This window comes from Arachis hypogaea, chromosome 1 (genome assembly GCF_003086295.3).
Source record: "Arachis hypogaea cultivar Tifrunner chromosome 1, arahy.Tifrunner.gnm2.J5K5, whole genome shotgun sequence".
NCBI classification, from domain to species: Eukaryota; Viridiplantae; Streptophyta; class Magnoliopsida; order Fabales; family Fabaceae; genus Arachis; species Arachis hypogaea.
The window spans coordinates 40,778,381-40,922,559 of NC_092036.1; the positions used below are offsets into that span (position 1 = coordinate 40,778,381).

General features: G+C 38.4%; 1 non-coding gene across 1 annotated transcript; it reads right to left on the bottom strand.

Moving 5' to 3' along the window:
- Positions 1–46,859: 46,859 nt before the first annotated feature.
- Positions 46,860–46,967, bottom strand: LOC112711372 (small nucleolar RNA R71). Its single transcript, XR_003157453.1, has one exon. It is a non-coding gene; the product is annotated as a small nucleolar RNA R71 (small nucleolar RNA).
- Between the last annotated feature and the right edge of the window lie 97,212 nt (positions 46,968–144,179).

Sequence of the window (144,179 nt, forward strand, 5' to 3'; positions counted from 1 at the left end):
AGTGTTAATTTTCTTTTAGTTTGATATTTTGTTATTCTGTTTACTTTAGTTAATTCTTTGTTTTTAATGCTTTTATTTTAGTTTGCTTATTTACTGTGTTTGTTAATACATTACCAAGAGAGCTTTATTAATGACAGATTCTTAGCTTGGTGATTGTAATTAATAAATAACAGTTTTATTTGCTTGGTTTTAATTCAAATAAGTGGACATAGGATTGCATTCTAAGTTTGGTGTTGCTATGCAACAAAATTTGGTTCTAATTCTTACAAGATACTTGCATTAATTCCAAGTGAGAGTGTCACACTAAGTTTGGTGTGCCACTTATTTTTTTATGCAAAGTATCATGCACACCATCTTATGTTTGCATCACAATGTCTCTGTCTCTTTTGCCTTGATTTTTATCTTAAATTTTGCTTGCTCAAAACACATGTACTGCTAACATTTCATTGTGTAAGACATTCATGATCCATCTTAGCCCTATAGCCATTGTTCTAATTGATGCTTGAGGATGAGCAAGCATTCTGAGTTTGGCAAGGGAAAGAAGAAGAATAGAGGAAAAAGGACAACAATAATGAAGATGAACTACAAGGTTGTAGAGCTCCTTTTCTTCTCATTTGTTTCCAGCACTTAAATTTCATGATTGTTTTCATCTTTTCTGTTTACATGTGTGTATGAATAAGCATAGCTTGAATTTTGATTTATAATATGTTGCTGTGGCATTATAACTACCAACTTGAGCTTTGTGAATTCAAAAGCAATGAAGCATCATGATCATAAACAAACAAGGCATTAAAGAAGAATTTAGCATGTGCATACAAGTATTGGAAAGCTAGTATGTTTGATTGTTGCTCAATTGCATTAGATTTTATTTAATTGAAGTTTCATCTAGTACATTTTGTGAAATCTTTTGAAATCATGAAAACCTTGAAGAAGCAAATATAATTAAAGCAAGAAAAGAAAAAGGGAAGGAATGAGAAAGCTGAAGGCTCTGAGTACCAATGGCAATTTATTTGCTAAGTGCTTGTGGTGTTTATGTATCAAGCCAAATGCTTGAAAACAAAACACTTAGAATTCAAGGCTAGGCTCAAGTGCAAAAGCACTCCCTCAAAGCTCAAGGTTCTGAGCATCAATGATTAGAGAGTCAAAGAAAAGAAAAAAAAATGAGCTTAATGAAGTCCTCTAATTCAAATGCTTGTGGTGCTTATGTATCAAGTGGTAATACTTGAAAACAAAGCATTTAGAAGTCGTAGCTTTGTTATTTACTCATGGGGCAAAGCACCCAAAAGGAGAAGCTAAAAAAAAATCAAAAGCTTGTTTCAAGGAAGAATTATAAGAAAAAGATTTCATAAAATAAGCTAGATAGAAGCATCAATCATTTACATCTCTTTTGTAATTATAGCATGCATAGAAAACTAGCTTGCCATGAACATTAACTTGCTACTCTTCTTACCTTGGATTGTCAATTTCTATTGCATGATTCTTTTCTTGCTTGGGGACAAGCAAGGTTTAAGTTTGGTGTTGTGATGACAAGTCATCATATACCTATTTTTCTATGCTTTTTCATACAAGAAATTGATGATTTGTGCTTAAATATTGAATGCTTTTGTACTTAAATGATATATTTTCTTGATATTTTAATTTTATAAATCTTGTAGAAAATAAGAAGAAAAAGAAGCAAAAAAGCACAAAAAAAAGGAGAAAAAAAAAGCTTTGGAGCACACTTTGAAGTTGGAGCACACTTTGGAGGCTTAGGCCACGCTTTTAAAAGCGTGGCCCATGACCAAATTAAAGAGGAAAACAACCAGCACGCACACTGCCCTGCCCTTGCCAAGGGCAGGGCAGAATCGTGATGCACATTGAGGTTGGACACCAATAGCTTGGACCCTAGGACATATGCCTGTGGTGTTCTTGTACTAAGATATGCTTGGATGAGTAAATTCTAAGGGGTATTTTAAAACCCGGTCACTTAGATCAACTGATTTGGGATGGCCAATTGAAAGTCCACAATAAAGAGCAACTTAGATACAGAACATTTAGTTATCCAAAGAGATGCTGGGCATCAATGATCCTAGGAAGAATTAGTGAGCAATGTGTCTGTGGTGGAAAGATGTTGAGCAAAAGAAAAGAAAATAAAGCCAAAGGCTACTACTGCAACATTTGACACCAAACCTCTAAAAAAAATAATAAGCTTGTTAAGCATTATAAGCCAAGAAAAGTTAGCAAGGGATTAATTAAAAAGTAAGTCTTATAACAGCAAGTTTAGCAAGCCTTTGAGGACAGATGTATATTATGTAACAACAACAATAATTGAGTTATCATTGTCTGCATAAATCAAGTTCTGCTATATGCCTAATAAGGATATGTGTTCTTTTCTTGTTCATATCATTTACTCTTAGTTTTGATGCTTGCTTGGGGACAAGCAAGATTTAAGTTTGGTGTTGTGATGACAAGTCATCATATACCCATTTTTCAAGCTAATTTCACTTGTTTTATTAGTCTTTATACACTTTCTTGTATCATAAGTAAGTGATTTGGAGTGAAAATGCATAACTTCTTTAAATCAAACAATCACCATGAAATTTGTGTTAACTCATGAGGTTTAAGCTAATTTTGATTGAATTTTAATTGATTTATAAGCCTTGTGAATTTAGTGATACCTGGAGTGGTTGTTTTGGTTTAATGTAGGTGAAGAAAAGAATAAAAGAGAAAAACGTGGCCTAAGAAAGCGTGACTAAAGGAGAAGAAAACGTGGTCAAAGGAAGGAGAAGTGTGCCGCATGTAAAGAGGGGAGGCAAGCATTGCCCTCCACAAGGGCACACTGCCCTCTAGGAGGGCAACATAAGGCACCAAAGCATAAAAGGCAACTCTACCCTGCCCACTACAAGGGCAGAGCACAAATTTGTGCCTTGGAATCAAGAAGAACAAAATGTTGCCCTGCCCTCCTCAAGGGCAGTATCGGGCTCACCAAGGGAAGAAAATCAAAGGAAAATGCCTACAATGCTTGCCACAAGAGTTGAACACGGGACCATGAGGAAGCAAGGAACTAAGTTCCATTACGGTGCCAAGAAAGCCAAGGAAATTGCATAAGCGTGTGTTTCTGCCAGGATTCGAACGCGGGACTTCAGTTTGGAAACACTGCCCTGCCCTCCGCGAGGGCAGGTCAGCATTTTGTGTGGCATGAATCTGGCGCACCAAGGAACGATTCTGGCGCACCAAGGAACGATTCTGGCAGCACCAGCAGCGCACCACATCACAATTCTGGCGCACCAACTTTTTCTGCCCTGCCCTCCGCGAGGGCAGGGCAGTATCCTGCGCACCAAGGCACCATTCTGGCGCACCACAGCATCATCTGGCAGCACCAGCAGCGCACCACAGCACCCATCTGGTGCACCAATTTTTTCTGCCCTGCCCTCCGCGAGGGCAGGGCAGCATTCTGCGCACCAAGCCTGCACCACGCCGCACCACGCACGCACCAAGCACCAAATCCTGCCCTGCCCTCCACAAGGGCAGGGCAGCCTCCTGGAAGCTATTATTTTTGGGCCAAAAATTGAATTAAAAATCCAATTTAATTCATTTCTTCACCAAATCAAAAGCCCATCCAAACCCCAAAATCCAAGAATAGAAAGTGTATAAATAGGAGCTAGTTTGATGTAATTAGGACCTTTTACTTGACTTTTGAATTTTGCACTTTCTTTTGAGCTTTGAATTTTTGCAACTTTTCTTGAGAGACTTGACCAAGATTTCAGAGAATTGGGGAGGAGAATTGATCTCTCTTCTTCCTCGTTCTTGCTTGGGCACTTTTAATTTTCTTGTTTGAGTCTTGGGTGTTAAGAATTGAGGAAATTCTGTCTCAATCTCCACTCAAGAGCTCTTTAATTTCTCTTCTGCATAATTGAACTCATTTACATTCCCTTTACTGCTTCTTCTTCAATTTCTTATTAATTGCTTTTGAGAGCTTGGATCTAGGAAGGTAATTGAGATCTAGGCTCTGCTAACTAGTCTCTGGAGTCCTGAGATCCCAATTTCCTTTTGGTTCTTCTGAGAACCCTTGCTGCACTTAATTTCTTTACTGTTTGAGTTCTAATTGCTTCTAATTCAATTTCTGCTCTATTAACTGTGGCAATTCAATTTCTCTTTGTTTAGATTCTGCAATCCCAGTCCTCAAATCCCTTTTATATTCAAGCAATTTACATTTCTTGCCATTTAAGTTACTGCAATTTACATTTCTTGCACTTTAAGTTTCAGTCATTTAATTTCTTGTCCTTTAAGATTCACTCTATTTTACTTTCCTGTCCTTTAATTTACTGCAATTCTCCCCTCTCCCTTTATATTCCAAGCAATTTAGCTTCTGTTAAATACAACCCACTCAACCAAAACTTGATTCGCTTGACTAAATCAACCACTAAACTAAAATTGCTCAATCCTTCAATCCCTGTGGGATCGACCTCACTCATGTGAGTTATTATTACTTGATGCGACCCGGTACACTTGCCGGTGAGTTTTGTGTTGGATCGCTTTCCACACATCACCTAGTAGAGTCAGCTAAGTCGCTGATCAATTGCCATGCTTCTTCCGTAGTCTTGTACTTTTTCATAGAACCATTGCTAGCACCTTCCAATGTGGTCCTATCTTGAGATTTCAAACCCTATGTAAAGTAGCCGAGCAACACTATCTTGTCAATCATATGATGGGGGCATGCTTCTTGAAGATTATTGAAGCGTTCCAAGTATTCATAGAGGGTCTCAGATTCATCCTGAACGATCATAGACATGTCCTTCCTCAGCTTATCAGTGACTTCAGCTGGAAAAAATTTCTCCAGAAACTCTCTCCTAAGTGTATTCTAGTTGGAAACAGTTTTTCCGGGTTGAGTGTAGTACCACTCTCTTGCCTTTCCCTCCAGAGAAAATGGGAAAGCTTTCAACAGAATGGAGATTTCATCAGTGCCATCATGCTTAACAGTAGAACAAGCAGTCTGGAAATCTCTAAGGTGCTTGATAGGCTCTTGAGCTGGTAAGCCATGAAACTTGGGCATCAAGTTGAGTAGTGAAGACTTTATTTCGAAGTCTACAGCTACTGCTGGGTGGTGTGCCTGGAATGGTTGGAGCATAAAATCAGGGGCTCCTTCCTCCTGGATAGTGACTCTTCTAGGTGCTGTCATGTCACCTGCACGTAAATGAACTGGATCAGTAGAGAGGTAGCTTGTTTCTTCCTTAGATGACATTTCAGGTTCGTCCTCAAAGAGGAGTCGCCGACGCCGAGCTTGCCTTATACGTGAAAGAGTTCTTTCAATCTCAGGGTCAAATACTGGCAAGCTTGGATCAGGTAGTGAATGCGTCATTTAACGAAAGAAACGTACAGCTCATAGTGACAGGAAAAAAAAGAAAAAAATTGCAATTAAAATAAATACCAATCAATAAATTAGCACACTGTTGCAACTCCCCGGCAACGGCGCCAAAAATTGACATGGCGAAAATTGGCAAGTTAAGAATTTATTAAAAGGGACACGTTGCAAGTACAGTCCTTAACCAGCCGAAAATCCACTTATCAATTTAAAAGGGGTTGTCACAATATTGAAAATTAAAATACTGGGAGTATGAATCCCAAGTCGTCTCCCAACGAGTTGCAGAGAGATATGCTATTTCATTAATTGGGTGTTTTCAAAGAATGGTTGAGTTGATAAACAGAAATTTAAATCAGAGAATTTAATTTATTTTAAATAAAGGCCTTGACTAGGGGTAGATTAGTTGGAAGCCCTAATCTTGTTGAAATACTCTCAAGATTAATTAATAATTGGAAGTTACCCTGCTTAGTTAACCCTTACTAGGTAAACAAAAGTCAAGCAAGTTGGAAATCCGTTTCTTGTCATAAGTCCTAATCCTCTCCCTTGGGAAGGACTAGAGTTAATGATTGGAGGGTGATTCAACAATAAACCCAATTATAATTTCTCTATTGAATAGCTCAACTCAAGGGTTCCTTTCAATCATCCCCCAATCAAGTCATGGAACTACTCACTCATCATAATTATAAAATTCACAGAATTAATGATGAAAATAAAAGAAGACATGATAAATAATAATAAAAGGATTAATTGAAAATAAAAAATAGTCTATATTAATAACTTGTAGAAATAATCCAAAGTCAACTCTAAAGGGATTAAGAATATGGAAGAACAAATATAAAAAGCAAATAACAAAATAAGATGACTAGTACCGGAGGTAGACTCTTCTCAAAAGCTAAAGCCAAAATCTTCCAATCCTAATTATGAATGCTCCAGTGAGGGAAAAACCTAGGGGGGAAGTAAATCCAGATCTAAAACTAAAAATTATGCATAATGAATTGTGTCTCCCAGTTCTGCATGTTCCCTGGCTCTGTCTGTGTTTCTGGGCCGAAAACTGGGTTGAAATCCGGCCCAGAAACTCTGCCAGTGACTTCTGAAATTCTGCAGATCACGCATGCCATGCGGTCGCGTCATTCATGCGGACGCGTCATTCGGTGTTTTGCTTTCCCACGCGGGCGCGTCGTCTATGCCTCCGCGTCACTTATGCTTTTCCAATCCGCGCGGTCGCGTGAGCTTTGTGGCCGCGTCACTGCGATTTCCTCTCTTTCGCGCGGTCGCGTGAGCCATGCGGCCGCGTCACTCCTCGCTGGTCATCTCCTTAATTTCTTGTATTCCTTCCATTTTTGCAAACTTCCTTTCCAATCTCCAATTCATTCATGCCCTATAAAGCCTGAAACACTTAACACACAGATCACCGCATCGAATGGGATAAAGGAGAATTAAAATACCTAAGTAAAAGTCTCTTGGAAGTAAGTTTTCAATCATGTAATAATTTTAGGAAGGAAATAGAAAGCATGCTAATTATATGAATAAGTGGGTAAAGATCATGATAAAACCACACAAGTAAACACATTATAAACCATAAAATAGTGGTTTATCAACCTCCTCACACTTAAACATTAGCATGTCCTCATGCTTAGTTGAAGGAGATAAAATAAATGAGTTGAAACATGTAAAAACTCATGTAATGCAATGCAACCTATATATGTGAATGCAACTATATGATTCTTGTCCGAACATTTGGAAGATAATTGATTTATTGGTTGCTCCAGTTGATGGAGAGTTGCATGAAATTGATCTACTGATTCTTCGAAGCGAACCTGTGATTCTTGGCTTGATGGATATGGATATGGTGCATAGGGAAGTGGTGGTCCTTGGGAGTAATTGGATTGGCATTGGGGTGAATAAAGATCATACGGTGGCGAATGGTGAAAGGGAGCTTGTGAGTGTAGTGGTTCGAAGCTATGTTGAGAGGATGGTCTATCAGCACGGGGTGGGGCTTGTTGGTAACTACAAGGGGGTCCACCATATCTATCAGCTTGGTATGCATTGTGGAACGGTCCTTGTCCATGATATCTTGGAAGGTGTTGTTGCCTAAAGGGTTGATCACATCCTCTTGGCTCCATCCATCTTTGATTGCTTAGACCGTGATGCATATTCCTATTATAGCTTCCAATCCTTTCGACAAAATTAGAACCAAACTCAAAGCGAGAGGGGTGAGAACTCATAGTAGCTATTAGAAATAAGGGGGGGAAGCAAAAACAAATAAACAGGTACAAAGAAAAAAATATTTACAATAACCAATAATAACGCACACGTTTGCAATTCCCCGGCAACGGTGCCATTTTGAAAGAACGAAACTCTCACGCGATCTAGAATTTTCACAAATAAATTCCCGTTGTAAGTATAGCTCCTAGACTGACAAGAATTCCTTTCTTACAAAAGTTTGGTTGTCACAAGTAACAAACCCAATAAAATTTATAAACTGAAGTATTCGAACCACGGGTCGTCTTCTCAAGGAATTGCAGGGAAGTATGATTTATTATTGGTTATGGAAAACAGTGTGTTGGGGTTTGAAAAGGTTTGAATGAGGAAAATAGATTGCAGGAATTAATAAATCAATAGCAAAGAAAAACTCTTGGCAAAGTATGAAAATTAGAATTTCTATCCTAGTTACCTTTATCAGATATGATGAGAATTGGGCTTTAATCCCACATAGTTATCCTTATTAAATAAAGGAAAGCCAAGTAGACTAATTGAATTGATCCTCAAGTCCTAATCAACTTTTAGAGCATTCCAAATCAATTAGCAATTGCCAATTTCAACCACTGCTGAGTTTGAAAACTCAAGTATTACCAATTAATTAACCAAAGCCAAAAGGGAGAATAAATCATAAATAGAGCAGAACAATCATGAGTATGAAATACCTTAAATTATATTAACTAAGAAAATCCTAACATGAATGATTCATAAGCCAATTGCGCAATATCAATCAAATACACATAAAAGCATCAGAGTAAATAAAAATAGAAGAGAAACATAAATTATTAAACCTGGTATGAAGAAACAATCCTAATGACTAAAAGAAATCATAAATCCTAAGATAAATCCTAATCCTAAGAGAGAGGAGAGAACCTCTCTCTCTAAAAACTACATCTAAATTATGAAAAGTGTGTATTATGAATGAATGATCATGAATTAATAGATTCCCCCACTTTTTAGCATCTAATCTGTATTTTCTGGGGCGAGAACTGGGTCAGAAACAGCCCAGAAATCGCTAATTGTGAAATCTAGTTCGTACAGGTCGCGACAAAGTGACGCGGAGGCGTCGTCCACGCGTTTGCGTGGATTGAAATTCGCAGATGCGATGCATGCACGTCATCCATGCATCTGCGTTGCCTAACTTCGGAGCAGCTATAGTAAATTACATATCGTTGCGAAGCCCCGGATGTTAGCTTTCTAACGCAACTGAAACAATATCATTTGGATCTTTGTAGCTCAAGTTATGACTGTTTGAGTGCAAAGAGGTCAGGCTAGACAGCTTAGCAATTTCTTCAGTTTCTTGTATTCTTTCTACTTTTACGTGCTTCCTTTCCTTCCTCTAAGCCATTCCTACCCTGTAATCTCTGAAATCACTTAATACACATATCAAGGCATCGAATGGTAATAAGAGAGGATTAAACATAGCAAAATTAAGACCAAAGAAGCATGTTTTAAATCATAGCACAAAATTAGGAAGGAGAATGTATACCTATTCATTTTGTATGAACAAGTATATGAAAGATTGATAAAATCCACTCAATTAGGCACAAGATAAACCATAAAATAGTGGTTTATCAAAGCCTCATCCAAGAAACACTACAAAACCCGTCAACCTCGGAAGAAGAAAAGGTCCTAAATATATCAGACCAGGACCAAGGGTGGATGACTCCCATAATCAACTACCTCAAGTCCAAAACACTCCCCACATATAAGAAGGAGGCAAAAAGGCTTATACGAGAAGGACAGTATTACACCATAGTGCATGACGTCCTATACAAGAGAGGGATTTTAACACCCTTCCTAAAATGCATCCCGACCTCCGCTATAAAGGAAGTCCTAGAAGAAGTCCACGGTGACATGTGCGGCAACTACCTCGGGGTGCGAGCTCTTTCCAAAAAGGTATTTCGATCTAGTTTTTACTGGCCGACCATACAAAAGGAAGCAATAGAGTTTGTCAAGACATGCCCCCATGCCAGAAGCACGCCAACTTTCATATTGCCCCACCCGAAGAACTCATCTGTGTTACTTCACCCTGGCCATTTGCAAAGTGGGAGCTCGACCTCCTCGACCATTCCCCCAGGGATCAGGACAAGTCAAGTTTCTCATTGTATGAATAAACTACTTTACAAAGTAGATCGAGGCAGAGCCATTGGCCGCCGCTACTGCCCAAACAAGTCGGAAATTCCTATACCAAAATATTATCACAAGGTTTGGAGTTCCATGCTCCATCACCACGGACAATGGCACTCAGTTCACCGACACGGGTTTCAGGAACTTGGTAGCTGATCTGAAAATCGAGCACCAGTTCATCTCCGTGGAACACCCATAAGCCAACGGACAGGCGGAAGCTACCAACAAAGTCATATTGGCTGGGTTAAAACGGAGACTACAGAACGCAAAAGGAGCATGGGCTGAAGAGCTCCCGCAAGTTCTATGGGCATATCGGATAATGCTACACTCCACCACTGGGGAATCACCCTTCTAACTTGCTTACGGAATGGAGGAAATGATTCCTGTAGAGGTAGAAGGAAGATCCCTTAAAGTGATCCTCTACAATAAAGATACCAACTCCCAAGCACAAAGAGAAGAGCTCGACCTACTTCCAGAGGTCCGAGAAAGAGTTCGAATTAGAGAGGAAGAACTAAATCGGAGGTTGTGTAAAGTTTACATCAACATCTCCTTCCAAATCTACTAAGGGAGACCCATGAAAGCCATTGAAGGAATTACCCAAGTCGGACAAAAAATCTTGAATGATGGAATCCTCTTGATTAATCCCTACCAACTCTTCATTTGACTCCTTTTATACTTTATCTTGTGACTTGACATCTTCTTCTTGACTTCACAATTCTTCTTCCACTCCACACTTTTCACTTGGTCCCACACATTCATCCACTAGAATTTCTTGCTTGTGGCATGAACGTAATGAAGCTAAATGATCCAAAGCTCTCGCCAAGGTAGACATGACTTGCTCTTGCTTCATCTAGAACTTTTATTGTTCTTGAATGAGCACAAAAAGTACTTCTTGTATGGCTTGATCAATATATGAAGACGAAGATTGAGGTGACGAAGGTTGAGCATTAAACTCATGAGGGTAAGGGTCTTGGTTTTGTATGTAGTGGGTGATGGTGTGTAAGATTGGTGACCATAACGGTAAGTGTTTGGGTTCTATTGGGGTGCATTGTGGTGATGGTGTGAAAAAGTCATCAAGAAAACATAAACAAAAACCTACTGACAAAAGCAAACAAACAACCAAAAAATGATATTTACACTATTAACATATTTACAGCAACCAAAAGATATAACACCAATTGCAATCCCCGGTAACAGCGCCAAATTTGACAAAAGGAATTTTTTTGTTCAATTTAGAATCAATCAAAACAAGGATCAAATCATTAGTAGCATAGTCCAAACCAACAATTAATTCTCAAGATCAAATATTGAAATTCAAAACAAATATAAACCGAGAGCATTTAAACCTCAGGTCGTTCTCCCTAGGAATGCAATCGACGTGTTATACGCTTTCGGTTGATAGGACAATAAGGGGGTTTTAAAAGCAAGAAATGAAGATTTAAAGAACAAAGGATTAAAAGAACAAAGAGATAATCAATATTGCTATTAATGCAAGTAAAAGAAGACAAGGTCAAACTAGTGAAAATGCTATAAATGAAATAAGGAGCCTTGACTTGGGAATGAGGATCTAAGGAATCCTATCATCGCGATAACCACAACTATGATAATTGTCATGAGTTAGTCTCACCTAGTCAGCCCCAACCATTGAGGAGTAAGTCAAGCAAGCATAATTGACCTTAATCCATAAGTCCTAGCCAACTTACCAAACTAGTTGATAAAAGGCTAGCGTCAATGGAAACAAGAGCCAACTAACTCCCCAAGAATTACCACTAAATGTCGAATATTATAACTCTAGTATCCTAGGAACTTTAAACCACAAGCCAAGGTGTGAAAATCTACTCAAGATCTAAAATTGGCATTTTCACAAACACCTTGTGTGCATAAAACCAAAACATGGAAATTTTGCAAAGTAAAATAGAAAGCTATAACCAACTATGCCCAAAATCAACAATAAACATCCAAACAAACATAAAGAAAGCATGAAACATTAAATTCATCAATCAAAATTTCAAGAAACTTAAAATTACAATTATAAACAAAGTAACTTGAACCAAAGAAAATGAAGATAAAGTCAATGTAATTAAAGTGAAATTAAAGAGTACTTACAATTAAAGATGATCAAAATCCAAAATTAAGCTTGCTATAAAATGCTACATGAGAATGGAAAATGAAACCTTAAGAGAGAAATGCTACGCTACTCCTACTCTTACTCCTAATACCCTCTAAAATTATCTAAGTGAGCCCCTATCCTTGAAATATGTTGAATCCCCCTTCATATAGCACTCCAATTCAGCCTTCAAGCCTTCCAAAATGGGCCAAAAGGCCTCAGAAAATGCGCTGCACGTGTTTCATTAATGAAATCACATGTTGGGTCCTGTGCCGATGCACACATCTATGCGTCCGCACACTTGGCTAAAAGTTGACCTGTGCGTACGTACAGGTACTCGTGCGCACACACACATGGAAATTCTCGCTTGTGCGTACGCACGCAAGGTTGTGCGCACGCACACTTCGCTGTGTGTGCTTTTCTTTGATTTCTTCATGTTTTCTCCCTTGTACATGCTTTCTTCCACGTTTCGCCATCCATTCTTGCTTGCAAGGCCTGAAATCACTCACAAACCATATTACGGCATCGAATGATATAAAAGTGGAATTAATTTGCTCTATTAAAGCATAAAATTGCATGTTTTCACATTTAGGATCAAAGTAGGGATCAAACACAAAAGTATGCTATTTGGGTGCTTAAGTGTGAGTTCATATGCTAGAATCCATTCAAATCAAGGCAAAATATATTGAAAAATATGGAGTCATCAATTCTCCCACACTTAAACAATAACATGTCCTCATGCTAAACCAACAAGGAGAATGATCAAAGGGGAAGTCAACTTATTAAATGCAACTATCTATATGCATGCAAGTATGTATATGCTATATATCTATCTATCTATAATGTCCTATTGATTTGGTGAAAGCAAGCAAGCAATCCAATTCCAAGCAAGTATAGACAAGATAGGGCTAAGCAAAAAATTAATTCAATGCAAGCAAAACCTAAAAAATTGATTCAACTCATCAAAGTTAAGCAACTTTCAAGAATGCATGATAAGAGGAGTGGAAACATAGATTGAGTAATTAAACCCTCACTAGGTGTGTATACACTCTAAGCACTCGGTGTTTAGGGCCGATTCGCTCAAATTTTCTTCCAATCATGCTTTCAAGGATTTGCTTTTCATGTAACAATCAATAAACAAGTGATGCATGAATGCAATTATCATGAAGTCTTCATATGGTCGTAACGGGGTTAGGGTAAGGTGGAATAGATATGGCCAAGTGGACTAATGCAATTGTATCCTTGATTAGTTTAAGTTCCACATCAACCTATATCAACCAATTCGAAACAAAATGCAATCCTAACCTTCCATCATTTTCAATTCACTAACACTCATGTATGCATTTCTCACACAAACATCACATATGCAATTCTTTATTCATTTGTTTATTCTTTAGGGTATCCTTGTGCCCTTTTTAGGATGAAGAGATTTTTTTTAAACTTAGAATTGCATATGGTTAAGTAGTTCATACATGAATGTTCCCATTTTCCAAAATTTTCAATGAATACCCAAATCAAATATTTTATTTTACTATCAAGTTTCCCAAAAGATTCCCCCACACTTTAAAAGTAACACATACCTTCAACCTAAACTAGTTAAGGATACAATCCAAGGTAATTCATGGTTTTCCGCTTAAGGTTGTGATGTGCTATTTATCAAGAATAATGGGGTAAAATAAGGCTCAAAGGGGTCTAATGATGGTGAATACAAAGGGTAAGGCTATATGGGTAAGTGGGCTATGCAAAGATGGCCTCAATCATTCTCAATGCAATTCAAAACATCAATTATTGGAATTAAAGAGTCAAGCAAAACCAAGATTACAATCATAGAAGAGATATAATACACAATGAACAAAATTAGCGGTTAAAATATGTAACCATTCCATATAGCTCAAAACTCACAATGTAATTGTTCTTTACTCTTCTATGTTCCACAGAAATCCATTCAAGCAAGTTAAAAGAAATAGTTTTCCAATCAATTCAATAGAAAGCCCAAGATTGTTGGAAAGTCTTGTTGTTTTTCACCAAAATTATTCCCTATATATGTATGTATGTTTGTTGTAATGGATGCAAAATTTTTCAAAATTTTCTAGTTTTCTCTAATTCTCAACAAAAGAAAAAGTAACATGAATAATTAGGATCAAAATGAGCTAGGCATCAACTATTCACATCATCCAATCACAATCCATATTTAAACTATATATCATGCAATATCAAATGCAATATGTATATATATACCAAAATAAAAGTGTAATATTAGATATGAAGTAACTACTATATATGTACGAAAATAAAAGGTGCATAAGTCAAAGTACTAAGAGTATCCACAAAAGCATCATAAAGACTAAAAATAACTAAATGATGCACGGAATTGCAATCACACTTGCAATTCCACACAACTAACTAGCAAGTGCACTGGGTCGTCCAAGTAATACCTTACGTGAGTAAGGGTTGATCCCACAGAGATTGTCGGCTTGAAGCAAGCTATGGTTACCTTGTAACTCTTAGTCAGGAGATTATCAATGAAAAGGGTTTTGTTTGCAATAAAATAAAAGAGCATGAAATAGAAGATACTTGTGATTCAATAATGGAGAACAGGTTGGAGTTTTGGAGATGCTCTGTCATCTGAATCTCTGCTTTCCTACTGTCTTCTTCTTCACGCACGCAAGGCTCCTTCCATGGCAAGCTGTGTGTAGGGTGTCACCATTGTCAATGGCTACTTCCCATCCTCTCAGTGAAAATGGTCCATGTGCGTTGTCACCGCACGGCTAATCATCTGTCGGTTCTCAATCATGTTGGAATAGAATCCAGTGATCCTTTTACATCTGTCACTACGCCCAACACTCACAAGTTTGAAGCTCGTCACAGTCATCCCTTCCCAGATCCTACTCAGAATACCACAGACAAGGTTTAGACTTTTCGGATCCCAGGAATGGCCGCCAATAATCCTAGCTTATACCACGAAGACTCCGATCTTTCAGAATGGAGGCAAAGAGATAAACATTCAATCTAAGATAGAACGGAGGTGGTTGCTAGGCATGCGTTCATAGGTTGAGAATGGTGATGAGTGTCACGGATCATCACATTCATCATGTTTAAGTGTGAATGAATATCTTAGAACGGAAGCAAGCGTGATTGAATAGAAAACAGTGGTAATTGCATTAATCCATCGAGACACAGCAGAGCTCCTCACCCCCAACCATGGGGTTTAGAGACTCATGCCGTAGAAGATACAAGTCAGATGTAAAATGTCACGAGGTACAAAATAAATCTCTAAAGGTATTTTTTATACTCAACTAGTAACCTAGGTTTTCAAAAAATGAGTAAACTAAGATAGGTAGTGCAGAAATCCACTTCTTGGGCCCACTTGGTGTGTGCTTGGGCTGAGCATTGAAGCTTTCACGTGCATAGGCTATTCCTGGAGTTAAACGCCAGCTTTTGTGCCAGTTTGGGCATTTAACTCCAACTTTTATGCCAGCTCTGGCGTTTTGACGCTAGAAAAGGGCAGAGAGCTGGCGTTTTGACGCTAGTTTACGTCGTCAAAACTCACTCAAAGTATGGACTATTATATATTTCTGGAAAGCCCTAGATGTCTACTTTCCAACGCAATTAAGAACGCACCATTTGGAGTTCTGTAGCTCCAGAAATTATACTTCGAGTGCAGAGAGGTCAGAATCCAACAGCATCTGCAGTCCTTCTTCAGCCTCTGAATCAGATTTTTGCTCAGGTCTCTCAATTTCAGCCAGAAATTACCTGAAATCATAGAAAAACACAAAAGCTCATAGTAAAGTCTAAAAATATGATTTTTGCATAAAAACTAATAAAAGTATACTAAAAAGTGGCTAAATCCTACTAAAAACTATATAAAAAGACCCCCAAAAAGCGTATAAAATATCCGCTTATCACAACACCAAACTTAAACTGTTGGTTGTCCTCAAGAAACTAGATGAACGAAATAGGCCAAAGAAAATCAAGAGGAAATAGCATCTCAGAGTGTACATGAAGCTCAAATTCTAATTAGATGAGCGGGACTAGTAGCTTTTTGCATCTGAACAGTTTTGACATCTCCATTTATCCTTTGAAGTTCTGAATGACTAGCATCTATCGGAACTCAGAATTTTAGATGGTGTTATTGACTCTCCTAGTTAAGTATGTTGATTCTTGAATACAGCTACTTTATGAGTCTTGGCCGTGGCCATAGGCACTTTGTTTTCCAGCATTACCACCGGATACAAAAATGCCACAGACACATAACTGGGTGAACCTTTTCAGATTGTGACTCAGCTTTGCTAAAGTCCCCAGTTAGAGGTGTCCAGAATTCTTAAGCACACTCTTGCTTTGGATTACGACTTTAACCACTCAGTCTCAAGCTTTTCGCTTGGACCTGCATGCCACAAGCACATGGTTAGGGACAGTTTGATTCAGCCGCTTAGGCCTGGATTTTATTCCTTTAGGCCCTCTTATCCATTGATGCTCAAAGCCTTGGACCCTTTTTACCCTTTGCCTTTTGGTTTTAGGGGCTATTGGTTTTTTCTGCTTGCTTTTCCTTTTTCTTTTTCTTTTCTCTTTTCGTTTCGCTGCTTTCTCTTGCTCCAAGAATCAATTCTATGATTTTTCAGATCATCAACAATATTTCTCTTTTTTTTCATCATTCTTTCAAGAGACAATAATTTTAACATTCATAAGCTTCACTATCAAAATTTATGCACTGTTCAAGCATTCATTCAGAGAGCAAAGAGTATTGTCACCACATATAAATAATTTGAATTTTTCTTATTAAGAACTCGAAGATAAAATTGCCTCCTTACTCTAAAAATCTGCTATTTTATTCATGTTTAGTGATGATGAGAAAAATAAATTATAGCTTACTTGGGGATAAAATCAAAAACGAAAAGTAAGGACATTCATTACTACTATCCCTATGACTCTAAAAATAGATTTCTAATAGCAGAGTTATCATAGAGTTAAGATTAGGACTCAACAACCTTTAGTTTGGGAGGTGAATGTTCCTTCATTCTGTGGGGTGTCTGGTCCTTCAAGAGGTAGCCTATGGCGCTTCAGCTCTTGCAGTTCATGCCCTTGCTTCTCTTATTCCTTAAGCAGCTTGCAGAGCATGCTATTTTGATTTTCCTGTTCTTCTTTCATTTAATCCATAGCTCCTTGCAGCTTGGTAATAGATGCTTCTAAGCGGTTCTAGTACTCAATCTGTGGGATTTCTGGGAAGAACTCTTGCGCCCTCCTTTTGATGGGAATGTCTTGCACTTGATGCCATTCCATTGATTTCTTTGTGATTGGGAGATCAACTGGGATATACTCATCTACTCCCATTTTTACTCCAGCATTTTTACATAACAGAGAAATCAAGCTTGGGTAGGCCAATTTAGCTTCGGTGGAGTTCTTGTTTGCAATTGTATAAAGCTCACAAGCAATCAGATGATGAACTTCCACTTTTTTTCCATCATAATGCAATGGGTCATCACTGCTCTTTTAACAGTGATCTCAGAGCGGTTGCTGGTGGGTAGAATGGAATGCCCAATAAAATCCAGCCAGCCTTTAGCAACTTGTTTGAGATCCTCCCTCTTGAGTTGAATTGGGACATTCTTTGAGTTGGTTACCCACTTGGCTCCAGGGATGCATATGTCCTCTAGAACTTGGTCCAGGCGCTTATCTTGATTCATAATTCTCCTGTTAAAGGATTTCGGGTCATCTTGTAGTTGAGGCAGCTTGAAGATCTCTCTTATGCTGTCATGGTGAAAGTAGATAATCCTTCCTCTGACCATGGTTCGGAAGGTATAGAAGGCGGTTCCAGACATTCTCTATTTTTCTGTTTGCCATAGATTTGAGTAGAATTCCTGAACCATGTTTCTCCCCACCTTTGTCTCAGGATTAGCTAGGATTTCCCAGTCTCTGTTTCGAATTTGCTCTTGGATCTCCGGATATTCATATTCTTTCAGATTGAATTTAATTTCCGGGATCACTGACCTCAGACCCATTATTTTGTAATAATGGTCTGCATGTTCTTTGGTTAAGAACTTCTCTTGACTCCAAAGTGGTTTTGGAATATTCTCTTTCTTGCCTCTTTCTTGGCTGTGGCCCTAAGCACTTTGTTTTCCCGTAGAACCCATGATCTTGGTGAGACTTGGCTCACTGATCACAAAAGGCACACTAAACTTAGAGGTTTGCTTGTCCTCAAGCAAAAGAAAGGAAAAAAGAGGAAGAGAGGGAGAGACAATTTTGAATGGTTGAGGAAAAGGAATGGTTGAATGGCAATTTAAAGGGGGGAGGGGTGGGTTCGAAAATTTGGAAAAAGATGTGCAAAAGATATGATTTGTGAAAAATATGTGATAGAAGATATGATTTGTGAAAAGATAATTATGATATGCAAAAGATGTATTTTTAAAATTGAGAAGATAAGAGGGGGATTTGGAAAAATAATTCTAATTTTGAAAAGATAGTGTGATGGGTTGAAAAAGATTTGAAAAGAATTTAAAAAGATATATGAGTTTTTTTTTTTACAAAGATTTTGAAGGAAATAGAAAAAGATTTTTTTTGGATTAAGAAATTTTTGAAATTGAAATTGAAAGATGAGGATTTGTAACATGTTCATGTAAGAAATGTGGAAAGAAATATTAAAATTTGAAAAAAATCTGAGTTAGGAACAAGAACCTCCTCCCCCCATGTTCCTGGCGTTAAACGCCCAGGAGTAGCATGTCTTGGGCGTTTAACGCCCATTTGCTGCCTATTGTGGGCGTTTAGGTATTTAAACGCCAGTTTGCCTTCCTCATTGGGTGTTTAAACGCCCAACTAGGTACCTGGTTGGCATTTAAACACCAGTTTGCCTTCCTTACTGGGCGTTTAAACGCCCATCCAGGTACCCTGGTTGGTGTTTAAACGCCAGTTTGCCTTCCTTACTGGGAGTTTAACGCCCATTTGCTGCCTATTGTGGGCGTTTAAACGCCCAGCCAAGTATCCTGGCTGGCATTTAAACGCCAGTTTGCCTTCCTCACTGGGTGTTTAAACGCCCAACCAAGTACCCTGGTTGGCGTTTAATTGCCAGTTCGCCTTCCTTACTGGGCGCTTAAACGCCCATCCAGGTACCCTGGTTGGCGTTTAAACGCTAGTTTGCCTTCCTTACTGGGCGTTTAAATGCCCAACTAGGTACCCTAGCTGGTATTTAGACGCCAGAATTCTTTTGTCACTGGGCGTTTTTCCAAACACCCAGGGTGCTTCAAGTCTATCGTTAAACGCCCAGAATGGCACCCATTCTGGCGTTTAACGCCCAAAAATGCTTTTTACTGGCATTTTTTTGCTAGTGAGCATCTTTTCTCTGTTTTCCACTCTGAATTCTTCTGTAACTCTGTGAACCCCTGCAGTGAAAGATAAATTTTGTATCAAACTCTTATAATTACTAGAAAATAGATATGCTTAACCAATGGCTAGGTTGCCTCCCAACAAGCGCTTCTTTATTTTCTTTAGCTGGACCTCACTGAATGTTATTCTAGTCTCAGTTTTGAGCACTCTTGCTCAATATTTCTTTCAAGATAGTGTTTGACTCTTTGTTTATTAACAATGAATCTTTTATCAGAGTCAGTATCTTGAAGCTCCACATATCCATATGGTGACACACTTGTAATCACATATGGTCCCCTCCACCGGGATTTTAATTTCCCAGGGAATAATTTGAGTCTAGAGTTGAATAGCAGGACCTTTTGTCCTGGTTCAAAGACTCTGGATGACAATTTCTTGTCATGCTATCTTTTTGCTTTCTCGTTGTAAATTTTTGTATTTTCAAAAGCATTGAGCCTAAACTCCTCTAGCTCATTCAACTGGAGCAATCTTTTCTCTCCAGCTAATGTAGCATGAAGGTTTAGGAATATGGTTGCCCAGTAGGCTTTGTGTTCCAGTTCCACGGGCAGATGACAGGCTTTGCCATACACAAGTTGGTAGGAGAAGTTCCTATAGGAGTCTTGAATGCTGTTCTGTATGCCCATAGAGCATCATCCATGCTTTTTGCCCAATCTTTTCTACGGGCCATCACAGTCCGTTCCACGATTCTTTTTAGTTCTCTATTCGAGACCTCAGCTTGCCCATTTGTCTGTGGATGGTATGGAGTTACTACCTTGTGGCTAATTCCATACCGGACCATAGCAGAGTAAAGCTGTTTATTGCACAAATGAATGCCTCCATCACTGATTATTGCTCTGGGGACACCAAATCTACTAAAAATGTGTTTCTAGAGGAACTTTATTACTGTTTTAGTATCACTAGTGGGTGTTGCAATTGCCTCTACCCATTTAGATACATAGTCTACTGCCACCAGAATATAAGTGTTTGAGTATGAAGGTGGGAAAGGTCCCATGAAGTCAATACCCAATACGTCAAACAATTCAATCTCTAGGATCCCTTTCTGAGGCATGGCGTAACCATGAGGTAGATTACCAGCTCTTTGGCAACTGTCATAGTTCCGTACAAACTCTCGGGAGTCTTTATAGAGAGTAGGCTAGTAGAAGCCACATTGGAGGACTTTTGTGGTTGTTCGCTTACTTCCGAAATGTCCTCCATATTGTGATCTATGGCAATGCCAAAGGATCCTCTACGCTTTTTCTCTAGGTATGCACCTACGGATTAATCCGTCTGCGCATCTCTTAAAGAGACATGGTTCATCCCACAAGTAGTACTTTGCATCAGAAATTAATTTTTTTGTTTGCTGCCTACTGTACTCTTTGGGTATGAACTTTGCAGCCTTATAGTTTGCAATGTCTGCAAACCATGGTACTTCCTGAATGGCGAAGAGTTGCTCATCTAGAAAAGTTTCAGAGATCTTAGTGATGGGGAGGGATGCCCCTTCTACTGGTTCTATCCGGGACAGGTGATCTGCCATTTGGTTTTCTGTCCCTTTTCTGTCTCTTATGTCTATATCAAACTCTTGCAGAAGCAGCACCCACCTTATGAGCCTGGGTTTGGAATCCTACTTTGTGAGTAGATATTTAAGAGCATCATGGTCATGTACACAATCACCTTTGATCCTACTAAATAGGATCTGAACTTGTCAATGGCATAAACCACTGTAAGCAATTTCTTTTCTGTGGTTGTGTAATTCTTCTGTGCATCATTTAGGACACGACTGGCATAATAAATGACATGCAGAAGTTTGTCATGCCTCTATCCCAATACTGCACCAATGGCATGATCACTGGCATCACACATCAGTTCGGATGGTAATGTCCAGTTTGGTGCAGAAATGACTGGTGCTGTAACCAGCTTGGCTTTCAGGGTCTCAAACGCCTGCAGACACTCTGTGTCAAATATAAATGGCGTGTCAGCAGTTAGCAAATTACTTAGAGGTTTTGCAATTTTTGAAAAATCCTTTATAAACCTCCTATAGAATCCTGCATGCCCCAGAAAGCTTCTGATTGCCTTAACATTGGCAGGTGGTGGTAATTTTTCAATTACCTCTACCTTAGCTTGATCTACCTCTATTCCTCTATTCGAGATCTTGTGCCCAAGGACGATCCCTTCAGTCACCATAAAGTGACATTTTTTCCAGTTCAAAACCAGGTTAGTCTCTTGGCACCTCTTTAGAACAAGAGTCAGGTGATCAAGACACGAGCTGAATAAGTCTCCATATACTGAGAAGTCATCCATGAAGACTTCCAGAAATTTCTTTACCATATCAGAGAAAATACAGAGCATGCATCTCTGAAAGGTTGCAGGTGCATTACACAGCCTAAATGGTATCCTTCTGTAGGCAAATACTCCAGATGGGCATGCGAATACTATTTTCTCTTGATCTTGGGGATCTACTGCAATTTGGTTGTAGCCTGAATAGCCATCCAAAAAGCAATAATAATCATGACCTGCTAGTCTTTCTAGCATTTGGTCTATGAATGGTAAAGGAAAATGATCCTTTCTGGTGGCTGTATTGAGTCTTCTGTAGTCAATACACATGCATCACCCTGTAACTATTCTTGTGGGAACCAGTTCATTTTTTTCATTATGAACCACTGTCATGCCTCCCTTCTTGGGGACGACTTGGATAGGGCTCACCCAAGGGCTATCAAAAATTGGATAAATAATCTCAACCTCTAGTAATTTAGTGACCTCTTTCTGCACCGCTTCCTTCATGGCTGGATTCAGCCGCCTTTGTGGTTGAACCACTGGCTTAGCATTATCCTCCAAGAGAATCTTGTGCATGCATCTGGCTGGGCTAATGACCTTAAGATCACTTATGGGCCACCCAAGATCTGTCTTGTGTGTCTTTAGCACTTGAATCAGCGCTTCCTCTTCCTGTGGCTTTAAGGTAGAGCTTATGATCACAGAAAAAGTGTTGTCTTCTCCCAGAAATGCATATTTCAGGGATGGTGGCAGTGGTTTGAGCTCTAGTTTGGGGGACTTTTCCTCTAATTGAAGAGTTTTAAGAGGTTCTTCTAATTCCTCTGGCCCCTTCAGGTCAGGCTGAACATCTTTAAATATGTCCTCTAGCTCTAATTCGAGACTCTCGGTCATATTAACTTCTTCTACCAAAGAGTCAATAAGATCCACTCTCATGCAGTCTTTTGGTGTGTCTGGATACTACATAGCTTTGACAGCATTCAACTTAAACTCATCCTCATTGACTCTCAGGATCATTTCTCTTTTTGGACATCAATGAGGGTGCATCCAGTTGCTAGGAATGGTCATCCGAGAATGAGAGTTGCACTCTTGTGCTCCTCCATTTCCAGCACTACAAAGTCAGTGGGAAAGGCAAATGGCCCAACCTTGACAATCATGTCCTCGATTATGCCTGATGGGTATTTAATGGAGCCATCAGCAAGTTGAAGACAGATCCGGGTTGGTTTGATCTCTTCGGTCAAACCAAGCTTTCTGATAGTGGATGCAGGGATTAGGTTTATACTTGTCCCAAGATCACATAGAGCTGTCTTGGTGCAAATCCCTTCTAATGTGCATGGTATCATAAAGCTTTCGGGATCCTTACGTTTCTCTGGTAAGCTTTTTAGAATGACAGCACTGCATTCCTCAGTGAGAAAAACTTTTTCAGTTTCTCTCCAATCCTTCTTATGGCTTAAGATTTCTTTCATGAACTTAGCATAAGAGGGTATTTGCTCAAGTGCTTCTGCAAACAGAATCTTTATTTCAAGAGTCCTGAGATAGTCTGCAAAGCGGGCAAATTGCTTATCCTATGCTGCTTGGCAGATTTTCTGAGGATAAGGTATTTTGGCTTTATATTCTTCAACCTTGGATGCTGCAGGGTTATTTCCTGCGAAAGCAGGATGAGATGCCTTCTTGAAGGAGTCATCATCAGCACTTGTGGGTGTCTGATCCCTTACTGGCGTTTGAACACCAGGATTGGGCGCTAGATTGGCGTTTAATGCCAGATTCCTACCCTGTTTTGGCGTTGAACACCAGAGTTGAACATGGAATTGGCATTTGACGCCAACTTGTCACCCTTTTCTGGCGTTTGGACGCCAGCATCATTCCTCTCTGGGCTCTTACTATCCTCAGAGGGATTTTGGGTAATATTCTGTTCATCCTCTGTCAGCTGTTCTTTCCTTGGCTTTCTGCTGCTTTGAGTTAATGTATTTAATATTTTTCCACTCCTTATTTGAACAGATTGACATTCTTCTATTATTTGTTTAGATAACTGTTGTCTTGTCTGGTCAAGTTGTGCTTCCATATTCTTATTAGCATATCGAGTATCTTGTAACATTTCTTTAAATTCTGATAACTATTTTGTCAGAGCAAGTAATTGCTGGTTGAGTTCAGCAGCTTTTTCTGGAGGACTAAGGTCAGTAGAGACTGCTTTAGCCTCTTCCTTCACGGAGGACTCACTGCTCAAGTACAGATGTTGATTTTTAGTAACAGTATCTATAAGCTCTTGAGCCTCTTCAATTGTCTTTCTCATGTGTATAGATCCACCAGCTGAGTGGTCTAGAGATATCTGAGCTTTTTCTGTAAGCCCATAGTAAAAGATGTCTAACTGCACCCATTCTGAAAACATTTCAGAGGGGCATTTTCTCAGCATCTCTTTGTACCTCTCCCAGGTGTTGTAAAGGGATTCATTATCCTCTTGTTTAAAGCCTTGGATGTCCAGCCTTAGCTGTGTCATCCTCCTGGGAGGGAAATATTGATTCAGAAATTTTTCTGACAGATATTTCTATGTCCTTATGCTGGCCTTAGGTTGATTATTTAACCACCTCTTAGCTTGGTCTTTTACAGCAAATGGAAATAGTAATAATATGTAGACATCCTGGTCTACCTCTTTATCATGTACTGTGTCAGCAATTTGTAAGAATTGTGCCAGAAACTCAGTAGGTTCTTCTTGTGGAAGACCGGAATACTGGCAATTTTACTACACCATGATAATGAGCTGAGGATTCAACTCAAAACTACTGACTTCTGATGGAGGGTATACAGATATTACTCCCATATAAAGCAGTAGCGGGGTTAGCATATGACCCCAGAGTCCTTTTGGACTGTTCATTTTCACTTAGTTCCATGATGGAGAAAGGGAGATGATATGGATTTATTTTATTTATTTTATTATATATATATATTTGAAATAATAATAATAAAAAATATTGGAAAGTAAAAAAAGATATGATTGAAAAACAATTTAAAAATATTTGATTTTGAAAATTGATGCCTAATTTAATGCAAAACTTTCGAAAATTTGAGGAAAACACCAAGGAACACCAAACTTAAAAATTTTAAGATCAAAACACAAGAAAGATTCAAGAACATAAAAAGAACACTAAACTTAAAATTTTTAGAAAACCAAAAATAAATTTTCGAAAATTTAAATAAAAACTAACAAGAAAACACCAAACTTAAAACATAGAACTAGACTCAAAAAGAAGAATCTAAAAGAAAAATAATAATTTTTTAAAAAATTTTTGAAAAGAAATTAAAAGACTCTGACCCAAAAGACAAACTTTTCCTAATCTAAGAAACAAGATGGACAGTCAGTTGTCCAAACTCGAACAATCCCCAGCAACGGCACCAAAAACTTGGTGCACGAAATTGCAATCACACTTGCAATTCCACACAACTAACCAGCAAGTGCACTGGGTCGTCCAAGTAATACCTTACGTGAGTAAGGGTTGATCCCACGGAGATTGTTGGCTTGAAGCAAGCTATGGTTACCTTGTAACTCTTAGTCAAGAGATTATCAATGAAAAGGGTTTTGTTTGCAATAAAATAAAAGAGCATGAAATAGAAGATACTTATGATTCATTAATGGAGAACAGGTTGGAGTTTTGGAGATGCTCTGTTATTTGAATCTCTACTTTCCAATTGTCTTCTTCTTCACGCACGCAAGGCTCCTTCCATGGCAAGCTGTGTGTAGGGTGTCATCGTTGTCAATGGCTATTTCCCATCCTCTCATTGAAAATGGTCCATGTGCGCTGTCGCCGCACGACTAATCATCTGTCGGTTCTCGATCATGTTGGAATAGAATCTAGTGATCCTTTTGCGTCTGTCACTACGCCCAACACTCAGGAGTTTGAAGCTTGTCACAGTCATCCCTTCTCAGATCCTACTCAGAATACCACATACAAGGTTTAGACTTTCTGGATCCCAAGAATGGCCGCCAATAATCCTAGCTTATACCACGAAGACTCCGATCTTTCGGAATGGAGGCTAAGAGATAAAAATTAAATCTAAGATAGAACGGAGGTGGTTGTCAGGCACGCGTTCATAGGTTGAGAATGGTGATGAGTATCACGGATCATCACATTCATCATGTTTAAGTGCGAATGAATATCTTAGAACGGAAGAAAGCGTGATTGAATAGAAAACAGTGGTAATTGCATTAATCCATCGAGACACAGCAGAGCTCCTCACCCCCAACCATGGGGTTTAGAGACTCATGTCGTAGAAGATACAAAGTCAGATGTAAAATGTCATGAGATACAAAATAAATCTCTAAAGGTAGTTTTTATACTCAACTAGTAACCTAGATTTTCAGAAAATGAGTAAACTAAGATAGGTAGTGCAGAAATCCACTTCTTGGGCCCACTTGGTGTGTGCTTGGACTGAGCATTGAAGCTTTCACGTGCATAGGCTGTTCCTGGAGTTAAACGCCAGCTTTTGTGCCCAGTTTGGGCATTTAACTCCAACTTTTATGCAAGCTCTGGCGTTTTGATGCCAGAAAAGGGCAGAGAGCTGGCGTTTTGACGCCAGTTTACGTCGTCAAAACTCGCTCAAAGTATAGATTATTATATATTACTGGAAAGCCCTGATGTCTACTTTCCAACACAATTGGGATCGCGCCGTTTGAGGTTTTGTAGCTCCAGAAAATTTACCTCGAGTGCAGGGAGGTCAGAATCCAACAGCATCGGCAGTCCTTCTTCAGCCTCTGAATTAGATTTTTGCTCAGGTCCCTCAATTTTAGCCAGAAAATACCTAAAATTATAGAAAAATACACAAACTCATAGTAAAGTCTAGAAATATGATTTTTGCATAAAAATTAATAAAAGTATACTAAAAACCATATGAAAATACCCCCAAAAAGCGTATAAAATATCCGCTCATCAATGACAAGTGTTTGGAAAAGAGTATTTACACCCAAAAATAGAAGATCCTCCCCCACACTTAGATGAAGCACGGTCTTCCGTGCCAAAAACGGACCGAGGTGATCAACTTTATGAAGCTCCACCGCCTGGCGGTGGTTAGTGGTGATGACGGTGGTAGATGATAATGTCGGTGGACGGACGGCTGGCGGGCTCGGGTCTATCCTCCTCAGATGTCTGCCCAGCTGGCTCTCATATGGTCTCAACAATTGGCTCGACTATAGCTGCTGGCTCCTCAACCATGTCATCTGTAGGCTTCTTCACTGTAGTCTCCACTCCTGTCTGCTCCTCAGGCTCATCTGCTTGGCTAGCTTCAGCTGCTGGCTCCTCCGCTATTGGCTTCTCAGGCTCAGGCTCAGGCTCAGGCTCAGACTCAGGTATATCTAGAGGAGGTGGTCCAGGATCATGACTATCAAACTTTGCCACTATCCATTGGAAGCGGCGAGCGTTGCGGCGCTCAATGCGGTGCAGAGTCTCCAAAATCTCCTGACCCAGCTCATAGGGCGTCTGGAGTCGGGGTACGGTTACAGGAGGTGCTGGTGGGGTTAATGGCTCTGCTGAGGATGATGGCTCGGTGGTCTTCCTCTTCTTCTGTGGTGGTTCGTCGTAGTCACCGTATGGAAGAAATGGCTACCTTCTAATCAAGACGAACATCCGGTCTGTCTGCTGTCTCTCTACTCCCGACAGAGTGGCCAATCTGGTGATCAACGATGGGAAGAAAATATTGTATTTCTGCTGCTGCCTCATCTTCCACATCGAATCTCTGATGAGAGGAAGAACAGAGATCATTTTCCCCTCCAGAATGGCCCACAGGAGAACTGCCACATGGACCCTGATGTGCGTGGTATGCATGCTCGGAAGGATATAGTCGGCGATGATCTGCTGCCAGATCCTCACCTCTAGGTTGAGATCCGTGCACGCAATGCTCTACGGGACCATATTTTCTCCTCTGCTGTACTCCCATTTGGCCTCAGGTGTGCCAATCTTCCTCAGGATAACCTCCAATGAAATCTTGCCCGATAACAAATCTTTCACTATCTGAGTGTAGGCGTCACGACCCGGAGGAATATGCGAAATACCTAAGAGGGCCTCTAGAGCAGTATCAGAGGTGTCCAGAGTGACACTTCTGAGAAAAACAGTCAGAGCGTCCCTCTTTAGGAGGTTTGTGTAAAATTCTTTGACCCGGTGTTCATTAACTTCCACCGGATCGAATTTTACGAAATCCCAATGATAAAAATTAAGTCTGTCCAAAACTTGGTCCGCATATTTCTCAGGCAGGTTTAGCTTACACTCATAGTGAAAGGCTTTATTTTCTATTTTCTTATACTGTTCTTAGGCTTCAGCATTGATAAATGTGTCAGGTTGGATACTAGGAGGCATAGGAAGAGGGCGAGCCAAAGGGTTGGCTTTCTCTTTCCCTTTGCGAGTCATTCTGAAAAAGAAAAAATACAGAATACAATTCAGGAAAACAGATAGAATACACAGGAAGAAGAAGGATATAATCAAGCAATTCAAGTAAGAACCAATCAGGAAACAAACATTAATTCAAGGGATAACATGTATGAAATAGTTAAAGGTTCAAAAGAAAAGTGTTTTCCCAAGATCAAGCAACCAAAGCAACAATTCAATGAGTGGACAAATAATGAAAGCGTATGTATGTCTTAGGTACATTATGTAAGTGAATTGAATTGGAGAAGTTGTTTATTGCAATTGTGCTTTGGAAATCGGAAGAGTTTGCAAAATTAGCGCAAAAGGTAAAAATCAAAGTCACAGTAAAAACTTGCACATATTCATGTTGAGATGATAAGGAATGAGCACATATGCATAGCTTCTTGTCCAAAGTAGTGCTTGATTGAAAAACAAGGTGCTTTGTTCAAAAACTTAAAGGAACAAGTTGCTAGGCATATTGTCATTGATGTTAAAGGTACATGAATAAGCACTTGGTCAATTCACAAAACAAGCATTATATGTACTGCTTCAGAAGGGACCAAGCAAATTTTAAAATTTGAAGTTTAATTCTAGTTTGGAATAGAAATAACAGGCAGTGAGCAGTCAACATATAATGCAGTATTTCAGCCTGCTATGCACTTAAAAGTACCAAATAGAATGTTGAAAGCTATGATTTTCAATCCGGTTTGGCTTTTAAGAACAAAATCAGCAATGAAGTGCATAGTTGACAGGTCAATTATTAAAGGATGATATGCACCGCAAAATTGACATCAAACAAGATAATCTCAAAGCAAAATTAAGTTCAGATTGATGCTTCAGCCAAATTAACACAAGTGCATTAACCAAATCAGGCAGTATTCTAAATCTGCAGAAAGGTGCACAATTATGGAGTAAAAATGCCAAAAGGAAGAAAATGCAAAAATGTATGTCGATCAGACACAGAATTTGGTTAAAAAATCCATTGAGGCATTCTCACAAGCATAAAATGTGCGACATTCACAGGCATGAAACACAGTTCAATAATGGCAGCATCTATAGTCCAGTCTCAAGTAACAGCATTCCGTTCAGACACAACCACATTCTTAGTCTCAGCAATATTCAATAATAAGCATTACATATTCAATCCAGAACACAAGTCATCTATCCTAAAACCACTTAGTAACTAGAATAAAGTTAAAGAGCAGAATTGAAAACATGTAAAAGAAAATAGGGCAAGAAAGGAAGCCCAAAAGCAGAGGAGAAAAAGGAAGTAGATGGAAGATGGGGAGGTGGTGGACGTTGTGGCGGCACAGAAGCTCGACGCCGCTGGTGTGGTCGCCAGTGCTAGAAGGGCATGGCATAGGGCTGGCGCGGTAGCAATGCAGACGGAACAGGGAAGAGAGGGGAGGGTAATGGAGGAGATGGAGGAGAAAAGAAATGAAAGGGAGAGGAGAGAGAGAGGGGACGACGGTGGCGGCAGCGTTGTCGCCGGAGGTGGTTGGTCGCAGGGTGGACGGAAGGCTGCAAGGGTTTTGGGTGGTGGTGTGGGTTTAGGGAGAAGAAAAGAAGAATAAAGGGGTGTGTTTTGGAAACTGAAGCGCGACACTCCCTCCTTTCGAATTAACGTTCGAAACGGGTCCTATGCGGACGCACAAGGACGTGTGTGGGCGCACAGAGGGAGAAAAGAGGGGTTATGTGCAGGCACATGGTCATGCGGACGCTATGAATAGAAGTTGTAACGCAACTTGTGCGGACAAAAGAGGGGTTATGTGCAGGCACATGGTCATGCGGACGCTATGAATAGAAGTTGTAACGCAACTTGTGCGGACGCACAAGGAGTGTGCGTTCGCACAAAATGAAGGAAAGGGGATTGGGTTCACATGCACAGCTTGTGTGTGCGCTGCAGCCAGAGGGTTGGTTCCTTGCTGTGCATGCGCTTAGCTCTGTGCGCATGCACAAAGGTTTCTCTTTTTTTTTTAAGAGGTATGTGTGCGGCCGCACGCATGGTATGCAGACGCATAGAAGAGAAAAGGTGGTGTTCCCACGTACAGCATGTGCGCGTGCTAGGAACAGATGGGGTGTTTCGGGGCGTGCGTGCGCACGTTGCTATGCGTATGCATGGGAACTGGAAAACAAGGGACCTGTGCGGACGCACAAAGCTATGTGCATGCACAGGTCTCTGATCATGCAACAAAAATTATGCCTCCAAGGCATCAATTTTGACATCCAAAACAGGTTTTCAAGTCCCAAAACATCATAAAACTCCCAAAAACACATTATTTCACTAAAATTACCTAACAAACATCAAAATAAAGGCAACCAACCAAGCAATATAACCAATTATTCATGAGACAAAAGGGTAAAATAGAAAAAGTTAGAAAGATATTACCATGGTGGGGTGTCTCCCACCTAGCACTTTGGTTTATAGTCCTAAGTTAGACTTGGTGAGGACATCCTTGCTAGGGTGGCTTATGCTTCCACTCCTCCTTTAATCTCCAACCAAGTTTGCTATTAATTTGACCTCCGGGATCCCAAATGAATTTCATCAAAATTTTAAGAGACTTCAAGCTAGCAACTAGGATCCATAAGTGTTGACTCATAAAATCAATGCCCGGATCCCATACTTGAGTTCTTCTATCACCATTGACATGCTTGTGCACTCCCCGGAATCCACTAAATTGACTCTTGAACCAAAATTGAGCTCCAAATGTTGGATTGGCTTCTTGGATGAATCTTTCATTCTGTTGCCAATTAACATTCTTCTCTTTACCACCCACTACTCCAAGAAGGGTTTGAATTTGAGTATCCGTTTCCAAGACGGCATATTGATGTGGGGCCTGAATGCTTGTTGGAGAATTCTTCACCTACTCAATTCGCTCTTGCACAATTGTTCCGCCTATTGGCTACTAAAATCTTTTTCAACCTCCTCTGAATCTTCTTTATCCTCACTCAAGTAAAAAATTGGAGGTTGTGTGAAGTCCACATCAACATCTCCTTCCAAATCTACTAAGGGAGACCCATGAAAGTCATTGAAGGAATTACCCAAGTCAGACAAAAAGTCTTGAATGATGGAATCCTCTTGATCAATCCCTACCAACTCTTCATTTGACTCCATTTGAACTTTATCTTGTGACTTGACATCTTCTTCTTGACTTCGCAATTCCTCTTCCACTCCACATTTTTTACTTGGTCCCACACATTCTCCACTAGAATTTCTTGCTTGTGGCATGAACGTGATGAAGCTAAATGATCCAAAGCTTTTGCCAAGGTAGACATGACTTGCTCTTGCTTCTTCCGGAACTCTTGTAGTTCTTGAATGAGCACAAAAAGTACTTCTTGTATGGTTTGATCCATATATGAAGACGAAGATTGAGGTGACGAAGGTTGAGCATTAAACTCATGAGGGTAAGGGTCTTGGTTTTTTATGTAGTGGGGTGATGGTGTGTAAGATTGGTGACCATAAAGGTAAGTGTTTGGGTTCCATTGGGGTGCATTATGGTGATGGTGTGAAAAAATCATCAAGAAAACATAAACAAAAACCTACTGACAAAAGCAAACAAGCAACAAAAAAGTGATATTTACACTATTAACATATTTACATCAACCAAAAGATATAACACCATTGCGATCCCCAGCAACGGCGCCAAATTTGACAAAAGGAATTTTTTGTACAGTTTAGAATCAATCAAAACATGGATCAATTCGTTAGTGGCATAGTCCAAACCAACAATTAATTCCCATGATCAAATATTAAAATTCCAAACAAATATAAACCGAGAGTATTTAAACCTCGGGATGTTCTCCCTAAGAATGCAATCGACGTGTTATACGCTTTCGGTTGATAGGACAAGAAGGGGGTTTTAAAAGCAAGAAATGAAGATTTAAAGAACAAAGGATTAAAAGAACAAAGAGATAATCAAAATTGCTATTAATGCAAGTAAAAGGAGACAAGATCAAACTAGTGAAAATTCTATAAATGAAATAAGGAGCCTTGACTTGGGAATGAGGATCCAAGGAATCCTATCATCGCCATAACCACAACTATGAAAATTGTCATGAGTTAATCTCGCCTAGTCACCCCCACCATCGAGGAGTAAGTCAAGCAAGCATAATTGACCTTAATCCATAAGTCCTAGCCAACTTACCAAACTAGTTGATAAAAGGCTAGCGTCAATGGACACAAGAGCCAACTAACTCCCCAAGAATTACCACTAAATGTTGGACATTATGACTCTAGTATCCTAGGAACTTCAAACCACAAGCCAAGGTGTGAAAATCTACTCAAGATCTAAAGTTGGCATTTTCACAAACACCTTGTGTGCATAAAACCAAAACATGGAAATTTTGCAAAGTAAAATAGAAAGCTATAACCAACTATGCACAAAATCAACAATAAACATCCAAACAAACATAAAGAAAGCATGAAACATCAAATTCATCAATTAAAGTTTCAAGAAACTCAAAATTGCAATTATAAACAAAGTTACTTGAACCAAAGGAAATGAAAATAAAGACAATGTAATTAAAGTGAAATTAAAGAGTACTTACAATTAAAGATGATCAAAATCCAAAATTAAGCTTGCTATAAAATGCTACATGAGAATGGAAAATAAAACCCTAAGAGAGCAATGCTACACTACTCATACTCCTACTCCTAATTACCCTCTAAAATTATCTAAGTGAGCCCCCTTTCTTGAAATGTGTTGAATCCCCCTTCATATAGCACTCCAATTCAGCCTTCAAGTCTTCCAAAATGGGCCAAAAGGCCTCAAAAAATGCACTGCATGTGCTTCATTAATGAAATCACGTGTTGGGTCCTGTGCGGACGCACAGGTGTGTGCGTCCGCACACTTGGCTGAAAGTTGACCTGTGCGTACGCACAGGTACTCGTGCGCACGCAGACATGGAAAATCTCACTTGTGCTTACGCACGCAAGGTTGTGCACACGCACACTTCACTGTGTGTGCTTTTCTTTGATTTCTTCATGTTTTCTCCTTTGTACATGCTTTCTTCCACTTTTGGCCATCCATTCTTGCCTTCAAGGCCTTAAATCACTCACAAACCATATCACGACATCGAATGACATAATAGTGGAATTAATTTGCTCTATTAACACACAAAATTGCATGTTTTCACATTTAGGATCAAAGTAGGGATCAAACACAAAAGTATGCTATTTGGGTGCTTAAGTGTGAGTTCATATGCTAGAACCGATTCAAATCAAGGCAAAATATATCAAAAAATATGGACTCATCAGCACGCCAATGTTGAAGAAGGCTGAGAACCAACACTGGCGTGCCATTTAGTGTCGAAGGCGTGGCACGCCAACTCCATCAACCAAAGAAGAAGAAGACTGGGCGTGCCACTTGAGGCTTAAGGCGTAGCATGCTAAGACCAAATAACCTTGGGCGTGCCACTTGAGTGCTGGGTGTGGCACGCCAGCTACTGGACCAAAGGAAACCATGCATGCATTACAAGGGCATGGCATGCCGCCTACTGGGCGTGGCACGCCAACTATGTTTTCCAGAGAGTGAAGAAGGCTTATCATGGGCGTGACACACCACCTACTTTGCGTGGCACGCTAGTTATATGTTCTAGAGAGGATGGATGAGGTACACTATAGGCACGGCACACCAGACCTGGGCGTGCCACGCAAGTTCAGGATTCCATGGAAGAGGAATGCAAGGAAGGACCTGGGCGTGCCACTTGAGCTGGAAGGCGTGGCACGCTAGGCTGACCAATTAAGAGGAAGGCCCTGGGTGTGCCACTTGGGCTCGAAGGCGTGGCACGCCAGGGATGTTAATACAAGGGGAGTGCCACTTGAGGAGCTGGGCGTGGCGCGCCAAGCCAAACTGAGTGGCTAGGCGTGGCACGCCACTCAAACGCCAACACACGCCAAGCACATACATCATTTCATATGTTCTTCCTTTTTCCTCTAGTTGTAATTTTCTTTTCTCTTTTGTATTTTCTTATTTCTAGTAATAAGAGTAGTATATATAACCCCTAGAAGTGCTGAAAAAAAATTGGCAAGTTTAGTTTTAGCTTTAGTTTACAATTCATCTCTTCTATCTCTGGTACTTTTCTCTTAGCTCTGAGTAGCTAAACTCCCTCTCATTGGGAGAGGGAGCTCTGTTGTACTTGATGGATTAATGATAGTGAATTTCTTCTTCTCTTCATCTTCTCTTTAATTTGTTAGAAGGAATTTCATTCTTCATGCTAGTGTTCAATCATCTTGGGAAAGAAGTTTAAAGAAAAATGAGTTTCATGGGAACCTTGGAAAAGGAAACCTGAAACCATGCTTGAAATCCCTTCTCACACTTGAGTAGAATCTGGGTTTTGGGATTGGATATGGTGACATATAATCCACGCACTATTTGAATCTATGATGATGTGTGATATAATCAGGGACCAAGCATATCTCTCTTCATAAGCAATTAGACCAAGAAATTGACTGGTTATCAAGATGTGAGAGATTGAGTTACCAAGGGATTGGGACTCAATCAATCATGATTGCCAAGAGGTTAATGAGTTGCATGATTGAAGATGAGATGAGCTGAATTTAATCAAAGCGAGCAACATCTCTTAATCCCAATGAATTTCCCTTATTCTTATCTTCCCCATTCTTTATAGCTTTCTTTACATTCTACTATTCCCTACTCCCATTTACAATTTAGTCATTTATGTTTTTGTTCTTTACATTCTTGCCATTTACTTTTCTGCATTTTATTACTTTCTTTTACTTTTTAGTCATTTACAATTCTGCTGTTTAAGTTTTTGCACTCAACATTCTCTATATTGATTAGCTTAACTAATTCACCCATCAACTAAAACTGCTCAATCAATCAATTTCTGTGGATACGATCCCACTCTTAGTGGGTTATTACTTGACGATATTTGGTGCGCTTGCCAAAGAACATATTTATTTAATATGTGGGTAGTGAATTCCGGTTAAAGCAGAAGGTTTTCAAAAGCGAACACTACCTCAGAAGATGTCGGACCACAAGGCCCCGAACATCTAAAAACCAAAGGTATAAGGACCCGAAGGGATACCATCACCAAAGCAAAAAGCCATACAAGGGTTGAAAAAACAACCTAAAGATGAAATTACCTCGCCAAGGCCAGCCAGTGCACCACCAGAACAAGACAGAAAATTAAAACATTAAAAACTCAAAGGCTTCCCAACAGCAATCCTAAAAGTAAAAGTGTTTTTAAAACCAAAAGTTGCTAAGCAGCAACTACAAAAAGTTGAAAAAGTTATAGTTACAAAGCTAGGAATTCAGAAGGTCCACAAGTCAGACCCTACTAATACATCACATAAAAAGAGATATGAAAGAGAGAATCATAAAGAGTCCGGCTTCGCCCCGGTCGCTGCGTCGTTATAGGCTAGAGGGATGACTGAGATCGGAACAGTTCCAACAATACCATCCTGGCCATTCAGGATCTCCACTTCAGGTTAAGGCTCAGGAGGGACCACCTCGGCGAAAGAAGCTGCAGACGACTTGGCAGGAGGGCTACAGAAGCCTTAACTGTTGACACAAAAGGAGGAGCCTCATCATCATCAGGGGCAGGCATAATCTTGCCATCCTCCACAATATTATCCATGCTAAACAGTCATACCATTCACCACATGGCCTTGGAGCTCGGCATAGTCATCATTGGCGGATTGAAGCCTCTCCCTGGTCTCCAACAGCTCGCCATAGGTCCGAATATAGCTCTGCTTAGCCTTTTTGGCCATATCTTCAGCCAAGTTAGCGGCTGCCTCTGCAGCTGTGGCCCTAACCTTCTCCCCCTCTGCCATAAGCTCCAATCCAACGTTTTTGGCCTCGAACTCATCCTTCAAACCCTTCACCCTATCATAATCATCCTTAGCCTCTTCAAGAAAAGTAGTAGTAGCACAGACAGGAGACTCCTTGATAACCCGAGACAAGGCAGCACCGAGATTAGCCATTTAAACACTATTGCTTGATATAAAGTCGAGATGGTGGAGGATTGACCCGTCATCAGTTGGAACATGGCCTTAAGGAGCAATAAGCTCTGTAGCAAAAGCCACATCATCGAATTCCTTGTCATCTAGATCATAAGCCCCGACAGTCCTCGACTTCTTAGGAGGAGGACTTGCTGAAGTAGGGGAAGAGGCAACACCAGAAGTCGCCACGATTGGATCAGTAGAAACTATCAGAACTCAAGGGGTCGGGATAACCTTCCTTGGACCCTGGGGATCAGATTCCAGCTTCTTCGGAGGCAGTTGTGAAGAGCCCTCCCCCGATGTCTTCCTTGACAAACTCTGGGCAGCCACCGCCTTTTTTGCCTTGTGGAATAGCTTCATCGAGTCAGAATTGGCCACCATTTCTGAAATAGAAGAAAAGAACCACAGAAACAGTTACACCATGGAGGGATGTAAAAAATATGTGTGAACGAAATAATCAAGAAAGACCACCTTATAAAGAAGTCGGACACTACCTAGTTTGGATCAGAGGAGAGTAGGATCTCCTAAAAACTTCTTCGTGTCCAAATAAGGAGGCTCTCCCCAGTGCTCCTCCAAGATACCTACAAAGGCCCTCTCTACCTCATCTAGACTCCCCCACGGGTACTTAAGGACTACAATATCTTTTTGCCACCACAAGGGAAAGGTCGACTCATCATTTTCACCCAATAAGAAGGGGAAAACACCCTCAACAGCCCAGACTTAGAAATAAAGGTTCTTCAAATCTCGAAAAGAATCATGAAACATGGAGAAAACCTTCTTCCCCTGGGTAACCCGAAAGGAGATCCAAGAAGCCTTCTTCTTGGCTGCTCCCGATTTAGTCATCACAAACAAATAAAGGAAGATGGAAAGGGAAGGTCGAACACCCAGCTCTTGACACAGCAACTAAAAAATCTTCATAAAAGCCCAAAAGTTCCGGTGAAGCTGCGAAGGGGTCACATTACAATTCCACAGAATTTTGGTCTCGAATGAAGTAAAAGGAAAGGTAATACCTAGCTGGGTAAAGAAATAGTCATAGGCATAAAAGACAAGATGCTTTGTCCAACTTAAGGGTGGGAAACTAACCCTCTCCTCAGGCTCAGGCGATACCAGCTCATGGTTCTTCTCATCCTCCCTACTCCCACAAATCCTATGAAATCTCCTAAGTTTCTCACAATACTTCGGGTCAGCTATGGTAACACACATTAAGATTATGGAATCTAACCAGTCAGCCATACCAGTGGGGACCTTTGTAGACATCTCGACAATATTCTTATGAGAAGACATAAGAAACTACACCTACAACAAGAAAAATATAAGAAGTGTCACCACCAAACAACTCGGGCAGAATAAAAAAGCAAAACAAACACACAGAAAATGAAAGGGCGCCCCAGGGTTTGCAAGAAACAAGAAAGTCATTAACCAAGACCCAGGAAGGTCCTTTGCAGGCAACAATGCAGATACAGAAAAGGAAGAACACGAGGAATCGAAATCCTAGCCACTTCACCAAAATTGAAAAGCGCGAATACAAAACCAAAAACCCAAGCGTCGACATTTCCGCAAGCAAGCGACAAAGATAAAAAGATTTCAACTTTCCTCAAATAAACAAAGCTTGCAATAATTGCCAGAAGCCAACACAAAGGAAAATCACAGCTATCAACAAACTAGAAAAATGCGAAAGGTATAAACAGAAATACCAACCTGCAATGAAGAAAAGAGCAATGGATGCACAACAAAGACACCAACGATCCACGAGCACCTCTCAAAAGCTCCAGAGAAGAAGGAAGCTTGGGGCAAAATCGAAGGAGCCAGACGAAAAAAGTTTAAACGTAAGAGAAGCAAGAATCAGAAGAAAAAAGGAAGCTGAAAGAGCAAAAACCCTTCTTTGGTTTTAAACGAAACTTAAAGAGGGAAAAAAAGGGCAAAACGAAATAAAAGCCCAATCAATAGGCTTTAAAATGCTCGCATACTCCCAAGGAACTAACATCCTCGAGAGAAATGCCGAAATTAAAGAAGCGAAGGCAGAAACGCCTCACGTTTTGAAAGAATTAAAGACGCAAAGAACTTGTACGAAGAGGAGCAGGCTAGACGTAACTGGATAGATGCTCGAGCACGAATCCCTTAAAAGAGATCGAAGCATTGGAAGCACGACCTCATGGGAAAATCGAAGCTTAAGCAGGGGCACTGTTCATACCCCGGACTGAGCTATAGGGTCCGGGTTGGACTAAAACAAACTAACCGACCTCTTACTGATCTAGTCGACCACCGACCTCTCTACAAAGAGGTCGGACGAAATGCCACAAGAGGCCTAAGGAGGCCCAAAAAGAAGAGTCACCGCCCATTAGAAGGCGGCTGACCAAAAGATGATGATCTCACCCACAAAAGATAAGATAAGATAACAAATTTATCTCAAGAAAAGGTCATGAAGTACTACTATAAATACACTGACTTTAGCATCGGAGTCTCTTTCAGGTACCCACCTCCGGTGAAAGCAGATCAGCGAACATCACCCACTCCAACAAGTTAGACGTGGCAGTCACAACCAGGCTAGAAGATCTCGTCCAAGATCGACCTCCCTATTTCAGGTAACCCTCGAAACAGTTAGTTTGGGCCAAGGTCCTAATACGGGTCCGGTTGGTCCGGTTTAGCCCGTTCGGCCCAATTTTCAGCCAAATTCTTTAAAATTACTGTCAAAATTCTCGTTTTAATTTTATCTATCATATTAAATCATAAAAATTGAATTTCTAATTTTTTAGAATAAATTTTAATTTATGAGTTAATTATTCGTTAGTTAACCGGGTTTTACACAACCCGCCGTTACTCGGGACGAACCCCAAATATGGTCTCTTTACCGTGTCAGTTAGGCACAATTATCATCATGGGCGAACCCATGTCAATTAGGATATCTTGGCATCACGGTAAGAGATAGGCTATCAATTAGGCAAACATTTCCGCATTAGCAATCTCAGGCTATCAGTTAGGCGGACACTTCTGCATTAGCAATTTGGCACAAGGCCCATTCAATATATAATTCTCAACTTTCATTTCATTCATTGTTTCTCATTTTCTTTTCTTTTCTTTTTGTCTCCACATCACTATTTACTTATACGTATCTCTGCATCACCATTTAATTACACAACCCTCCGCATTACCATTTAACATCAACTCCTTTAATATAAAACCTATCCTTTCCTTTTCCTTTAACTAAGGACATGTATGCTGCCAAATCTGGACATGCTCCTTTGGATTGAAATTAAAGTTTTTTCGTATTTGGATTTTAATTATATTTGGTGGAAAACTTAATGAAAATCTGTTGTTGCCCTAAAAAGATTTAGAAAAATACAGTAGGCAGCTCAGTTTTTGAAAATTTTGTGTTAAATCCAATTCTAATCCAATACTTCCAGATTTTAGTGAGAATACACCTAACATTCCCAAGTTTTAGGACAAAAAAACTTCCAAATCCATAGCACCTCGTTTGGTTAGTTAAATGTCAGTTGGAATTGCTGCCTTGTTTCTTTAAATTGGTTCTGAATTTCCTGTGAATATCCCAACTTCCAAGAGACATATCTAACTCTACAAAATAGCAATGCATATGAAATTTGTACTCACTTAGAATATAATGATAGGTATTTAAAGTATTTTTAGAAGTAACTCAAAATTCCAAATAAATCAAAAGTTATAGCAGCTGGAATTCGGTACTGCAGAACCAAAAAACCAGAAAATTCTGAAGCAACCACTAAACTTCAAAAATTCATATCTTCCAAGCCACTAGGCCAAATTCTCTAACATTTTTATGGAGTAATCTTGACTTCTTGAAGTTTTATAGAAAAATAATTTGGTTCAAAAATCATGTCTAGATTGCTCCCAGTTTTTATTTTAAATTTCTGCCAATTATGCATTAAGTAATTTACCAACTCTTCATACCAAAGTTGATATTCAAGCCTAAAATTCCCTTAGAACCATAATTCTATTTCCCTTTTAACTAACCAAAATTGCTAAAGTGATTAACACAACCCTAGGAGTTCAAACTCATCAATTCACCTTTTTACAAATGTTCACCTAGTTTGTTGTACATATATTTTTCTGCAATATCTTAAACCGAGTTTTTCATAGAGACTCATCATCAAGCATATCCATCATAAACTAGCAACCACCATTGTTCAAACATACGTTTAATTTATCAAATATACAACAATTCATTAATACATAACAGTAAGCTCAGTAACAAAAGAAGCATTCTATCTATCCTATCCCTTACCTTTCTTCGAGAATTCACCAACCAAGGTCTTTTCCTTGCTACCTTAAGTCAGAAAACCTTAACAAATGTAATTAAAGAATTTTTATCAGTCCACAAGGCCAATTGGCTGAGCTGCACAAAGATCAAGAGAATGAGTCTTACTCTTGTGATGAGATGAATTTGATTGGGTTGGTTCTCATTCAATAAAACTTGAAGTTTAACAAGGGTAGAACCTCTAAATTACAAAGAAAAGCAAGGCATAGAGTTACTGATTCATACCTAATGAGAAAAATTTCAAGAGAATTAGAAAGAAAAAAAGGGTACGGTTTCTTCTTTGCCTTTGGGTTGCAACTCTTTTGTTGGTCTTCTTCTTTCTCCTTGATGGTGATGTACGTTGTTGACGTCTTCCTCCTTCCCTTCCTTGATCAAATGCTACTTTTTCTTCTTTTCTTCTCTTCGTGTGGTTTTCCAAAGGAATTAAAAGGTGTGGCTCTGCTATATATATGTATAGAAGGTGGCGAAGGATGAGCTGGTACGGCAAGGCTTCGTGGCTTTCTTCCCTTGCAACACCACATCACAAAAATGATTTCACGAAGCGGTGACCATGGTTTCCTCTAGAACACGTTCAGTTGTGAGAGAAGAAAAAATGGGTTTAATCAGAGTTCCCTTGGATTTAGTTTAATTAAGGGAAGCTTGGTTTGGTTGAACCGGAAGAAGAAAAAAATGTGACTTTGAAAGTGACGAAGGAAAAACCGGATTAATAGTTGGTAACGCATTTAGGGTAATTCCTCTACAAATTCATTACTTATGAATTAGTAATAGGTACTTAATTTTAAAAGAAGTAAATTAACTATAGCAATAATTATCTAATTGCCAAGACTCATCACTCGGAAGCACTAAAAAAAGTTTTAGCACTACGTGTTTTAATTTTAATTCGTTACATATATATATATATATATATATATATATATATATATATATAAACCTATGTGCATCAGCAAACTTTGTAAATAATAAGAAATTACAGGCCTCGTGGGGTAGAGTGGTTATAGTCCCGCCATTATTGCCGCCGCCCTAGAGCTCGCCGTCGAGCTGCTTCACCACTTGATAGATAAGCACCATAAGCATTTAATCAGAGAACTCTTTAAGCTCATTTGTTTCTTCTCTTTACTCTCTAATCATTGATACTCAGAGCCTTGAGCATTGAGGGAATGCTTTGCACTTGAGCCTATTCTTGACTCTAAATGTTTTGTTTTCAAGCTTTTTGCTTGATACATAAATACCACAAGTACTTAACAAATGAATTGTCATCGATACTCAGAGCCTTCATCTTTCTCATTCTTTAGCTTTTCTTTTTCTTGCCTTATTTGCATTTTGCTTCTTCAAGGTTTTCATGATTTCAAGAATTTCATAAAATGTCCTAGATGAAAACTTCAATCAAACAATTTCAAATGCAATTGAGCAACAATAATCATGCTAGCTTTCCAATACATATAAGCTCATGCTAAGTTCTTCTTTAATGACCTTGTTTGTTTAGGATCATGAAACTAAATTGCTTCAATTCAACAATAAAGCTATGCTTCTTCACAACAAGTAATCACACATGCATGCAAAAAAAATAGAAGACAATCATGCAATTTAAATGTACTGGAAACAAATAAGAGGAAAAGAAACTTTACCACCTTATAGTTCATTTTCATTGTTGTTGTCACTTTCCTCCTATTCTTCCCCTTTCCACACCAAACTTAGAATGATTGCTTGTCCTCAAGCAACAAATAAAACAGTGGTGATGGGGTTTATGATAGCTCATGAATGTCTTAAACAATAAAGTGTTAGTAGTACATGTGTTTAACCAAGCAAAATTATGAATCACAATAAAGGTACAAGAAAGAAACAGAGGCACTATAATTGCATTAATAAGTGGTGTGCATGGTACATAGCATGAAAAATAAGTGGCAACACCAAACTTAGTGTGACACTTTCATTTTAGAATGATGCAAGTACCTAGTGAAGAATGAAAATCAAATTTGTTGCATGGAAACACCAAACTTAGAATGCAATCATATGCCAAATTATTGAAAATAAACTAAGCAAGGAAAGAAAATGTTACCTACGGTTGGGTTGCCTCCCAACAAGCGCTCTTTTAATGTCATTAGCTTGACATGTTGTTCTCAACTTTCTTGCTCTTCTTTTAGTTTGTTAAGAGGAATGACCTCAAGAGGAAGGAAGAGCAAGTTGATGTCCCTTGTTTTGAGTGCAAGCTTTCTTTTGTTGTTTCCTTGATTTACTTTGCTTGTTGGGGTAGGGGTTAGATTGTTTGTAGTTGACCTTTTGTTCTTCATGCATATAGTCCTTTGTTCCTTGGTCACAATCCTCTTTTTGGAGCTTTTGTTGATTGCCTTCACTTTTTTGCTTTCAAGACTTGGTTGTTGTGGGGTGGTTGGAGTGTCCTCTTTATCAAGAACTTCTTGGAATGGTATCTCTCTTGGTACAAAGATCTCTTCTTCTTGCTCTACCAATTCCTCATTTTCACCCTCATTAAGCACTTCTCCACTCCTTAGACTGATGGCATGATATTCTTCCCCTGGCCAAGGGAAGACTTTGGTTGGTTCATCAACAAAATGTTGTGCCAATTGTCTAATTTGCACTTCTTGATTTCTCCTTGAGATTTCCATATCTTCAATCACCTCTCTTATATTTTGCCTTAAAAACTCACTGAGTTGGGCAATAAAGAGATATCTCTTGGAGAGTTCTTCTATTTCAAATTCTAGAAGATTTTGTGGAGGTGCATAGGTTGGACAATTACGGGATGATAGTCCTTGAATAATAGGGTATGCAACATTAAAATCCCAGCCAAAATTTCGGTAGTTATCATAACAATATGAACTATTTTGTGGCTCTGGGAGGTATTCCATTTTATTTGATTGCTCATACTCTATCATTCTTTGGTGATATTTGATGAGCGGATAATTTATATGCTTTTTGGCATTGTTTTTATATAGTTTTTAGTATGTTTTATTCACTTTTTAGTATATTTTTATTAGTTTTTAAGAAAAATTCACATTTTCAGACTTTACTATGAGTTTGTGTATTTTTCTGTGATTTTAGGTATTTTCTGGCTGAAATTGAGGGACCTGAGCAAAAATCTGATTTAGAGGCTGAAGAAGGACTGCTGATGCTGTTGGATTCCGACCCCCCTTCACTCGAAATAGAAATTGTGGAGCTACAAAAAGGCAAATGGCGCGCTCTCAATTGCCTTGAAAAGTAGACATCCAGGGCTTTCCAGCAATATATAATAGTCTATACTTTGTCCGAGTTTAGATGATGCAAACTGGCGTTCAACGCCAGCTTTCTGCCCTATTAACGCCAAAAACAAGTTGCAAGCTAGAGTCAAACGCCAGAAACAAGTTACAAACTGGCGTTTAACTCCAAGGAATGCCTTTACACATGAAAGCTTCAATGCTCAGTCCAAGCACACACCAAGTGGGCCCGGAAGTGGATTTCTGCATCATTTACCTATTTCTATAACCCTAGTAACTAGTTTAGTATAAATAGAACTTTTTACTATTATATTAGGGATCTTGGGAGCTTTTGGAACATCTTTGGACCATTGTTCACATTTTGGGAGGCTGGCCATTCGGCCATGCCTACCCTATTTTCACTTATGTATTTTTAACGGTGGAGTTTCTACACATCATAGATTAAGGTGTGGAGCTCTGCTGTTCCTTGAGTATTAATGCAAAGTACTATTGTTCTTCTATTCAATTCATGCTTATTCTTATTTTAAGATATTCATTCACACACAAGAACATGATGAATGTGATGATTATGTGACACTCATCACCATTCTCACGTATGAACGCGTGATTGACAACCACTTCCGTTCTACATGGAAACAAGCTTAAATGTATATCTCTTGTGTTTCTAATCAACGATTCACATCGACTCCCCTCTAACAATGGGGCATCTGAATTCAATATTAGAGTCTTCGTGGTATAGGCTAGAATCCATTGGCAGCATTCTTAAGATCCAGAAAGTCTTAACCTTGTCTGTGGTATTCCAAGTAGGATCTGGGATGGGATGACTGTGATGAGCTTCAAACTCGCGACTGTAGGGCGTGGTGACAGACGCAAAAGGATAGTAAATCCTATTCCTACACGATCAAGAACCAACATCTGATTAGCCATACGATATCTGTGCATGGTATTTTTCATCCGAGACGAGCAATCCGACAGTTGATTAGCCATACAGAAACCGTAGAGGACATTTTCACTGAGAGGACGGGAAGTAGCCATTGACAACAGTGACACCCAACATACAACTTGCCATGGAAAGGAGTATGAAGGATTGGATGAAGGCAGTAAGAAAGCAGAGATTCAGAAGGAACAACGCATCTCCATATGCTTATTTGAAATTCCCACCAATGAATTACATAAGTATCTTTATCTTTATTTTATGTTTATTTATCTTTTAATTATCAAAACTCTATAACCATTTGAATCCGCCTAACTGAGATTTACAAGATGACCATAGCTTGCTTCAAGCCTTCAATCTCCGTGGGATCGACCCTTACTCACGTAAGGTTTATTACTTGGATGACCCAGTGCACTTGCTGGTTAGTTGTGCGAAGTTGTGAAAAAGAGTTGAGATTACAATTGTGCGTACCAAGTTGTTGGTGCCATTGAGATCACAATTTCGTGCACCAAGTTTTTGGCGCCGTTGCCTGGGATTGTTCGAGTTTGGACAACTAACGGTTCATCTTGTTGCTTAGATTAGGTAATTTCTTCTTGTTTTAACCATTATTTTATTTTCAAAAAGTTCTCAAAAATCTTTCAAAATTTTTCTTTGTTTTTGTTTTTCCAAAAAGATATTTTCAAAAAATCCAAAAAAATTAATAAAATCATAAAAACAAAAAAATATTTTGTGTTTCTTGTTTGAATCTAGAGTCAAGTTTTGAGTTTGGTGTCAATTGCATTTTTAATTTTTCTAAAAAATTTTCGAAAACTCATGCATATGTTCTTCATGATCTTCAAGTTGTTCTTGGTAAGTCTTCTTGTTTAATCTTCATATTTTCTTGTTTTGTGTCTTTTGTTGTTTTTCACATGTATTTTTTAATTTATAGTGTCTAAACAGGAAAAATCTGTAAGTTTGGTGTCTTGCATGTTTTTCTTTTCTTGAAAATTTTTCAAAAATAAGTTCTTGATGTTCATTATGATCTTCAAAGCATTCTTGGTGTTCATCTTGACATTCATAGTGTTCTTGCATGCATCATTGGTTTTGATCCAAAATTTTTTTGTTTTGAGTCATTTTAGTTGTTTTTCTCTCTCCTCATAAAAATTCAAATATAAAAAAAATGTATTTTCCATATTTTACTCATAATTTTCGAAATCTTTGGGTTGACTTAGTAAAAAATTTTTAAACAAGTTGTTTCTTATTAGTCAAGTCAAGATTTCAATTTCAGAACTTTATCTTTTCAAAATCTTTTTCAAAAATCAAATCTTTTTCATTTTTTTCATGTTTTTCGAAAAAAATTTTAAAATTGATTTTCAAAATCTTTTTCCTATCCTTATTTCATAATTTTCAAAATTATTACTAACAATTAATTTTTTGATTCAAAAATTTCAAGTTTGTTACTTTCTTGTTAAGAAAGGTTCAATCTTTAAATTCTAGAATGATATCTTTTAGTTTCTTGTTATTCAAGTCATCAACTTCAATTTTCAAAATCAAATCTTTTTAAAATTTCTTTTTCAAATCTTTTTCAAAATAAATTTCAATCATATCTTTTTAATCATATCTTTTTCAATTCATATCTTTTTCAAAAATTTGATTTCAAAAATCATTTCTAAACTTCCTATCTTTTCAAAATTGATTTTCAAATCTTTTTCAAATAACTAATTGGTTTTTTTTTGTTTGTTTTACTATTTCTTATCTTTTTCAAAACCACCTAACTACTTTTCTCTCTCTAAATTTCGAAAATTCCTCACCCTTTTTTCAAAATTCTTTTTAATTAACTAATTGTTTCAAATTTTAATTTTAATTTTATTTCTTCTCTTAATTTTCGAAAATCACTAACCATTTTTTAAAAATAGTTTTCGAAATTCTCTCCCTCTCATCTTCTTCTATTTATTTATTTAATTACTAACACTTCTCTTTTACTCGTAATTCGAACCCTCTTCTCTTCTCTCTCTGTGTTAAAATTTTTCCTTTTTTATTATTTTTCTCTTCTACACACATAAAGGAATCTCTATACTGTGACATAGAGGATTCCTCTTCTTTTCTGTTCTCTTCTTTTTCATATGAGCAGGAGCAAGGAGAAGGACATTCTTGTTGAAGCAGATCCTGAACCTGAAAGGACTCTGAAGAAGAAGCTAAGAGAAGCTAAAGCACAACAATTCAGAGAAAACCTTACAGAGAATCTCGAAAAAGAAGACATGGCTGAACCCAACAACAATGCAAGAAAGATGCTTGGTGGCTTTACTGCACCAAATTACAACTTCCATAGAAGAAGCATCTCAATCCTTGCCATTGGAGCAAACAATTTTGAGCTAAAGCCTCAATAAGTTTCTCTGATACAATAGAATTGCAAGTTTCATGGACTTCCATCAGAAGATCCTTTTCAGTTTTTAACAGAATTCTTGTAGATCTGTGGTACTGTTAAGACCAATGGAGTTGATCCCGAGGTCTATAAGCTTATGCTTTTCCCTTTTGCTATAAGAGACAGAGCTAGAACATGGTTGGACTTTCAACATAAAGATAGCCTGAACTCTTGGGATAAGCTGGTCACGACTTTCTTAGCCAAGTTCTTTCCTCCTCAAAAGCTGAGCAAGCTTAGAGTGGATGTTTAAACCTTCAGGCAGAAAAAAGGTGAATCCCTCTATGAAGCTTGGGAAAGATACAAGCAACTAACCAAAAAGTGTCCTTCTGACATGCTTTCAGAATGGACCATCCTGGATATATTCTATGATGGTCTGTCTAAATTGTCTAAGAAGTCATTGGACCATTCTGCAGGTGGATATATTCACGTGAAGAAAATTTCTGCAAAAGCTCAGGAACTCATTGACATAGTTGCAAATAACCAGTTCATGTACATTTCTGAAAGGAATCTTGTGAGTAATGGGACACCTCAAAGGAAGGGAGTTCTTGAAATTGATGCTCTGAATGCCATATTGGCTCAGAACAAAATGTTGACTCAGCAAGTCAATATGATTTCTCAGAGTCTGAATGGATTGCAAAATGCATCCAACAGTACTAAAGAAGCATCTTCTGAAGAAGAAGCTTATTATCCTGAGAACCTTGCAATGGCAGAGGTAAATTACATGGGTGAAGCCTATGGAAACACCTATAATCCCTCATGGAGAAATCATCCAAATTTCTCATGGAAGGATCAACAAAAGCCTCAATAAGGCTTTAATAATGGTGGAAGAAACATGTTTAGCAATAGCAAGCCTTTTCCATCATCATCTCAACAACAGACAGAGAATTCTGAGCAGAATCCATCTAGCTTAGCATATATAGTCTCTGATCTATCTAAGGCCACTCTTAGTTTCATGAATGAAACAAGGTCTTCCATTAGAAATTTGGAGGCACAAGTGGGCCAGCTGAGTAAAAAAGTTACAGAAACTCCTCCTAGTACTCTCCCAAGCAATACAAAAGAGAATCCAAAAAGAGAGTGCAAGGCCATAACCTTACTTGGTGTGGCCGAACCTGGAGAGGAGGAGAAGGATGTGAATCCCAGTAAGGAAGACCTCATGGGACGTCCTCTGGACACAAAGGAGTTCCCATTTGAGGAACCTAAGGAATCTGAGGCTCATCTAGAGACCATAGAGATTCCATTGAACCTACTTCTGCCATTCGTGAGCTCTGATGAGTATTCCTCCTCTGAAGAGGATGAAGATATTACTGAAGAGCAAGTTGCTAAGTACCTTGGAGCAATCATAAAGCTGAATGCCAAGTTATTTGGTAATGAGACTTGGGTGGATGAACCCCCTTGCTCACAAATGAACTGAATGACTTGGTTAGGTAGACATTACCTTAAAAGAAACAGGATCCTGGTAAATTCTCAATTCCCTGTACCATAGGCACCATGACCTTTGAGAAGGCTCTGTGTGACCTCGGGTCAGGCATAAACTTAATGCCACTCTCTGTAATGGAGAAACTAGGAATCTTTGAGGTACAGGCTGCCAAATTCTCATTAGAGATGGCAGACAAATCCATGAAAAAGGCTTATGGACAGGTAGAGGACGTGCTAGTAAAGGTCAAAGGTCTTTACATCCCTGCTGATTTCATAATCCTAGATACTGGAAAGGATGAGGATGAAGCCATCATCCTTGGAAGACCCTTTCTAGCCACAGCAAAAGCTGTGATTGATGTGGACAGAGGAGAGTTGATCCTTCAATTGAATGAGGACTACCTTGTGTTTAAAACTCAAGGATCTCCCTCTATAACCATGGAGAGGAAGCAAAAAAAAGCTTCTTTCAATGCAGAGTCAAATAAAGCCCCCACAGTCAAACTCTAAGTTTGGTGATGGGAGGCCACAACCAAACTCTAAGTTTTGGTGTTAAACCCCCACATTCAAACTCTAAGTTTGGTGTTGGGAGGTCCCAACAATGCTCTGAACATCTGTGAAGCTCCATGAGAGCTCACTGTCAAGCTATTGACATTAAAAAAGCACTTAATGGGAGGCAACCCAATTTTATTTTTCTATGTTATTTTCTCTTTTTTTTAGGTTGATGATCATGTGGAGTCACAAAAACTACTGCAAAATTATAGAAAAATCAAAAACAACATTAAAAACAGCACACCCTGGAGGAGATACTTAATGGCGTTTAAACGCCAGTAAGGGTAGCAGAATAGGCATTTAACGCCCAGTCTGACACCATTCTGGGCGTTAAACGCCAGAAAGAAGCACCAGACTGGCGTTAAACGCCAGAAAGAAGCAACAAACTAGCATTAAACGCCAGAAATAGGTTGCAGCTTGGTGTTTAACGCTAGGAAAGGAATAAAAGCTGGCGTTTAACGCTAGAAACGAGCAGCAGTCTGGCGTTAAACGCCAGTATTGCACACTAAGGGCGTTTACACGCCTAATTAGAGCAGGGATGAGATATCCTTGACCTCTCAGGATCTGTGGATCCCACAGGATCCCCACCTACCACACCTCTCTCTCTCCCCCTCACACATCTCTATAACACTCTACGCAAAATACCACTCACCTATCAAACCCTATTCTCTTCCCTATATTCTCTTCACCAATCACCTCCACCCCTCTTCTCCAAAAACCCCACCTACCTCACTTTCAAATTCAAACACTTTTCCCTCCCAAATCCACCCAAGTCCATTCGGCCACTCTCTCTCTCTTCCCCTATAAATACACCTCTTCACTCCTTCATTTTCGCATATCTTATACACTTTTCCCCTACTTGGTTGAACCACTTAACCCCCTTCATCTACTCCATCTCTTCTTCTTCTCTGCCTTTCTATGTTCCTTTGCTCGAAGACGAGCAAACATTTTAAGTTTGGTGTGGTAAAAATGTTGCTTTTTGTTTTTCCATAACCATTTATGGCACCTAAGGCCAGAGAAACCTCTAGAAAGAGGAAAGGGAAGAGAAAAGCTTCCACTTCTGAGTCATGGGAGATGGAGAAATTCATCTCAAAGGTCCATCAAGACCACTTCTATAAAGTTGTGGCCAAGAAGAAGGTGATCCCTGAGGTCCCTTTCATGCTCAAGAAAAATGAATATCTGGAGATCCGACATGAAATCCGAAGAAGAGGTTAGGAAGTTCTTACTAACCCCATTGAACAAGTCAAAATCTTAATGGTTCAAGAGTTATATGCCAATGCATGGATCACTAGGAACTATGATCAAAGTATGAACCCGAATCCAAAGAATTGGCTTACAATGGTTCGGGGAAATACTTAGATTTCAGTCCGGAAAATGTAAGGTTGGTGTTCCACTTGCCAATGATGCAAGAAAATGCATGCCCCTACACTAGAAGGGTCAACTTTGATCAAATTTTGGACCAAGTACTCCTTGACATATGTGTGGAAGGAGCTCAATGGAAAAGAGACTTAAGAGGCAATCCGGTTCAATTAAGAAGACCGAACCTTAAGCCCGTGGCTAGAGAATGGTTGGAGTTCATCCAACGCTCCATCATTCCTACTAGCAACCGATCTGAAGTGACTGTAGATCAGGCTATCATGATCCTTAGTATCATGATTGGGGGGGAAGTGGAAGTTCATGAGATCATACCTCTAGAACTCTACAAGGTGGCTGACAAGTCATCCACCTTGGCAAGGTTAGCCTTTCCTCATCTCATTTGTCACCTATGCAATTTGGCTGGGATAGACATAGAAGGAGACATCCTCATTGAAGAGGACACCATCACTAAGAAAAGGATGGAGCAAATAAGGGAGCCCACTCATGGACCTCAACAAGAGCATGAGGAATTCCCTCATCAAGAAATCCCTGAGATGCCTCAAGGGATGCAATTTCCTCCACACAACTATTGGGAGCAACTCAACACCTCTTTGGAAGGCTTGAGTTACAACATGGACCAACTAAGGGTGGAGCACCAAGAGCACTCCATCATTCGCCCTGAAATTAGAGAAGATCAAAGAGCTATGAGGGAGGAGGAACAAAGGCAAGGAAGAGACATAGAGGAGCTCAAGATCACCATTGGTTCTTCAAGAGGAAGACGCCACCCTCACTAAGGTGGACTCATTCCTTAAGCCCCTTGTCTATTTATTTTTCTGTTTTCGGTTTTGAGCTTTATGTTTGGCTATGTTTTGTATCTTTATTACATGATCATTAGTGTCTAGTGTCTATGTCTTAAAGCTATGAATAACTCCATGAATCCTTCACATCTCTTAAATGAAAAATGTGCTTAATTACAAAAGAACAAGAAGTACTTAGATTTCAAATTTTATCTTAAAATTAGTTTAATTATTTTGATGTGGTGGCAATACTTTTTGTTTTCTAAATGAATGCTTGAACAATGCATATTTTTGATCTTGTTATTTATGAATGTTAAAATTATTGGCTCTTGAAAGAATGATGAACAAAGAGAAATGTTATTGATAATCTGAAAAATCATGAAATTGATTCTTGAAGCAAGAAAAAGCAGTGAATAAGAAAGCTTGCGAAAAAAAAGTGGCAAAAATTAAAAGAAAGAAAAAGAAAAAGCATGCAGAAAAAGCCAATAGCCCTTAAAATCAAAAGGCAAGGGTAAAAAGGATCCAAGGCTTTGAGCATTAATGGATAGGAGGGCCCAAGAAAATAAAATCTAGGCCTAAGCGGCTAAATCAAGCTGTCCCTAACCATGTGCTTGTGTCATGAAGGTCCAAGTAAAAAGCTTGAGACTGAGTGGTTAAAGTCATGATCCAAAGCAAAAAGAGTGTGCTTAAGAACTTTGGACACCTCTAACTAGGGACTTTAGCAAAGCTGAGTCACAATCTGAAAAGGTTCACCCAGTTATGTTATGTGTCTGTGGCATTTATGTATCCGGTGGTAATACTGGAAAACAAAGTGCTTAGGGCCACGGCCAAGACTCATAAAGTAACTGTGTTCAAGAATCAACATACTGAACTAGGAGAATCAATAACACTATCTAAATTCGGAGTTCCTAAAGATGCCAATCATTCTGAATTTCAAAGGATAAAGTGAGATGTCAAAATTGTTCAGAAGCAAAAAGCTACTAGCCCCGCTCATCTAATTAGGACTCAGTTTCATTGATATTGTGAGATTCATTGTATATTCTCTTCTTTTTATCCTATTTTGTTTTCAGTTACTTGGGGACAAGCAACAATTTAAGTTTGGTGTTGTGATGAGCAGATAATTTATACGCTTTTTGGTATCGTTTTTATATAGTTTTTAGTATGTTTTATTTACTTTTTAGTATACTGTTATTAGTTTTTAAGCAAAATTTACATTTTTGGACTTTACTATGAGTTTGTGTGTTTTTATGTGATTTCAAGTATTTTCTGGCTGAAATTGAGGGACCTGAGCAAAAATCTGATTCAGAGGCTGAAGAAGGACTGTTGATGCTGTTGGATTCTGACCTCCCTGCACTCGAAATGAATTTTTTGGAGCTACAGAAATTCAAATGGCGCACTCTTAATTGCGTTGGAAAGTAGACATCCAAGGCTTTCTAGCAATATATAATAGTTTATACTTTGCATGAGTTTAGACGATGCAAACTGGCGTTCAATGCCAGCTTTCTGCCCTATTCTGGCGTTAAACGCCAGAGACAAGTTGCAAGCTAGAGTCAAATGCCAGAAACAAGTTACAAACTGGCCTTTAACTCCAAGGAAGGCCTCTACACATGAAAGCTTCAATGCTCAGCCCAAGCACACACCAAGTGGGCCCGAAAGTAGATTTCTGCATCATTTACCTATTTCTGTAATCCTAGTAGCTAGTTTAGTATAAATAGAACTTTTACTATTGTATTAGGGATCTTGGGAGATTTTGGAACATCTTTGGACCATTGTTCACATTTTGGGAGGCTGGCCATTCGGCCATGCCTACCCTATTTTCACTTATGTATTTTCAACGGTGGAGTTTCTACACATCATAGATTTAGGTGTGGAGCTCTGCTGTTCCTCGAGTATTAATGCAAAGTACTATTGTTCTTCTATTTAATTCATGCTTATTCTTATTCTAAGACATTCATTCACACACAAGAACATGATGAATATGATGATTATGTGACACTCATTACCATTCTCACTTATGAACGCGTGATTGACAACCACTTCCGTTCTACATGGAAATGATGTTGAATGTATATCTCTTGGGTTTCTAATCAACGATTCACATCGACTCCCCTCTGACAATGGGGCATCTGAATTCGAGATTAGAGTCTTTGTGGTATAGGCTAGAATCCATTGGCAGTACTCTTGAGATCCGGAAAGTCTAAACCTTGTCTGTGGTATTCCAAGTAGGATTTGGGATGGGATGACAGTGAGGAGCTTTAAACTCGTGACTGTAGGGTGTGGTGACAGATGTAAAAGGATAGTAAATCCTATTCCTACACGATCGAGAACCAACAGCTGATTAGCCATACGATATCTGTGCATGGTATTTTTCATCCGAGACGAGCAATCCGATAGTTGATTAGCCGTTCAAAAACTGTAGAGGACCATTTTCACTGAGAGGACGGGAAGTAGCCATTGACAACGGTGACACCCAACATACAGCTTGCCATGGAAAGGAGTATGAAGGATTGGATGAAGGCAGTAGGAAAGCAGAGATTCAGAAGGAACAACACATCTCCATACGCTTATCTGAAATTTCCACCAATGAATTACATAAGTATCTCTATCTTTATTTTATGTTTATTTATATTTTAATTATCAAAACTCTATAACCATTTGAATCTGCCTGACTAAGATTTACAAGATGACCATAGCTTGCTTCAAGCTGTCAATCTCCGTGGGATCGACCCTTACTCACGTAAGGTTTATTACTTGGACCACATAGTGCACTTGCTGGTTAGTTGTGCGAAGTTGTGAAAAAGAGTTGAGATTACAATTGTGCGTACCAAGTTGTTGGCACCATTGAGATCACAATTTTGTGCACCAATATTCCTAGCCACCAGTAGGATAATGACTAGAATCATTTTGTGGTGGTGGGCAATATCCCATATGACATGATTGATCAAAATGTGAGGTAGACTCCATTCTTACTTGCAAAATGCTCTGTCTTAAACAATAAACATCAAAAGATATTGGAATCTCCATTGTCACAGATGAGGGATTCTTAGTGAGGCAATAACACAAGCACCTTACTAGAAAGAGAAAATTGAAACTAAAACAAACTTAAATGAACAAAAACAAAAAGAAAAGTGTCTAATCTAGGTAATCAACCAACCTGTAGTTTGTTAATCACAATTAATCCCCGGCTACGGCACCATAAAATTTGATGAGCCGGAATTAACTACCCACATATAATGAATCCGTTCTTTGGCAAGCGCACCAAATTGTCGTCAAGTAATAACCCACAATGGAGTGGGATCATCTCCACAGAGATTAATTAGATTAAGCAAGCAATAGTTGATTAATTATCCTAGTTAGACGATTCAATTTTGAGTGATAAGCAACAAGAAAAGTAAATGACATGAAAGTAAAGGAAAGCAATAAAGTACAAGAAAGTAAATGGCAAGAAAAGTAAAGTACGAGAAAGTAAAGTGCTGGAAATGTAAAGTGCAGAAAATGTAAATGACCACAATGTAAATAAAAGAAAGAAAGATAAAATAAACATTGGGATCAAGAGATATTATATTCTCTGGATTAATTGATTTCATCTCATCTTCAATCATGCAACTCCTTGACCTCTTGGCAATCATGATTGATTGAGCCCCAATTCCTTGGTGACTCAATCTCTCAAATCTTGATCAATAGCCAATTCCTTGGTCTAATTGCTTATGGGAAGAGATGAAGCTTGTTCCCTGATTATACCACACATCATCATAGGTCCAAGTAGAGGGTGGATTATATGTCACCATATTCAAACACCAAAACCCAAATCCTACTCAAGTGTGAGAAAGAATTTCAAGCATGGTTTTATGTTTCCTTTTCCAGGGTTCCCATAAAACCCAATTGCATTCAATCTCTTTTTCAAGATAATTGAATGCTAGAATGAAGAATGAAATCCTTTCTAATGAATCAAAGAGAGATGAATAGAAGAAGATGTATAAAGACAATCAATCCATTGAAAAACAATAGAGCTCTCTTTCCCAATGGAAAGCGTTAGTAATTCATAATTAAAATATTTACAAGAAAGAAAATGGAAGAGGAGAAGAGAATGGTGGGAAGGAGGGTCCGAAGACTCACTCCTCCAAATGTGTCCAGAGTAATAGATCGCTCCTTAATTCTATGAAACTAGGCCTTTATATAGGCTCTCCTAAATTACAAACTTAAATGAAATTAAAAGCAAATTACAATGAAATGAAAATAAACTATTCTAGATGCTTCTTGTGGCCTTGATTGGTTGATAATTATGGCTTGAATGAGAGTTGGAGTGGGCTTGGTTGAAGGTTGGGGGCTGCAGGAAGAAGTTGGCGTGTGGTTTCAAGTGCCACTCCCACTTGATTTTGCCCTTTGGAGTATGATCCACTTTGCAATGTTGAAAGTATGGAGTTGGTTGGGCCTCAAAATGAATGTCCACTACAACGTATTGTATATGGTTGGAAAGCTCTGGATATCAGCTTTCCAAAGCTTTTGTAATAAACTCATTTGGACCTTTGTAGCTCAAGTTATGCTCATTTGAATGTGGATAGGTCAGTCTGTCAAGTAGCCCGGCGTGCCACACCCACTTCTGGCGTGCCACGTCCCATATGTTGTGCAACTGGTGTGCAATGCCCAAAACTGGCATGCCACGCCTTCAATGATGCACCAAAATCTTCTCTCTGGCCATTTGAACTGGCATGCCACGCCCAAGACTCCAAGTGGCACGCCCATTGTATGAAAGGGGTTGGCGTGCCACGCCTTCGATATCAAGTGGCACGCCAGGTTTTGCAACGCTAAAATAATGGCCTTTTACACCTTTCTTTTTAACGTTCACCCTATAGTATTATATATATTTGGAAAGCTCTTGATGTCAGCTTTCCAACGCCACCAAGATCACCTCATTTAAATCTCTACAACTCACGTTATGTTCCTTTGAAGATGAATAGGTCAGGCTGGTAACTCTGCAGTGACGTGTTTTTCTTCTTGTATTTTCGGGGTCAATATCTTCCTTAATTTCAGTGTCCATTATAAAGTGTTATATATGGTTGAAAAGCACTGGATGTTTACTTTCTAATGGCACTAAAATCATCTCCTTTGGAGTTGTGTAGCTCAAGATATTTTCATTTGAATGAGAGGAGGTCAGGCTGGCATATCCCCCAGTGTGCCACGCCCACTGCTTGGTGTGCCACGCCCATAGTGGGGCTCAAAATCACTCCACTGGAAGTTAAGCCTGGCGTGTCACACCCAAGACACCAAGTGGCACGCCCTCTTTGAGATCTTGACTTCACAACTTGGCGTGCTAGTACACGGAATCGTGATCTCACACACTTTCTTCACAACTCCGCGTAGCTGACCAGCAAGTGTACTGGTCATCCAAGTAATACCTTACGTAAGTAAGGGTCGATCCCACGGAGATTGTCGTCGTGAAGCAAGCTATGGTCATCTTGTAAATCTTAGTCAGACAGATTCAAATGGTTATGGGGTTTTGATAATTAAAAGATAAATAAGACATAAAATAAGATAGAAATACTTATGTAATTCATTGGTGGGAATTTCAGATAAGCATATGGAGGTGCTTTGTTCCTTCTGAATCTCTGCTTTCCTGCTGCTTTCATCCAGTCATGCGTACTCCTTTCCATGGCAAGCTGTATGTTGAGGGATCACCGTTGTCAATGGCTACCATCCGTCCTCTCAGTGAAAATGGTCCGGCTACGGGTTACGTAGGGCTAATCATCTGTCGGTTCTCGATCGTGTCGAAATAAGATCCAATTATCCTTTTGCGCACTGTCACTGCGGCTAGCACTTGCGAGTTTGAAGCTCGTCACAGTCATCCCATCCTGGATCCTACTCAGAATACCACAGACAAAGTTTAGACTTTTCAGATCTCAAGAATGCTGCCAATTGATTCTAGCTTATACCATGAAGACTCTGATCTCATGGAATGGAAGGCTCTGTTGTTAGGAGAGGCAACCATGCGTCATGGACCAGGAGGCCAAGAGATACACACTCAAGCTATTGCATGTAGAACAGAAGTGGTTGTGAGGCACGCGTTCATAAGAGAGAATGATGATGAGTGTCACGGATCATCACATTCATTAGGTTGAAGTACGAGTGAATATCTTAGAATAAGAATAAGCTTGAATTGAATAGAAGAACAATAGTACTTTGCATTAATTCATGAGGAGCAGCAGAGCTCCACACCTTAATCTATGATGTGTAGAAACTCCACTGTTGAAAATACATAAGAACAAGGGTTCAAAGACCTGATTCCAAGATCAAAGATGATCAAAAGATGAAAATACAATAGTAAAAGGTCCTATTTACAATGAACTAGTAACCTAGAGTTTACAAAAATAAGTAAATGATGTAGAAATCCACTTTCGGGGCCCACTTGGTGTGTGCTTGGGCTAAGCATTGAAGCTTCCACATGCATAGGCTTTTCTTGATGTTAAACACCAGCTCTGGTGCCAGTTTGGGCATTTAACTCCAGCTTTTATGCCAGTTCTGGCGTTTAACGCCAGAAAAAGGTCTCTGACTGGCATTTTGATGCCAGTTTGGGCCATCAAATCTCAGGAAAAGTATGGACTATTATACATTGCTGAAAAGCCCAAGATGCCTACTTTCCAACGCAATTGAGAGCGCACCAATTGGGCTTCTGTAGCTCAAGAAAATCCCATTCGAGTGCAGGGAGGTCAGAATCCAACAGCATCTGACGTCCTTTTTCAGCCTCTGAATTAGATTTTTGCTCAGGTCCCTCAATTTCAGCCAGAAAATACCTGAAATCACAGAAAAATACACAAACTCATAGTAAAGTCCAGAAATGTGATTTTTGCATAAAAACTAATAATTATATACTAAAAACTAACTAAATCATACTAAAAACTACCTAAAAACAATGCTAAAAAGCGTATAAATTATCCGCTCATCACGTGCCACGCCCATAGCACCAAGTGGCATGCCCTCTTTGAGACTTGGCTTCAGAACTTGGCGTACCACACCCAAAGCTCCAAGTGGCACGCCCATATGAAATTCTTCAACCTTCTTTGTTGGAATGTTGGCTTGGTGTGCCACGCCCATAGCTTCAAGTGGCACGCCTATTGTTGAGAGTTGGTTCAAAAGCTTGGCGTGCCAAGCCCAGAGCTTCAAGTGGCACGTCCAGCTTCACACTCCTAGCTTTATATGTTGTTTTCTTCCCTTTTTGTTTCTCTTTTTACCTGAAATTCAACACAAACCCATTTCAAAGCAATGTACCATAATATATATCATTTAGTTCATGAAATTACATTGATAAATGAGATTATGCTCTTTTTATCGTCTTTTTTAGATAAGAAAAATGGTACATGATGCGCAGTCATCACCGTTGTCGTGCTAGACTTTGTTGCCATCACTATTAGTGGAGGTTCGTAGAGAGAAGGATGATACGTGAGAAAGAGCCATCGCGGAGCTTTGATTGTTGTTGTTGTTCGTGGAATCTGATGTCGTCGCCGCTGTCTGGGACGTTGTGGTTCAAGTTGACGCTATTGGACGATATTTGTGCCGTTATTCCAATAGGGTTGAGTTTTAGTTCTTGCATGTCGTGTTTGGAGTTGCTGTTGTTGTTGCGGAAGTGTTTTGGAGTTGTAGTAACAGTTGCCACTGTTGCAGGCTAGGAGAAAAAAATATTTTGACGTGTTTTATGGTTTACGAGTTTTGACTATTCGAGGTAGGATTTTTTTAAAAACTTATTTTATATTATTGAATTGTCATAAACAATATTGATGCAAGAAACATATTTTTGGTGGTTTTGTGAGTCTTATTGATTGACTGAACTGCTTTGGATGAATGTAATGGTTTGCCTGATTGATTTATTAATAGTTTGAGAAGGCTGGATATTCTGATTTGTTAGTTGACTTTGTTAAATTGGTTCTCTTAATATTGGAAATGATTTAATGTTAAAAATGCTTGGATATTGGAAATAATTTAATATTGAATATGATTTAAGGTTAGAAATGATTTGAGATTTGGAAATAATTTTGATATTGGAGTTGGTTTGATTTATTGGAAATATGTTGAGAAGAGCCTGGAAAATAGTTTGGTTGGGACCCGATAAGGGTGGAAAAGTCTGAGTTTTAGACGAGATGCTGCCAAAATTTTTATGAAAATTTGGAAGTTTTATTTTGGTTAATTTCATTGAAGAATCATTTTATTTTATTTTGACTTAACTAGAGAAAAATATGATTCGGGTGTTTTAGAAAACTTTATAGTGATTATTAAAGTATAAATGGTTTTATTGTTCGGTTAAGATTTTGATTTGCAAACAGGATGAGTTTTTAGTCTTTTGGAGGAGGCTTAAACATGAAAATAGTTTGAAGTTAGCTTGGGGTTTTTGGTTGAGTAAAGATGAGAATTTAACTTGCTTTTCAAGAGGATAAACTTGGAAATGATCTACTTTTGAATGCGCTAAATTTTTGGGTAAAAATTAATTTTTGTTTCTTGAATAATGAGTTTTTAAAATAAATAATTTGAAGTTAATTTGAGACTTTTGACTTGGTCAAAAAAATTTTATGATAGAGCTTTGATATAATAACTCCCTGGACAGATACAAGGGTTGTGGTTCAACCCACTTGCTCCGGATTGAGGATTGGAACTCCCTAGGTTGATACAAGGGTTGTGGTTCACCCCACTTGATTCGGGTTGAGGATTAGAAATTACTGGGTAGATACAAGGGTTATGGTTCGCTCCACTTGCTACGGGTTCAGGATTGAAACTCCCTGGATAGATGCAAGGGTTGTGGTTTGCCTCACTTGCTCTGGGTTGAAGATTGGAACTCTTTGGGTAGATACAAGGGTTGTAGTTTGCCCTACTTGCTCCAAGTTAAAATTGGAACTCCCCAAGTAGATGTAAGGGTTGTGGTTCGTCCCATTTGCTAGGAGTGGAGATTGGAACTCCCTGGGTAGATGCAAGGATTGTGGTTCACCCCACTTGCTCCAGATTGAGATTTGAGACACTTTGTTGACCCTCCATCGCAAGATGTGGCCGGACACTTAGACCTTTCTAGATGATTCCCCTAAGAGAAGTTGATGAATATGAATACCTCCTAGGGATGTGTACACTGAGGGCTGTCTAGGGTTCTCACTACCGGACATGTCGGATTTTGGCTTAAAACTGACGGATGAGCTCATTGGCCATAGGGCAGGCATGCATTATTTGTATCTACATGACATTGTTTGGGTGTGCATATTGTACTTGGTTTGTTTATGTGAATATTTCTATGTAAATGGTGATTATCATACTTGTTGTAATTGCTCTTGATTGTGTTTGAACTTCATTACGTACGCTTCTAACTGGTTGGTTCAGACTATGGTGGTTGAGTGTTGCTTGATTATTTTTGGGCCAGAGGTCATGATTGTCGAGCCAGGAACCGTGATTTGGATATGTTATATGTCTTGGTAAGTTTGATTGGAATGATGTTCTGGTAAGTTGTAGAATATTAAGGTATATTATGTTTGGTTTGGAGTTTTACAAATAAAATATGAATTTGGATTTTTGGTAATTAACTGTTGGTTTTCAAAAAAGATTCATAAGACGAGTGATGATCACTGTGGTTGAAAATAGTTTTCTTTTAAATATCTTCTTTTTAGGACGAACAAAGAGGCTTATGAAGTTTTTGCTAAGTTATTAGCTATACGGTTTCTATTTGTATATATATTAGTTATAGTTTTCGTAAAACCTAGTAAATTAATTATGAGCTAAATAAATTAGAAAATTAAATTTTATAATTTGAAGAAGTAAAAATATTTAAAATACAAATTTAAACACTAATTTTAAAATTTTTTACCTAAAATTAGGCCAATGGTCTAAATCGGTTTAACTGGGCCCAAGTAGGTCCAAGCCAACATAACTAACCCTAAGTTAAGCAAGCTTTTAGCCTCTCTTTCCCCCTTCTTATTGTGTTCCACGAAGAAGATAAGTGAAGGGAGAACAAAACCTTTATACACTATTCACTCCAAATTTCATTTGCTCATAACTTTCAATCCAAAGCTTCGATTGCTACATTGTTTGCAGCCACGTGTTTGCCTCATTGAGTTCTTTATTTCTATCTAAATAAAGTGGTAAGGATCTTTAAATTTGGTATCTATTTCTCCATTCCTTTTATTTGTGTGAATTTAGTTTGGGTATTGAGAGATTTTCATGATTTTGGTAGTTTTGGTGCAATCTAGTAGTGGATAATTATTTGGTTTCACCTTAATCTTCCATGTGTAAGGTGAAGAATTACTATACTCATGTGAATTATTGAATTAGTGGAACTCTAGTGTGATTTTGGTAAATTATGTGAAATTTAGATTGAATTCTTGTATATAGAAGTTGAATGGGCATTTTTAGTGCTTCAATTAGAGCTTTGGTTGCTGGGACTAGCTGAATTGGTGAAATTGGAAACTTAGAGGCTTGTGTGAAAAAGAGGTTTTCGGTGGTGTTTGAGCATGGGAAGAAATTGGTCAAGGTATAGTTTCGATTTCTTGTTGCTAATATAAAATATTGTGTGAACCTTAGGCTAGTTGCCTTAGGATAGGTTTGAATGATATGAATTAGTTGGTATGATTGATTAGATATGGTATGTGCATGAAATGTAGATTATTGATGTTTATTGTTGAAATTGGTAGAATTTAAGAGTGGAATTTGTTGAATAGATTGAAGAATTTAGGTGTTGATATATTTATGGAGTGATTGAGAAGTATATGATAATGGTTATGAGTAATTAGTATTGATTGAATTATGGTTTGATTGATTTTGAATTGAGATTTTTGGAAAACTAGAGGATTTGTAAGTTTTGGTAAAAACTGATTTTTGACCAACTTTGGCAGGTGATGAGCGGATAATTTATACGCTTTTTGGCATTGTTTTTAGTATGCTTTTAGTATGTGTTAGTTAGTTTTTATTATATTTTTATTAGTTTTTATTTAAAATTCACTTTTCTGGACTTTACTTTGAGTTTGTGTGTTTTTCTGTGATTTCAGGTATTTTCTGGCTGAAATTGAGGGACCTGAGCAAAAATCTGATTCAGAGGCTAAAAACGGCTACAGATGCTATTGCATTCTGACCTCCCTGCACTCGACGTAAATTTTCTGGAGCTACAGAAGCTCGATTGGTACGCTCTTAATTGCGTTGGAAAGTAGACATTCAGGGCTTTTCAGCAATATATAATAGTTCATACTTTTCCCGAGATTTGATGGCCCAAACAGGCATTCCAAGTCAGCTTCAGAATTTCCAGCGTTAAACGCCGGAACTGGCACAAAAGTGGGAGTTAAACGCCCACACTGGCACAAAAGCTGGCGTTTAACTCCAAGAAAAGTCTCTACATATGGAAGCTTCAATGCCCAGCCCAAGCACACACCAAGTTGGCCCGGAAGTGAATTTTTACGTCATTTACTCATTTCTGTAAACCCTAGGCTACTAGTTCTCTATAAATAGGACCTTTTGCTATTGTATTGGAAAGATCTTTCAATCTTGGGATCATCTTTTGATCATGTTCTTATGATTGAACCCTCTTTGGGAAGCTGGCCATTAGGCCATGCCTAGACCTTGTTCTTATGTATTTTCAACGGTAGAGTTTCTACACACCATAGATTTTGGTGTGGACCTCTGCTGTACCTCGAGTATTAATGCAATTACTATTGTTCTTCTATTCAATTCAGCTTATTCTTGTTCTAAGATATCACTTGTTCCTCAACTTGATGAATGTGATGATCTGTGACACTCATCATCATTCTTACCTATGAACGTGTTCCTGACAACCACCTCCGTTCTACCTTAGATTGAGTGGATATCTCTTGGATTCCTTAATCAGAATCTTTGTGGTATAAGCTAGAATCCATTGGCAGCCATTCTTGAGAATCCAGAAGGTCTAAACCTTGTTTGTGGTATTCTGAGTAAGATTTAAGGATTGGATGACTGTGACGAGCTTCAAACTCGCGATTGTGGGGCGTTAGTGACAGACGCAAAAGAATCACTGGATTCTATTCCGACATGATCGAGAACCGACAGATGAATAACCGTGCTGTGACAGAGCGCGTTCAACATTTTCACTGAGAGGACGGGACTGTAGCCATTGACAACGGTGATGCCCAACATACAGCTTGCCATGGAAAGAAGTAAGAAGGATTGTATGAAGACAGTAGGAAAGCAGAGAGACGGAAGGGACAAAGCATCTCCATACGCTTATCTAAAATTCTCACCAATGAATTACATAGGTATCTCTATCTTTATTTTATGTTTTATTCATCTTTTAATTATCAATCCTCCATAACCATTTGATTCTGCCTGACTGAGATTTATAAGATGACCATAGCTTGCTTCATACCAACAATCTTCGTGGGATTGACCCTTACTCGCGTAAGGTTTATTACTTGGACGACCCAGTGCACTTGCTGGTTAGTTGTGCAAAGTTGTGATAAAGAGTTGAGATTGCAATTGAGCGTACCATGTTGATGGCGCCATTGATGATCACAATTTTGTGCACCAAGTTTTTGGCGCCGTTGCCGGGGATTGTTTGAGTTTGGACAACTGACGGTTCATCTTGTTGCTTAGATTAGGTAATTTTATTTTATGTTTAAGCTTTTTACTTTTCAACAATTTTTCAAAAATACAAAAAAATATTTCTATTTTGTTCTTCAGAGTTTTTAAGAATGGATTCTAGAGTTTCATGATGATTTGTTGAAGTATGGCTGGCTGTGAAGCCATGTCTAATCTTTTGGACCGAGGTTTCAACTTATCATCACAAGAGCTTGTTGATTTCTATCAATTTTGCTGTTGTGAGCAATGATCTGCTAAAGCTTGGCTGGCCATTGGCCATGTCTAGTGTTTTGGACCAGAGCTTTCACTGAAAGCTTGGCTGGCTATGAAGTCATGTCTAATTCCTGGACCGAAGTCTTAGACTAGCATTGCAATGATTCCTGGAATTCTTATTAAGAATTTTGAACCCTTGTTTTTCTTTTCCACTCAATTTTCGAAAAAGCACAAAAAAAAATTTATAAAATCTTAAAATAAAAAATATTTGTATGTTTCTTGTTTGAGTCTAGTGTTTAATTTTAAGTTTGGTGTCAATTGCATGTCTTTATTCTTCTAATTTTCGAAAATTACATGCATTATGTTCTTCATTGATCTTCAAGTTGTTCTTGATGATTTCCTTACTCTGATCTTTAAATTCTCTTGTCTTGAGTGTTTTGTTGTTTCTCATATGCATTCTCAATTTGTTAGTGTCAATAGTATACAAACTTCTAAGTTTGGTGTCTTGCATGCATTGTTTATTTGATCTTAGTGGCATTTTGATTATCCCTCATCATTAAAAATTTAAAAAGTTTTTTTAATTTATGTCATTTCAAGTCAATAATACAAAGAATTGAAGATTCAGAACATGCAGCAGAGGAATTACACAGAAAAAGCTGGGCATTCAAAACGCCCAGTGAAGAAAGGAAAACTAGCGTTTAAACGCCAGCCAGGGTACTTGGCTGGGCGTTTAACGCCCAAAAGGGTAGCATTTTGGGCGTTAAACGCCAGCGTTTAACGCTAGGATGATAGAAGAGGGAAGATTTTGTTTTTAATTCAAATTTTTTTCAGGTTTTCATAATTTTTCAAAATCAAATCTTTTTCAAACCATATCTTTTCAATCATATATTTTCAAAATCAATTTCTTTCCATTCTCAAAAATACTTGCCTACAATTAATGATTTGATTCAACATTTCAAGTATGTTGCCTTTTCTGTCCTAGCAACTGGCCGAACCCTCATTGATGTCCAAAAAGGGGAAGTAACCTTGAGAGTCAATGAGGAGGAGTTTAAGTTGAATGTTGTCAAAGCCATGCAACATCCAGACACCCCAAATGACTGCATGAGTGTTGATATTATTGACTCTCTGGTAAAAGAGGTCAATATGGCTGAGAGTCTCGAATCAGAGCTAGAGGACATCTTTAAAGATGTTCAGCCTGATTTGGAGGAACCAGAGAAGATAATAGAACCTCTGAAAATCCCTCAAGAAGAGGAGAAACCTCCAAAACCCGAACTCAAACCATTACCACCATCCCTGAAATATGCATTTCTGGGAGAAGGTGATACCTATCCTGTAATTATAAGCTCTACCTTAGAGCCACAGGAAGAGGAAGCACTAATTCAAGTGCTAAGGACACACAAGACAGCTCTTGGGTGGTCCATCAGTGATCTTAAGGGCATTAGCCCAGCCAGATGCATGCACAAGATCTTACTGGAGGATGACGCCAAGCCAGTGGTTCAACCACAAAGGCGGCTGAATCCAGCCATGAAGGAAGTGGTGCAGAAAGAGGTCACTAAACTACTAGAGGCTGGGATTATTTATCCTATTTCTGACAGCCCCTGGGTGAGCCCTGTCCAAGTTGTCCCTAAGAAAGGTGGCATGACAGTGGTTCATAATGAAAAAAATGAACTGGTTCCTACAAGAACAGTTACAGGGTGGCGTATGTGTATTGATTATAGAAGGCTCAATACAGCCACCAGAAAGGATCATTTTCCTTTACCATTCATAGACCAGATGCTAGAAAGACTAGCAGGTCATGAATACTACTGCTTCCTGGATGGATATTCAGGTTATAATCAAATTGCAGTAGATCCCCAGGATCAAGAGAAAACGGCATTCACCTGCCCATCTGGAGTATTTTCGTACAGAAGGATGCCATTTGGCCTGTGCAATGCACCTGCAACTTTTCAGAGATGCATGCTCTCAATTTTCTCTGATATGGTGGAAAAATTCCTGGAAGTCTTCATGGATGACTTTTCAGTATTTGGAGACTCATTCAGCTCCTGCCTTAACCATTTAGCACTTGTTCTAAAGAGATGCCAAGAGACTAATCTGGTTTTAAACTGGGAGAAGTGTCAATTTATGGTGACTGAAGGAATTGTCCTTGGGCACAAAATCTCGAACAAGGGAATAGAGGTGGATCAAGCTAAAGTAGAGGTAATTGAAAAATTACCACCACCTGTCAATGTTAAGGCAATCAGAAGCTTTCTGGGGCATGCAGGATTCTATAGGAGGTTTATAAAGGATTTTTCAAAAATCGCCAAACCTCTGAGCAACCTGCTAGCTGCTGACACGCCATTTATCTTTGATAAAGAGTGTCTGTAGGCATTTGAGACTCTGAAAGCTAAATTGGTTACAGCACCAATCATCTCTGCACCAGACTGGACATTACCATTTGAATTGATGTGTGATGCCAGTGACCATGCCATTGGTGCAGTGTTGGGACAAAGGCATGACAAACTTCTGCACGTCATTTACTATGCCAGCCGTGTTCTAAATGATTCACAGAAGAATTACACAACCACAGAAAAAGAGCTACTTGCAGTGGTTTACGCCATTGACAAATTTAGATCCTATTTAGTAGGATCAAAAGTGATTGTGTACACTGATCATGCTGCTCTTAAATATCTACTCACAAAGCAGGATTCAAAACCCAGACTCATCAGATGGGTGTTGCTTCTGCAAGAGTTTGATATAGAAATAAGAGACAGAAAAGGGACAAAGAATCAAGTAGCAGATCACCTGTCCCGAATAGAACCAGTAGAAGGGGCGTCCCTCCCTCTCACTGAGATCTCTGAAACTTTTTCGGATGAGCAACTCTTTGCCATCCAGGAAGTGCCATGGTTTGCAGACATTGCAAACTACAAGGCAGTGAGATTCATACCCAAAGAGTACAGTAGGGTGCAATCAAAGAAATTGATCACAGATGCAAAGTACTATCTTTGGGATGAACCATATCTCTTCAAGAGATGTGCAGACGGAGTAATCCGTAGATGTGTGCCTAAGGAAGAAGCGCAAAAGATTTTATGGCACTGCCATGGATCACAGTATGGAGGACATTTTGGAAGTGAGCGAACAGCCACAAGAGTCCTCCAAAGTGGCTTCTACTGGCCTACTCTCTATAAAGATTCCCGAGCATTTGTGCTTAATTGTGACAGTTGCCAAAGATCTGGCAATCTGCCTCACAGTTATGCCATGCCTCAACAAGGGATCTTGGAGATTGAGTTGTTTGATGTATGGGGTATTGACTTCATGGGACCTTTCCCACCATCATACTCAAACACTTATATTCTGGTGGCAGTGGATTATGTATCCAAATGGGTGGAGGCTATTGCAACACCCACTAATGACACTAAAACAGTGTTAAAATTCCTCCAGAAACACATCTTCAGCAGATTTGGTACCCCTAGAGTATTAATCAGTGATGGGGGCACTCATTTTTGCAATAAACAGCTTTACTCTGCTTTGGTTCGTTATAGAGTTAGCCACAGGGTGGCCACTCCATATCATCCACAGACTAATGGGCAAGCTGAAGTCTCAAATAGAGAACTCAAAAGAATCCTGGAACGGACTGTAATTAACCGTAGAAGGGATTGGGCAAGGAGCTTGGACGATGCTCTGTGGGCATACAGAACAGCATTCAAGACCCCTATAGGGACCTCTCCATACCAGCTTGTGTATGGAAAGGCATGTCACTTGCCAGTGGAACTGGAACACAAGGCCTACTGGGCAACCAGATTCCTGAACCTTGATGCCAAGTTAGCTGGAGAAAAACGTTTACTCCAGCTAAATGTGCTAGAGGAATTTAGACTCAATGCTTTCGAGAATGCAAAAATATACAAGGAGAAAGCAAAAAGATGGCATGATAAGAAATTGTCATCCAGAGTCTTTGAGCCAGGGCAGAAAGTTCTGCTATTTAATTCTAGGCTCAAATTATTCCCCGGGAAATTAAAATCCCGGTGGAGAGGTCCATATGTAATTACAAGTGTATCACCATATGGATACGTAGAGCTTCAGGATAATGAATCTAACAAAAAGTTCATTGTTAATGGACAGAGAGTTAAACATTATCTTGAAGGCAATTTTGAGCAAGAATGCTCAAAACTGAGACTTGATTAAAAGCTTAGTAATAGTCCAGCTAATGACATTAAAGAAGCGCTTGCTGGGAGGCAACCCAGCCATTCACAAAATTTAATTTTATTTGTTCTTTTTTTTAATTGATCAAGTTTTACAGGTAGATGCCGGAGTATCTTCAAAAGGTGAAATAGCAATTGATTGAAGTCACAGAGTTACAGGGAAATTTGGAAGCTCACTGGCGTGAAAAAGCCAGTAAGAAACATTTTGGGCGTTGAACGCCCAAAAGAAGCACCCACTGGGCGTTCAACGCCAGTAAGGGTAGCCATCTGGGTGTTAAACGCCATAAAGGAGCATCTTCTGGGCGTTGAACGCCAGAAAGAAGCACCTTCTGGGCGTTCAACGCCAGATTGTTAGCATCCTGGGCGTTCAGAAAAACGCCCAGTGACAAAGGACTTCCTGGCGTTCAACACCAGAAAGAAGCATCAGCTGGGCATTGAACGCCCAGGAGAAGCAGCATTTGGGCGTTAAACGCCCAAAACATGCATCGTTTGGGCGTTTAACGCCAGGATGGTGGGGAGGAGGTAAAATTCATTTTTCTTTATAATTTTTCTAAATTTTTATGTTTCAATTCATGATTTCTTGCATAAACATGTTTCAAAATGTCATCCTTCAATTCCAAAATTTTTAATCCTAATTTCTAAAAACACTAATTTCTAAAATCCCTTTTTCAAAAATATCAAATATATCTTAATTCATAAACCCAACTCTTTTCCAATCCAAATCTTTTTCAAATCTTTTTCAACTCATCATATCTTTTGGATTTTGAAATTTCCTCTCCCTCTATTCCTCTCCTGTCCTTTCTTTTGCTTGAGGACAAGCAAACCTCTAAGTTTGGTGTGAGTTGCCATGATCACTGAGCTAAAACTCATCAAGATCATGGCACCTAAGGGAACAAGAAGAGCAAGGATGTGAACTTAAAGGAGCTGAAGCGTCAGAAATTAATTCTTGAAGGCACCCCACAGACTAGAGGAACATCCACTTGTCAAAACACAGGTCGTTGAGTTCTAATCTTTGCCTTAACTCTGTGATAACTGTTCTTATTAAGAAATTTACCTTAGAAGTTATATATTAGTAGTAGTAATTAGTATCTCTACTTTGATTTTAATTCCAATTAAGTTATAATTTATTTTTCTCATCATCATTAAACATGAATAAAATAGTAGATTTTTAGAATAAAGAGGCAATATTTTTTTCGAGTTCTTAATAAGAAAAATTCTAATTAATTATATGTGGTGGCAATACTTTTTGTCTTCTGAATGAATGCTTGAACAGTGCATATTTTTGATATTGAATTTTATGAATGTTAAAATTGTTGGCTCCTGAAAGAATGATGAACAAGAGAAATGTTATTGATGATCTGAAAAATCATGAAAGTGATTCTTGAAACAAGAAAAAGCAGTGAAAAAGCAAAAGCTTGTGCGAAAAAAAAAGGAATAAAATAGAAAGAAAAAGAAAAAGCAAGCAGAAAAAGCCAATAGCCCTTAAAACCAAAAGGCAGGGGTAAAAAGGATCCAAGGCTTTGAGCATCAATGGATAGGAGGGCCCAAGGAAATAAATCCAGGCCTAAGCGGCTAAATCAAGCTGTCCCTAACCATGTGCTTGTGGCATGCAGGTCCAAGTGAAAAGCTTGAGACTGAGTGGTTAAAGTCGTGATCCAAAGCAAACAGAGTGTGCTTAAGAACTCTGGACACCTCTAATTGGGGACTTTAGCAAAGCTGAGTCACAATCTGAAAAGGTTCACCCAGTTATGTGTCTGTGGCATTTATGTATCCGGTGGTAATACTGGAAAACAAAATGCTTAGGGCCACGGCCAAGACTCAATAAGTAGCTGTGTTCAAGAATCAACATACTAAACTAGGAGAGTCAATAACACTATCTGAATTCTGAGTTCCTATGGATGCCAACCATTCTGAATTTCAAAGGATAAAGTGAGATGCCAAAACTGTTCAGAGGCAAAAACCTACAAGCCCCGCTCATCTAATAAGAATCTGAGCTTCACTTAAAACTCTGAGATATTATTGCTTCTTAATTTCTTTTCATCCTATTTTATTTATCTAGTTGCTTGAGGACAAGCAACAGTTTAAGTTTGGTGTTGTGATGAGCGGATATTTTATACGCTTTTTGGGGGTAATTTCATGTAGATTTTAGTATGTTTTAATTAATTTTTAGTAGAATATTATTAGTTTTTAGGCAAAAATCATATTTCTGGACTTTACTATGAGTTTGTGTGTTTTTCTGTGATTTCAGGTATTTTCTGGCTGAAATTGAGGGAGCTGAGCAAAAATCTGAGTTAGGCTGAAAAAGGACTGCTGATGCTGTTGGATTCTGACCTCCCTGCACTGGAAATGGATTTTTTGGAGCTACAGGAGTCCAATTGGCGCGCTCTCAACGGCGTTGGAAAGTAGACATCCAGGGCTTTCCAGCAATATATAATAGTCCATACTTTGCGCGAAGATAGACGACGTAACTTGGCGTTGAACGCCAAGTACATGCTGCTGTCTGGAGTTAAACGCCAGAAAAACGTCATGATCCGGAGTTGAACGCCCAAAACACGTTATAACTTGGAGTTCAACTCCAAGAAAGGCCTCAACTCGTGGATAGCTTTCGTCTCAGCCCCAGCACACACTAAGTGGGCCCCAGAAGCGGATTTCTGCACCAATTATCTTAGTTTACTCACATTTTGTAAACCTAGGTTACTAGTTTACTATTTAAACAACTTTTAGAGACTTATCTTGTACCTCATGACATTTTCAGATCTGAATTACATACTTTTTGACGGCATGAGTCTCTAAACTCCATTGTTGGGGGTGAGGAGCTCTGCAGCGTCTCGATGAATTATTACAATTCCTTTATTTTCCATTCAAACACGCTTGTTCTTATCTAGGATGTTCATTCGCGTTTAATTGTGGAGAAGGTGATGATCCGTGACACTCATCACCTTCCTCAATCCATGAACGTGTGCCTGACAACCACCTCCGTTCTACATCAGATTGAATGAGTATCTCTTAGATTCCTTGATCAGAATCTTCGTGGTATAAGCCGGATTGATGGCGGCATTCATGAGGATCCGGAAAGTCTAAACCTTGTCTGTGGTATTCCGAGTAGGATTCTGGGATTGAATGGCTGTGACGAGCTTCAAACTCCTGAAGGCTGGGCGTTAGTGACAGACGCAAAAGAATCAATGGATTCTATTCCAACCTGATTGAGAACCGACAGATGATTAGCCGTGCTGTGACAGAGCATAGGAACGTTTTCACTGAGAGGATGGGAAGTAGCCATTGACAACGGTGACACCCTACATAGAGCTTGCCATGGAAGGGACTTCGCGTGTGGAGAAGGATTTCAAGGAAGAGTTGAAATCAGAGGACAAAGCATCTCCAAAACTCCAACATATTTCTCATTACTGCACAACAAGTAACGCTTTTATTCTCCATTATTAAAGTAATAACTATTTATTTTATGCCCTTTTCTTTATTAAAATACGAGGCTAAAGAATCCTATTGGTATCCTGACTAAGATAAATAAAATAAACATAGCTTGCTTCAATCCAACAATCTCCGTGGGATTCGACCCTTACTCACGTAAGGTATTACTTGGACGACCCAGTGCACTTGCTGGTTAGTTGTGCGGATTACAAATTCGTGCACCAAAAAGCTATGCAGCATCCAGACACACCAAATGACTGCATGGGCGCTGACATTATTGACTCTTTGGTAGAAGAGATCAATATGACTGAAAGCTTAGAATCAGAGCTTGAAGACATCTTCAAGGATGCTCAACCTGATCAAGAAGAATCAGTGGAAACAAAGGAATTTTCGAAAATTCCTCAGGAGGAGGATAAGCCTCCCAAACCTGAACTCAAACCACTACCACCATCCCTGAAGTATGCATTTCTGGGAGGGGGTGAAACTTTTCCAGTGATTATAAGCTCTGCTTTAAATTCACAGGAAGAGGAAGCACTGATTCAAGTGCTAAGGACACACAAGACAGCTCTTGGGTGGTCCATAAGTGATCTTAAGGGCATTAGCCCAACTAGATGCATGCACAAGATCCTGTTGGAGGATAATGCCAAACCAGTGGTCCAACCACAAAGGAGGCTAAATCCAGCCATGAAGGAGGTGGTGCAGAAAGAGGTCACTAAATTACTAGAGGCTGGGATTATTTATCCTATTTCTGATAGCCCCTGTGTGAGCCCTGTCCAAGTTGTCCCCAAAAAGGGAGGCATGACAGTGGTTCATAATAAAAAAAATGAACTGGTTCCTACAAGGACAGTCACAGGGTGGCGCATGTGTATTGACTACAGAAGGCTCAATACAGCCACCAGAAAGGATCATTTTCCTTTACCATTCATAGACCAAATGCTAGAAAGACTAGCTGGTCATGACTATTACTGCCTTTTGGATGGCTATTCAGGCTACAACCAAATTGCAGTAGATCCTCAGGACCAAGAGAAAACAGCATTCACTTGCCCTTCTGGCGTGTTTGCCTACAGGAGGATGCCTTTTGGTCTGTGCAATGCACCTGCAACCTTTCAGAGGTGCATGCTCTCTATCTTCTCAGATATGGTAGAGAAATTTCTGGAAGTCTTCATGGATGACTTTTCAGTATATGGAGATTCATTTAGCTCCTGTCTTAATCACCTAGCACTTGTCCTGAAAAGATGCCAAGAGACCAAAGGTAGAAGTGTCACTTTATGGTGACTGAAGGAATTTATTAGTTTTTAATATATTTTTATTAGTTTTTAGTTAAAATTCACTTTTCTGGATTTTACTATGAGTTTGTGTGTTTTTCTGTGATTTCAGGTATTTTCTGGCTGAAATTGAGGGACCTGAGCAAAAATCTGATTCAGAGACTAAAAAGGACTGCAGATGCTGTTGGATTCTGACCTCCCTGCACTCGAAGTACATTTTCTGGAGCTACAGAAGTCCAATTGGCGCGCTCTCAACGGCGTTGGAAAGTAGACATCCTGGGCTTTCCAGCAATATATGATATTCCATACTTTGCCCAAGATTTGATGGCACAAACCGGCGTTCAAAGTCACTATCAGAATCCCCAGCGTTAAACGCCGGAACTGGCACAAGAATGGGAGTTAAACGCCCAAACTGGCACAAAAGCTAGCGTTTAACTCCAAGGAGAGTCTCTACACGAAAATGCTTCAATGCTCAGCCCAAGAACACACCAAGTGGGCCCGGAAGTGGATTTTTATGTCATTTACTCATCTCTGTAAACCCTAGGCTACTAGTTCTCTATATATAGGACCTTTTACTATTGTATTTTCATCTTCTGATCTTTGGAATCTTTTGGACATCTAGTTCTTAGATCATTGGGAGGCTGGCCTCACGGCCATGCCTAGACCTTGTTCTTATGTATTTTCAACGGTGGAGTTTCTACACACCATAGATTATGGTGTGGAGCTCTGCTGTACCTCGAGTACTAATGCAATTACTATTGTTCTTCTATTCAATTCCGCTTGTTCCTGTTCTAAGATATCACTTGTTCTTCAACTTGATGAATGTGATGATCCGTGACACTCATCATCATTCTCACCTATGAACGTGTGCCTGACAACCACCTCCGTTCTACCTTAGATTGGGTGAATATCTCTTGGATTCCTGATACACGATGCATGGTTGATCGCCTGACAACCGAGCGCTCGCCTGACAACCGAGCCAGCCATTCCGTGAGATCAGAGTCTTCGTGGTATAGGCTAGAACTGATGGCGGCATTCAAGAGAATCCGGAAGGTCTAACCTTGTCTGTGGTATTTTGAGTAGGATTCAATGATTGAATGACTGTGACGAGCTTCAAACTCCTGAGGGCGGGGCGTTAGTGACAGACGCAAAAGAATCACTGGATTCTATTCCGGCCTGATTGAGAACCGACAGATGGATAGCCGTGCCGTGATAGGGTGCGTTGAACATTTCCACTGAGAGGATGGGAGGTAGCCACTGACAACAGTGAAACCCTTGCATAAGCTTGCCATGGAAAGGAGTAAGAAGGATTGGATGAAGACAGTAGGAAAGCAAAGAGACGGAAGGAACACAGCATCTCCATACGCTTATCTGAAATTCCCACCAATGAATTGCATAAGTATCTCTATCTTTATCTTTGTGTTTTATTCGTATATCACCCATATCCATTTGAGTTTGCCTGACTAAGATTTACAAGGTGACCATAGCTTGCTTCATACCAACAATCTCTATGGGATCGACCCTTACTCGCGTAAGGTTTATTACTTGGACAACCCAGTACACTTGCTGGTTAGTTGTGCGAAGTTGTAGTGATCACAATTTCGTGCACCAGTAAGGAACCTATATATCCTTGTGGTTTGGTGTATTGTGAGCTTTAGTTATTAATGTATGGTAAAATTGTATATATTAAGCTTGAATTTGGTGATTTTGGAGTTGGTTGTGGCATTTGATTTGGCTTTGGTGGATTGCAACTTGGTAGAAGCTTGTTGGAATCAAGTTTTGGTGTTTGAGCATATTGAGAATCGGAAGGTATGGTTTCAATTTTCTTTATATAATTTGTAATGTTTCGTGACACTTAGGTTAGTGGCCTTTAAGATAGGATGGAATGATGTGATTGTATAATTAATTGCATGTAAATGTTATGGTTGATGATGATTTTGATTAAGGATGATGGAGTTATATATGGTGGAGTATGAATATTGATGATTATGATGATTGTGATGGTTGGATGAATTATGATGTTAATTATGGATAATTGTTGATGTGTGTGTATCATTTAAGCATGGAAAGCTTGAGAATATTAGTTGAGATAAAAGTGTATTTTTGAGTTTTCATTAAAAATCTTGGAAGTTGGATATATACTCATGCATTGAATGTTGAACCATATGCATTAATCTTGTTGTATGTATTATGTTATTGAAAAAAAGAATTAACAAAAAATATAAATAGAAGGAAAAGAAAAAAAAAGAAAAAAAAGGTGAAAAATGACAATAAAAAAGAGACAAAATGCCCTAAAGAAGAGTAATAATAACAATGCATATATGTTATGGTTGAAAAGAATACATGAGTACGTGAAAAAAATGAGAATTTTAGGTAGCTAGGTGTTATATTAGAATTGTATAGGTTGTTATATGTGTTTGGTGAGAGCTTAGGTTAATCAAAGATACAAATTCAAAGCTCAACTAGCCATATATATCCTCACCTTGATCCTAAACCCATTAAAACTTGTGAAAAGTCCTAATTATAATTGTATATATGCATTGAATAATTGTTGATTGTTAAATGAAAAATAAATCTTAGAAATCATGATTAGAGGAGAATTGAGTGAATCAACCCTATACACTTGAGCGATTAGAGCGTATACACATCCGATGAGGGTTCAATTGCTCAATTCTATGTTTCCACCGATTATTATCCCCTTCTTGCAAGTTGTTAAATTCTTTTCAATAACTCAACTCAATTGTAGGTTTTATTTGATTATAATTGCTTTAGCCCTTATCTTTATACATGCTTTCTTGGAAATTGATTTATTTTGACCAAGTAGTTGCATGCTCATGCGCGAGCATCTTGTACCCTTTTTCTTATCATTTTCTGGTTGTTTTTAGTTAGATTTTATTTATTTTTACTTGATTTTAGTGCAAAAATCCTTTTTGGATGCTACTTTGAGTTGTTATAGTGTTTTAATGATTTCAGGTGAAATTCGGAAAAGTTTGGCAGAGTTTGGAGCTAAAAATAGAAAATCTGACAGAACCTCCCCTGGGAGCTAAACACCCAACTAGCGTTTAGCACCAGTAAGTGACATCAGCGTGCATGAGGTTACTCCCTATCGGGTGTTAAACACCCAAAATGGCATTTAACACCAGCATCCTAGGCAAATTCACTCTCTCATGGGCCTTCCAAGTGGATTTAGCATTTATTAGTTTTTTTATGTTCTTTTTGTAATTTTTAATTATAAATAATATCTTTTAGTTTTAGGATTTTTTATTTTATTTTGTTTCTAGAATCAAATTAGGTTAGTATATAAGGAATAAGATCCACCTTTTAGGGGGCATTTTGGATCAGACGATACACTTTTGGAAGAACTTTATTTTCTCTGTAAGTTATGAGCAACTAAACTTCTTTGGTTAAGGTTAAGAGCTCTGTTTATTTCAATGTATTGATTCAATTCTAAGGATTGTTTTCATTGTTAATGTTATGAATCTGGGTGGAACGAGAGTATGACCCTTATTCTACATGAGTTCTTGTGATTCTCGAGAGAGTTATATCGCTTGAACAACAGCTTGAAAACAAATTCCTCCTAAATTGCTAATTTCATGAACTAATTGGGATATGTGACATATAATTATGTTAGCTTTGGGTAATTAGGGTTTTTGTGGTCATAAACTAGTTTTTGATCTTAACTCTCTAATCGGAACTAAGTGACCATAAGAGTGGCGGTTAATGAAGGTTAGAAGAGGCTAAATCACTAAGAGATTAGAGTTTAGACATTTATAGTTTGCCATGGAATGGATCATACATCGTTAAAATAGTTGGTAAGAATTTTTAATCCAGAAAGATAAACATCTCCGAAGCCTTAACAGTTTTCTTATACTATTTTTACACTAAACCCATTTATTTGCTTTCTTTACTTTCTTATTTACTATTTTATGCGTTTCAATCATCAAAAACCCTTTTTTATTCACCTAACTAAACCAACCTGACAACCATTGTTTGCTCAGTCCGACAATCCTCGTGGGATCAACCCTCACTCACCTGAGGTATTACTTGGATGACTCGGTGCACTTGTCGTTAAGCTATATGAAATCTCTTTTCGAGCACCATGTTTTTGGCACCGTTGTCGGAGATTGTTTGTGATCTAGTTGTCTAGTTGCTTAGATTAGGTATTTTTCTTAGTTTTGTTTTTTACTTTTTCTTTTAATTTTTTATTTTTACTTTTACTTTTCTTTTAATTTTTTATTCTTGTTTTACTTAATTTCCTTAATTTTAATTTTTATGTTTGGTGTCTCTTGAGTATTTTCCCTTTTTCTTTATTTTCAAAATTTTCAGTTCTTCTCTTTGTAGTGTTCGAAAATTTTTAGGTTATTTTCTCATTCTTATTTTTGAAATTTTTAGTTTAATTGCTTAATTTAATTTATTTTCTTTTTAGATATCTCACTGGGTGTCCTCTATACTTTGACATAGAGACTCCCACTTTTCTTTGTCTCTTGGTTGTTTATGAGCAGGAACAGGGATAAAGAACCCCTTTTCGAGTTTGATTCTGAGTTTGAAAGAACCTTGAGGCGGCGTTTGCCACAAGCTAAAGCTTACAAAGCCAGAGAAAATCTCAAGGAAACTTTTGAGAAGGAAGCTAAAGAGCTCACCATGGACCCAAACGGAGGAAATCTGAATGCTAATGAGCATGCAAAGAGGACTCTGAGCTCTTACACTTCCCGCACTCCTGACTTTTATAGGCACAGTATTTCAGTACCTGCCATTGGTGCCAATGATTTTGAGCTGAAGCCACAGCTGATCACTCTGGTGCAGCAGAATTGTCAGTTTCATGGACTCCCATAGGAAGATCCAAACTTATCCATCTCTAACTTCCTGCAGATCTGTGACACTGTGAAGATGAATGTAGTGAATCCTGAGGTCCACAAGCTCATGATTTTCCCGTTTGTTGTAAGGGAAAGAGCAAAAGAGTGGCATGATTCTCAGCCCAAGGAGAGCTTGGACATGTGGGACAAGGTGGTCACTGGATTTCTGACCAAATTTTTTCCATCTCAGAGGTTGACTAAGCTTAGAGTGGATGTCTAAACCTTCAGATAGAAAGAGGGAGAGTCCCTCTATGAAGCTTAGAGGAGATTCAAGCTGATAATCAGGAAGTGTTCTCCGGAAATGTTTTCAGAATGGACCAGGTTGCAGATCTTTTATGATGGCCTTTTTGAGATGGCCAAGATGTCATTGGACAACTTTGCAGGTGATTCCTTGCATATGAAGAAGACACCGGAAGAGGCAAATGAGCTTATTGAGATGGTTGCTAACAACCAGTGTCTATACACTTCTGAGAGAAATCCTATGAACACTGTGACTGCTCAGAAGAAAAAATCATGGAGGTTGACACACTGGATGCCATTTTGGCTCAAAACAAGCTCATGTCCCAGCCGATTAGTTGATCTCTCAGCACTTGACCGAGATGCAAGTCTTAGCTGTCAATTCTCAAGATGCATCCTATGACATGACTGGAAGCTACACCCAAGGGGATGCTTGTGGCTATGCTCAATCCACCACTGAGCAAGTTAATTACATGGAAAACTCCTCTAGAAATCCCAATAATGATTCCTATGCCAATACTTTCAATCAGGGATGGAGGAATCACCTTAATTTTGGGTAGAGAGAGCAGCCACAAAAGTCTCAACAGAGCTTCAACAACAATCAGGTTGGAACAAATCATAACCGATTTAACATCCGGCAGTTCTAGCCTATTCAGCAGTAGCAAGAGACCTCTCAATCACAGAGCATTTCCAACTTAGCCACAATAGTCTCTGAACTTTCCAAGACCACTCACAGCTTTATACAAGAGACCAGAACTTCAATTCGGAACTTGGAGGGCCAGTTGAGCAAGAGGATACCTGAGAGACCTCCTAACACTCTTCCCAGTAACACATAAGTAAATCCAAAAAAAGAGTGTAAGGCCCTCACCGTAGACAAGGAGGCCGAGCCTAAGGAGGTGCATGCTGCTGAGGATTTGAAGAAAAAAAAGGCTCAACAAGAAGCTGGAAAAGCACTAGTACATGCCCCAGTAGTGGCAAAGGAGCCTGAAATACTACACCCTCAGAAGCTTTAAGAGGACCAAGGATGAGCAGTTGACTTAATTCTTGGAAATCTTTAAAAAGTTACACATCAATATTTCTTTTGCTGAGGTGTTGGAGAAGATGCCTCCCTATATGGCCTGTATGAAAAGCCTACTATCTAAAAGGAAGGCCTTGAAGGGAAATGAAACTGTGATCTTGACCAAGGTGTGTAATGTACTAGTTTAGATGAGGCTACTCAAGAAGTTGCCAGACCCTGAAAGCTTCCTAATCCTCTGTACCATAGGGACAATTACATTTAAGAAAGCATTGTGTGATCATGGTTCAAGCATAAATTTGATGCTGCTATTTGTAATGAAGACGCTGGAAATCCAAGAGGTGCAGCATACAAGGATAGCCTTGGAAACGGCAGACAAGTCCTGGAAGCAGGCATACGGATTGGTGGAGAATACCCTGGTAAAGGTTGAAGACCTCCACCTCCCTGCAGACTTTGTGATATTCGACATGGGAGAGGATACAGACGACTCTATTATCCTAGGAAAGCCATTCCTAGCCACAGGAAGAGCCTTGTTTCACGTTGAGAGAGGAGAATTAGTCTTGAGGATGCATGATGACTATTTGTTGTTGAATATTTTTAAACCTTCACCTCTCTCTGACAAAGGAGGTACTTGCGTGCAAAGCTCAATGCTTAAGCCTTCTCAATTAGTGGAAAGCCATACAGTTCCCCCTAACATCAAACCTAAGCTTGGTGTTGGGCACTCACTACCCACCAAAGATGGAGGAGGCCTCAAGAAGAAGGTACCTAAGGGCTGGAGGAATAAGAAGATTCTGACTAAGGACTTCTCACCTAGCATGAAGGTGGTGTTCACTAGAAGTCCAATTGTACCACATATGGTTAGCAGGATCCTGTCTCTGGAGCATGTTGAGCTGATTCATGAGAGTGATGCAAGGGCATCTTGGCTAGTTTCACAAGCCATTTTTAGTTTGTTTTAGGGTAGTTTCAAGCATTTCTTAGGAAATAAGTAAGTATTTAGATGATAAATTCATGCTTGTATGTCTTGATTCAATCAAACATTGTTAATTTTGTGCATTTTCATGAGATTTATGCAAAGAATTGTTTGATGCTATGAATGATGCATTATCTTGTGATTATGGAAATACTTTGATGTATTTTGTTTGGTTGGTGATAGGTAAGAAGAAGCAAAGGAAGGGCAGAGAAGAAGAAGAGCAAGCAACGTTGGTGGCCAAAGTTGGCTCACCAACGTTGCCACAAACGTTGCTCATGACAGCCTGAAGGAGTCTACTTCAAACAAGAATAACTTGAGTTACAAAGCTCCAAATGAGTTGATTCCAAGAGCCTTCGAAAGTAGGAATCCAGAGCTTTCCAAGAATATATGGCACTACGTGTTGGACACTAAAATGGAGGGAGAAAACTGCCCCAAAATGTGTATAGACAAACATGGTACCAACCTGTAGTAAGGCCAGCTTACCTCTGAACCTTCGAGGGAGTGTAAGTTAAGCTGTAGAGTTCCAAATGATTCGTTTTTAATGGCATCGGAAAGTAGACATTCAGATCTTTCCAACGATATATAATAGTATGGGGTGTAAAATAAGTTTGAGCTTTAGAATCTGGCGTTCTTACCAACATTGGTGTCAACGTTGGTGTGCCAGCGTTACCTCAAACGTTGCACACCAATGCCAGCGACCCTGTCCCCTTCAAAGGAGCATAAATTGAGGTGTAGATGTTTAATTGAGGTGATTCTAGTTGGGTTAGAAAGCTGACATTCAGAACTTTCTAACCATATATAATAGTTTATAGTGAGCATGAAATTGGCAACGTTGACAAGAGGACAAAGTAACGTCCCAAGGCTTGATGTGCAACATTATGCAAAAAAAGGCTGTCAACGTTGGAGATAACGTTGCCAAACCAACGTTACCCCCAACACTCGTGATACGAAGTTCAGTTTTGGAATTTGAGAATTTAGCATCCACGCACACGTGTAGGTGACGCGCACGCGTGGATGTGCCAACGTTGGAGGGAGCATTTATAGTCCAACGCTATGGTCAATGTTCGCGAAAAGCTTTCAAAATTTGGAATTGGAAATTTTGCATCCATGCGCACACGTCAATAACGCATACGCGTGGATGAGCATTTGTTTCCAACCATGCACACACACAGGCTGCGCGGACGCGTAAAGCAACCATTCACGCATACGCGTGGGCTATGCTTACGCGTGAACAGGCGAACGTTGGTGCTCCAACGTTGAATCAAACGTTGCTGGCGACACCCAGACTTCAATTTTTCCAAATAACATTTGACCCATCATTTTTATACAAACATGGTCACCAACGTTAATGCTAATCTCATTCCAAAATGCACCAAAACAAAATATGAATGTTAGCTGCTAACGTTCATCATCAAAGAATCACTTCTAACTGCTTCAATCAAGGCCATGGCCCACATGCAAGTATTTGAAGTATTTAAAGATCCAATTGAATAGGGGTATAATTAGAAGAATTGTTGAAGAATGAAGAGCTCTTCGGGGAGGCCCTGAAGGGGGACTTTGGGAGTTCAATTCCCTGATTTTCATTTCCTGCACTTTTCTTTTAGTTTCTTTTGTACTTTTTTTATTTCTTTCTGCACTTTTCTTTTTCTGTAAATTTAATTGAGCTATGAACAACTAAACCTACTTTTATTGGGTTAGAGAGCTATGTGTAATTCAATGGATCAATATTAGTTTTCATATTTCTTCTTCTTTCTTTTCTCTTGATCTTTCTAGAAAGCTTTCGTTCCTCATCCAATTCGATAGTTGTGTTGGAAAAGAAGCTATTCATAATTGAATCTCCTCTAAACCTTGGAAGAGGAATGAGGAGATCATGCTAGAAATGCTTTCTCACATTAGATTGGATTGGGGTTTGGATGGATATCGTGAAATGTAATCCTACCAACACTTTGATCTATGAATATGTGTGGTTTAATTAGTGACCATACTTCATCTCTTCCCATGAGCACTTAAATCAAGGAATTGGGCAATTGTTCATGCTTATAAAGATTAGATTGCCAAGGAATTGGGATCTAATCACCTAAGATTGCCAAGGAGATCAATGAATGCATTGATTGAGGAAGAGATGAAAATGAATTTGATCCGGAGAATTATAACATCTCCTGACCCCAATGAGGTTTCCCATCTCTGTTCTACCCATTCTTTTACGTTCTGTCTTTAATTTGATGTTCAATTTTCCCATTCCCATTTAATTTCTTGCAATTTAAGTTTCTACACTTATATTCTTGAAATTTAATTTCAGCTATTTAATTTCTTGCTCTTTAAGTTTCCCGCCAATTTTACTTTCTGTGATCCCAATCTCAAATTGATTTTAGTTCAACTAGAATAATTCTACATTTAACATTGATCAACCAACCAATCCCTGTGGGATTTGACCTCACTCTACAGTGAATTTTTACTTGACGAGAATCCGGTGCACTTGCCGGTAGAAAATTGTTGAGAGACAGTTTTCGTGACATCAGAGAGCACATGAAAGAAGTTCACTATGAGGGGTGAAGATATGAGCCACTATGATCCTCCTCCTTAGAAGACCTGACCATCAAGCTAGTGATGGTAAAAAAGTGCTTGTTAGGAGGCAACCCAACCATAAGTATCCTTTGAGTTTGTTTCAGTTTTATTTCAGTTTTGTTTAAATTTGTTTTCATTTCATTTTTTCATTGATCTTTAGAGTTTTCCTAGTTTTTCTAATGTTTGTGTTCATGTAAGGTATTTAGGACAGGGACAGGAGAGCTCAGACAGAAGAACAGAACGCCCTGAAAAAAATACCTGTGGGCACTAAATGCTAGGAAGGGTATTTAACGCCAGGAGAGGAGCAGCAAGCATGGGCGTTTAACACCCAAATTGGGCGTTCCACACAATTTTAGCACCCCCCCTTAGGGCACTGAACACCAGCAAGGGTGTTTAGCGCCAGGGGTGCTCGTCCCACTTACAAAAAAACGTTACTCATCCCCTACTGGTTTAACGCCCAGAGGGGAGAACTCAAGGATGGAGGAATGACTTTAGCCATTGGTTAAACCCCAAACCCAACCACATTTGACCAATTCAACCTTCTCTTTCTCTCTCCCCTTACCCACTTTTCCATCCACATTCATCCATCCCATCGCCCATCACTTCCCTTGATTCTCTTAACCCACCTCCCACTCCACCCAATCCACTTTCATCTATCCCATCCATCTCTCCTCCCAACAACCCAAATTCAAATTTAATCTCCCTTTTCACCCATAATCGAACCACTATCCCTTCCTACCTATAAATAACCCACTCTTCATCCACTTTCACCACACCTCACACTACTCTCTCCTTCTTACTTACCCTTCCCAATACACACTCCCTTTTCTTTGTTTTCCCCTATCCCTTAGCCAAGGCCGAAGCCTTCCCCTCCTTTCCCCTTATCCATTTTATTTCTATTTTCCTTTTTCTTATTTTTTATCTTTATTTTGCTCAGAGAAGAGCAAACCTTTTAAGTTTGCTATTGGATGCTCCACTTTTTCTTCATTTGTACTATCTCCATGGCATCCAAGACTGGAGAATCCTCATCAAGAAATAGAAAAGAGAAGGCTCCTACCTCCGACCGATGAAACTTCACTCGGTTCTCCTCTAAAACACATGAGGAGCATTTTTATGAGGTAGTGCACAAGAAGAAGGTGATTCCTAAGGTCTGCTTCGATATGAAGCCGAATGAGTACCCAGAGATCCTTATTAGATTTTGAGACAGGGTTGGGAAGTTATAGGCAACCTCGTAACTGAGGTTGGAGCATTGATGGTGCAGGAGTTCTACGCCAATGCTTGGGTGACATACAAGCATGTTAGAGGCGTGAACCCGGAGCTGAAGAATTGGCGCACCATGGTCAGAAGGCATATCATGGATTTCAGCTCAGAGAGTGTGAGGGTGGCATTGCAGTTACCACCATCCAAAGATGACCTTCATTTATACACTCACAGGGTCAACACTGACCAGAGGTTGGATCAAGTTCTTGCTGACATTTGCCCTCCCAGAGCTCAGTGGAGGAAGAATTCTAGAGGTAAGCTAACCAGCTGGGTAGGCATGACCTCAAGTTAGTTGTCCAAGGATGGTTGAAGTTCATCCAGTATTCCATCCTTCCTATGACTAACCGTTCTGATGTTACAATCGAGCAGGCAGTGATGATTCATTGTATTATGCCCGGCAACAAGGTGGGATGCATGAGGTGATCCCTCAAGAGTTCTACAGGATAGTTGACAAGTACTCCAACACTGTAAGATTGGCTTTTCCTCATCTTATATATCGCCTACATGCAGCAGCTGGAGCTCACATTGATGGAGATATCCCGATTGACATTGAAAGACCAATCACAAAGATGGGTGGTGTGCGAAATTGAACTCCGCAAGTTTCACACAGATAAATCGACAAGTGCACCGGGTCGTCCAAGTAATACCTCAAGTGAGTAAGGGTCGAATCCCACAGAGATTGTTGGATTGAGCATGTAATGGCTATCTTGTAAAGCTTAGTCAGGCGATTAGAAAAGATGGTTGTTTGTTTGAAAGCATAAAGAAAATAATAAAGAATGAAATACCAGATTAGTGTAAAAGCAATAATATAGATATAGTTAAGGTTTCAGTGATGTGTATTCTTTCCAGATTAACATTTCTTACTGTCTACTTCAATAATGAATGATTCATTCAATGGCAGTCATAATTGACTAACTCATGTAACAACCACATCAAGTTAGTCTCTTCTAAACCATAGCAGTCCACCATATCCGAGCAACTCATGTAGCATCCTCATCAAGTTAACTTATGGCTTCCCACTATAGTCAAAATTGAAGACCTAAGCAATCCACTCCCCTTCGCGATCCTACTCAAAACACCACAGACAAGGTCAAATCTTCTTGACCAGGGAACGCTGCTTCTCATACTCTAGTTTTAATGCCACAGAGACCTCAATAACCCATGGTCAACAGGATTTTATGTCACTTATCCAAAGTTGCCCAGGCATGCTCTTAGAATCCGCAGTGCACTTTCTAGCTGTGGATCAATGCTATCCAGGTCAAGATTCACACGAAACCCATGTAGAACAATGATGATTGTCACAGGTTATCCTCAATTCATGAGATGAAGAATGAAAATGCACAAGAGAATAGAATTAAAAATGTATTGAAATAAAAACAGTAATATTATTAATCCATGAGAATCAGCAGAGCTCCTAACCCTAACTTAGGAGGTTTAGTTGCTCATGCTTTATAGAAGTAATAGAAGTAATGTGTCTGTGTTTCTCCTCTGTTGGGAGGCATAATCCTCAGGAGGAAGAAAGTCTCTTATTTATAATAAAATACTAGACCTAAAAGATGTTACTCATAATTGAAAATAACAAAAATGTGATAAACTAAGCTAAAGGGTGCGAAAATCCACTTTCGGGCACACATGGTGAGTGTTTGGGCTGAGATTTTGGTGAATCCACGTCCTAGTGCTTCTCTTGGGGCATTGGATGCCGAGTTTGATCCCTTTTGGGTGTCCAAATGCCAGCATGCTCCCTTTGGGTCGTTGAACACCAGAAAGAGGGTAGTTCTTGGACGTTCAACGCCCATTATGGGCAGGCTCCATCGAAGAAAAGTAAAGACCATTATATATTGCTGGGAAGCTCTGGAAGTTATCTTTCCAACTCTGTTGAGAGCACATCATTGGGATTTCTGTCGCTCCAGAAATACTCGTTTGAGTGCATCGAGGTCAGAATCTGATAGCATGTGGTACGCTTTCCTTGCCTCTGAATCGGACTCTGCCAAAGCTCCTCGATTTCAGCCAGAAATTACCTGAAATCTTCACAAAACACAACAACTCAAAGTAGAATCTAAAATATGAATTTTGCACTAAAACCTATGAGAATATAATAAAACCTAAACAAAACATAACTAAAACAATATGAAAATGATGCCAAAAAGCGTATAAAATATTCGCTCATCAAAACACCAAATTTATTCAGTTGCTTATCCACAAGCAACCAAAAATAAAGTAGGATCAGAAAGAAGGAAAGGATACAATAAATCTCAGAGTTTTCAATGAAGCTCAATTCCAATTGATGAGCGGGGATAGTAACCATTTACTTCTGAACAGTTTTGGCATCTCCCTATCCTTTGAAGCTCAGAAGTGTTGGCATCTCTTGGAACAAGAATCCGGATAATATTATTAATTTTCTTAGTTTAGCTTTTCTTGACTCTAGAACACAGCTTCTTTTTTAGCCTGGTCGTGACCCTAAGCATTTTATTTTTTCGTAATACCACCGGATACATAAACGCCAATTGGATTGTGATTCAGCTTTGCTAGAATCCCTAGACAATGGTACCCAGAGTTCTTAGGCACACTCTTTTGCTTTTGGGATCATGACTTTAACTACTCAATCTCAAGCTTTTCACTTGACACTTTCACACCACAAACATTTAGTTAGGGAAAGCAGCTCATTTAAACTTTTTAGGCCAAGATTTTGTTTATTTAGACCCTCCTAAACATTGATGCTGAAAGCCTTGGATCCTTGCTCTTGCCTTTTGGTTTTTGGTGCACGAAAATTACACTCACACTATGTAATTCCGCACAACTAACCAGCAAGTGCACTAGGTCGTCCAAGTAATACCTTACATGAGTAAGGGTCGAATCCCACGGAGATTGTTGGCTTGAAGTAAGCTATGGTTATCTTATTATTTTTAGTCAGGATACCAATAGGGTTCTTTAGTTTCAATTGTAAAAAGTGAAAAAGCATGAATTGAGTAATTGTTACGCAGTAGTGGAGAATATGTTGGAGTTTTGGACATGCTTTGTCTTCTGAACCTCTGCTTTTCCCCTGTCTTCTTCTTCATGCACGCAAGGTTCCTCCTATGGCAAGCTGTATGTAGGGCGTCGCCGTTGTCAATGGCTACTTCCCATCCTCTTAGTAAAAATGGTCTAAATGCTCTATCACAGCACGACTAATCATCTGTCGGTTCTCGATCATGTCGTAATAGGATCCATTGATCCTTTTGCGTCTGTCACTACAACCAACACTCGCGAGTTTGAAGCTCGTCACAGTCATTCAATCCTTGAATCCTACTCGGAATGCCACAGATAAGGTTTAGACTTTTTGGATTCTCAGGAATGCTGCCAATGGATTCTAGCTTATACCAAGAAGACTCTGATTAAGGAATCTAAGAGATACTCATTCAGTCTAATGTAGAACAGAGGTGGTTGTCAGGCATGCATTCATAGGTTGAGAATGGTGATGAGTGTCACGGATCATCACCTTCTTCATATTGAAGTGCGAATGAACATCTTAGATAGAAACAAGCGTGTTTGAATAGAAAACAGAAATACTTGCATTAATTCATCGAGACGCTGCAGAGCTCCTCACCCCCAACAATGGAGTTTAGAGACTCATGCCATCAAGGAGTACAAAGTTCAGATCTAAAAATGTCATGAGGTACAAAATAAGTCTCTAAAAGTTGTTTAAATACTAAACTAGTAACCTAGGTTTACAGAAAATGAGTAAACTAAGATGGATAGTGCAGAAATCCATTTCTGGGGCCCACTTGGTGTGTGCTGGGGCTAAGACTTGAGCTTCTCACGTGCCTGGGCTATTTCTGGAGTTAAATGTCAGGTTGTAACCTGTTTCTGGCGTTTAACTCCAACTTGCAACCTGTTTCTGGCGTTCAACGCTAGAATGCAACATGGAACTGGCATTAAATGCCAGTTTACGTCATTTATCTTTGCGCAAAATATGAACTATTATATATTATTGGAAAGCCCTGGATGTCTACTTTCTAACCCAATTGAGAGTGCGCCAATTGGACTTCTGTAGCTCCATAAAATCCATTCCAAGTGCAGGGAGGTCAGAATCTAACAACATCAGCAGTCCTTTTTCAGCCTGATTCAGATTTTTGCTCAGCTCCCTCAATTTCAGACAGAAAATACCTGAAATCACAGAAAAAAACACACAAACTCATAGTAAAGTCCAGAAATATGAATTTTTCCTAAAAACTAATAAAAATATACTAAAAACTAACGAAAACATACTAAAAACTATATGAAATTACCCCAAAAAAGCGTATAAAATATCCGCTCATCACAACACCAAACTTAAACTGTTTCTTGTACTTAAGCAACTAGATAAATAAAATAGGATAAAAAGAAATCAAGAAGCAATAGTATCTCAGAGTTTTAAGTGAAGCTCAGATTCTAATTAGATGAGCGGGACTAGTAGCTTTTTGCTTCCGAACAGTTTTGGCATCTCACTTTATCCTCTGAAATTTAGAATGATTGGCATCCATAGGAACTCAGACTTCAGATAGTATTATTGATTCTCCTAGTTTAGTATGTTGATTCTTGAACGCAGCTACTTTATGAGTCTTGTCTGTGGCTCTAAGCACTTTGTTTTCCAGTATTGCCACAGGATACAGAAATGCCACAGACACATAACTGGGTGAACCTTTTCAGATTGTGACTCAGCTTTGCTAATGTCCCCAATTAGAGGTGTCTAGAGCTCTTAAGCACACTCTTTTGCTTTGGATCACGACTTTAACCACTCAGTCTCAAGCTTTTTGCTTGGACCTGCATGCCACAAGCACATGGTTAGGGACAGCTTGATCTAGCCACTTAGGCCTGGATTTACTTCCTTGGGCCCTCCTATCCATTGATGCTCAAAGCCTTGGATCCTTTTCACCCTTGCCTTTTGGTTTAAAGGGCTATTGGCTTTTTCTACCTCTTTTGCTTCTCTCTTTTTTTTAACTGCTTTTTCTTGCTTCAAGAATCAATTTCATGATTTTTCAGATCAGCAATAATATTTCTCTTGTTCATCATTCTTTCAGGAGCCAATAATTTTAACATTCATAAAATTCAATATCAAAAATATGCACTGTTCAAGCATTCATTCAGAAGACAAAAAGTATTGCCACCATATATAAATAATTAGAATTTTCCTTATTAAGAACTCGAGAAAAAAAAATTATTGCCTCTTTATTCTAAAAATCTACTATTTTATTCATGTTTGATGATGACGAGAAAAATAAATTATAGCTTGATTGGAGATAAAATCAAAATAGAGATACTAATTACTACTACTTATATATAACTTCTAATGTAAATTCCTAATAAGAACAACTATCACAGAGTTAAGGCTGAGATTAGGACTCAACAACCTTTATTTTGGGAGGTGGATTCTCCCTTAATCTGTGGGGTGCTTGGCCCTTCAAGAGACAGCTTCTGACGCTTCAGTTCACGCTCTTGCTTTTCTTGTTCCCTAAGCAGTTTGCAAAGCATGCTATTTTGATTTTGCTGTTCTTCCTTTAGTTGCTCCATAGCTTCTTACAACTTGGTGACAGATGCTTCAAGACGCTCCCAGTACTTAATTTGAGAGATTTTCGGGAGGAACTCCTGTGCTCTCCTCTTGATGGGGTCGTCCTGCACTTGTTGTCCTTCCATTGACTTTTTGGTGATTGGTTGCTCAACTGAAATATACTCAGTTACTCCCATCTTCACCCCAGCATCTTTACATAGCATAGAGATTAAGCTTGGATAGGCCAATTTGGCATCTTTGGAGTTCTTGTTTGCAATTGTGTAAAGTTCACAAGAAATCAGCTGATGAACTTCCACTTCTTTTCCCAACATAATGCAATGGATCATTACTGCTCTTTTGATGGTGACTTCAAAGCGGTTGCTGGTGGGCAGTATAGAATGCCCAATGAAGTCCAGTCAGCCTCTGGCGACTGGTTTGAGATCTTCTCTCTTGAGTTGATTTGGGACACCCTTGGTGCTGGTTATCCACTTGGTTTCAGGGAGGCATATGTCCTCTAGAATTTTGTCCAATCCTTTATTTGTTCTCATCATTCTCCTATTAAAGGAGTCTTGGTCATCTTTCAGCTGAGGTAGCTTGAAGATTTCCCTGATTTTGTCAGGGTGAAGGTGAACAATATTCTCTCTGACCAAGGTCCGATAATCATAGAAGGCGGCTCCAGCTATTCGCTGCCTGTCTGTTTGCCACAGATTAGAGTAGAATTCTTAAACCATATTCATTCCCACCTTTGTTTCAGGATTAGCTAGGATTTACCAGCTCCTGTTTCGAATTTGCTCTTGGATCTCCGGGTATTCATCTTCTTTCAGATCGAATTTAACTTCCGGGATCACTAACCTTAGACCCATTATTTTGTAGTAATGGTCTGAATGTTCTTTGGTTAAGAACTTCCCTTGATTCCAAAGTGGTTTTGGAATATTCTCTTTCTTGCCTCTTGGAGTGATTTATTTTCCCTTAGGAGCCATGATCTTAGTAGGTATTGGTTTAGTGATCACGGATAAAAACACCAAACTTAGAGGTTTGCTTGCCCTCAAGAAAAAGAAAGGAAATGAGAGGGATAGAAGGAGAGCCAATTTTTCGAATTGTGGAGGAGAGGAGGGAGGCCAAACTAGGATTTAAAGGGAAGGGGGTGGGTTTTTCAAAAATTTTGAAGGAGATATGATAGAAGATATGATTTGTAAAAGATAAGTATGATAGGAAAAAGATGAAATTTTAAAATTGAAAAGATATGAAAGATATAAAAAAAATAAATCTGAAGTTTAAAAAGAGGATATGATGAATTTAAAAGAAAAGATTTGAGAATAATTTAAAAAGATAATTGAGTTTTGAAAAAGATTTGAAAAGAAGTTGGATAGGATTTGAAAAGGATTTGTGTTTATGAATTAAGATACATTTGATATCTTTGAAAAAGGATTTGAAAAATTAGGATTAAAAATTTTTGGAATTGAAGTTTGGAATATGAGAGTTTGTAACATGTTTATGCAAGAAATCATGAATTGAAACATAAAAAATGGGAAAAGTTTGAATTGAAAATGAATTTACCTCCTCCCCACAATCCTGGTGTTAAACGCCCAAACGCTGCATGTTTTGGGCGTTTAACGCCCATTTGTAGCTTCTCCTGGGTGTTTAACTAGCTGTTGCTTCTGGCTGGCGTTAAACGCCAAGAACTCCTTTGTCATTGGGCGTTTTTCTTAACGCCCAGGACACTGTAAATCTGGCGTTAAACGCCCAGAAGATGCTTCTTTTTGGCGTTTAACGCCCAGATGGCTATCTCTACTGGCGTTAAACGCCCAGTAGATGCTTCTTTTGGGCGTTTAACGCCTAAAACAGCTCTTACTGGATTTTTCGCACAAGTGAGCTTCCTTTTGCTATTTTATCCTCTGAATCCTTCTGTAACTCTATGAAATCATGCAATTACTATTTTACCTTGAAGATAATTAACATGAACCTGTAAAATTCAATTAATTAACAAATAAGCTTTGCCAATGGCTGGGTTGCCTCCCAGCAAGCGCTTCTTTATTGTCTTTAGCTGGACTATTACTGAGTTTTAATCAAGCCTTAGTTTTGAGCATTCTTGCTCAAAATTGCTTTCAAGATAATGTTTGACTCTCTGTCCATTAACAATGAACTTTTTGTCAGAGTCATTATCCTGAAGCTCTACGTATCCATATGGTGACACACTTATAATCACATATGGACCTCTCCACCGGGATTTCAATTTCCCGGGGAATAATTTGAGCCTAGAATTAAACAGCAGAACTTTCTGCCCTGGCTCAAAGACTCTAGAGGACAAATTCTTATCATGCCATCTTTTTGCTTTCTCTTTGTAAATTTTTGCATTTTCGAAAGCATTGAGTCTGAATTCCTCTAGCTCATTTAACTAGAGTAATCATTTTTCTCCAGCTAACTTGGCATCAAGGTTTAGGAATCTGGTTGCCCAGTAGGCCTTATGTTCCAGTTCCACTGGCAAGAGACAGACTTTTACATACACAAGCTGGTGTGGAGAGGTCCCTATAGGAGTCTTGAATGCTGTTCTGTATGCCCACAGAGCATCATCCAAGCTTCTTGCCCAATCCTTTCTACGGTTAATCACAGTCCGTTCCAGGATTCTTTTAAGTTCTCTATTAGAGACTTCATCTTACCCATTTGTCTATGGATGATATGGAGTTGCCACCCTATGGCTAACTCCATATCGGACCATAGCAGAGTAAAGCTGTTTATTGCAGAAATGAGTGCCCCCATCACTAATTAGTACTCTAGGGACACCAAATCTGCTGAAGATGTGTTTCTGGAGGAATTTCATCACTGTCTTAGTATCATTAGTGGGTGTTGCAATAGCTTCCACCCACTTGGATACATAATCCACTGCCATCAGAATATAAGTGTTTGAGTATGATGGTGGGAAAGGCCATATTAAGTCAATACCCCATACATCAAACAACTCAATCTCCAAGATCCCTTGTTGAGGCGTGGCATAACTGTGAGGCAGATTGCCAGATCTTTGGCAAATGTCACAATTAAGTACAAACACTCGTGAGTCTTTATAGAGAGTAGGCCAGTAGAAGCCACTTTGGAGGACTCTTGTGGTTGTTCGCTCACTTCCAAAATGTCCTCCATATTGCGATCCATGGCAATGCCATAGGATCTTCTGTGCTTCTTCTTTAGGCACACATCTACGGATTACGCCATCTCACATCTCTTAAAGAGATATGGTTCATCCCAAATATAGTACTTTGCATCTGTGATCAATTTCTTTGATTGCTGCCTACTATACTCTTTGGGTATGAATCTCACAGCCTTGTAGTTTGCAATGTCTGCAAACCATGGTACTTTCTGGATGGCAAAGAGTTGCTCATCCAGAAAGTTTTCAGAGATCTCAGTAAGAGGGAGGGACGCCCCTTCTACTGGTTCTATTCGGGACAGGTGATCTGCTACTTGGTTCTCTGTCCCTTTTCTGTCTCTCATTTCTATATCAAACTCTTGTTGAAGCAACACCCATCTGATGAGAATGGTGATGAGTGTCATGGATCATCACCTTCTTCATATTGAAGTGCGAATGAACATCTTAGATAGAAACAAGCGTGTTTGAATAGAAAACAGAAATACTTGCATTAATTCATCGAGACGCTGTAGAGCTCTTCACCCCCAACAATGGAGTTTAGAGACTCATGCCGTCAAAGAGTACAAAGTTCAGATCTAAAAATGTCATGAGGTACAAAATAAGTCTCTAAAAGTTGTTTAAATACTAAACTAGTAACCTAGGTTTACAGAAAATGAATAAACTAAGATGGATAGTGCAGAAATCCACTTCTGGGGCCCACTTGGTGTGTGCTGGGGCTGAGACTTGATCTTCTTATGTGCCTGGTCTGTTTCTGGAGTTAAACATCAGGTTGTAACCTATTTCTGGCGTTTAACTCCAACTTGCAACCTGTTTCTGGCGTTCAATGCCAGAATACAGCATGGAACTGGCGTTAAACGCCAGTTTATGTCGTCTATCTTCGCGCAAAATATGGACTATTATATATTGTTGGAAAGCCCTGGATGTCTAATTTCCAACCCAATTAAGATTGCGCGAATTGGACTTCTGAAGCTCCAAAAAATCCATTCTAAGTGCAGGAAGGTCAGAATCCAATAGCATCAGTAGTTCTTTTTCAGCCTGATTCTGATTTTTGCTCAGCTCCCTCCATTTCAGCCAGAAAATACCTGAAATCACAGAAAAACACACAAACTCATAGTAAAGTCCAAAAATATGAATTTTGGCTAAAAACTAATAAAAATATACTAAAAACTAACTAAAACATACTAAAAACTATATGAAATTACCCCCAAAAAGCGTATAAAATATCCGCTCATCAGTTTTAAGAGCTATTGGCTTTTTCTTTTTCTTTTTCCTTCTTTTTCTCTCTTTTTTTTGCTTTTTCTTTCTCTTTTTCTTTCTTTTCTTTTTCCTGCGTTTTCTTCCTTCAAGAATCAATATTTGGGCATTTCAGATTACCAATAATACTTCACCTTTTCATTCATTCTTTCAAGAGCCAACACACTTAGCTTCAACATCAAATATGCACTATTAATTCATGTATTTAGAAAGTAAATGTAATGTCACCACATCAAATAATTGGACTATTCTTATTATATAACTCGAGTTCATGCATCTTCTCTTTTTTGAAAAAAACTCTTTTAAGTATGGTGAAAGATACATGGAATATTCTAAAGCCTTAAGACATAAAAAAGGATGATCATGCACTAGAAATAGGAAACAGATAATGAAATATAATGGAAAACAGAAAAATAACATAAACATAACATAAGTAAGGGGTAATGGAATGTGACCACCTTAGTGACGGCGGCTACTGCTTCCTTAGGCTGTGCTCTTCCATGGAGATGATTCAGCTTCCCTTGGTGCCATTGATAATATTATAAACTTAAAGCTCGCTCTGCAATACCAAATTTGAAAAGGCTACTTGTCCTCAAGCAAAAAGAATATGGGAGGGAAGAATGAATGGGACGGGTTTGAATTTGAAGTGTGTAGGGTTGGTGGGAATTGATGAATAGGAGTGATGAATGGTTTTGGGAAGAAAAAAAGGTGATATGGATGTGATTGGTTGAGGGTTTATAGGGAAGAGTGTGCGTGGGGAAGAGGGAAAGGAAGAGAAAGAAGAAGGTGGGTAGGTGGAGATTCTATGGGACCCACTAGTCCTAAGAGGCTAGGGAATTCGAATTTCCTGCCCCCTTGTGGGTGTTGAACACCCAGTCTCTGCTCCCTGACTGGCATTCAACGCCAGCATCTTGCTCCATGTAGAGCATTGAACGCCCATGAGGTCTCCCTTCCTAGCATTCAACGCCAGGTCTCTGCCTCTTATAGGGCATTGAACGCCCAGCCTCTGCTCCCTGGCTGGCGTTTAACGCTAGGTCTCCTACCCATATAGGGCGTTGAACGCCCCTCCTGCCTCCTTGTCTGGCGTTCAACACCAGAAAGAAGATCACTCCAGGGTGTTCTGTTTCCATCTCTGAATGTCTCTGTCTCTGTTCTAAGTACTGCACATGATCACAAACATTAAAAAGCAAGGGAAAATTCTGAAAATAAACTAAAATAAACTCAAATGAAAATAAAGAGAAGAAATAAGGATAGAAATACTCTACTCATGGCTGGGTTGCCTCCGAACAACTGCTTTTTTAATGTCATTAGCTTGACACTCGATTGCTGACTTTCTTCCTCTTCTTTCAGTTGGTTAGCAGAAATGGCTCCAAGGGGGAAAAGGAGGAGATCAGTGCCCTCGGATTTGAATTCCTCCTCACAAGCTTTCCTTTATTGTTATCAGCTTGATTCTCCTTGCTTGTTAGGGTAGGGGTTGTATTGTTTCTCCATCCCCTATGTATCTTCCTCTTGGGACCTTCCTCCTTGGTGGGTGGTAACTGTCCAACACCAAACTTAAGTTTGATGTCTAGGGAAACTATATGAGTTTTCACCAAGGGAGGAGGTTTCAGTATTATACTCTACATGGAAGTTCCTCCTTTGTCAGGGTGTAGTGGAGGTTTAAGGACTTTGATGATCATGTAATTCTTCTGTAACCTCATCACTAATTCGCCTCTCTCAGCATTAGAGAGGTTTCTTCCAGTGGATAGAGACCATTGCTCCGAAACCTCAGCAAAAGGAATATTAATTTGTACCTTCTTAAATCCTTCTAAGGATTGTGAGTAGTACTTGTCCTTGGTCTCCTTTTGGGTCTTACGAGAATGCGGTACTTCAGGCTTTCTTCTCACAAAAGGGGCATGTAGCAGTGTGCTTCCAGCCTCTTCTTGAGTCTCTTGTTCATCCAGTTCCTCAACACCGTGTCTCACCTTCTGCTCAACCTCCTTGGTATTAATGAGGGCCTTACACTCTTCTCTTAGATTCACTTCAGTGTTCCTAAGAAGAGTGTTAGGGGGTCTCTGAAGTTTTTTAGAAAAGTTCCTTTGAATGACTGCATTGCACTCCTTAGTAAGCACCATTGTCTCTACTTCCCTCCAATCCCTCTTGTTATTCACTATTTCCTTGATGAACTTAGCATATGAAAGCATTTGTTCAAGAGCCTCTGCAAAGGGGATTTTGATCTCTAGTTTCTTGAAAACTTCTAAGAATTTGGCAAATTGCCTATCCTTTTCTACTTTCTGGAGTCTTTGAAGGTATGGTAACTTGGCCTTGTACTCAAAGGCCATGAGTAGTGCAGGGTGAGTGTCTATAGTGCCTATAGAAGTGCTACCAGCTTACTTAGGAGAGGTGGTTTCAGCACTTACACATGTCTGGCCTCCCTTGGACTGGTATTCAATGCTTGGGTTGCCTCTTTCTAGGCATTGGACGCTTGGGATGCCCCTATTAGACGTTGAATGCCTGGGCTGCCCCCTATTGGGCATTGGACGCCCTGGTTGCCCCCTTCTGGGCATTGGACGCCCTGGCTGCCCCCTTCTGGGCGTTCAGCTCTTGCATGAGTACCTTGAACTATAGCTTGTTCATCTTTTGCCAGCTCTTCTCCCTACCTCTTACTATTCTAAGGTTGGGTGTTCAGGGTACTCCTTAATTGGAGAGCTTGGCACTCTTCCCTTATCTGTTCAGACAAGTGCTGTTTAGCCTGGTTCAACTGTGCTTCCAAATTCTTGTTGCAGGCTCGGGTCTTCTGCATAACTTCTTATAAGCATTGCACTTGTTGTGTGAGAAGGTGCAGCTGCTAGGTTAATAACTCACTTTGATTAGGGGGTCTAATTCAGTGGATACTGTCTTAACCTCTCCTTTCATTGGAGTATCATTAGATGAGTACATATGCTGATTGCTGGAAAATGTCTCAATGAGCTCGTGAGCTTCCTCAATTGTCTTCCTCATGTGGATCGAACCACCAGTAGAATGGTCTAAGGACATCTTAGCCATATCTGTGAGTCTGTAATAGAAGATGTCTAACTTTACTCATTCTAAAAATATTTCAATAGGGCATTTCCATAGCATCATCATGTACCTCCCCCAAGCATTGTAAAGAGATTCATTATCTTCTTGTTTGAAGCCTTGAATGTCCAATCTTAGCTGGGTTAGCTTCTTTGGGGAAAAGTTTTGATTCAAAAAGTTGTCCACCAGCTTATTCCATGTGTTCAAGCTTGATTTGGACTGAGCATCTGATGAGCGGATATTTTATACGCTTTTTGGTGGTATTTTCTTGTAGTTTTTAGTATGCTTTAGTTACTTTTTGGTATAGTCTTATTAGTTTTTATGCTAAAATCACATTTCTGGACTTTACAATGAGTTTGTGTATTTTTCTGTGATTTTAAGTATTTTCTGGCTGAAATTTAAGGACCTGAGCAAAAATCTGATTTAGAGGCTGAAAAAGGACTACAGATGTTGTTAGATTCTGACCCTCCTGCATGCAAAATGAATTTTATGGAGCTACAAAAGCCTAATTGGTGCGCTCTCAATTACGTTGGAAAGTAGACATCTTGGGTTTCCATTAATGTATAATAGTCCATACTTTGTCCGAGATTTGATAGCGCAAACTGGCATTTTAACACTAACGCCAGAATTGGCATAAAAGTTGGAGTTAAACGCCCAAACTGGCACCAAAGCTGGCGTTTAACGCCAGGAATAGCCTCTACACGTGAAAGCTTCAATGCTCAGCCTAAACACACACCAAGTGGGCCCCAGAAGTGGATTTTTGCACTATCTATCTTACTTTACCCATTTTCTGTAAACCTAGGTTACTAGTTTAGTATAAAAACTACTTTTAGAGATTCATTTTGTACCTCATGACATTTTACATCTGAATTTGTATCTTCTACGGCATGAGTCTCTAAACCCCATGGTTGGGGGTGAGGAGCTCTGCTGTGTCTCGATGGATTAATGCAATTATTTCTATTTTCTATTCAATCACGCTTGTTTCTATTCTAAGATATTCATTTGCACTTCAACATGATGAATGTGATGATCTGTGACACTCATCACCATTCTCAACTTATGAATGTGTGTCTGACAACCACCTCCGTTTTACCTTAGATTGAGTGTGTATCTCTTGGGTTCCTGGTTCACGAGCTTGATTACCTCTCCTGACAATAGAACGTTCAAATCCATGAAACCAGAGTCTTCGTGGTATAAACTAGAACCAATTGGCAGCACTCTTGAGATATGAAAAGTCTAAACCTTGTCTGTGGTATTCCGAGTAGGATCTGGGAAGGGGTGACTGTTACGAGCTTCAACCTCACAAATGTTGGGCGCAGTGACAGTGTGCAAAAGGATCAATGGATCCTATTCCAGCACGAGTGAGAACCAATAGATGATAAGCCCTACGGAATCGTAGTTGGACCATTTTCACTGAGAGGACGGAGGGTAGCCATTGACAACAGTGATCTACCAACATACAACTTGCCATGGAAGGAACCTTGCGTGGATGAAGAAGATAACAGTAGGAAAGCAGAGATTCAGAAGACAGAGCATCTCCAAAACCTCAACTTGTTCTCCATCATTGAATCACAAGTACCTTTCATTTCATGTTATTTATTCTTCATAAACAAAATCATCTTTATCATTAATTTCCTGACTAAGAGTTACAAGATAACCATAGCTTGCTTCAAGCTGGCAATCTCTGTGGGATCGACCCTTACTTACGTAAGGTATTCTTGGATGACCCAGTTTGCTGGTCAGCTGCACGACGTTGTGTATCATAATTTCGTGTACTAGCATCCAACCATCTCTTTGCTTGGCCTTTTACAGCAAATGGAAAGAGCAATAGCATGTAGACATCCTGGTCTACTCTACTAGTTCTTACTGTGTTAGCTATCTGCAAGAATTCAGCAAGGAATTTTGTGGGCTCCTCTTGTGGAAGTCCCTGAAACTGGCAGTTTTGCTGCACTAGAGTGATTAAATGTGGGTTGGGCTCAAATGAGCTACAGGTATATTAATGCCGCTTCCATAGAAGACAAGAGTGTGGGGTGTATGAGACCCAAAAGTTGTTCTGGAGTGTGCATTCCCAATTAGATCCATAGTGATTTCAGTGTTCCTGCACAAACAAGAGACAATAAAATGTGGGAGCCTCTATGTCAAAGTCTAAAGAACTCCCAATGAGATACCCAAAAAGAAACAGGATAAGAATTAAAATTATTAAATATTTTTTTAAAAAAATCGAAAATAAATAATTAAAATAAAAACTAATTCGAAAATAAAAAAATAATTAAGAAATTTTGAAAAAATAAGAAAAGGAAAGATTAAGGAAAGATATGACAACCAATTTACTAACAAGATTTAAAATTAAAACGGAGATTTTCGAAAAAGGAAAAAGAGAAAAGAATTAAAGAGACACCAAACTTTTAAAATTAAAATAAGGTAAAACAAGTAACTAACTAACAATATTTGCAAATAGAATAAAAGATTTGATTTTGAAAATTTGAAATTAAAAAGAGAAAGTCAAAGGAAGATCTTGAAATTTAAAATTTGAAAGGAAAAGTCAAACAAGGAAAGTTAAGATTAGAAAGATTTTGAATTTAAATTTTGAAATTTGATATTTGAAAATTTTGAATGTTGAAATTTGAAATTTGAAATTTTAAACTTGAAATTTGAATTTTAAAACTTGAATTTTGAAATTAAATTTTAAATTTTAAAATTTTGAAAATTGAATTTGAAATTTAAAATTTGAATTTAAAACAAGATAAGATAAGATTTTAAAAATTTTCAAAATCAAACTTTAAAAAGATAGTAAAGATTTAAAGATATAGGAATTTAAAATTTAAAATTTTAAAAGAAGATAAGATAGGAAGGATTTAAAGTAAAAAAATATGATAAAGATTTGAAAAAGATTTGAAAAGATAAGATTTGAAATCTAAAAATTAAACCTTACTAACAATAAAACACTAAATTTAAAACTTTTGAAATCAAAAGACTATAATTCTCGAAATTTTGGAGGAGAAAAACACAAAAAGACACCAAACTTAAAAATTTTAAGATCAAACAAAGAAAAATACCAAGAACAATTCGAACACAATGAAGAATACTCAAGAACACTTTTCGAAAATTTAAGAAAAGAAAAACACAAAGAAATACCAAACTTAAAATTTAAAAATCAAATACACTTATTCTCGAAAATTTTTAAAAGAAAAACACTAAAAGCTACCATATGTAAAAGTCTTGAAATCAAACAAGAAAAATAACAAGAACAATTCGAATACTAAGAAGCAAAAAGAAGGACAATTTTAAAAAAACTAAGGAAAGAAAAACCAAGAAACACCAAAAATACACCAAACTTAAAAACTGACACCAGATTCAAACAAAAGAAAAAAAATGATGATTGAAGATAGAAAGTCTTTTGAAAAGTTTTTGAAAAAGAAAACAAGAAACACAATTAAAAGAGTAAAATTACGGTTTATTTGCTCTTTTAATCTGTAACAAATACCTAATCTAAGCAACAAGATAGTCCGGTAGTTTGTCAATCTCAAACAATCCCAAGCAACGGTGCCAAAAACTTGGTGCGCAAAATTGAACACTACAAGTTTCGCACAGATAGACCCGCAAGTGCACCGGGTCATCGAAGTAATACCTCAGGTGAGTGAGGGTCGAATCCCACGGAGATTATTGGATTGAGCAACCAATGGCTATCTTGTAAATCTTAGTCATGCGATTAGAAAAGATGGTTGTTTGTTTGAAAGCATAAAGAAAATAATAAAGAACGAAATACCAAATTAGTATAAAAGCAATGATATATATTCAGTTAAGACTTCGGAGATGCGTATTCTTTCCGGATTAACTTTTCTTACTGTCTACTTCAATAACGAATGATTTATTCAATGGCAGCTGTAATTGACTAACTCATGTAGCATCCTCATCAAGTTAGTCTATTCTAAACCATAGTAGTCCACCATATCCGAGCAACTCATGTAGCATCCTCATCAACTTAACTCATGGCTTCCCACTGTAGTCGAACGTGAAGACCTAAGCAATCCACTCCCCTTCGCAATCCTACTTAAAACGCCACAGACATGGTCGGATCTTCCAGATCAGGGATCGCTGTATCTTAGACTCTAGTCTTAACACCACAGATACCTCAGTAACCCACGGTCAACGGGATTTTATGTCAGTTATCCAAAGTCGGCTAGCACGCTCTTGGAATCTGCAGTGCACTCTCTAGCTGTGGTTCAATGCTATCCGGGTTAGGATTCACACGGAACCCTTCTAGAACAAGGAAGATTGTCACGGGTCATCCTCAATTCATAAGATGAAGAACGAATATGCACAAGAGAATGGAATCAAACAGATATTGAAATAGAAACAGTAATATTATTAATCCATGAAAATCAACAAAGCTCCTAACCCTAACTTAGGAGGTTTAGTTTCTCATGCTTTACAGAAGTAATAGAAGTAATGTGTATGTGCTTCACCCCTCTTAGGAGGCATAATCCTCAGGAGGAATGAAGTCTCTTATTTATAATAAAATACTAGACCTAAAAGATGTTACTCATAATTGAAAATTACAAAAATGTGATAAACGAAGCTGAAGGGTTCAAAAATCCACTTTCGGGCCCACTTGGTGAGTGTTTGAGCTGAGCTTTTGGTGAATCCACATCCTAGTGCTCCACTTGGAGTGTTGGATGCTGAGTTTGACCCCTTTTAGGCATCTAAACGCCAGCTTGCTCCCTTTGGGGCGTTGAACGCCAGAAGGGGGTATTTCTTGGAGTTCAATGCCCATTATGGGCAGGCTCCTTCGAAAAAACATATAGACCATTATCTATTGCTAGAAAGCTCTGGAAGTTATCTTTACAACGTCATTAAGAGCGCGTCATTTGGACCTCTGTAGCTTCAGAAATGCTCATTTGAGTGCATGAAGGTCAGAATCTGACAGCATCTGCTACGCTTTCCTTGCCTCTGAATCGGACTTTGCCAAAGCTCCTCAATTTTAGCCAGAAATTATCTGAAATCATAAGAAAACACAACTCAAAGTAGAATCCAAAAATGTGAATTTTACACTAAAACCTATGAAAATATAATAAAACTTAAACAAAACATAACTAAAACAATGTGAAAATGATGCCAAAAAGCGTATAAAATATTCGCTCATCAAAGAGTATAGAGCATGCTAGAGAGGTTGGGTATGGACCGCAGCAGGAGCCAGTTTCACTGCCTCTACAGGATCTTCCGAAGATGCCTCAGGGAGTTTACTTCCCTCCCCGTGACTACTGGGATCAACTAACCACATCTATAGGGGAGCTTTACATCATCTATTGATCAGCTAAGTATAGAGACATATAATCCTTTTAGCTTTGGATAGTTAGGGTTTTTGTGGCCATAAACTAGTTTTTCAACTTAACTTTCTAATCAGAATTAAGTAACCACGAGAGTGGTCATTAATGAAGGTCAGAGGAGGCTAAATCACTAAGATATTTGGGTTTAGACATTTATAGGTTGCCATGGAATGAATCATACATTGTTAAAATAGTTGGTAAGAATTTTTAATCCGGAAAGATAAACATCTCCAAAGACTTAACTATTTTCTTATACTGTTTTTACACCAAACCCATTTATTTCCTTTCTTTACTTTCTTATTTACAGTTTTATGCATTTCAATAATCAAAACCTTTTTTTATTTGCCTAACTAAACCAACCTGACAACCATTGTTTGCTCAATCCGACAATCCTCGTAGTATCGACCCTCACTCACCTGAAGTATTACTTGGATGACCCAGTGTACTTGCCGGTTAAGCTGTGCAAAATCTATTTCGCGCACCACATGTATGTAGATAGGTTGCATTTAGATAGTTTACATTGAACAAATGTTGATTCCCCTTTCTTGTCTTTCTTGAGTTTAGCATGAGGACATGCTTGGCTTAAGTATGAGGAGGTTGATAAACCCCAATTTTAGGGTTTATCTTGTGTTGAATTTGGTGAATCTTATCAACTTATCTCACATTAATTCAATGAAATAGCATAGTTTTGTGAATTTTTTCTGAAATTGCACTTAAGATTGAAAGCATACTTTTTAGACTCTTAATTTGCTAAATTTAATTTCCTTTAATTTGATTCGATGCCTTGATATGTTTGTTAAGTGATTTCAGGCATAGAAGGCAAAAATTGAATTAAAGAGGTGAAGAAAAAGCATGCAAAGTGGAGAATACACGAAGAAATAAGGATTTGGTGGAATTCATGGCCACGTGTATGCATGACTCATGCGTACGCGTGAGTGAGAGTTTTGTCAGGCCACATGTATGCGTGACATCCCGCATATGCATACACTTGTCACATGACCAACTTAAAGAAGATGTGGCTGGAAATTTCTAGACTCATCCAAGCCCAAATCCAACTCATTTCTGAAGTATTTGAGGTAAAATTCAAGGAGAAAAAAGGGGGAGCAATTAGGGTAGCTTAGAACTCATGTTTTAGGCATTTTCTAGAGAGAGAAGATCTTTCTTCTCTCTAGAATCTAGGGTTTTTAGTTTAATTTCCTCTTAGATTTAGGTTTTAAATTTTGTTTTCATCTAATTTTTTTACCCTTCTTTGTTCTATGCCTTAATTTTCTTAGTTCTTCTTGTTAATTTCTCATTTGAGCTACTTTTTAGTTTCCTGAACTCATATTAATTTTGATTCCTTTTAATGTAATTTGATGTTTTACGTTTCTTTGATGTTTGTTTAAGTTATCATTATTATTCTTTTGCATATGGTAGCTTTAGATTTTATTATTATCGCAATTTAATATGCTTCTCTTTTTATGCACACCAAGTGTTTGATAAAATGTTTGGCCTAGTCTTAGAGTAGATTTTTTAGCATTCTTGACTTGGAAAGAGAAGTTTGGTAATCTTGAGTCATTAATATCCAATTTAAATTGGTAATCTAGAGTTGTTAATTAATCTTGTTTTCATTAATGCTACTTATGGATTAGGATTAATCTTGTATAAGTTGATATTAATGCGAAAAATGTATGTTTATGATTTTCATAAGTCTTATGGACTGAATTGAGTTGTTTTGAATAAATGTAATTGCTTGCCTGGTTGGGTGTTGTTGAAGTGGTCGCTTGATGGTTATATTAGTTTCTTGATTGTGTTAAAGTCATTGAGAATTCTGATTCATTAATTTATTTTTTTAAATTGGTGGTTGATGAAATAATTTGAGATTTGTAAATGTTTTGATATTGGAATTGGTTTTGTTGATTTATTGGAAATGATTTTAATAATTGGAAGTTTGAATTTTGTTTGATTTCGGAAAAGGAATTGAGATTTGGTAATGGTTTGGTTGGGACACTTGAAGGGTGGCAAAAAGTCCAAGTTTTAGAGGAGATGTAACTGAAATTTTTATAAGAAATTGGAGGTTTTATTTTTGGGCATTCGATTGATTGGAAATGAGTTTATTAAATTGATATAAATTAAAGAATGGTATTTTAAGGATTTTTAATGAAATAAATAAAGTGATGTAAAGGTGTATTTAAGAATGGAGGAGTTTTTGAGTTTGAAGAAAAGTTTTGAGACGTTTTAGAGAAGATGACGTATTTGAATTTGATTTAGAGAAACAAAATGATTTTTGAGCCTCTTGTGAATGTTTTAAATAAAAATGAAACTGAAATTGGTTTTGGTTTAAATGAATTGGTTTTGGTTTACATGATTCGGTTTTGATTCCGATTCGATTATGTTTGATGGTCAACGTAATCGGAATGAGATTATAATCGATGTTGTGAGGACGGTGGCTTTGTCCCTCTCACAGATTTGGCAAGTTGAGGATGAAGGATTCCCTCTCTTGTCATGGTATAGATATGGGGAAGGTAGAAAGACACTCTCTTTCGTATTGTTTTCCCTACATCTTTCTCTGGTTGTAAGGTGGAAAGCTACATTCCTTCGATGTAGAAAGTCACTCTGCTTTGTAATTCCTCCAAGAGAAGGTGAAAATGCACTCTCCTTTGTTTGTGTTCCTCCTGGGGATGAGCAACCTAGATACAATGTCCGGGTTAGCTACCAGATGTGTCGGGTTCTGGCAGTTTAACCGACACATGATCTCATGGCCAGTAGGACAAGCATGCATCATACTACATTTGTTTGCTTTGTCTGGGTGTGCTTAAGTGTTTTGGTTTTCCTATCTGATTAATTCTGTCTAACTGTTATTCGTCATAATTGCTATAATTACTCTGGTTGTGTTTGCCAATGTATTGTTTGTGCATGTGATTGATTCTTTTTTGAGACTGAGTTTTGTTGGTGATTTGATTTAATTTGGGTCGAAGGCTGAGCTTATTTAATTTGGGCCGGAGGCCGAGATGATTTAATTTGGGCCGGAGGCCGAGCTGATTTAATTTGGACCAGAGGCTGTGGTTTGTTAGATTAATGGTAAGTTTTGGTTAAAATGGTTTCTTAGTAAGTAGTGAAATGTATAGAATGTTATTTTTCGTGAAATTTTTTATAATAAAATTATGAGTTTCAAATTTGGATAATAAACTGACGATCACTGAAATTGAAAATAGTTTTATTTAAAATATCTTCTTATGACATTTCTTAAAAGTTCTCTACTGAGAATTTGCGAGGATTACGTTCTCTCCCCCTACAGATTTTCCTTTATCAGGATAGACAAGAAAGCTTGCGGAGTTTTTGTTAAGTTCTTAGATATGCTATTTCTATTTGTATACATATGTTATTGATTTCCCTCGCCTTCATTTTTTTATTCTTGTAAGAGGGATAGGAGTCAAGACTGTAATGACATGTGTGTATATAATATTTGTAAGTTGCTTGAGTAAGAAGTTTTGTATATATATGCTTGTTTGTTTTCAAGAAAAATTATTTCATTTTTTTTAAGAAAACAGCAAAATGATTTCGAGTCAAAGGCTCCTATTTTATTATTAAATATATGAAGTTGTCGTAACACTTCTTGCTATCAGAGTGGCGCTGCCGGAAGCGTGACAGTCTGATAGTTAGGGTGTTACAGTACTAACAAAGGGAAATAATTTGTTTATCGGTTATAGGGCAAGGCTCTAGCACATGGATAGTAATACGCGCTATCATTTCAACCCTAGTGTTATACTATCTTAGTTTTCTTTTATTTCATTACCAATTCAATCCCAGTGTTAATCTTAAGTAAGTATGATCTATTCAATAGTCACGTCCTCAGTCTCGTTATTGTTGAATTGCAATATCAGCCATAGTATTCAAGTATAAGGAATGAAGAAGTACAGACAATCACCAGTACAAGTCACATATCACAAATACAAAGCAACAATACAGGACACAATAGCAAACAGCTAAGCTCAACACAAGATTACACAAAATATGTTAAAATAATCATGATGCATGTTTGTCCTACACAGGTCATGAGCTCATGTATCGGGTTACAACTCGCAACCCAACATTACTTAAGAATAAGTCCCAAATATGGCTTTCCATTGCTAATTCATGTATATGTATCGAGTAGTTAGGAATACCACTAGTTTGTGACAACTAGGGATCGTATGCTTGACGCTATAATATACACACAACAAAAAACAGTGATTACCAGTCTGTGGGCATCTCCGAAATCAAACAATCAAACAATCCTTGGGTGGGATAAAATTACAATCTCCACATTCAAATAGCCAAACAATCCATTCACTAAGCAAAGGGGTCAGAACCCTCAACTTTTCCAGGAGAACCTTTAAATATTTATTAGGCTTCAAACATTTGTTTATCATTTTACTATAAAGCGTTTAAGAACATTCATTAGAAAGCATTTCTATTTTTCAATCCATCAAATTCTGTCTCATTTACTCTCAACCTTTCTCATTATTTTTTCAATCTATTTCAGTGGGTTCTCAGTCTATCCCAATCTGTCCCATTCAACTCAATTCAATTTTAGTCTGTCTCATTATGCTTTATTTTATTTTATTCATTCTATTTTATTTTGCTTTAGTTTGGCTCATTTTATCTTATATATTCTATCTTTTTCTTTTTAGGAGCTTCCTTTGCACTTATTTCTTTTAGAAAATTTCCTTTTACATATGTCTCTACCTTAAATTATCATTCTGTCCTTAGTCTTTTAGTAAATAACTTTTATACACTTTAGTTAAAAGTTCCTATTCTGTCCTTAATCTTTATCAAAATAACACGTATGTTTGTGAATCTCTCAATTAACATTTTAACTGTAAGACCCCGAATTTTGAAAAGTTATTGATAAATTATTTATGATGTATTATATTTAATTAAGATTATATTTTTAGAGATTTTTCGTATACAAGTAGAGTAATTCTTATTAATAATTTAGAGTTATTATAATTAAAAAATAATAAATATTTTATATGTCTTAATTTTAATATCTAGATTTTTAATTTTATTTTATAAATAAAAGAGAGTTAATTTACTTATCTCTAAGTTTTGTTAAGTTAGTATTTAAATGAAAATAATTTAATAAATTATAATTAGAAGGTATTTTAAAGATAGAGATTTTATATTTAATTTGGTTTTTGATTATTATTTTATCTTTCTAATTACTTTATGAAATTACACTACTAACCCTACTTTTAATGAAAATACCTAAACTACCCCACACCACCCCCAAACCCTAACACGTCACCCCACTCACCTTCAGCACACATGAACAAGACACATGCACCCACTCACTGCAACAGAAAAGAAAGAAGAAAATGGAGAAAGAAAAAGACAGGAGAGGCGGAAGCAGGGGAAGAACAGAAGAGAGGGAAAGGAACGGAGGAGTGGGAGATGCATCGCGGCTAGTGGGCCTCGCTGCCGTTGCCGCCACATCATCGAGAGACCAGAGGAGAGGGAGATAAAACGCGGCCCAGAGAGAGAGGGGGAGTGGCCACCGTCGTTGCAGAGAAGCCGCACCGCCACCGTCACATCCTCACCGTCAGCTTCGTCGAATCTTGCCGTCGAATCCGTCCTTGCCGCCGCCGTTGGAATTGCGAAGAGGAGAGGGAGAAGAAGATGCGAGCCATTGCCGGAGGGGAGGAAGCACTGTTTCTGGTAGCTGTCGTCGTGTCGCCACTGGTATGCGAAATTGTGATTCACACTTTTCACAACTCCGCATAGTTGACCAGCAAGTGCACTGGGTCGTCCAAGTAATACCTTACGTGAGTAAGGGTCGATCCCACGGAGATTGTCGGCTTGAAGCAAGCTATGGTTATCTTGTAAATCTCGGTCAGGCAGATTCAAATGGTTTTGGGGTTTGATAATAAAAAAAATAAAACATAAAATAAAATAAAATAAAGTTACTTATGTAGTTCCTTGGTGGGAATTTCAGATAAGCGTTTGGAGATGCTTTGTTGCCTCTGAATCTATGCTTTCCTACTGTCCTCATCCAATCATGCGTACTCCATTCCATGGCAAGTTGTATGTTGGTGGATCACCGTTGTCAATGGCTACTATCTGTCCTCTCAGTGAAAACATGTCCTCTACAGTTTCCCGCATGGCTAATCAGCTGTCAGTTCTCGATCGTGTCAGAATAGAATACATTTATTCTTTTGCACACTGTCACTGCGCCGAACAGTCACAAGTTTGAAGCTCGTCACAGTCATTCCATCCCAGATCCTACTCGGAATACCACAGACAAGGTTTAGACTTTCTGGGTCTCAAGAATGCTGCCAATTGATTCTAGCTTATACCAAGAAGGTTCTAACATCACAGATTCAAATGCTCTGTTGTCAGGAAAGGTGATTCAGATCCGTGGGTCAGAGACAAAAGAGAGTATACTCCAATTGTCATCCAATGACTACGTTGAACATTATTTAGACCGCTTTGTGGTTGTCAGGCACGCGGATCTTGGCTAAGCGAGTAACGAAGATTGGGTGATTGTCACGGGTCATCCCTTCATTCTGACTTAACTGAATTAAGTACAAGAGTATATCTTGGAGGATAAGTAGGTGTGAATTGAATAGAAAAACAATAATACTTGCATTAATACTCGAGGAACATCAGAGCTTCTCACCTTAATCTGTGAGGTGTAGAAACTACACTGTTGGAAAATACATAAGAACAAGGTCTAGGCATGGCTAAATGGCCAGCCTCCCCAAATAGCATAATACATTCGAAATAGGGTTCAAAGACTTGATCAAAGGATCGAAAAGTGGTCCAGAGATATGAATACAATAGTAAAAAGTGCTATTCATACTAAACTGGTAAACTAGGTTTATAGAAAATGAGTAGATAGTGCAGAAATCCACTTCCGGGGCCTACTTGGTGTGTGTTTGGACTGAGCATTAAAGCTTTCATGTGCATAGGCTCTTCTTGGAGTTTAAATGCCAGTTTTGGTGCCAGTTTGGGCGTTTAACTCCAGCTTTGGTGCCAGTTCTGGCATTTTACGCCAGAAAAAGGTCTTTAGTGGATGTTTGGACGCCAGTTTGGGCCATCAAATCTCGAACAAAGTATAAACTATTATACATTGTTGGAAAGTCCAAGATGTCTACTTTTCAATGCAATTGAGAACATCCCAATTGAGTTTCTGTAGCTCTAGAAAATCTACTTCGAATGCAGGGAGGTCAGAATCCAACAGCATCTGCAGTCCTTTCTCAGCCTCTAAATCAGATTTTTGCTCAGGTCCCTCAATTTCAGCTAAAAAACACCTGAAATCATAGAAAAACACACAAACTCATAGTAAAGTCCATATTTGTGAATTTTGCATAAAAACTAATAAAAATATACTAAAAAATAAATAAAATATACTAAAAATGACCTATAAACTATGCCAAAAAGCGTATAAATTATCCGCTCATCAGCCGCCGTCGTCCTCGTCCCAGAATCAGTCGCCGTCACTTATGGCAGAGCTAGAGAGAGAGAGAGAGCTCGAGAGAAAAGGAGAGAGAGATCTGGGGCTAAGATGGGGTCAAACCACTGTGCCCAGCCGCTATTTGCGTCGCCAGCGTACCTTCGCCAGAGCCGCCATCACCGTGACCTTGTTGCTTCGGGTCAACCATGTCTCTGCCTCTGATATACCTTGTCAAGCTATATCCGTTGAAACTGTCATGGTTGGAGCTTGTTATTAGAGAAAGCAATTTGCTGCCACCATCTTTCAGTCTAGCCAGCATCATCCTCTTTGTTCCAGTTCCAATGCCAATTTCTGTTTCTTAGCCTGTAACGCTTTCTTCCTTACTCTTCTATCATTTTGTTCATCCGTTATACTCTTTCCTAATTGTAGAACCTATGCACAATTACTCAAGAGGGGGGGTGAATTGAGTATTGCAACAACAATTAATCTTTTTACGAAAGTTAAAGACAATATACAAAAAGTGTTATTGTACTAGTATTTTTCCAAGAGCTTAACTCAATTGCTAAGCATTTATAAGGAGCTTTTACTTTCCAATAGACACCAACTCAAATAAATTGATCAAGCTTTTCACCAATCGGACTTAAGCCACTCCTTAAGTACTTACGAAGCTACTTTTCGATCACAATTTATTTGCTCAAAGGTAAAAGACAATAATATTGAAGAGATGAGTTTGGAGAGATGCAAACGCTATTTAGAGTGGTTCGGCACAATCCTTGTCCTACGTCCACTTTCTTTCTCAATCGCAATTGAGAAGTTCCACTATTGCCAAGCTTCAAGGTGCTCGCGCAAAACCTTTTACAATCCGAGTCCTTAGTTTCTAACACCTCACGGTATATGATCACCACTCGTATACTAACCCACTCCACTTAGAGATACCTTCTCTAAGATTTGCCTTGAGTACTTAGTATACCTCTTTGGTATCCTCACCGACTATAGTGTTTATAACCCTTGACTCAACCTTGGAGATCACACTCCAATTTACAAGGTGTACAAGAAAACAATTCTCAAAGAATTGTTGAGATGAAATGAGTACTCTCTAGAAGAGTGTATGATTACAAGTTTAGCACTATTGAACCAATTGATATTGCTCTCACAAATTGTGTATTATATCACCTTAAAAAAAGTGTAGAATGAAAGAATATGACAAGATAGTTTTCAAATACTCAAAATTAGTGAAATAAGGCTTCAATCCATCTATTTATAGATTCCCCAAACCTTAGAAACGTTGGGGAATTAATGGGATGAAGCCTTTATGTCAAAACTAGCCGTTTTTTATGTTTTTGAATTATTTGCATCGATGCATAACACTTTGCATCGATGCAAATGTGTCTTTGACGCTGAAATTTGAATTTTCAGCTAGGTTGCATCGATGCAAACATCTTTGCATCGATGCAACAAGTCGTTGCATGCTTTGCATCGATGCAAGATGAGTGTGCATCGATGCAAACCTTAAAGAATGGCTTAAAATCACTTCAAAATGCTTAGGATTGATCTCAAACTTGTTGGAGTCAATTCCTATGCTTTTGTACCTTTGAAAAACAAGCTTTTAAACCATTTGGCTAGCATCGAATTGCAAGATGTGCATCAAAACATTTTGTGAGTGTGTGTTGAGAGATTTAGCAATTGGTTCTTAACAAGAAGTTACCTAAGTCCTAAGACACTATACTTGTCTTCAAATGTTGTGGACTTGAGTTTCTTGTTGTTGTTGTGTTGCTTTCAACTCTTCATGCTTGTTCATTCAAGTTGTTTGTTGGTTTGTCTTTTCATGTCGTTTGTTGGTTTGTCATTCATCAAAACCTACGAATACAAACTTCGCATACAAGCAACATGATTTACAATTTCCCCCTTTTTGATAATGACAAACCAATTTTGAGGATATGCATTTATAAATGATTTTGAAAGCAACAATAATGCACTTTGTTTTATAGAAAGCTTTGGAGAAGACTTCACAGAAAAAATATTGTAGGAGTTCCCCCTAAATATGTGCATTTGTTCCTTTAAGGGGCGTTTATCAAAGAAAACGATTCAGATATCAAAGTTTTTGCTTAGCGGAAGTCTTTTTGAAATCATTGTTTCGCAAACTTATTTCTTCTTTTCAAATCCTCAAACTTCTTCTTTTTCAAAAGTTCAAAACTTCAAATATCCTCAAACTTTTCTTCCTATTTCAAAAGTTCAAAACTTCAAATATCCTCAAACTTTTCTTCCCCCTTTTGACATTATCAAAAAGAAGGGAGTTTGAAATGTGTCATAGAAGCATGCATAAAACAATGAAATATTTTTTTTAGGTTCAATTTCTTTATTAATCTTAAGGATGAGATATTCCCCCTTTCAAAAAGAATTTGATTTCCTCTTTTTATATATAATAAGCATGTATAATTCCCCCTAAAGAAGTGAAATATATCAAGGCATGCATATTAACTTAAAATAGGGGTACCAAGCCTATTTTGAGTTATTCACCAAATAAGCAGACAAGCAGTAATCATTAAACAAAAATATGAAGGAAATATCAAAGTATTTAGACCATAATAGAAATCCTTAGCTTACTAGGAGTTAGTTTAACAATTCATATAATCAAATAAGCATAAAGCAATAAAAAGATGATGAAAAAGTGGGGTTTTGTTGCTCAAAAATGCCAAATTCACGTGTTTTTGTGCAATTTGGTCGAGTTTGCATCGATGCAATAGGCTTTGCATCGATGCACATAGCACGTCGTGTGCTTTGCATCGATGCAAATCTTGGTTGCATCGATGCAACATGCATCATTTTGCCCAAAATCACCAAATTTTCATCCTTTGGTGGTTCTTTCTTCAATCCTTTGAGTTTCATCATGTATATACTCACTTAAACCATTATAAACTTCAATTTGTTGATCCTCCATTGTTTATAATCTTCAAATTCTTCAATCTACCTCAAGATTAATCACTCATTCATCAACTCATAAACCTACAAAACAATGGCTAATTGGATATCTCCAATGCTTAAGTTAGTAAGAGATACAAAAAATAGCAATATGAATACAATGAATTCAAACAAATCATATTAGATTAGAATCCAAGATACCAAGTTCATTTCGGATGTTAAAAAAACTTTCTTTACATAAAGGTTTAGTGAAGATGTCCGCTAGTTGTTTACTAGTTTCGACAAATTCAATAACCACATCACCCTTTTCAACATGTTCTCTTATGAAGTGATGTTTAATCTCAATATGCTTGGTTCTTGAATGTTGAACCGGATTCTTGGTTAAATTTATTGCACTAGTATTATCACATTTGATAGGAATGTGATCAAGCATGAGTCCATAATCCATAAGTTGTTGTTTCATCCATAAAATTTGGGCGCAACAACTACCGGCGGCTACATACTCGGCTTCAGCGGTAGACAAGGCTACACTTACTTGTTTCTTACTATGCCATGAAACAAGAGAGTTTCCTAGCAAGTGACAAGTGCCGCTACTGCTTTTCCTATCTAATTTGCAACCGGCAAAATCGGAATCGGAATAACCAATCAAATCACAAGTGGATCCTTTCGGATACCACAATCCAACATTTAATGTTCCTATGAGATACTTCATAATCCTTTTTACCGCACTTAAGTGAGATTCCTTAGGATTAGCTTGGTATCTCGCACACATGCATACACTAAACATGATATCTGGCCTACTTGCCGTTAGATAAAGTAATGATCCTATCATGCCTCTATACTTCTTTACATCTATGCTTTTACCTTGTTCATCTTTGTCAAGGTAGCAAGTAGTGCTCATTGGTGTGTCCATTGCCTTAGCATTGTCCATTCCAAATCTTTTAAGCAGTTCCTTGCAATATTTGGTTTGGCTAACGAAAGTTCCTTCTTTTCCTTGTTTGATTTGCAGACCAAGGAAGAAGTTGAGTTCGCCCATCATAGACATTTCAAATTCACTTTGCATGAGGTTTGAGAAAAACTTGCAAAGTGATTCGTTAGTTGAACCAAATATTATGTCATCGACATAAAATTGTACCAAAAGGATATTTTTGTTTTCAATCAAGATAAATAAAGTTGTATCAACCTTCCCTCTTCTAAAACCCTTTTCTATTAAAAATTTGCTCAAACGTTCATACCAAGCTCTTGGAGCTTGTTTAAGACCATAAAGAGCTTTCTTGAGTTTAAAAACATGATTAGGATTTTCATAATCCTCAAAACCGGGAGGTTGTTCAACATATACTTCTTCTTTAATGAAACCATTAAGAAAGGCACTCTTAACATCCATTTGATAAAGTTTGAAGTTATAAGAGGATGCAAAAGCAAGTAGCATCCTAATTGCTTCTAATCTAGCTACGGGAGCATAAGTTTCGTCATAATCAATGCCTTCCTCTTGATTATAACCTTTAGCTACTAATCTAGCTTTGTTTCTAACAATTGTACCATTTTCATCGAGTTTATTTCTAAAAACCCATTTTGTTCCTACAATTGTTTGATTACTTGGTTTAGGCACCAATTCCCAAACGTCATTTCGTTTGAATTGGTTAAGCTCCTCTTGCATTGCCATAGCCCAATGTTCATCATCAATTGCGGACTCAATGGTAGATGGTTCAATTTGAGAAACAAAAGCACTATATGCAAATAAATTTCTAAAAGTGGATCGAGTTGTTACCCCTTTCGAAACATCACCAATGACGTTGTCTAGAGGATGATCCTTTGAAGTACGCCAATCCTTTGGAAGTGCATTTATTTGTGCTTGTGATGGTTCAATTTCTTCAACTTGAACACTATCCTTTGTTGAGCTTGTAGAGGCTTCATTTAACTCTTTTTCTTTGTCTTCACCATTCAAGTTTAGTGAATCAAAGTTTTCTACATTTTCATCAAAATCTTTTCTAGCACAACAACGGTTAGTTTCATCAAAAGCGACATGAATACTTTCTTCCATAGTCATGATGTGTTTATTATATACTCTAAAAGCTTTGCTAGTTAAAGAGTAGCCTAAGAAGATTCCTTCATCAGCCTTAGCATCAAATTTGCCTAAGTTATCTTTTCCATTATTTAGAATAAAGCATTTACAACCAAAGACATGAAGGTGGAAAATATTTGGCTTTCTTCCTTTGTACAATTCGTACGGTGTTTTCTTAAGAATAGGTCGAATGATAATCCTATTCATAACATAACACGCCGTACTAACCGCATCCGCCCAAAAGTACTTAGGAATATTAGCCTCATTGAGCATAGTTCTCGCCATTTCTACTAAATGACGATTCTTCCTTTCAACCACACCATTTTGTTGTGGTGTTCTAGGAGAGGAAAAATTATGCTCAATGCCATTTTCTTCACAAAAATTTTCAAAAAGATTGTTTTCAAATTCTCCACCATGATCACTTCTAATAGATGATATATGCAAATTCTTTTCATTTTGAATAACTTTGGCTAATCTTTTGAATGCTCGAAATGCATCACTCTTGTTTGCTAGGAACAAGGTCCATGTAAATCGAGAGTAATCATCAACAATAACTAAAGCATAGTAATTGCCACCAAAGCTCATAGTCCTAGAAGGACCAAATAAATCCATGTGCAAAAGTTGTAATGGCCTTGTTGTTGAAACAATGTTTTTGGATTTAAAAAGGCCTTTACTTGTTTTCCCTTTTGACATGTGTCGCAAAGGACGTCTTTTTCAAAACGTAGCTTTGGTAAGCCAATTACTAACTCTTTAGAGACCAACTTGTTAAGATGGTCCATGTTAGCATGAGCTACTCTACGATGCCATAACCAAGTTTCATCATTTTTACTAACAAGGCATTTCACATCATTTGAGGAAACTTCATTTAGATTAATCATGTATACATTGTCAACACGGTGCCCAATTAGCACAATTTCATTAGTGTCTTGCCTTTTTATCAAACAACATTTTGAATCAAAGGTGACTAAGTTTCCTTTGTAACAAAGTTGGCTAACACTAATGAGATTATGTTTGAGACCTTTGACAAGTATAACATTATCTATGGAGGTAGAAGGATTTTTACCAACTTTTCCAATGCCGATTACTTTGCCGGTGTTGTTGTCTCCATAGATCACGTTTCCTCCGTTTGTAGGCTCTATTGCGGTGAACTTTGATTCATCGCCGGTCATGTGTTTGGAGCATCCACTATCAACATACCAATTTGTATCCTTAGCTCCAACACGTACCTACAAAATAATTAAAATTGGGATTTAGGTACCCAAATGAATTTGGGTCCTTGATGGTTAGTATGAGCATAATGCCCATAAGGTGCCCATCTCGTATCTTGACTACGAAAGTTTATATGTTTAATTCTAGTAAAGCATACGGGTGCTATATGACCTACTTTATTACAATAATGACATATGACATTTGGATTATGCATCCTATGCATGTTTCTAAATAGTTGCCTAGGTTGTTTCCTCAATGCAGCATCTTTTGATCTATATGCATTGTGATTATAATTTCTAAATGAAGCATGTTGAGGAGGATGTTTAAAGGCTTCATTCCTTTTAGTCATGCTTGCCTTTTGGGCTTGCGGTTGCCTAATAGGAGTTTTAGCATTTTTAAATTTTCCTTTTTCAAAACCTAAACCTTCCTTATTATGAACATGCTTTTGGTTTTTCAACATTTTATCTAAGTTCTTTGAAGATTCATTGAACTTAGCTAAAGTGTTCTTAAGATTTGTAATTTCATTTTCATGCATTTTACAAGATTTGTATGGATCACTACTTGTGCTACACTTATCCTTTCCAAGATTGATATTCTCGTTTTTCAACATCTCATTTTGTTTTAAAAGTTCCATATTCTTTTTCTTTAGGAGAGAATAATCTTGGGTAAGTTTTGTGTACACCTCAAGTAAGGCATCATATTCATCTTGTAAATTAAAAGAAGTGAAGTTGTCATCACTAACCTTTTCTTCGCTTGCCATTAAGCAAAGATTTGCAACCTCATCGTTATCGGAGTCGGATTCATCCTCGTTCTCCCATGATATGTATGCTTTCTCCTTCTTCTTAAATTTCTTGTTTTTGTCCTCCTTTTGAAGTTTTGGACAATTGGGTTTGATGTGTCCAACTTCTCCACACTCATAGCATTTTGGTACCTTTGTTTTGCTCTTGAAGTTTTTCTTCATTGCAAACTTATTGAATCTTTTTAATAAGAGTGCAAATTCTTCATCTCCTTCTTCTTCATTATCATCACTCTCTTCTTGCAGTGATGTTGTTTTAAGGGCAAGACTTTTCTTCTTGCTTTCTTCACCTTTTTGTCTATTTAGCATAGTCATTTCATAGGTGAGAAGATTACCTCGTAGTTGATCAAATGTAAGTTGATCATAGAGCCTTCCTTCCACAATGGCGTTCACTTTGGAGTTCCATTTTGGTGTAAGGCTTGTAAGCACCTTGGTCACAATTTGTTTATCATTGTATTTTGTGCCAAGCATGCTTAGATTGTTGAAGATCTTGGAGAGTCTTTCAAGAGCTTCTTCAATGCTCTCTTCATCTTTCATTTTAAAATTTTCCCATTCATGAACCAACATAAAAACCTTTGATTCTTTAACGTGGTCGGTTCCTTCGTAAGTGATTTGGAGTTTATCCCAAATCTCTTTAGCGGTTTCACATGTAGAGATCTTCATATAATCATGCTCGTTAAGTGCACAATGAATGAAGTTGATGGCTTTATCATTCATTGTCACTTTCTTCCAATCATCGTCACTATATTCATCTTCTCCTTTCGGTACTTGCTTTGAGACGGAGACTTCTCCTTCTTTAGCGCTTGTTGTCTTTGTTGGAATGTGATTTCCATTCTCAATCACTTTTCAAATTCTCACATCTTGAGAACGGATCCAAATTCTCATCTTATTTTTCCAATAAGAGTAATTTGTTCCGCTAAAAAGAGGAGGTCTAGCGGTTGAGTTACCTTCGCTAGTGTTGTTGTTGTTAAAGCCTGTGCTTGCCATGATCTTTTCCCTTAAACGGTTAAGTCTTTCAAAGGGTTAAGCTCTGATACCACTTGTAGAACCTATGCACAATTACTCAAGAGGGGGGTGAATTGAGTATTGCAACAACAATTAATCTTTTTACGAAAGTTAAAGACAATATACAAAAAGTGTTATTGTACTAGTATTTTTCCAAGAGCTTAACTCAATTGCTAAGCATTTATAAGGAGCTTTTACTTTCCAATAGACACCAACTCAAATAAATTGATCAAGCTTTTCACCAATCGGACTTAAGCCACTCCTTAAGTACTTACGAAGCTACTTTTCGATCACAATTTATTTGCTCAAAGGTAAAAGACAATAATATTGAAGAGATGAGTTTGGAGAGATGCAAACGCTATTTAGAGTGGTTCGGCACAATCCTTGTCCTACGTCCACTTTCTCTCTCAATCGCAATTGAGAAGTTCCACTATTGCCAAGCTTCAAGGTGCTCGCGCAAAACCTTTTACAATCTGAGTCCTTAGTTTCTAACACCTCACGGTATATGATCACCACTCGTATACTAACCCACTCCACTTAGAGATACCTTCTCTAAGATTTGCCTTGAGTACTTAGTATACCTCTTTGGTATCCTCACCGACTATAGTGTTTATAACTCTTGACTCAACCTTGGAGATCACACTCCAATTTACAAGGTGTACAAGAAAACAATTCTCAAAGAATTGTTGAGATGAAATGAGTACTCTCTAGAAGAGTGTATGATTACAAGTTTAGCACTATTGAACCAATTGATATTGCTCTCACAAATTGTGTATTATATCACCTTAAAAAAAGTGTAGAATGAAAGAATATGACAAGATAGTTTTCAAATACTCAAAATTAGTGAAATAAGGCTTCAATCCATCTATTTATAGATTCCCCAAACCTTAGAAACGTTGGGGAATTAATGGGATGAAGCCTTTATGTCAAAACTAGCCGTTTTTTATGTTTTTGAATTATTTGCATCGATGCATAACACTTTGCATCGATGCAAATGTGTCTTTGACGCTGAAATTTGAATTTTCAGCTAGGTTGCATCGATGCAAACATCTTTGCATCGATGCAACAAGTCGTTGCATGCTTTGCATCGATGCAAGATGAGTGTGCATCGATGCAAACCTTAAAGAATGGCTTAAAATCACTTCAAAATGCTTAGGATTGATCTCAAACTTGTTGGAGTCAATTCCTATGCTTTTGTACCTTTGAAAAACAAGCTTTTAAACCATTTGGCTAGCATCGAATTGCAAGATGTGCATCAAAACATTTTGTGAGTGTGTGTTGAGAGATTTAGCAATTGGTTCTTAACAAGAAGTTACCTAAGTCCTAAGACACTATACTTGTCTTCAAATGTTGTGGACTTGAGTTTCTTGTTGTTGTTGTGTTGCTTTCAACTCTTCATGCTTGTTCATTCAAGTTGTTTGTTGGTTTGTCTTTTCATGTCGTTTGTTGGTTTGTCATTCATCAAAACCTACGAATACAAACTTCGCATACAAGCAACATGATTTACACTAATTATAGTAGCATATGGTTTTATTCTAGTTGTCAATTTATCTCCTAAGCAATCACAATAGGTGTTGAGATCGTTGTTGTTGTTGCTACTAGAGTTGTGGGTGATGCAGTTGTCGTTCCGGTTGTATTGGAATGACTACTGCTGCCAAGAATTGGAGATAAAGGAAATTGTTATGTTAAATAATACGATTGTAACATCGAGGTAGGGGCTTTTCTAAAATGTCAATTTTATAATATGGAATTGTTATAAATGGATATCGATGTGAGAAATATGCTTTTTAGTGATTGTACAAGTTTTGTGTATTGTCTGGCTATTTTGGATGAATATAATGACATGTTTGATTGGATTATTGTTTTGTTTTGATAAATGGATTATTGCTGAACTGTTTCTTTAAAGTTTTGGAAATGAGTTTAATCAGTTGATAATGATTTGATCTTGAGACGACTTCCTTGAGATATGAAAATAAGGTGAATGTTCGATTTAGCTTACTTTTGAACTGATTTTGGGTTTTGGACCGTTGTAAAGGATTGTGGAATGGTTTGGTTGGGACCTGAAAAGGGTGGCAAAGTTCAAGTTTTAGGGGAGGCACTGCCGAAATTTCTTTAAAAATTTTAGACTTTGTTTGAGAAGTTATTGAGAAAGGCTTGGATTTTAGAAATTGTATTATTTGATTTATTAAGAAAGTAGTTATGTTTTCGAGTTTAATTTATTTAAGAAAACTATATGTCTTGAGTTCGATTTATTTAGAAAGGAATTATTTACCATTTTGAATCGCTGAAGAAAAGTATTATGTTCTAATATTGATTTTTAATATAAAAAGGGCTTATGTTTTGAGTTAGGCTTAAGGATTTCGTTCAGAGGAGCTTTTGGTGATTTTAAAGAAAATTGGGCTTTTCATTGAATAATTGTGTTTATGACATTTTAGAAGAAGTCAGAGATTTGGTTATAAGAAGGAACCTGAAAGTGGTTTAGATTTAAATGGATTGGCTTCGTTTCAAGTGAATTGGTTTTGGATTGGGTTGGGACTTGTGACTTTATATGATTCAGTTCTATAATAAATTTTGTTTCTATTTACTTAAATCAAGAATCTATGATTTTAAGAGTTTCCATAAATTTTTAAGGAATTGAGATAGGTTGTCCTTCCCTAAAGTCTCGAGACTCTGCTGAGAAATTTCTATTACCAAATTCTATTTTAGGAATACTGATTTTTGGATCTTTCAAAAGAGATTTTTAATTTGGCCTAGTTGCTGAATCGTTTAGAAGTTTTAGAAGCATGTTGTGGAAATGTGGCTTCTTTTGAAAGAGAAAATTTCTTTTGAGAAAGATGGCTTATAAGCTAGAAGTGATTTGAGAAATGTGGATTTTTTTTTAAGTTAAGACTTGGATGAATTGAAATTTGATTTCAAAGAAAAGTGATTTAAAAAAGTGATTTATGGCTTAAATGATGATTTTATGAGATTTATGATGTTAGATGGTGGAAGTGCTATTATGTTATGAGCTAGAATGACTGTATATGATAATGAATTATGGCTGATTGTGGAATATGTTATGAGCCGGATGGCTGAGTATGAATATGGATGATTATTGAGTTGATAAAGTGATTGTTGCACTTGCAATTATTTGAGATACAAGTTTTCCTGGGTAAAAGTAGTGGCTAGCCACCACGTGCTCCAAGTTGAGACTCGATACTCTGCGGACCCTATGTCGTAAGTGTGGCCAGACATTGTGAAAGTTCCGGATAAGCTCGCCCCCGTGAATAAACACCAGTGTGGGTATTGTGTGATTGTGATTATGATTGTGAATAACTCGAGTTGGGGATGCACGACAGAGGGACAGTCCAATGGTTAGCTACCTGGACTTGTCGGGTTGACTTTATAATTGACAGATGAGACTCATCAGCCACTAGGACAAGCATTCATCATATATATCTGTGTGACATTGTCAGGTGTGCATATTGTACTTGGTTTGACTATGTGATTAATTGTTTTTAACTGTTAATTGTTCTACTTGATGTAAATGCTTGTTTGTGCTTGAGCTTTCCTACTTGTGTTTGCGACTGAAACTCTGTTGGATGGTGATGGATTGGTTGTGGATTAAATTGTTTGGGCCTAGAGCCGTGATTGATTATGAGATGGGCCAAAGGCCGTGTTTGGTTTGTGTTTTTGGCTTAGAAAAGTATGAAAAACTAAACTGGTCCAGTATAGACTTAATGAACCTATGTTTGGAATAGCTTGGTCATTCATACTGTCTAGGAAAGATTTTTAGAAAGGCTTTCAGATTTTTTATACTAAATCTTTGGTTATGAAAAGATGCATAAGGCAGTTATTAATCACTGTAACAGTTTTATTTTCACGTATCTTATTATAGTAATTCTGCAACCTCATAGTGAGAACCCTTTCGAGGATGATGTTCTCACCCCCTACAGGTATTTCTTTTTCAGGACATGGACAAGGAAGTCACGAAGAGTTTATTTTGTTTTCTGTTTATATGATGTATTGTATTGTTTTACACATTATGTTTTTCATCGCCTTTACCTTTATACATTCTGTAAGAGGGATAGGACTTGTATTAGTTAATGCTTGTAAGTATTGATGTTATTATGGATGTATGTTTTGAAAAATTCGGTTTAAATTTTTAACAAGCTCATATTTTAGTATTAAATATTTTAAGAGTTGTCGTAATACCCGAGCTATCAGAGTGGCGCAGGCGAAAACGTGACATTATAATAGGTAGGGTGTTATACTATTATATTCTTTCTTGCGAAATTACGCTTTGATCCTGACTTATTCTTATAAAATAAACCTTATGCCCTTAAGCCACTTGATTACCATATTATCCTTATCTTTCTTTAAAACAACATTTATACCCTATACGATTCCAAAATTACCATTTCACCCTCACTTTTTCTTTAACGACATTTTTACCCTTGTAGTATCAAACTACCCTTTTACCCTTACATTCTTTATTAAATGACTATTTTACACTTTTTATCTAAATTACTATTTTGTTCCTAAACTTTTACAAATTTACCATTATATTTCATATAGTCTTAAATTACTATTTTATCTCTAATATTTTATTAAATGACTATTTTTTCCTTAAAACTCCAAATTACCTTCTTAACCACCAAATTTTAACTAAATACTATTTTACCCTTATACTTTACTCTAATTATATTTGCATCCCTCTATTTAGCATTCATGATTTACACCTTGCCTTTGATGTCTTTTATTCTTTTCTTTATCTTTCACTTTATTAATATAATCTTAAAAATTTCTCTTGTACCTTTTAAGATTAATCTCTCTTATATTTAATATTTTCATTTTTACAATTAAATTCTCATTAACAAAATCATAAACATAATGCCTCAAAAACATATACATTTGGTCATTCAAACTTTAAGCATGCACATTTATCTTAAACATTCAAATATCATCAATTACATATTCAAACATTTAAATTTATCAAGATTCCTTCATATGCATCGTTTAGGCTTTTAGGCATTTATGAGGTCATTTTAAGCTAACTTAACTCTTAGCTCAATTTCAAGCTTATTAAACACCTCTTAAAAACTTTTTAGCACTAATTCCTTATAAATAAGAATAATTTTGAGTTTAAAAGTCATTATGGCCAAATTAAACATCAAGAGAAAGAAAGAGATTTTCTCACTCTTGAAGCTTGAAACATGTAGCTTTGAATTCTTTGAGACACCTAGAATATGATTTTCTATTCAAGTGAATCAAGAAAATGAAACATATTCCACGGAAACACCATGGCCAAATTTTAAAGGAGATGGAAAGAGGAGATTTTGTTAACAAAACTTGAAGAAATTTATTTGAGGACGAAAGAAAGATTTTAGTCAAAGTGAAATTTTGATTGGAGCCTTGAATTTTCATGAATCAAGTTTGGAAGTTGATTATCCATGGACTCTCTCTCTCTCTCTCTCTCTCTCTCTCTCTCTCTCTCTCTCTCTCTCTCTCTCTCTCTCTCTCTCTCTCTCTCTCTCTCTCTCTCTCTCTCTCTCTCTCTCTCTCTCTCTCTCTCTCTCTCTCTCTCTCTCTCTCTCTCTCTCTGATTTTCTAGACAAAGATAGGAGATGCATGAATTTATGGAGATAGGATTGGAAAAAGTCAAAAAGTAAAGTTTGAAAATAATTATTAAATCAAATAACTCATTTTATCAATATAAATAATACTAGTATCATAATATATAATTATCTCTAACTTTATAATATATATATATCTCTATAGTATTCTAGGCAATTATACTAATAAGAGAATATCAGTAGTAATTCTTACCAGTTGAATTTTGGACCCGATTATTATATGATTAACAAAATATTATCATTATAAAATAAGTTTAATTATTATATCGATCTCTATAGTTTTACCAAATTTTTAATTATATCTCTATAATTTTTTTTTAATTGGATCCTAAACTATTGAATTCTTTTAATTATGTCCCTATCATAAAAAAAATTGAAATAATGAAACATTCTGTTAAAAGATGAATATTCTAAAATTAAGGATAAAAGACCAAATTAAAATCACCTTAGTATTCTCTAAATTCCAAAAGCACCCTTGTGATTCTCCCAGAAATCATCACCGAATCCAGCTACCATCCCACCTCAGACTCATCGCTGAATTCCTCTCCTCGGGTAGAGGGTGTTGTCATCGCCGGCGAGGCAAACCGTGGGTGTCGTCGTCACCTGTGAACTCAGTTTGGTCCTCTTCTCACCGTTCTTCTTTCAGAAAACCCTAAACCTATCCTCACCTATATTAGTATACCATATATTGAGGAATCAGTTTCATTTGCTTCTGACTCTCGCCGGCGCACCTCAGATCTGTCATGGATATCTCCTTCTCTATCGCTCGTGCTCGTTCTTTTTTTGTCGGTGCTTAGTCGCAGTTCTCTTCCCTGCATAATTGACGTTTGTCCTCTCCCCAATACCAAACAGATAAGAAAAACCTATATGGAATGCATACCATTGGTTCATTTTCTCTCAAAGCAAACCTTTAGTCCCTCAAATTGGTCAGAACAGATGATGAATTCTGAGATAAGTTTTGTTGAAATCATTAGCTTTTTTTAATTTGATGCTGGTTGCATTTAAAATGTCCAAATTGATACTATTGGTGATTCATATGAGTATATTGCAATTTGATAATAAGATCATGTAATTAATAAGTACTGGATTATAGTTTATTTGTCCAATTGTCCATAAACATATGCTTTCTTATTATGCAACTCTTTGTGTGTCTTATTGATGCTAGTATTTCTCCAAACTGTATGAAATACACCTGTTCAAAATCTGAGGTTTATTTTTGTAGAACATATTTGTTGATTGTGCATGTTCAATAATAGTTTAGGATTTTTGAAATAGTTTTGGGTTTACCTGTTTGATGTAGAAGAACAAATGGTAAGGGGAGGAATTCTCGGTTCATATGAAGTTATAAACCATATTATAAGTGTAGAGTATAGATAAATAAGTAAATTCATACTTCACTAACGTTTTGTCTTTTTTACGGTTAACGTTAACAGGGACTTAATTAAAAAAAATAAATAGTATAGGAATCCAATTAAAAAGAAAAAATTTATAGGAATTTAATTAAAAATTCGGTAAAACCACATGAACCTACTTATTATAAAATATTATTATTATAAATATTATTATCATTATAAAATATTATAATATTATTGACTAAATAATAATAATAAAATATTATTATATTATTTTTTTTGTAGATCCTAATCTGGTTTGCTAATTGGAGTCTAACCGTGTTACTTGATCATTACGAGCATATAATTTTTGAAAGAGGAGTGCTAGGGGGCCAGCCAGTTTTGTAATTTGTAGCCATCAATTAGTCATTATTAGTATTTTTAATGGTGTAAAATTATATCTAATGGTATAAGATTGCTTAATTTTCTTTTGCTGGTTAAGTGCTGGCCAAATTTTAATAAAATTGCTTGCCTCATAGACTTTATCTTTACAAAAAGTCGGTTTACTAAAAATTTGGGTTGCTACACACCCTCTCTTCTTAAACATATGTATTTTTTTATCCATCTAACTTTCAAACCATGTTTTAACGTCCTTATGTCCTAGTCATACAACATTTTTCACATCCAAAGCCAACCACCACAGATTTGTAACAAAGGTACAATGTAAGAACAAGTGGTTTATCGTGAAAGGTACCAGATCTCATAGGGTGATCTTGAAGGAGAAGAATAAAAAAAGACATAGATAGAGAGAGAGAGAGAGAGAGCAGAGAAAACAGAGAAGAGAAGGGTTTCAATGATTGAACTGATAGTTGATGACAAGGCATCATATACCCATTTTTCAAACTAATTTCACTTGTTTTATTAGTCTTTATGCACTTTCTTGCATCCTAAGTAAGTGATTTGGAATGAAAATGCATAACTTCTTTAAATCAAGCAACTACCATTAAATTGATGCTAACTCATGAGGTTTGAGCTAAATTTAATTGATTTTTAATTGATTTATAAGCCTTGTGAATTTAGTGATACTTTGAGTGGTTGTTTTGATTATTTCAAGGTGAAGAAAAAAAACGAAAAGAGGAAGCGTGGCTTAAGAAAGCGTGGCCCAAGGAGAAGAGAGTGTGGCGCATGGAAGGGAGGAAGCAAACATTGCCCTCCACAAGGGCACACTGCCCTCCAGGAGAGCAACATAATGAAACAAGCTTGAGAAGCAACACTGCCCTGCCCTCCTCAAGGGCGGAGCACAATGTGATGCCAAGGATCAAGGAGAGCAAAAACTCTGCCCTGCCCTCCTCAAGGGCAATATCGGGCTCATCAAAGGAATAAATTCAAGGAAAAAGCTTACCAATGCTTGCCACAAGGATCGAACACGGCACCATGAGGAAGCAAGGAACTAGGCCTTACTTTGGTGCCAAGAAAACCAAGGAAAAGAAGTAGCGTGTGCTTCCAACGAGCTTCGAACGCGGGGCTTCACTTTTGGAAACACTGCCCTGCCCTCCGCGAGGGCAGGGCAGCATTTTGTGGTGCACAGCCAGCGCACCAGATTGGCGCACCAAGGGGATCTCGGCAGCATCAGCACGCACGGGCAGCAGAATCTGGCGCACAAAAAAACTCTGCCTGCCCTCCACAAGGGCAGGGCAGCATCCTACAGCACTAACACGCACGCACCAAGGACGCACGCACCATTTTCTGCCCTGCCCTCCACAAGGGCAGGGCAGCCTCCTGGAAGCAAATTTTCTTTTGCTGAAAATTGGATTAAAAATCCAATTTAATTCAATTCTTCACCAAATCAAAAGCCCATCCAAATCCCAAGATCCAAGAATAGAAAGTGTATAAATAGGAGATAGTTTGATGTAATTAGGACTTTTCTTTTGGGGGGGAGCTTTTGAACTTTTACTTTACTTTGAGCTTTTGAACCTTCTTTTGAGTTTTGAATTCTGAGACTTCATTGAGAGCTAGGAACTGAGATTTCAGAGAATTGGGGAGGAGAATTGATCTCTCTTCTTCCTTGTTCTTGCTTGAGCATTTTTACTTTTCTTGTTTGAGTCTTGGGTGTGAAGAATTGAAGAATTTCTGTCTCAATCTCCATTCAAGATCTCTTTAATTTCTCTTCTGCAAAATTGAGTTCAATTACATTTCCTTTACTGCTTCTTTCTTTAATTTCTTGTTAATTGCTTTGTGAACTTGGATCTGGGAAGGGAATTGAGATCTAGACTCTGCTATCTAGTCTCTAAAGCCCTGAGATCTCATTTTCCCTTTTGGTTCTTCTGTGAACCCCTGCTGCAATTTAATTTCATTTCCTGTTTGAATTCTAGTTGCTTCCAATTCATCTTCTGCTGTATTAATCGTTGCAATTTAATTTTCCTTGCTGAAATTTTGAATTCCCCATCCTCAACTCCCCTTTCCATTCAAGCAATTTACATTTCTTGCAATTTAAGTTACTGCAATTTACATTTCTTGCACTTTAAGTTTCAGTCATTTAATTTCTTGTTCTTTAAGATTCAGCATCTTTTACTTTCCTGCTCTTTAATTTACTGCAATTCTCCCTTCTCCCTTTACATTCCAAGCAATTTAGTTTCTGTTAATGATAAACCACTCAACCAATACTTGATTCGCTTGACTAAATCAACCACTAAACTAAAATTGCTCAATCCTTCAATCCCTGTGGGATCGACCTCACTCCCGTGAGTTTTATTACTTGATGCGACCCGGTACACTTGCCGGTGAGTTTTGTGTTGGATCGTTTTCCACACATCAAGTTTTTGGCGCCGTTGCCGGGGATTGAAATAGATTGACAATGATTAAGTGAAGTGGAGATCTAGATCAAGCACTTTTTCTTTTCTGTTTCTTTAATTTTTGACTAACCCACTAACTGTTTGAAAATTTGCCTCTATCAACTCGCTAACTGTTTGAGAGTTCGTCTCAACTAACTGCACTCAATTCTCAAGAGTGCTGCTGTTTGTTCCCCCTGATTGTTTGCATGCCACAGGAAAATAGGGAAGTCAGAAGAAAGACTATCATTGGAAAAGAAATTTCTGCAGATAAAGAATAGCATGACATGAAGCCACCACTCATTACACTGATCAAGAACAATTGTTCCTACGACGGAAATCCATTGGAGGATCCTCAACAGCATATATCCACTTTTCTGAAGACTTGTAGTGCTGTCAAAACTGATAGTCCAGATCATGACATTTATAAGATCCTGTTATTCCCTTTCTCATTAAGGGGTGAAGCTGCACAATGGCTTGAAGCTTTTCCCCAAGGAAGTATCACTAGTTGGGACGATTTGGTCACCAAATTTCTGGCCAAATTCTCCCCACCCCGACAGATCATCAAGCTGGAAGAGGGGGAATGTCCATTCACACAAGGAGAAGAAGAACCACTCTTCAAGGCATGGGAAAGATACAAGAAAGCAACTGATAAAGTGGGCTTCCGAGCTTTCTATGAAGGATTAACCCCAGAAACAAGAAAAGCACTGGACTACTTCTCAGATGGCCTACTCAAAGCAATAACAACTGCCCAAGGAATTGCAAATTTCAATGACCAAGGAGTCAACAACCAACACTCATACGAGAAACCACAAAATGCAATCTCAGAAAAAGAAGTAAAGAATTTTGAAGGAGTGAATGCATGCGTGAACCTGAACAAACAAATGCACCATCAAACACAGCAAAACATGGAGCTGAGAGATAGAAAAGTTGATTGCCTGCAGTCTGCTGCAGTGAATGCCCAATTTCCACCATGGAGACCCCATTCTTATCTGAGAATGAGGGAGTCTCAACACCAAAAACAAGGAAGTTTCAACCAGGGCAAATCCATGACCACAAACAACCAACATCACTCACCCACTAATACCAATCAAAGGCAATACTCACAACACAGACATTTCCAGACTCATTCCGACTGGAGAAGGACCGAGTACCAAAATCACGAACCAAGGGACTTCAATTATAACAACCCCAACTTCACAAACCAACAAAAACACCATTATAGTAACAACAACCACTACATGCCACCACAACACCCACCCCTCCAACCTTTAACATCCCACAACCAACCAATCTCACAAGACTCTCAGAGGATCACGAACTTGGAGATCTTAATGGAGAGAATGATGAAACACCAAGAGGAGATAACAAAGAACCAAGAGATTTCAATCAGAAGAATTGAGGGGCAGATAGCTCAACTGGTGAAGCACTTTGCAGAAATGAGTGAGAAGAGGGTAAATACTCTCCCCAGAGCCACTGAAGACAAACCAACTAACAACGAAGATGCTGCAAAGAAGGAAGGATGGAAAATGATCATAGAGGAAAGTAAGAAAACCTTGGACAAAGAAAGTACCAACCAAGAAAAACACAACAAGAAATTCTTACAAGGAGAGACAGAGGATAGAATTAAAGAAAAGCAGAAAATCCCCACTGGAAAATTTTCACTAGGGGATAGAGTAATGATAAACAGTCAAACCATGAAGGTGTCCCCACAGCTGTCTGATCACTACATTGTGACTAAAATCCTTCCACAGGAATTCATAGAGGTCATTGATGAGCGGATAATTTATACGCTTTTTGGCATTGTTTTTAGTATGTTTTTAGTATGATTTAGTTAGTTTTTAGTATATTTTTATTAGTTTTTAGCTAAAATTCTCTTTTCTGGACTTTACTATGAGTTTGTGTGTTTTTCTGTGATTTCAGGTATTTTCTGGCTGAAATTGAGGGTCCTGAGCAAAAATCTGATTCAGAGACTGAAAAGGACTGCAGATGCTGTTGGATTCTGACCTCCCTGCACTCGAAGTGGAATTTCTGGAGCTACAGAAGCCCAATTGGCGCGCTCTCAACGGCGTTGGAAAGTAGACATCCTGGGCTTTCCAGAAATATATGATAGTCCATACTTTGCCCAAAATTTGATGGCCCAAACCGGCGTTCAAAGTTACCCTCAGGAATTCCAGCGTTAAACGCTGGAACTGGCATAAAACTTGGAGTTAAACGCCCAAACTGGCATAAAAGCTGGCGTTTAACTCCAGAAAAGGTCTCTGCACGAAAATGCTTCATTGCTCAGCCCAAGCACACACCAAGTGGACCCAGAAGTGGATTTTTACGTCATTTACTCATTTCTGTATACCCTAGGTTACTAGTTTACTATTAATAGGATCTTTTGACATTGTATCTGCACCTCATGACACTTTACACGTTTTCTTTGTGTATCTTCCACGGCATGAGTCTCTAAACCCCATGGTTGGGGGTGAGGAGCTCTGCTGTGTCTTGATGGATTAATGCAATTACTACTGTTTCTCATTCAATCATGCTTGCTTCCATTCTAAGATAATACTTGTTCTTAACCCGGATGAATGTGATGATCCGTGACAATCATCATCATTCTCAACTATGAACGCGTGCCTGACAACCACCTCCGTTCTACCTTAGATTAAGTAGTTATCTCTTGGATTCTTTAACCGGAATCTTCGTGGTATAAGCTAGAACTGATGGCGGCATTCAAGAGAATCCGGAAGGTCTAAACCTTGTCTGTGGTATTCTGAGTAGGATTCAATGATTGAATGACTGTGACGAGCTTCAAACTCCTAGCAGGCGGGGCGTTAGTGACAGACGCAAAAGAATCACTGGATTCTATTCCGGCCTGACCGAGAACCGACAGATGATTAGCCATGCTGTGACAGAGCATAGGAACATTTTCACTGAGAGGATGGGAGGTAGCCATTGACAACGGTGAAACCCTACATACAGCTTGCCATGGAAGGAGCCTTGCGTGTTTGATGAAGAAGACAGCAGGAAAGCAGAGATTCAGAAGACAGAGCATCTCCAAAACCTCAACTTATTCTCCATTACTGCAAAACAAGTAACCATTTCATGTTCTTTTGCTTTTCACAATCAATCCTGATAATTTCTGATATCCTGACTAAGATTTACAAGATAACCATAGCTTGCTTCAAGCCGACAATCTCCGTGGGATCGACCCTTGCTCACGCAAGGTATTACTTGGACGACCCAGTGCACTTGCTGGTTAGTTGTGCGGAGTTGCAAAAGTGTGATTGCAATTTCGTGCACCAAGTTTTTGGCGCCGTTGCCGGGGATTGTTCGAGTTTGGACAACTGACGGCTTATCTTGTTGCTTAGATTAGGACTGTTTTGTTTTTGTTGGTTTAGAGTCTTTTAATTGAGTCTAGTTTCATATTTTAAGTTTGGTGTCAATTGCATGCTTTTGCTTTTCTTTTAGTTTTTCGAATTTGCATGTCCTTAGTCCTTTTTGATCTTTAAAATTCTAAGTTTAGTGTCCTCTTTGTGTTTTTCCTTTAAAATTTTCGAAAAATTAGTGTTTGATTTTCTAAAAATTTTAAGTTTGGTGTCATTTTGTTGTTTTTCTCTTTCCTCATTTCAAAAATCAAATCTTTTTCATAAAAATTTTTCAATCATATCTTTTTAATTGCTCTTTTCAAAATCTTTTTAATTAACTAATTGATTCAGTTCTCAATTTGCTTTGATCTTATTCTCTTTTTGATTTTCGAATTTATCTTAATTTCCTTTTATTTTATTTTATTTTTTTTCGTTTAATTCAAAAAAAAAATATTTTGTCTATCTGCAATCCATATCATTTCCCTTTATCCATTATGGACCTAAGTGGGATTAATCAGTCCAGAAGGACTCTGGGGTCATATGCTAACCCCATTACAGCTGCATATGGGAGTAGCATCTGTACACCTCCCATCAAAGCAAGCAGCTTTGAGCTAAATCCTCAACTCATTATCATAGTGCAGCAAAATTGCCAGTATTCTGGTCTTCCACAGGAAGAGCCTACTGAGTTTCTGGCACAATTCTTACAAATTGCTGACACAGTACATGATAAAGAGGTAGATCAGGATGTCTACAGACTATTACTGTTTCCATTTGCTGTAAAAGATCAAGCTAAGAGGTGGTTGAATAACCAACCTACGGCAAGCATAAAGACATGGAAACAGTTATCAGACAAGTTCCTGAATCACTTTTACCCTCCAAAGAGGATGACACAGCTAAGGCTGGACATCCAAGGCTTTAAACAAGAGGATAATGAATCCCTTTATAATGTCTGGGAGAGGTATAGAGGTATGCTAAGAAAATGCCCCTCTGAAATGTTTTCAGAGTGGGTACAGTTAGACATCTTCTACTATGGGCTTACAGAAAAAGCTCGGATGTCTTTAGACCACTCAGCTGGTGGATCTATACACATGAGGAAGACAATTGAAGAAGCTCAAGAGCTTATAGACACTGTTGCTAGAAACCAATATTTATACTCTAGCAATGAGTTCTCTCCAAAAGAGGAAGTCATGGCAGCAGTCACTGACCCTAATCCTCAAGAACAGATAATTGAGCTTAATCAACAATTGCTCCTGATGACAGAACAGTTAGCAGACTTTAAAGAGATGCTTCATGAAACTAAAGTTGCTAACAAGAGCATAGAACTGCAGTTGAATCAAGCAAAACAGCAAATATCTAAACAGATAACAGAGGAATGTCAAGCAGTTCAACTGAGGAGTGGGAAGACACTAAATACCTCTGCTCAAAAGAGCAGAAAGCCAAACAAGGAACAATTGACAGAGGATAACCAAACCACTGTTCAAAATCCCTCTGAGGACAGTAAGAGCCCAGAGAGGAATGTTATTAGCGTTCAAACGCCAGAAAGGGAAGGAAAGCTGGCGTTAAACGCCCATTCCTTGCCCAGTTCTGGCGTTCAAATGCCAGAAAAGGGGGAAAAGTTGGCGTTAAACGCCCATTTTCCACCCAATCCTGGCATTCAAACGCCAAGGGAAGATCAGACACCTGAGAGTGCTGACAGTAATCCCTCTAACAAGGCTTCTTCAACCACTTCTGTAAGGAATAAACCTGCAGCATCTAAGGTTGAAGAATATAAAGCCAAGATGCCTTATCCTCAAAAACTCCGCCAAGCAGAACAGGATAAGCAATTTGCCCGCTTTGCAGACTATCTAAGGACTCTTGAAATAAAGATTCCGTTTGCAGAGGCACTTGAGCAAATACCTTCTTATGCTAAGTTCATGAAAGAGATCTTAAGCCATAAGAAGGATTGGAGAGAAACTGAAAAAGTGTTTCTCACCGAAGAATGTAGTGCAGTCATATTAAAGAGCTTACCAGAAAAGCTTCAAGATCCAGGAAGCTTTATGATACCATGCACATTAGAGGGTGCTTGCACCAAGACAGCCCTATGTGATCTTGGAGCAAGCATCAATCTAATACCTGCATCCACTATCAGAAAGCTTGGGTTGACTGGAGAGGTCAAACCAACCCGGATATGCCTCCAACTTGCTGATGGCTCCATTAAATACCCATCAGGCATAATTGAGGACATGATTGTCAAGGTAGGGCCATTTGCCTTTCCAACTGACTTTGTGGTGCTGGAAATGGAGGAGCACAAGAGTGCAACTCTCATTCTAGGAAGACCTTTCCTAGCAACTGGACGAACTCTCATTGATGTACAAAAAGGGGAAGTAACCCTGAGAGTCAATGAGGATGAGTTCAAGTTGAATGCTGTAAAAGCTATGCAGCATCCAGACACACCAAATGACTGCATGGGCGCTGACATTATTGACTCTTTGGTAGAAGAGATCAATATGACTGAAAGCTTAGAATCAGAGCTTGAAGACATCTTCAAGGATGCTCAACCTGATTAAGAAGAATCAGTGGAAATAAAGGAATTTTCAAAAATTCCTCAGGAGGAGGATAAGCCTCCCAAACCTAAACTCAAACCACTACCACCATCCCTGAAGTATGCATTTCTGGGAGGGGGTGAAACTTTTCCAGTGATTATAAGCTCTGCTTTAAATTCACAGGAAGAGGAAGCACTGATTCAAGTGCTAAGGACACACAAGACAGCTCTTGGGTGGTCCATAAGTGATCTTAAGGGCATTAGCCCAGCTAGATGCATGCACAAGATCCTGTTGGAGGATAATGCCAAACCAGTGGTCCAACCACAAAGGAGGCTAAATCCAGCCATGAAGGAGGTGGTGCAGAAAGAGGTCACTAAATTACTAGAGGCTGGGATTATTTATCCTATTTCTGATAGCCCCTGTGTGAGCCCTGTCCAAGTTATCCCCAAAAAGGGAGGCATGACAGTGGTTCATAATGAAAAAAATGAACTGGTTCCTACAAGGACAGTCACAGGGTGGCGCATGTGTATTGACTACAGAAGGCTCAATACAGCCACCAGAAAGGATCATTTTCCTTTACCATTCATAGACCAAATGCTAGAAAGACTAGCTGGTCATGACTATTACTGCTTTTTGGATGGCTATTCAGGCTACAACCAAATTGCAGTAGATCCTCAGGACCAAGAGAAAACAGCATTCACTTGCCCTTCTGGCGTGTTTGCCTACAGGAGGATGCCTTTTGGTCTGTGCAATGCACCTGCAACCTTTCAAAGGTGCATGCTCTCTATCTTCTCAGATATGGTAGAGAAATTTCTGGAAGTCTTCATGGATGACTTTTCAGTATATGGAGATTCATTTAGCTCCTGTCTTAATCACCTAGCACTTGTCCTGAAAAGATGCCAAGAGACTAACCTGGTTTTAAACTGGGAGAAGTGTCACTTTATGGTGACTGAAGGAATTGTCCTTGGGCACAAAATTTCAAGCAAGGGAATAGAGGTGGATAAGGCAAAGGTAGAGGTAATTGAAAAATTACCACCACCTGCCAATGTTAAGGCAATCAGAAGCTTTCTGGGGCATGCAGGATTTTACAGAAGGTTTATAAAGGATTTTTCGAAAATTGCAAAACCTCTAAGTAATCTGCTTGCTGCTGACACCCCATTTGTGTTTGACACACAGTGTCTGCAGGCGTTTGAGACCCTGAAAGCTAAGCTGGCCACAGCACCAGTCATCTCTGCACCAGATTGGACATTGCCATTTGAATTAATGTGTGATGCCAGTGACCATGCCATTGGTGCAGTGTTGGGACAGAGGCATAACAAGCTTCTGCACGTCATTTATTATGCCAGCCGTGTTCTAAATGACGCACAGAAGAATTACACAACCACAGAAAAAGCGTTACTTGCAGTGGTCTATGCCATTGACAAGTTTAGATCTCATCTAGTGGGATCCAAAGTGGTTGTGTACACTGACCATGCTGCTCTTAAATACTTACTCACAAAGCAGGATTCAAAACCCAGACTTATAAGATGGGTGTTGCTTCTGCAAGAGTTTGATATAGAAATAAGAGACAGAAAAGGGACAGAGAACCAAGTAGCTGATCATCTGTCCCGGATAGAACCAGTAGCTGGGGCGTCCCTCCCTTCTACTGAGATCTCTGAGACTTTCCCAGATGAGCAACTCTTTGCCATTCAGGAAGCTCCATGGTTTGCAGATATTGCAAATTATAAAGCTGTGAGGTTCATACCCAAAGAGTACAGCAGCGTGCAAAGAAAGAAATTAATTTCAGATGCCAAGTACTACCTCTGGGATGAACCATATCTCTTTAAGAGATGTGCTGACGGAGTGATCCGCAGATGTGTACCCAGAGAAGAAGCACAAAGGATCCTATGGCACTGCCATGGATCACAGTATGGAGGACATTTTGGAAGTGAGCGAACAGCCACTAAAGTCCTCCAATGTGGCTTCTACTGGCCTACTCTCTATAAAGATTCCCGAGAGTTTGTGCGTAACTGTGACAGTTGCCAAAGAGCTGGTAACTTGCCTCACGGATATGCCATGCCTCAACAAGGGATATTAGAGATAGAATTGTTTGATGTATGGGGGATTGACTTCATGGGGCCATTCCCACCATCATACTCAAACACTTACATTCTGGTGGCAGTGGACTATGTATCTAAGTGGGTAGAAGCAATTGCTACACCCACTAATGACACCAAGACCGTGCTAAAATTCCTCCAGAAACACATCTTCAGCAGGTTTGGTGTTCCCAGAGTACTAATCAGTGACGGGGGAACTCATTTCTGCAATAGACAGCTATACTCTGCTATGGTTAGATATGGAATTAGCCACAAAGTGGCAACTCCATATCATCCACAGACAAATGGGCAAGCTGAAGTCTCTAACAGAGAGCTAAAAAGAATCCTGGAACGGACTGTGATAGCCCGAAGAAAGGATTGGGCAAGGAGCTTGGATGATGCTCTGTGGGCATACAGAACAGCATTCAAGACTCCTATAGGAACCTCTCCATACCAACTGGTGTATGGGAAGGCTTGTCATCTGCCCGTAGAACTGGAACATAAAGCCTACTGGGCAACCAGATTCCTAAACATGGATGCACAGTTAGCTGGTGAAAAAAGATTGCTCCAGCTAAATGAGCTAGAGGAGTTCAGACTCAATGCCTTTGAAAATGCAAAAATTTATAAGGAAAAGGCAAAGAAATGGCATGACAAGAAGTTGTCAACCAGAGTCTTTGAGCCAGGTCAAAAAGTCCTGCTCTTCAACTCTAGGCTCAGACTGTTTCCAGGAAAACTCAAATCCCGGTGGAGGGGTCCGTATGTGATTACAGGAGTATCACCATATGGATATGTTGAGCTTCAGGATATTGATTCTGAAAAAAAGTTCATTGTTAATGGACAGAGAATCAAGCATTATCTTGAAGGCAATTTTGAGCAGGAATGCTCAAAACTGAGACTTGAGTGATTCTCAGTGAAAGTCCAGCTAAAGACAGTAAAGAAGCGCTTGCTGGGAGGCAACCCAGTCATTAGGAAGTTATATGATTTGTTCTTACAGAGGCAAGTATCAAAAAATGAAGGAATTCACAGAGTTACAGAAGGATTCAGCTCAAAAAGCAGAGAAAAAGAGCTTACTGGCGAAAAAATGCCAGTAAGGGGCATTTTGGGCATTAAACGCCAGAATGGGTACCATTCTGGGCGTTTAACGCCAGGAATGGTGCCATTTTGGGCGTTAAACGCCAGAATGGGCACCATTCTGGGCGTTTAACGCCAGGTGTGCAGCATCCTGGGCGTTCAGAAAAACACCCAGTGATAAAGGATTTCTGGCGTTTAACGCCAGCCAGGGCACCTGGCTGGGCGTTAAACGCCCAAAAGGGGCACCAAATGGGCGTTAAACGCCAGAATGGGTGCCATTCTGGGCGTTTAACGCCAGTAAGGTGGGGGGACCACAATTCTGTTTTCAAATCAGATTTTTTCAAACTTTCCTTTTCTTACCCATATTTTTCTACAAAAATACATTTCAATCTCTCATCATTCACTTTCAAATTTTCAAAAATCTAAAATCATTCTTCAAATCTTTCAAATCATTCCCAAATTTTGTTCAAAAACTCACCTTTCTCTCAATTTCTTTCCATATCTTCTCAAATCTCTTTTCAAATTTCTTTTTTTTTCGAAAACTCCCCTACCCACCTTATAAATACGCGTTTGGCTCCCTCTTTCCACCACACCATTCGAATTTCCTCTTCCTCTCTCTCTCTTCTTTCCTTTCTTTTGCTTGAGGACAAGCAAACCTCTAAGTTTGGTGTGCTTTTCCGTGATCACTAAGCCAAGATTCATCAAGATCATGGCTCCTAAGGGAAAACAAACCAATTTAAGAGGAAAGAAAGAGAATAATCCAAAGAATCTTTGGAATCAAGAGAAGTTCTTAACCAAAGAACATGAAGACCATTATCACAAAATAATGGGTCTGAGGTCAGTGATCCCGGAAGTTAAATTTGATCTGAAAGAAGATGAATATCCGGGGATCCAAGAGCAAATTCGAAACAGAGGATGGGAAGTTCTAACCAATCCTGAAATAAAGGTTGGAAGGAACATGGTTCAGGAATTCTACTCAAATCTGTGGCTAACAGATAAGCAGAGAATGACTGGAACTGCTTACCATACCTACAGAACCATGGTCAGAGGGAAAGTTATGTACTTCCATCTGGACAAAATAAGAGAAATCTTTAAACTACCTCAACTGCAAGATGATCTTGATTCCTTCAATAGGAGGATGGTGAGAGCAGATAAAGGGTTGGATCAAGTTCTAGAGGACATATGCCTCCCTGGAACTAAGTGGATAACCAATTCAAAGGGTGTCCCAAACCAACTCAAGAGGGGAGACCTCAAACCAATTGCAAGAGGTTGGCTAGACTTTATTGGGCGTTCCATATTGCCCACTAGCAACCGTTCTGAGGTCACCATCAAGAGAGCAGTGATGATTCATTGCATTATGCTTGGAAAGGAAGTGGAGGTTCATCATGTGATTGCTTGTGAGATCTACACAATTGCAAATAAGAATTCCACTGAAGCCAAATTGGCTTACCCAAGCTTGATCTCCTTGCTCTGTAAAGAGGCTGGGGTGAAGATGGGAGTAGATGAGTTCATACCCATTGAACACCCAATCACCAAGAAGTCAATGGAAGGACAAATGCAAGACAACTCTATCAAGAGGAGGGCGCAGGAATTCCTCCCTGAATTCCCAAGAATTGACTACTGGACCAGCCTAGAAGCATCTATCACCAAGTTGCAAGAGACTATGGAGCAACTGAAGGAAGAACAGCAGAATCAGAACTGCATGCTCTGCAAATTGCTGAAGGAACAAGAGAAGCAGGGGCGTGAACTCCAAGAGTTGAAACGCCAAAAGCTCTCCTCTCATGTTGAGGGAGCATCCACTTCTCAAAATCAAGGTTGTTGAGTCCTAACTCTGTGAAAACCTCTATCATTAGGAGCCTATGTTTTTGCGTTTTTTTTTTTCTCTTTTGTTTTGTTTTCTAATTTTATTTTTTTAGTCTCATCTTAGATTTATCTTTGAGTCTTGTTCTTAATTCATAATTAATAAAATTGAAATTTTATGCCTTAAAGATATGAATGTCCTATGAATCCATCACCTCTCTTAAATGAAAAATGATTTAATCACAAAAGAACAAGAAGTACAGGATTTCGAAATTTATCCTTGAAACTAGTTGAATTAGTTTGATGTGGTGACAATACTTTTTGTTTTCTGAATGAATGCTTGAAAAGTGCATATGTCTTTTGAATTTGTTGTTTTGAGAATGTTAAAATTGTTGGCTCTTGAAAGAATGAGGAAAAAGAGAACTGTTATTGAGGATCTAAAAAAATCATTAGATTGATTCTTGAAGCAAGAAAAAGCAGTGGATACAAAAAAAAAATTTCGAAAAAAAAAAGAAAGAGAAAAGAAAAAGAAAAAAAGAAGGAAATAAAGTTGTGATCCAAGGCAACAAGAGTGTGCTTAAGAACCCTGGACACCTCTAATTGGGGACTCTAGCAAAGCTGAGTCATAATCTGAAAGGGTTCACCCAATTATGTGTCTGTGGCATGTATGTATCTGGTTGTAATACTGGAAGACAGAGTGCTTTGGGCCACAGCCAAGACTCATACACTAGCTATGTTCAAGAATCATTATGCTTAACTAAGAGAATCAATAACACTATCTGAGTCCTGAGTTCTTATAGATGCCAATCATTCTAAACTTCAAAGGATAGAGTGAGATGCCAAAACTGTTCGGAGGCAAAAAGCTACTAGTCCCGCTCATCTAATTGGAGCTAAGTTTCCTTGATATTTTGGAGCCTATAGTATATTCTCTTCTTTTTATCCTATTTTGATTTTCAGTTGCTTGGGGACAAGCAACAATTTAAGTTTGGTGTTGTGATGAGCGGATAATTTATACGCTTTTTGGCATTGTTTTTAGTATGTTTTTAGTATGATTTAGTTAGTTTTTAGTATATTTTTATTAGTTTTTAGCTAAAATTCTCTTTTCTGGACTTTACTATGAGTTTGTGTGTTTTTCTGTGATTTCAGGTATTTTCTGGCTGAAATTGAGGGTCCTGAGCAAAAATCTGATTCAGAGACTGAAAAGGACTGCAGATGCTGTTGGATTCTGACCTCCCTGCACTCGAAGTGGAATTTCTGGAGCTACAGAAGCCCAATTGGCGCGCTCTCAACGGCGTTGGAAAGTAGACATCTTGGGCTTTCCAGAAATATATGATAGTCCATACTTTTCCCAAGATTTGATGGCCCAAACCGGCGTTCGAAGTTACCCTCAGGAATTCCAGCGTTAAACGCTGGAACTGGCATAAAACTTGGAGTTAAACGCCCAAACTGGCATAAAAGCTGGCGTTTAACTCCAGAAAAGGTCTCTGCACGAAAATGCTTCATTGCTCAGCCCAAGCACACACCAAGTGGACCCAGAAGTGGATTTTTACGTCATTTACTCATTTCTGTATACCCTAGGTTACTAGTTTACTATTAATAGGATCTTTTGACATTGTATCTGCACCTCATGACACTTTACACGTTTTCTTTGTGTATCTTCCACGGCATGAGTCTCTAAACCCCATGGTTGGGGGTGAGGAGCTCTGCTGTGTCTTGATGTATTAATGCAATTACTACTGTTTCTCATTCAATCATGCTTGCTTCTATTCTAAGATAATACTTGTTCTTAACCCGGATGAATGTGATGATCCGTGACAATCATCATCATTCTCAACTATGAACGCGTGCCTGACAACCACCTCCATTCTACCTTAGATTAAGTAGTTATCTCTTGGATTCTTTAACCGGAATCTTCGTGGTATAAGCTAGAACTGATGGCGGCATTCAAGAGAATCCGGAAGGTCTAAACCTTGTCTGTGGTATTCTGAGTAGGATTCAATGATTGAATGACTGTGACGAGCTTCAAACTCCTAGCAGGCAGGGCGTTAGTGACAGACGCAAAAGAATCACTGGATTCTATTCTGGCCTGACCGAGAACCGACAGATGATTAGCCATGCTGTGACAGAGCATAGGAACATTTTCACTGAGAGGATGGGAGGTAGCCATTGACAACGGTGAAACCCTACATACAGCTTGCCATGGAAGGAGCCTTGCGTGTTTGATGAAGAAGACAACAGGAAAGCAGAGATTCAGAAGACAGAGCATCTCCAAAACCTCAACTTATTCTCCATTACTGCAAAACAAGTAACCATTTCATGTTCTTTTGCTTTTCACAATCAATCCTGATAATTTCTGATATCCTGACTAAGATTTACAAGATAACCATAGCTTGCTTCAAGCCGACAATCTCCGTGGGATCGACCCTTGCTCACGCAAGGTATTACTTGGACGACCCAGTGCACTTGCTGGTTAGTTGTGCGGAGTTGCAAAAGTGTGATTGCAATTTCGTGCACCAGTCATCAAAGAAGAGACCGGAAGGAAGTTCACTGTGAAGAAAGACAAGCTAAGGCACTGTGATTTTCAATCTTCATGATCAGCAGAATGGAGGATGTCAAGCTAGTGACAATAAAGAAGCGCTTGTTGGGAGGCAACCCAACCTGAGGTAGTTTTCTTTCGTAGCTTTTTCAATAAAAATGTTGAATAATTGGTATGCATTGCAAGGAGCTAAGTTTGGTGTTGCACACCAAAACAATTTAAGGGAGAATGAAGGATTCTAAGTTTGGTGTTCCACCAAAATCTCATTTAAAAGAACATTCTCACCTCTTGCATAATGCTAGCTCCAAGCAACCAAACAAATTTTTCAACTATTTAACTGCTTTCTAGCTTTAATTCCATAACCTTTAGCAAGGACACAAGGTTTCACATATGGTTAACTTGTTGCATAAGAGGCAGTGGCAAGCAATTAAGTTTGGTGTCCCCAACACCTAAATAAATCCAAGAGCCACACTCAATTTATGCATACTAACCATGTAATTAAGAGCTTGAGAAGCAAGCAACTTTGAGAATTATGTAGGACATGAGTCAACGATTGAAGATATTGTGCATCTTAACTCAAAGAAAACACAACAGAAGGAAGAATCAAAGGGCTGCAACTTCAAAGGTTGTATCTAAACTTAATCCTTGCTGCTGTGAATTGTTTTGAACATGGAAACCATTATATATCCTGCTAAAGTGTTTATCTAGTTGCAAGTGAAGTTGTTTGATTAAGTATGCTAAATCTGCATATTGCTTGTCATCCATCACCTAGCTGAATTTTGTTATGTTTCCCATATGCTTGAATAAAAGAGAATTGTTTGAATTGGAAAGTAAATATCCAATGTTGCATGAGTTAGACTGGAAGTTAATGGTGGTGTATGTGTTTGATTTAATGCATAACTCATGAAATAATTGCTGCATAGTATCATTTTCATTGAAGTGTGAGCAAACTTGATATTATAAAGGTTCTCATCAGCAAAGAAAAACCCTTGAGAACAAAAGAAAATAAATCAGAAAGAAAAGAAAGAAGAAAAAGCCAATGTGGCAAGAAAAACAAAGAATAAAGGCTGGACACCAATAGCTTGGACCCTAGGACACATGCCTGTGGTGTTCTTGTACTAGGATATGCTTGGACAAGTAAATTCTGAGGGGTATTTCAAAACCCGGTCACTTAGATCAACTGATTTGGGATGGCCAATTGAAAGTCCACAATAAAGAGCAACCTAGATACAGAACATTTAGTTATCCAAAGAGATGCTGGGCATCAATGATCCTAGGAGGAGATAGTGAGCCATGTGTCTGTGGTGGAAAGATGTTGAGTAAAAATAAAGCCAAAGGCTACTACTGCAACATTTGACACCAAGCCTCCAAAAGAATAATAAGCTTGTTAAGCAACATGAGAAAAGAAAAGTTAGCAAGGGAGTAATTAAAGAGTAAATCTTATAACAACAAGTTTAGTAAGCCTTTGAGGAAAGATGTATACTATGTAACAGCAAACAATAACTTGGGTTGTCATTGTCTGCATAAAATCTCCATAAACCAGGTTCTGCTATATGCCTAATAAGGATATGTTTTCTCTTCTTGTTCATTTCATTTTCTCTTAGTTTTGATGCTTGCTTGGGGACAAGCAAGATTTAAGTTTGGTGTTGTGATGACAAGTCATCATATACCCATTTTTCAAGCTAATTTCACTTGTTTTATTAGTCTTTATGCACTTTCTTGCATCCTAAGTAAGTGATTTGGAATGAAAATGCATAACTTCTTTAAATCAAGCAACTACCATTAAATTGATGCTAACTCATGAGGTTTGAGCTAAATTTAATTGATTTTTAATTGATTTATAAGCCTTGTGAATTTAGTGATACTTTAAGTGGTTGTTTTGATTATTTGAAGGTGAAGAAAAAAAAACGAAAAGAGGAAGCGTGACCCAAGGAGAAGAGAGTGTGGCGCATGGAAGGGAGGAAGCAAACATTGCTCTCCACAAGGGCACACTGCCCTCCAGGAGAGCAACATAATGAAACAAGCTTGAGAAGCAACACTGCCCTGCCCTCCTCAAGGGCGGAGCACAATGTGATGCCAAGGATCAAGGAGAGCAAAAACTCTGCCCTGCCCTCCTCAAGGGCAATATCGGGCTCATCAAAGGAATAAATTCAAGGAAAACGCATACCAATGCTTGCCACAAGGATCGAACACGGCACCATGAGGAAGCAAGGAACTAGGCCTTACTTTGGTGCCAAGAAAACCAAGGAAAAGAAGTAGCGTGTGCTTCCAACGAGCTTCGAACGCGGGGCTTCACTTTTGGAAACACTGCCCTGCCCTCCGCGAGGGCAGGGCAGCATTTTGTGGTGCACAGCCAGCGCACCAGATTGGCGCACCAAGGGGATCTCGGCAGCATCAACACGCACGGGCAGCAGAATCTGGCGCACAAAAAACAACTCTGCCCTGCCCTCCACAAGGGCAGGGCAGCCTCCTGGAAGCAAATTTTCTTGGGCTGAAAATTGGATTAAAAATCCAATTTAATTCAATTCTTCACCAAATCAAAAGCCCATCCAAATCCCAAGATCCAAGAATAGAAAGTGTATAAATAGGAGATAGTTTGATGTAATTAGGACTTTTCTTTTGGGGGGGAGGAGCTTTTGAACTTTTACTTTACTTTGAGCTTTTGAACCTTGTTTTGAGTTTTGAATTCTGAGACTTCATTGAGAGCTAGGAACTGAGATTTCAGAGAATTGGGGAGGAGAATTGATCTCTCTTCTTCCTCATTCTTGCTTGAGCATTTTTACTTTTCTTGTTTGAGTCTTGGGTGTGAAGAATTGAGGAATTTCTGTCTCAATCTCCATTCAAGATCTCTTTAATTTCTCTTCTGCAAAATTGAGTTCAATTACATTTCCTTTACTGCTTCTTCTTTAATTTCTTGTTAATTGCTTTGTGAACTTGGATCTGGGAAGGGAATTGAGATCTAGACTCTGCTATCTAGTCTCAAAAGCCCTGAGATCTCATTTTCCCTTTTGCTTCTTCTGTGAACCCCTGGTGCAATTTAATTTCATTTCCTGTTTGAATTCTAGTTGCTTCTAATTCATCTTCTGCTGTATTAATCGTTGCAATTTAATTTTCCTTGCTGAAATTCTAAATTCCCCATCCTCAACTCCCCTTTCCATTCAAGCAATTTACATTTCTTGCAATTTAAGTTACTGCAATTTACATTTCTTGCACTTTAAGTTTCAGTCATTTAATTTCTTGTTCTTTAAGATTCAGTATCTTTTACTTTCCTGCTCTTTAATTTATTGCAATTCTCCCTTCTCCCTTTACATTCCAAGCAATTTAGTTTCTGTTAATGATAAACCACTCAACCAATACTTGATTTGCTTGACTAAATCAACCACTAAACTAAAATTGCTCAATCCTTCAATCCCTGTGGGATCGACCTCACTCCCGTGAGTTTTATTACTTGATGCGACCAGGTACACTTGCTGGTGAGTTTTGTGTTGGATCATTTTTCACACATCAAGAGTTGAATCACAAAGCTACTATTACAAGTGATTATGAGGGTAACTTATAAGGGGTGAGACTGAGTAGTGAGCTGGACAAAGTTGTTAAGCATCCAGCACCTTCTAACAACTAACTATCTAACTGAAAGTGGAAGATTGAGCCTAAAAGAATTAACAGAACGTGTAGAAAGTGTGAGGAAGAGTTTTACACATTCTAAATGTGCCATATTCTAATCATGTCATAACTCCTATCATCATCTCTAGTTATCTGCTTTTGTTGACTACTGAACACTAGTTGACACCATAACTTCTAGCATCATCACGTCTAGTTGTTTTTATTTTGAGCAGTGATTTACTACTGACTGTGAACACTCAGCTTGCCCCGAAAGTGAAGAAAGCTTTCAGAGGGTACTGCCTTTGTAAGGATGTCTCCTTTTTGGACTGAGCTTGGAATGTGGCTGACCCAGATTGCTTTACTATTAACAGTCATGAACAAAATTTAAGTCTATTTCAAAGTGCTTAGACTTGGAGTGCAGAATGGCATTAGCAGCAAGTAGAACAGTACTCAAGTTATCACAATACACCTTTGGTGCTTCTGGTAGAGGATG